Source organism: Salvelinus namaycush, chromosome 5 (genome assembly GCF_016432855.1).
Source record: "Salvelinus namaycush isolate Seneca chromosome 5, SaNama_1.0, whole genome shotgun sequence".
NCBI classification, from domain to species: Eukaryota; Metazoa; Chordata; class Actinopteri; order Salmoniformes; family Salmonidae; genus Salvelinus; species Salvelinus namaycush.
In genome coordinates this window covers 10,068,204-10,209,473 of record NC_052311.1, presented here as the reverse complement: position 1 = coordinate 10,209,473, position 141,270 = coordinate 10,068,204, and the positions used below count along the sequence as shown (strand labels likewise).

At 43.9% G+C, this 141,270-nt stretch overlaps 10 protein-coding genes across 12 annotated transcripts; 3 read left to right on the top strand and 7 right to left on the bottom strand.

Annotated features, from left to right (window-relative positions):
- Positions 1-9,814: 9,814 nt before the first annotated feature.
- vegfba (vascular endothelial growth factor Ba) lies at positions 9,815-18,987 on the bottom strand. The gene is made up of 6 exons (XM_038992475.1): positions 18,850-18,987; positions 13,452-13,497; positions 13,007-13,203; positions 12,817-12,890; positions 12,660-12,692; positions 9,815-9,863 (listed from the first exon to the last, which is right to left on the bottom strand). Exons 1-6 carry the CDS (start codon positions 18,919-18,921, stop codon positions 9,815-9,817), a joined length of 471 nt encoding a protein of 156 aa, XP_038848403.1. The 5' UTR covers positions 18,922-18,987.
- Positions 18,988-22,309: 3,322 nt separating this feature from the next.
- On the bottom strand, positions 22,310-31,412 carry dnajc4 (DnaJ (Hsp40) homolog, subfamily C, member 4). The gene is made up of 8 exons (XM_038993579.1): positions 31,304-31,412; positions 30,564-30,652; positions 29,789-29,923; positions 29,465-29,555; positions 27,729-27,901; positions 25,978-26,145; positions 23,521-23,607; positions 22,310-23,356 (listed from the first exon to the last, which is right to left on the bottom strand). Exons 3-8 carry the CDS (start codon positions 29,878-29,880, stop codon positions 23,257-23,259), a joined length of 711 nt encoding a protein of 236 aa, XP_038849507.1. The 5' UTR covers positions 29,881-29,923; positions 30,564-30,652; positions 31,304-31,412; the 3' UTR covers positions 22,310-23,256.
- Positions 31,413-47,557: 16,145 nt separating this feature from the next.
- On the bottom strand, positions 47,558-55,355 carry zgc:153018 (uncharacterized protein LOC767701 homolog). Its single transcript, XM_038992908.1, is given in 8 exon segments — positions 47,558-48,144; positions 53,980-54,015; positions 54,017-54,059; positions 54,464-54,545; positions 54,548-54,582; positions 54,850-54,895; positions 54,898-55,105; positions 55,108-55,355. Coding segments are annotated over 8 exon segments (648 nt in total). The 5' UTR covers positions 55,150-55,355; the 3' UTR covers positions 47,558-47,988.
- Positions 55,356-56,217: 862 nt separating this feature from the next.
- On the top strand, positions 56,218-58,292 carry ttc9c (tetratricopeptide repeat domain 9C). The gene is made up of 4 exons (XM_038992907.1): positions 56,218-56,335; positions 56,709-57,058; positions 57,212-57,394; positions 57,644-58,292. The coding sequence occupies exons 2-4, from the start codon at positions 56,713-56,715 to the stop codon at positions 57,784-57,786; spliced, it is 672 nt and encodes a 223-aa protein (XP_038848835.1). The 5' UTR covers positions 56,218-56,335; positions 56,709-56,712; the 3' UTR covers positions 57,787-58,292.
- A 572-nt stretch (positions 58,293-58,864) lies between these two features.
- si:ch211-168f7.5 (flocculation protein FLO11) lies at positions 58,865-66,926 on the bottom strand. The gene is made up of 4 exons (XM_038993578.1): positions 66,255-66,926; positions 62,857-63,085; positions 62,076-62,342; positions 58,865-61,886 (listed from the first exon to the last, which is right to left on the bottom strand). Exons 1-4 carry the CDS (start codon positions 66,513-66,515, stop codon positions 59,368-59,370), a joined length of 3,276 nt encoding a protein of 1,091 aa, XP_038849506.1. The 5' UTR covers positions 66,516-66,926; the 3' UTR covers positions 58,865-59,367.
- A 3,957-nt stretch (positions 66,927-70,883) lies between these two features.
- map1lc3cl (microtubule-associated protein 1 light chain 3 gamma, like) lies at positions 70,884-72,921 on the top strand. The gene is made up of 4 exons (XM_038992906.1): positions 70,884-71,027; positions 71,256-71,311; positions 71,402-71,508; positions 71,677-72,921. Exons 1-4 carry the CDS (start codon positions 70,970-70,972, stop codon positions 71,861-71,863), a joined length of 408 nt encoding a protein of 135 aa, XP_038848834.1. The 5' UTR covers positions 70,884-70,969; the 3' UTR covers positions 71,864-72,921.
- A 4,501-nt stretch (positions 72,922-77,422) lies between these two features.
- ehd1a (EH-domain containing 1a) lies at positions 77,423-92,622 on the bottom strand. Of its 2 annotated transcripts, XM_038993576.1 has the most exons (7): positions 92,559-92,622; positions 91,800-92,232; positions 87,255-87,352; positions 81,859-82,100; positions 79,034-79,204; positions 78,632-78,796; positions 77,423-78,382 (listed from the first exon to the last, which is right to left on the bottom strand). In XM_038993576.1, exons 2-7 carry the CDS (start codon positions 92,186-92,188, stop codon positions 77,843-77,845), a joined length of 1,605 nt encoding a protein of 534 aa, XP_038849504.1. In that variant the 5' UTR covers positions 92,189-92,232; positions 92,559-92,622; the 3' UTR covers positions 77,423-77,842. The 2 variants fall into 2 exon arrangements, with proteins under 2 accessions (XP_038849504.1, XP_038849505.1); XM_038993577.1 differs by lacking the exon at positions 92,559-92,622 and having other exon boundaries at positions 91,800-92,310.
- Positions 92,623-96,579: 3,957 nt separating this feature from the next.
- Positions 96,580-100,218, top strand: ubxn1 (UBX domain protein 1). 2 transcript variants are annotated; one of them, XM_038993575.1, is made up of 10 exons: positions 96,580-96,611; positions 97,228-97,286; positions 97,368-97,421; positions 97,587-97,732; positions 97,890-97,974; positions 98,217-98,408; positions 98,781-98,832; positions 98,943-99,062; positions 99,175-99,358; positions 99,596-99,636. In XM_038993575.1, the coding sequence occupies exons 2-10, from the start codon at positions 97,228-97,230 to the stop codon at positions 99,634-99,636; spliced, it is 933 nt and encodes a 310-aa protein (XP_038849503.1). In that variant the 5' UTR covers positions 96,580-96,611. The 2 variants fall into 2 exon arrangements, with proteins under 2 accessions (XP_038849503.1, XP_038849502.1); XM_038993574.1 differs by having other exon boundaries at positions 96,593-96,611; positions 97,224-97,286; positions 99,596-100,218.
- Positions 100,157-113,798, bottom strand: si:ch211-114c17.1 (pre-mRNA-processing factor 39). Its single transcript, XM_038993573.1, has 14 exons — positions 113,727-113,798; positions 107,066-107,319; positions 106,780-106,905; positions 106,496-106,614; positions 106,110-106,277; positions 105,324-105,486; positions 105,014-105,118; positions 103,408-103,689; positions 103,196-103,322; positions 102,800-103,071; positions 102,153-102,337; positions 101,856-101,930; positions 101,509-101,686; positions 100,157-101,146 (listed from the first exon to the last, which is right to left on the bottom strand). Exons 1-14 carry the CDS (start codon positions 113,788-113,790, stop codon positions 101,072-101,074), a joined length of 2,193 nt encoding a protein of 730 aa, XP_038849501.1. The 5' UTR covers positions 113,791-113,798; the 3' UTR covers positions 100,157-101,071.
- A 276-nt stretch (positions 113,799-114,074) lies between these two features.
- ganabb (glucosidase II alpha subunit b) lies at positions 114,075-140,996 on the bottom strand. Its single transcript, XM_038993571.1, has 22 exons — positions 140,708-140,996; positions 139,564-139,665; positions 137,841-137,949; positions 137,570-137,697; positions 135,079-135,258; positions 125,730-125,799; positions 125,412-125,475; positions 125,099-125,195; positions 124,677-124,857; positions 124,330-124,483; positions 123,955-124,190; positions 122,503-122,629; positions 122,328-122,407; positions 118,541-118,681; positions 118,174-118,372; positions 117,640-117,948; positions 117,431-117,507; positions 117,246-117,320; positions 116,968-117,081; positions 116,741-116,853; positions 116,546-116,646; positions 114,075-115,610 (listed from the first exon to the last, which is right to left on the bottom strand). The coding sequence occupies exons 1-22, from the start codon at positions 140,725-140,727 to the stop codon at positions 115,501-115,503; spliced, it is 2,787 nt and encodes a 928-aa protein (XP_038849499.1). The 5' UTR covers positions 140,728-140,996; the 3' UTR covers positions 114,075-115,500.
- Positions 140,997-141,270: the final 274 nt, after the last annotated feature.

Sequence of the window (141,270 nt, the reverse complement as noted above, 5' to 3'; positions counted from 1 at the left end):
GTTTAGGCATTTGGGTTAGCAGTGTGGTTATACTTTGTGACTGTGCCAGGGACTGACAACTCTGCAGAGCTGCCTCCAGAACAAGATTCATAACCAAAAACGCTAACCTGCTTTAGAGTATAGTGGAGATAACCGTGATTACCAAACTCCAGAATGTGAGAGGGAAAGGGAGGTAGAGAGACAGAGCGAAGTTAAGCTACACACACGAATACAGGTAGAGAGATAACATCCAGGACTTGCTCAGATCTCATTCTATACCTACTGGCTCCCACATCCTTACCTCAACAAGAGCTGGCATGTTCAGACCACAACTATGCCCTCACCTATCTTCTCCCTATCTTCAATTCTCACCTTTCTATTCCCACTCAATCGGTCCTCCTATAGCCTGTTCTCTTTCCACCTGAACACCACGTCTGTGAAAAAACAACATATGTTCTCTGATAATGCATAAATTAACAATATCTGTGCATTTGAGGGCATTCACATTTTACAATGTCTCAAATTGATGCCATTGCCATAAATCTTTCAATGGCTTCTATGTTGTCTGAAATGATAAAGAATTATCAAAGCACCACAGAGATGCATGTTTCCGTAACAGATAACAGCTTGTTTTTTCATGCGTCACAGGGGACTTTAAACAACATTAATTTTCCTGTCAGAGAGAGACATGGCTGGCCATAGTCAACACACGCACATTGCTCTCTCTCTCTCTCTCTCAATTCAATTGTTCAATTCAAGGGCTTTATTGGCATGGGAAACATATGTTAACATTGCCAAAGCAAGTGAAGTAGGTAATAAACAAAAGTGAAGAACAATTTTTTTTAGCAGTAAACATTACTCTCACAGAAGTTCCAAAAGAATAAAGACATTTCAAATGTCATATTATGTATATATACAGTGCAAATAGTTAAAGTACAAAAGGGAAAATAAATAAACATAAATATGGGTTGTATTTATAATGGTATTTGTTCTTCACTGGTTGACCTTTTCTTGTGGCAACAGGTCACACATCTTGCTGCTGTGATGGCACACTGTGGTATTTCACCCAGTGTGAAATACCACAGGGAGTTCATCAAAAAGTGGGAGTTCATCAAAAAGTGGGAGTTCATCAAAAGTGGGAGTTCATCAAAAAGTGATTTTTTTAAACGATTTTTTTGTGGATCTGTGTAATCTGAGGGAAATGTGTGTCTCTAATATGGTCATAAATTTGGCAGGAGGTTTGGAAGTGCAGTTTAAGTCAAAGCTTTCCTTAAGTTTGGGTCAGTCACAGTGGTCAGGTATTCTGCCACTGTGTATTCTCTGTTTAGGGCCAAAAAGCATTCTAGTTTGCTCTATTTTTTTGTTAATTATTTCCGATGTGTCAAGTAATTATCTTTTTGTTTTCTCATGATTTGGTTGGGTCTAATTGTGTTGCTGTCCTGGGGCTCTGTTTGTGTTTGTGAACAGAGCCCCAGGACCAGCTTGCTTAGGGGACTCTTCTCCAGGTTCATGTCTCTGTAGGTGATGGCTTTGTTATGGAAGGTTTGGGAATCGCTTCCTTTTAGGTGGTTGTAGAATTCAACAGCTCTTTTCTGGATTTTGATAATTAGCGGGTATCGGCCTAATTCTGCTCTGCATGCATGATTTGGTGTTTTACGTTGTACACAGAGGATATTTTTGCAGAATTCTGCATGCAGTCTCAATTTGGTGTTTGTCCCATTTTGTGAATTCTTGGTCGGTGAGCGGACACCAGACATCACAACCATAAAGGGCAATGGGTTATTTAACTGATTCAAGTATTTTTGGCCAGATCCTAATTGGTGTGTCGAATTTTATGTTCCTTTTGATGGCATAGAAGGACCTTCTTGCCTTGTCTCTCAGCTTGTTCACAGCTTTGTTGAAGTTACCTGTGGCGCTGATGTTTAGGCTGAAGTATGTAGAGTTTTTTGTGTGCTCTAGGGCAACGGTTTCTAGATGGAATTTGTATTTGTGGTCCTGGCGACTGGACCTTTTTTGGAACACCATTATTTTTGTATAACTGAGATTTACTGTCAGGGCCCAGGTCTGGCTGAATATGGGCAGAATATCTAGATGCTGCTGTAGGCCCTCCTTGGTTGGTGACAGAAGTACCAGATCATCAGCAAACAGTAGACATTTGACTTCAGATTCTAGATGGGTGAGGCCGGGTGCTGCGGACAGTTCTAGTGCCCTCGCCAATTCGTTTATATATATATATGTTGAAGAGGTTGGGGCTTAAGCTGCATCCCTGTCTCACCCCACAGCCCTGTGGAAAGAAATGTGTGTTTTTGGCAATTTTAACCGCACACTTGTTTTTGTACATGGATTTTATAATGTTGTATGTTTTTCCCCCAACCTCACTTTCCATCAATTTGAGTCAAAGGCTTTTTTTAAATCAACAAAGCATGAGAAGACTTTGCCTTTGTTTTGGTTTATTTGTTTGTCAATTAGGGTGTGCAGGGTGAATACGTGGTCTGTGGTACGGTAATTTGGTAAAAAGCCAATTTTACATTTGCTCAGTATATTGTTTTCACTGAGAAAATGTACGAGTCTGCAGTTTTTTTTTCTCTCTCTCTCTCTCTCTCTCTCTCTGTCTCTGCCTCTCACACACAGCTGCTGCTACAAAAGCAGAGGAAAACACGTCTCTAGGGTTATAGTACGAATACATACAGAGAACGGTGGAAAAATACAGGAAACCACTTCCACAGATAGAAGAGAGAGAGGGAGATAGGGAGTGAAGGATAAAGAGAGCGGGTGAGAGATGAGGAGTTTCAGGGACACACAACGAGTCACTGGTTCTCAGGGGCACCACCATCGAATCAGAGACAGTTAGATAGTTCCAATATTATTCTGCACTAACATGACAAGGTTCTGGGACTTTTTCAGAGAGTAGAAAACCTTTTTACAAAAAGGGGAATAGGATTAAAGGTTGAAAATACATCCATGTCTTCTGATGGATGAGTCACTGTCTCTCCCTCCCTCCCTCTCTCTGTCTCCCTAATCTTGTGCAGGCTTCTATATTTAGTCACTGGCAGGATGCCCTCCATGACAGGTAGGCCAGGCAGCATCAGCCTTGAGCTCAATCTCACTGGAGCTGACTGGCTCTCTCTCAGGGTGGGGAGGAAGACAAACTGCATCACTGAAAGAGACAGACAGACATGGCTATCTCAGGGTGGAGAGGAAGACAAACTGCATCACTGAAAGAGACAGACAGACAGACATACATGGCTATCTCAGGGTGGAGAGGAAGACAAACTGCATCACTGAAAGAGACAGACAGACAGAGAAACAGACAGACAGAGAAACAGACAGACATGGCTGTCTCAGGGTGGGGAGGGCCCCAAAAGATGAACTGCATCACTGAGAGATATAAAGACTGGATGAGAAAGAATTACTCCTCTCAGAAGCCAGTTTCAAGATATAGTCTGCTATCGGATATTGCACTGTCACTGCCTCTCACAGCCTCTGACATGAAAAGTCAATATGAGGACGATTGAGTATATTCCCATAAAATCATACTATCATCACTTGTTTGAAGATGAAAATAATTGGCACTCAGCAACACACACACACACACACACACACACACACACACACACACACACACACACACACACACACACACACACACACACACACACACACACACACACACACACACACACACACACACACACACACACACACACACACACACAGACACACAGTACTTGCCGCGCGGCTGACTCAGCACAGTTCAGGAGGAGAGTCAATATTATTTCTCATATCATCATGTCACTCACACGCTCTCTATTCCTCCATCCCTCACTCCCAGGGTGTCACTATCCCTCCATCCCTCACTCCCAAGGTGTCACTTCAATCATCAGCCTGTTTATCTTTCATTACTGCTGAGAGGGATGAAAAAGAAGAGAGGGAGGAGGCATGGTGGTAAAAGAGGGATGACATCAAAGAGATTACAGGAAGGGCATTGGAAGCATTGGAGAGACTACCAATAACAAAACATTTTACAAAAAATAAGACATTTCCTTTAATAATATCTGGAACATTGTATCATGGTTGTTTTGTTTTGAACATTTCCTAGTAGTATTAACATCCTTACATAGACATTGAACTGATTAATCGTCATAATATACTGTGACACAAAACGGCATGGTACAGCGGCACACACACATCAAATAGGGCATAAATGGTGTAGCAGCAATATCAGTGTTATACACATTACAACGCATTTGTAATTGTAGAATCTGTAACATGGGAGTATAGCTGGAATGAATTACAAGACATTCTAAAGTATGCTCTATGTCATACACATGATGGTGGTTGGATATAAGACATTATATAGTATTATTATTATTATGATCTACTTTTAGTCAGGGTCTGCCTGCTATAGCGGAGTATAAGACAGTTAGGGCTTGAATAGGTCTACCTAGACAGTAGATAGGGTATGTGCTAGACTCGCTTTGCCAAACTCATGGGTCTACAACACAGTGGCTGAGGGAAGACTAGGTGCGTGCAGAAAAGAGGAGCAACCAGCACATTCATGTTGGATATGTAATGGACATTTGTAGTATATTACTGTATGAATGGAGAATATAGTCCCTTCTCCAAGTCTTTCTGTAACTGGCAAGTTTCATAATGATAATGTGGGGTGGTTATATCTGTCCTGTTTCACACATACACAATGTATTATATTCATGTGTGAATTGTAAATGCATTTTTTGCATATCCCAACTCTCCCTGAGACGCCCTCGGAGAGTGGGGTCACGGACAGTTTCCTGTGGACCCACACAAAGTTTGACAATGACGCTTTGCAAACTATACAGCAGGGGGGGTTGTTTTGGCATTCACAGGCCACCATTAAGAGGAGAGGAGCTCACAGATGCTTCGATGTATAGAGAGGGGAGGGGAGACATACTCAGTAGAGCTGCATAGTGTCTGGTCTGACTGCCATCACAGGACCAATCTCAGAGCCTGAATTCAAACACACTTTTCACATACAGCTCACAAAACCCTCAGCTAAATCTGTTAACAGGCAGACTTCAGGAGAATCATTGGTATGTTGTCAGAGTTTCATCTCATTATTTTTGGAGAGGAATCTGCTACTTCAGCTAAAATATTTGTATGCTCATCCCAGTCTCTGAATCAGAGGCCATACTTATTGCTTAGTGCAAATAAACATTTCAGACCGAGTTCAAAATAAAAGGACAATATAAAAGGACAAAATAAAAGGAATGTCAGGGGAATAACATTTGGAATGTGACACTCAGGTTCTGGAATTGCAATCTGTTTTACATGAGGAGGCTTCTAGAACTGCTAACAGGTATGGAAACTTGAACAATGATGAGAAAGAAGAGAGATCATTTGCTTGTTTGTTGAATGAGATTCTTGCTAAACAATATTATATTGTAGCTGTATCCTTACCCACACAGCTCTAAGCATCCCTCACAGACAGAAAGCCTGCCACCCTGATTCAGATTGATGGCTACCCAAAGTAAATAGACCCATAACTGTATCTGTAGCTTGCTTACCATGCTAATGGACAAGTTGTTCAAACACTGATCGATTCTGACACGTCCGTGGACGATAGCTATGGACCAAATCCTGTTTCACCAGTGACATGCTATATGGGGGTAGGAGAGGTGACTGACTCTATCAGTAAATAAATCCGTTATGTTCCAGACACCCATCCCATCTCAGCTCCACAAAACAATACAAACACCATATAATGCTATATAATACTAAATGTTTTCCTTTTACGAGACAACATTTCCCTGGTGAATATTTTTGTTGCACATTATAATGTATATTGTTTTTTGGCCATTGAGAAGTCTCTCCCTGTTTAAATGCTACGCAGTTATCCATATGTTTAGACACCTCATGTCTACGTAGTGGTATTAGTCGGCCACCCAGAGGGACTCTTTATGTACACGGATTAAGAACAAACAAAAACAAAGAAACATTTCACAATATAGAACATCTTTTAAGTCAACAGGACAAAATTATGCCAAAATATAACAACTTATACAAATACAATAAAATGAAGTATAAAAAACATTTGGATTTAAAAATGTTATACTTATTTCCACTCTTTATATTGCGTGTAAAAGAAAATCTTATAAGATACCTGCATTCATTTCTATTTAGAAGTGTGTGTGTGTGTGTGTGTGTGTGTGTGTGTGTGTGTGTGTGTGTGTGTGTGTGTGTGTGTGTGTGTGTGTGTGTGTGTGTGTGTGTGTGTGTGTGTGTGTGTGTGTGTGTGTGTGTGTGTGTGTGTGTGTGTGTGTGTGAACCCTTGGACGATGGCCAGGCTTCATCATTGTCATTCCCCTCACTGCCCTGTCGGCGTGAACAGCCCTTTCACTCCGGAGCAGAAAGATGGAGACAAAAACCAAATCAAACAAATGACAGAAAACCCCTCAGTGATTCAGCCTGTGACCATACGCTGTGAATGAGAGACAGCAGGGTAACCCATCTGTGCCATTCAGTGTGTAGACCACACAAATACAGTCTATGCAGCTATTCAACTCACTTAGCTATAGGTCTATGGGGGTGCAGCCTGACGGCTTTATACACAGAGCTGGTGTGTGTGTGTGTGTGCATGTGTTTGTCCATGTGTGTGTGTGTCCATTCAGTATTCTATATCTTTACTGCACTTTAATGACTTGACCCTGGAATCATTCTCCTATCGGAGTCTCCCTGTAGAAAATATAACACGTGTTTCAAGACCAGGATCATCATCACTGTTGCCATTGTCTTTCTGCAAAACAGTCCAACTGCAGTTCATGGGCAACACTGACCCACCGTGTCTATGAAGACAACAACAAAACTCACCATGAACATGTCTGTTATATCTAATCTGTGATCAGTCTCTAAATCCTCTTCATGTCCCAATGTCTCATACAGAAGCGGAGGTGTGAGTGTTGAATCCTGTCCGGTCCACAACTAACGTCCTGGCCACCCACTGCCTCACATTGCCATCATGATACCGGACATCTAAACTGTGCTTTACATTTGGTCCCATCATTGTCCCTTGTGAAGGAGACGGTGTTTCTAAACATGTTGACTAAGTGCCTGAAGAAGCTGTGTGATGATGAGACTGACTGACTGCGCATATACAGATCTAGACACAGTTGGGGCACATGTATATATACAGTGGTTTCGGAAAGTATTCAGACCCTTTGACTTTTCCCACATTTTGTTAAGTTACAGCCTTATTCTAAAATCGATTTAAAAAAAAAAAAATCCTCAGCAATGTACACACAATACCCCATAATGACAAAGCAAGAACAGGTTTTTAGAATGTATTCAAAATAAAAAACAGAAATACCTTGTTTATATAAGTATTCAGACCCTTTGCTAAATTCTGCTCAAGTGCATCTTGTTTCCATTGATCATCCTTGAGATGTTTCTACAACTTGATTGAGTCCACCTGTGGTAAATTAAATTGATTGGACATCTGTCTATATAAGTTCCCACAGTTGACAATGCATGTCAGAGCAAAAACAAAGCCATGAGGTTGAAGAAATTGTCAGTAGAGCTACAAGACAGGATTGTGTCGAGGCACAGATCTGGGGAAGGGTACCAAAAACATTTCTGAAGCATTAAAGGACTCCAAGAACACAGTGAACATCATTGATAAATGGAAGAAGTTTGGAACCACCAAGACTCTTCCTAGAGCTGGCCACCCTGCCAAACTGAGCAGTCGGGGGAGAAGGGCCTTGGTCAGGGAGGTGACCAAGAACCTGATGGTCACTCTGACAGAGTTCTAGAATTCCTCTGTGGAGATGGGAGAAACTTCCAGAAGGACAACCATCTCTGCAGCACTCCACCAATCAGGCCTTTATGGTAGAGTGGCCAGACGGAAGCCACTCCTCAGTAAAGGGCACATGACAGCCCGCTTGGAGTTTGCCAAAAGGCACCTAAAGACTCTCAGACCATGAGAAACAAGATTCTCTGGCCTGATGAAACCGAGATTGAACTCTTTGGCCTGAATGCCAAGCGTCACGTCTGGAGGAAACCTGGCACCATCCCTACGGTGAAGCATGGTGGCGGCAGCATCATGCTTTGGGGATGTTTTTCAGCGGCAGTGACTGGGAGACGAGTCAGGATCAAGGCAAAGATTAACGGAGCAAAGTACAGAGCGACCCGTGATGAAAACCTGATCCAGAGTGCTCAGGACCTCAGACTGGGGCGAAAGTTCACCTTCCAACAGGACAACGACCCTAAGCACACAGCCAAGACAACACAGGAGTAGCTTGAACCCGATCGAACATCTCTGAAGAGAACTTAAAACAGCTGTGCAGCAATGCTCCCGATCCAACCTGACAGAGCTTGAGAGGATCTGCAGAGAAGAATGGGAGAAACTCCACAAATACAGGTGGGCCAAACTTGTAGTGTCATACCCAAGAAGACTCGAGGCTGTTATCGCTGCCAAAGGTGCTTCACCAAAATACTGAGTAAAGGGTCTGAATACTTATGTAAATGTGATATTTCAGTTTTACATTTTTAATAAATTAGCAAAATATTCTACAAACCTGTTTTTACTTTGTCATTATGGGGTATTGTGTATAGATTGATGATGAAGAAAAAAAACTATTTTATCAATTTTAGAACAAGGCTGTAAGCTAACTAAATGTGGAAAAAGTCAAGGGGTCTGAAAACTTCCCGAAGGGGTTCTGGAGGACAAGGAGGGACACAGAAGGGAGTACTTAGGAATATGCTTCCCCACCCCACCCCTGACAGAGAGGTACCCAGGATTACGCTAAGCATGGCTGAGAGTGACATTGGAACCAGTGGAGAGACAGAGAGAGGGGAGAGAGAGAGAGAGAGGGGAGAGAGAGCATCACCGCCTCATGGCCTCACATCTAAAACAAAAAGAAACAAGAGAGAGTTCAGATCAGATTGATTAAATGTGTAATGTTTGGTTGTGGTTCAGCCATGTTGAATGTGGCTGTGATGCATGGTCACGGTTGGTACTATGTCTGTGGTAGTGGTCAGAGCTCTCCTTCTATCGCTCTGGTTCTGATGGTGGTTTGCCGTCACTGGACACTGACCTGCAGAGGTGCTGGTTGAGTCTCCTCCCTTTCTGACTGCAGCTCTCTGTGGTCACGTTGCAGCGACACAGACAAGACTGTAAATCGAGCGTCCACTTCCTCCCAGGACAGGGGGTACATCGAGGGCCTGGCAAGGAAGACAGGGTGGTAGGGAGAGGAAATGGGGTAGTGGGGGGAGAGGAGGGTCTGGGGTGGTAAAGAGAATAGTCTATTTATGAATAGAATAAATATAGAACCTTTAAACAGACACCATTGGCATTCTGATCTGAATGATGGACGAGCCTGAGAGACACTGAGTGAACTCTGACCCCTATAACAGCAAATAACTGACAGCAGCATGATGAATGGAGAATTGATGAAAAGGGATGAAAAAGGAGAAGAACTGAATTCTCTCTTTCTGCTCTCTGGGTAGAGCGATTTTCTAGGAATGATGTATGTGTGCAGAAACACACAAACCCGCAGAGAAACAGACACTTGCTTAGACTTGTGATAAAACATTTAAATGATAGTGTTATAAATGGAGAAAGAAGCAACAACTTAGTGGTTCATTATTTTGAGGCACCTGTATGAGTTGCATGTTTAGTTGAACTTACGTGGTTTTGATAGTTCCAATTTTCTTTCTTTTGGATTTTTCTCTGTCCCTTTTCCTGCCTTTCCTCAGAGGCTTTGCAGGCCTGTTAGTCAGAGACATACATCTGTGTCAAACAACAATACATCACCATAGCAGATCAAAATCTAAATAGATATGTTATAGATTTTTTGAGTTATTGCCTCAAATGACATTTTTGGGGGATTCCCTTAGAGTCCAACAGCCTTATTAGAAAAGAAAATGAGAACAGGAGGATAGAGGTCAACGCTCACAGAGAGGAAAGTTAGGAAAATCCCCCTGTTCTCACCCTGTTCTCACCCTTTCCCTAACCTCCATCTCCGTTTCTAGCTTTCACTCTTTCCCTCTGTCCCCCTGTTCTCACCCTTTCCCTAACTTTCCTCTCTGTGGGCGTTGACCTCTATCACCCTGTTCTCACCCTTTCCCTAACTTTCCTCTCTGTGGGCGTTGACCTCTGTCCCCCTGTTCTCACCCTTTCCCTAACTTTCCTCTCTGTGGGCGTTGACCTCTGTCCCCCTGTTCTCACCCTTTCCCTAACTTTCCTCTCTGTGGGCGTTGACCTCTGTCCCCCTGTTCTCACCCTTTCCCTAACTTTCCTCTCTGTGGGCGTTGACCTCTATCACCCTGTTCTCACCCTTTCCCTAACTTTCCTCTCTGTGGGCGTTGACCTCTATCACCCTGTTCTCACCCTTTCCCTAACTTTCCTCTCTGTGGGCGTTGACCTCTGTCCCCCTGTTCTCACCCTTTCCCTAACTTTCCTCTCTGTGGGCGTTGACCTCTGTCCCCCTGTTCTCACCCTTTCCCTAACTTTCCTCTCTGTGGGCGTTGACCTCTGTCCCCCTGTTCTCACCCTTTCCCTAACTTTCCTCTCTGTGGGCGTTGACCTCTGTCCCCCTGTTCTCACCCTTTCCCTAACTTTCCTCTCTGTGGGCGTTGACCTCTGTCCCCCTGTTCTCACCCTTTCCCTAACTTTCCTCTCTGTGGGCGTTGACCTCTGTCCAGCTCTGTTGGTCTAAGGCCAGCTAGTCAGTCTGCCACTGGGTCAGGGGTGGGCTGTGTCAGAGCAAAAGTAGCTCTTCCTCTGTATGGTCAAAAGCCTTGCCTTAGACTTACTTTAGTTTTGCACAAATCATAACTTTCTACAGCTCAGCACAGCACCCTTCAAAAACTGTATTTTGTATTTTTTACTTTAGTTAATTTAGTAAATATTTTCTTCACTCTATTTTCTTCAAACTGCATTGTTGGTTAAGGGCTTGTAAGTAAGCATTTCACGGTAAGGTTTACAGCTGTTGTATTCGGCGCATACAATTTGATGTGATAAACAGTTTAGGACATAAAAGGAACATTTAGACGAGTATCTATAAATGTACACTGCCGTTCAAAAGTTTGGGGTCACCTAGAAATGTCCTTGTTTTTGAAAGAAAAGCACATTTTTTGTCCATTAAAAGAACATAAAATTGATCAGAAATACAGTGTAGACATTGTTAATGTTGTAAATGTAGCTGGAAACGGCAGATTTTTTTATGGGAATATCTATATAGGCGTACAGAGAACCAATATCAGCAACCATCACTCCTGTGTTCCAATGGCACGTTGTGTTAGCGAATCCAAGTTTATCATTTTAAAAGGCTAATTGATCATTAGAAAACCATTTTGCAATTATGTTAGCACAGCTGAAAACTGTTGTTCTGATTAAAGAAGCAATAAAACTGGCCTTCTTTAGACTAGTTGAGTATCTGGAGCATCAGCAATTATGGGTTCGATTACAGGCTCAAAATGGCCAGAAACAAAGAACTTTCTTCAGAAACTCGTCAGTCTATTCTTGTTCTGACAAATGAAGGCTATTCCATGTGAGAAATTGCCAAGAAACTAAAGATCTCATACAACGCTGTGTACGCCCTTCACAGAACAGCGCAAACTGGCTCTAACCAGAATAGAAAGAGGAGTGGGAGGCCCCGGTGCACAACTGAGCAAGAGGACAAGTACATTAGAGTGTCTAGTTTGAGAAACAGACGCCTCACAAGTCCTCAACTGGCAGCTTCATTAAATAGTACCCGCAAAACACCAGTCTCAACGTCAACAGTGAGAGGTGACTCTGGGATGCTGGCCTTCTAGGCAGAGTTCCTCTGTCAGGTGTTTGTGTTCTTTTGCCCATCTAAATCTTTTATTTTTATTGGCCAGTTTGAGATATGGCTTTATCTTTGCAACTCTGCCAAGAAGGCCACCATCCCGGAGTCGCCTCTTCACTGTTGACATTGAGACTGGTGTTTTGCTGGTACTATTTAATGAAGCTGCCAGTTGAGGACTTGTGAGGCGTCTGTTTCTCAAACTAGACACTCTAATGTACTTGTCCTCTTGCTCAGTTGTGCACCGGGGCCTCCCACTCCTCTTTCTATTCTGGTTAGAGCCAGTTTGCGCTGTTCTGTGAATGGAGTAGTACACAGCGTTGTATGAGATCTTCAGTTTCTTGGCAATGTCTCACATGGAATAGCCTTCATTTGTCAGAACAAGAATAGACTGACGAGTTTCTGAAGAAAGTTCTTTGTTTCTGGCCATTTTGAGCCTGTAATCGAACCCATAAATGCTGATGCTCCAGATACTCAACTAGTCTAAAGGCCAGTTTTATTGCTTCTTTAAAATCAGCAAAACAGTTTTCAGCTGTGCTAATATCATTGCAAAATGGTTTTCTAATGATCAATTAGCCTTTTAAAATGATAAACTTGGATTAGTTAACACAACGTGCCATTGGAACACAGGAGTGATGGTTGCTGATAATGGGCCTCTGTACGCCTATGTAGATATTCCATTAAAAAAATATGTAGTTTCCAGCTACAATAGTCATTTACAATATTAACAATGTTTACACTGTATTTCTGATCAATTTTATGTTCTTTTAATGGACAAAAAATGTGCTTTTATTTAAAAAACAAGGACATTTCTAGGTGACCCAAAACTTTTGAACGGTAGTGTACACAGATAGCCACATACATACAGTACTGTACCTGGTTGGGGCTGACTGAAGATCCTGTTTTAGTCTAAAGGGAGAGAGGTTATGTGAGGACACACACTGAGAATACATTTATGCATATACCGTGTGTGTGGTTTGTGTGTGTGTGTGTGTGTGGTGTGTGTGTGTGGTGTGTGTGTGTGTGTGCTCACCTGCACTCACACTGGCTGTGCTCAACAAAGTCCAGCTCGATGAGCTCATGCTTCATAAAGGAGGTCTTCATTAACTGCAGAGTACAAAGACACAAACTATAGTTACAAATAATTCTGTGTGTGTGTGTGTGTGTGTGTGTGTGTGTGTGTGTGTGTGTGTGTGTGTGTGTGTGTGTGTGTGTGTGTGTACCTCCATGGTGATAGTTTGTGTGAGTGAGGGCACACACTCCAGTGCCTCGTCGGAGCAGCACCCGCCACAGCGGCGGACTGACACACAGGAGGGCACGAAGAGGTGATGCGTCTCCCCTGGCAACTCCTGCCATACTTCCACTAGGGTATCCCTGGGCTCACAAACACTACGAGAGTACACCTCCAACCACCGACGCACTGGATGGAGAGAGAGAGAGAGAAAGAGACACAAGGAGGGAGGGAGGGAGGGAGGGAGGGAGGGAGGGAGGGAGGGAGGGAGGGAGGGAGGGAGGGAGATTTACATTTCAGATGCATACGTTTTACAAGGTCACTACACGTCACAAATATAGTATTAATTCTCACATCTGTTATTTATACACACATAGTTACTCATCATCAGCCTGTTCACATATGCTGGGATTATCACATTGGGGAAGAGGAAGTACCTTCTCTGGATTTGGGGGTGGTGTCTGCAGGTCTCCAGTGGGCTAGCTGGAAGAGGAGAGTGGCAGAAGAAGAGGTGTGTCAGGCAGTGGTGAAGTGCAATGTTTTTAGGTGAGGGAGCGCACATCTTTTTTTAAATGACGTTATAATTTCTCAATCAAAGTTTGCACAGACATAGGTAGCCTATTGAATATCATTATAGAATTATATACATAAAATGCATCCTCCAATTGCAACGTCTGCCTAGGCCCACACATATTGTCTCAGTAAACTTCAGATTTTGAATACCCTCAAACACCAAGTTAGGCATACTTCATTTCAAAATAGGTCATCATCACTGTTAATTGTAAATGATAATTCTTCACGTTTTACCGGTGAAATGTCCAAACTGCATCTCCATGTCAATCATTTGATCTCAATCAGTTTCATGGGAATATGCATTTAGATCTTCTTTAAATCCTGTCTCGTGATAGAACTTGAGTAGATGGTGTTAACAAACTATTTGTCTTTCTTGTATTTTGTTTCAATCAAAGCATACAGTTGAAGTCGGAAGGTTGGAGGGTTGGAGTCATTAAAACTCGTTTTTCAACCACTCACAAATTTCTTGTTAACAAACTATAGTTTTGGCAAGTCGGTTAGGACATCTACTTTGTGCATGACACAAGTCATTTTTCCAACAATTGTTTACAGACAGATTATTTCACTTATAATTCACTGTATCACAATTCCAGTGGGTCAGAAGTTTACATACACTAAGTTGACTGTGCCTTTAAACAGCTTGATAAGATCCAGAAAACCATGTCATGGCTTTAGAAGCTTCTGATAGGCTAATTGACATCATTTGAGTCAATTGGAGGTGTACCTGTGGATGTATTTCAAGGCCTACTTTCAAACTCAGTGCCTCTTTGCTTGACATCATGGGAAAATCAAAAGAAATCAGCCAAGACCTCATTAAAAAAATTATAGAGCTCCACAAGTGTGGTTCATCCTTGGGAGCAATTTCCAAATGCCTGAAGGTACCACGTTCATCTGTACGAACAATAGTACGCAACTATAAACACCATGGGACCACGCAGCCGTCATACCGCTCAGGAAGGAGACGCGTTCTGTCTCCTAGAAATTAACGTACTTTGATGCGAAAAGTGCAAATCAATGCCAGAACAGCAGCAAAGGACCTTGTGAAGTTGCTGGAGGAAACAGGTACAAAAGTATCAATATCCACAGTAAACAAGTCACATACCGACATAACCTGAAAGGCCGCTCAGCAAGGGAGAAGCCACTGCTCCAAAACCGCCATAAAAAAAGCCAGACTACGGTTTGCAACTGCACATGGGGACAAAGATCCTACTTTTAGGAGAAATGTCCTCTGGTCTGATTAAACAAAAATAGAACTGTTTGGCCATAATGACCATCGTTATGTTTGGAGGAAAAAGGGGGACGCTTGCAAGCCGAAGAACACCATCCCATCCGTGAAGCACGGGGGTAGCAGCATCATGTTGTGGGGGTGCTTTGCTGCAGGAGGGACTGGTGCACTTCACAAAATAGATGGCATCATGAGGATGGGAAATTATGTGGATATATTGAAGCAACATCTCAAGACATCAGTCAGGAAGTTAAAGCTTGGTCGCAAATGGGTCTTCCAAATGGACAATGACCCCAAGCATATTTCCAAAGTTGTGGCAAAATGGCTTAAGGACAACAAAGTCAAGGTATTGGAGTGGCCATCACAAAGCCTTGACCTCAATCCAATAGAACATTTGTGGGCAGAACTGAAAAAGTGTGTGTGAGCAGGGAGGCCTACAAACCTGACTCAGTTACACCAGCTCTGTCAGGAGGAATGGGCCAAAATTCACCCAACTTACTGTGGGAAGCTTGTGGAAGGCTACCCGAAACGTTTGACCCAAGTTAAACAATTTAAAGGCAATGCTACCAAATACTAATTGAGTGTATGTAAACTTCTGACCCACTGGGAATGTGATGAAAGAAATAAAAGCTGAAATAAATAATTCTCTCTACTATTATTCTGACATTTCACATTCTTAAAATTAAAGTGGTGATCCTAACTGACCTAAAACAGGACATTTTTACTAGGATTAAATGTCAGGAATTGTGAAAAACTGAGTTTAAATGTATTTGGCTAAGGTGTATGTAAACTTCCGACTTCAACTATATATCCTGCCTAATGGTGCTCTGTTGAGTTTTGAACGCCTTCGGTTAAGAAGTTACTGAAGAGGTGTTTTTGGTGTAACTGTGATATGCGATGATATTTGGTTCTGTTATGTAAAATACTAATGAATCATTGTGATCTTGCGAGACATTGATTCAGCTTTGATCTAGCTTTACTAAACAAGCACCATTGTGAGAAGTGATAATCTTCTATTTGTAATAATAATAATAATAGTAAATGATGAGTAGGACTATTAGGTGTCGGCAACAGCTCTTGGTTATGAGGGTTATTTTAAGTGGTTCGAGCACCCTTCGAATAGTAGTGCTGAAAGGACAGCACCCTAAACAAGTGGTCACATGTCGTTCTGGGTTCCACTGCACAAGATGGGCTCTGTGGAGTTTTATGAACATCAAGGCAGACACACAGTGAATTTGGATCCTAGATCTCATTGTTGTGATGATAAGGTTCATGTGGGGATTCAGTTTGTCTGCATACGCAATAGAGGTGGTACGTTTCCGTAAGCTAGGCATCTGGACAGTAAGGCGAGTTAAAGTGCGTCGTACATGAGCCCAAATGCATAACAAACTGTTTTGACCACAGTCGTTTTAGCAACCCCTGGAGTTTCCTGTCTGTGGCAGTTCTTGTTCCATCGGATTTGTCCCACTCTAAGTGGTCCAGCCTCCAACCAAAGGCCCGCCACCCTCTGCACATGCTACAGTTATTCATCATTTGCACCACCGCTAAGACTGGGAAGAACATTTTCCTACCTATAGGCTGCTATAGCCTATATACAGTATTTATATAGTTTGTCTTTCTATTGTTTTCATGGAATTTCAGTGGTAATTTAATATAATTTATTCAAATTCATTTTCCAGAAATGTTTCTACCAGCTCTGTATATTTTCAAATTGAAAAACATGAGGGAGCACCGCTCAACTGCGCTACGACAGCCCTACATCCCTGGTGTCACTGTGTTTATAACCCTATATACAGTGAGGGCCCCTAGTACCTCACAGCCCCTACTACACTGTCACGCTCTACACTGACATCAAATACCTTAGCCAGGTGAATAACACACAAAATACATACTATGTAGTTTACACACACACACTCTCACAAGCATGGAAGCACGCACACACACACACACACACACACACACACAATGTCGTTATTAGGTCTGAGTAGACCAAGGCCACTGCTGAGGGAATGTAGACTTTGCCCAATTGCCCCCATTTCAATCGCCACACCCCCATACCCCACCACCCACGTGCTTTCTCCACAGTTTCTGGTTTGGCACAGTTTGATTCTGAGTTTACCGATGTGTGTGTGGCCATTTTACTGTCGTAAGTGTCTGAGCAACAAGAAACATGTCAGATCACACTGGTGATTCATTCATATCACAAATCAATCAGTACACAACATCCCAAGGAGTAGGGCAGGCTATAGCTCCACAGACTGGCCCCTAGAATGAGTAGGGTGGCCTATAGCTCCACATACTGGCCCCTAGAATGAGTAGGGTGGCCTATAGCTCCACAGTGGTCTATAGCTCCCTCCCAGTCTGGTTGTATCTGATCCTGTCCGACACAGGCATTGGCACACTCTCACTCTGTCTCCCTCTCTGACACACACACTTGCGCTTTCTCAAAACACACACAAGTAATCTAAACAGTGCCAGCCAAGCTCTTGCAACAGACCACACAATGCTAGCTGCAGCATCAGAGGCTTCTACCCTCTAACTGCAACCATTAACCCATCCTTTCCCAGGGGGACGAGTAGAAAAAGCCATTGTGACCACTAACACTCTGTGTGTGTGTGTGTGTGTGTGTGTGTGTGTGTGTGTGTGTGTGTGTGTGTGTGTGTGTGTGTGTGTGTGTGTGTGTGTGTGTGTGTGTGTGTGTGTGTGTGTGAGTGAGTGATATGGGGGCCCCAGTGCAACATGATTTCCAGGATGATTCCCAGGACCTCCAACCTGATATATCCCACATCCACACAGCTCAATCAGGGCGGGCAGCTTCAGGGCACTACATGTTCTTGATATGAAGACTCCAGACATAAATAAAACCAATCTGCCATGTGAAGAATTGTGTGTCTGGAAGTTTATGGAGACTACTGTGTTGGCAAATTATTATCTATCCCCATATGTAACTCATGTACAGTAGCCTACATCTGCCTTGTGTTACAAAGTACAGCCCGTCAGTATGGCAGAGTTGTGCCACATTGTATCAACATGGTACATGAGTCTAGGAGAGAGCGAGTGGTGCTACACACAATTCTATCAACCTTTGTAAACTCAGACCGTCAATGACCATGGGGGTAATCTCCATACAAGACGCCACTGACCATGGGGGTAATCTCCATACAAGACGCCACTGACCATGGGGGTAATCTCCATACAAGACCGTCAATGACCATGGGGGTAATCTCCATACAAGACCGTCAATGACCATGGGGGTAATCTCCATACAAGACTGTCAATGACCATGGGGGTAATCTCCATACAAGACCGTCAATGACCATGGGGGTAATTTCCATACAAGACGCCAATGACCATGGGGGTAATCTCCATACAAGACCGTCAATGACCATGGGGGTAATATCCATACAAGACCGTCAATGACCATGGGGGTAATCTCCATACAAGACCGGCAATGACCATGGGGGTAATCTCCATACAAGACGCCAATGACCATGGGGGTAATCTCCATACAAGACCGTCAATGACCATGGGGGTAATCTCCATACAAGACGCCAATGACCATGGGGGTAATCTCCATACAAGACCGTCAATGACCATGGGGGTAATATCCATACAAGACGCCAATGACCATGGGGGTAATCTCCATACAAGACCGTCAATGACCATGTGGGTAATCGCCATACAAGACCGTCAATGACCATGGGGGTAATCTCCATACAAGACGCCAATGACCATGGGGGTAATCTCCATACAAGACCGTCAATGACCATGGGGGTAATCTCCATACAAGACCGTCAATGACCATGGGGGTAATATCCAAAAGTGGGAAATGTATACACAAGAATCAGTTCAAAATAGACTTTTATTAGATATTTTTTTACTGCTAGTAAATTCCTTGTATTCCTATCTTTACTTTCCCTTCAACTAAACCAGATGCTTTGTAGCATAACACAGTGCAAAGAAATACAACAATCTCAATTCTGGAGATTCCCATGCAGACAATAGTCTACCAGCGTGTAGTTAGTTATTTGACATACCTTGGCATGGGATGTGCGTATTCTTGAGAGCAAGAGGAACATTCCTAGAATGACTTGAAGCAAAATCCCCATTGTGCAGTACACCAAAAGTCACGCCAAATGTTGGTCAATGAATTGGTGTTTTGCTTTTCTCTCCACTCAATCAATATTCCATCTGTTGTCCTTATGTTCCATCCTATGAAATGACAGCGCTGGTGGCATTCCCATACCGTTACGCATGAACGTGAAAAATCATGAGCAAATGAGTAGGCAAACACTCCAATGATTGACTTGAAACTGTAACTTGATTAATTAATGAACAATTACACAATGTAATTAGCTACAATGTAACAACGTATAGTCTATTGCCATCAATAATCATTCTTGGCAATCAAGCGCACAGATATGATGCCTCTTACAAATAGCCTAATTTTATAAATCTCAGTCGATCACTTTCAATGCAATACAATTTGGTTGCCTCTATTTTACTGAGAGTTGTGTGAACTTTGAATGATGGCCCCCAATATTCCAAAGCCGGAGGTCTGGGCATGTAAGCCGGTTAGGTTCGCCCATTGTTGGTCGGGAACCCATGAAACGGTCTGTGGGTGAGCGTCAGGGGTGGCGTGACTGCAGGTCCATTTATAGTCTTGAGTAGAAAATGTTCAATATTGTATCCTTGTCTTAAGGAACGTTAAAATAGGACAAATATCCCTTATTTAAGTTCCAACACGACTGTCTTGAATCACATAAGGTACGGTGCCACACGCACATTTCATGACACTGCGTAGCCTATACAGAGCGGTGTCTCTGAGAAAGAGCCTATAGATGACGTTTTGCTGAAGACGCTTGCACCGCAACGACTTATACTTTAAGCAATATGTCCTCTTTTGAGAATAAGATATTAAAGTTCGTCGTGCCAAAGCAGTCCATAAAGAGAAAATGTCCTTGACAGCGTGTCTTGGTTTGTCATGATCGGTTCCTCATATCCTTTGCCCTTCAGATCACAATTAGAAGGCGCACTCCACTCGACGCACTCCGAATTCCGCGTAACCGTTGCACTGCCAACTTTTTCAAAATGACACTGACGCACCCGCGCAATGGATACAGATGAACGTCGCCCTTCAATTAATCATTCAGCCGGTCAATCATTTACCACTTCACTTTCTCAGCCACACGATAATCTTTTTTCTAAGAATACAATTAAAGGGGTATTGTATTACATGAAAATCCCTTTATCATTCATTCAAATCCACCTCCAAGCTCTCTCTCTCAGACTGACAGGACACACAAAACTATAAAATCTCTGATCACCCCCAGTGAATTTACTTGAAAAGAATAACACATTTTCCCCAACTACTTTAAGTCACAGAGTTACAAAACCTCTGTCAGCAGCACAGACTACAGTGAACCCTGTCTTCCATCAGTTTGTCTTTACATTGAAAGAAGAGCCTGTCAGTGTGGTGTGTTTGGGTTATGAGGGGGCACTCATACACCACATGGGGGATGTGGGTATGCCAGGACCTGTTATCTCTCCTGTGGTTTCAGCTAAGGCCTTGCGAAACAACATGAGGCCAGGGAGTCATTAAAACACTCTGCACCCCATGTTTTTCAGCACCCCTCACTCACTCTCAAACTTGACACGACACGCAATATTGGAATCAGTGAAAAACAAACTCAAAAATAAACATTGGATGATTTGGGTTGAGACCAGAGGAACAGTGTTTATTTATCATTGAATGAATCCATAATGACACCGGGAAGAGTTAAATGCGGTCATAAAAAAATCACTCTGAAACACAATCTGTGACTAATAAGACACTGAAACAAGGCATTATGGTAAGTGTCAGTCAGCAGTCAACATAGCAATAAATTAAATACAATTTACTCATCTCAGAGATTGAAGCTGCCCACACGGGCAATAAAACCAAATATTTCCATAGTATAATTAACATTCCTAAAATAAATTTGTCAACATCAGACAAGGGTCCAATTAAATACACTTCTAGAAAGTCATAATATGACTTCATTTTCAAGTTTTTCTTGATTCCATGTCCTTTCAATAAAAAAATATACATTATACAGCGCATTCAGAAACTATTCAGACCCCTTCCCCTTTTCCACATTTTGTTACGTTACAGCCTTATTCTAAAATGTATTAAATAGAAAAAAATCTCAATCTACAAATTACACGCCATAATGACAAAGCGAAAACAGGTTTTTAGAAATGTTTGCAAATGTATAAATTAAAAAAATAAATACCTTATTCACATAAGTATTCAGACCCTTTGCTATGAGACTCGAAATTGAACTCAGGTGCATCCTGTTTCCATTGATCATCCTTGAGATGTTTTGACAACATGGATTCCATCTGTGGTAAATTCAATTGATTAGACATGATTTCAAAAGGCACACACCTGTCTATATAAGGTCCCACAGTTGACAGTGCATGTCAGAGCAAAAACAAAGCCATGAGGTCGAAGGAATAGTCCGTAGAGCTCAGAGACAGAATTGTGTCGAGGCACAGATCTGGGAAAGGGTACCAAAACATTTCTGCAGCATTGAAGGTCCCGGAGAAGACAGTGGGCTCCATCATTCTAAAATGGAAGAAGTTTGGAACCACCAAGACGCTTCCTAGACCTGGCCACCCGGCCAAACCGAGCAATCAGGGGAGAAGGGACTTGGTCAGGGAGGTGACCAACAACACGATGGTCACTCTGACAGAGCACCAGAGTTCCTCTGTAGAGATGGGAGAAACTTCCAGAAGGACAACTATCTCTGCAGCACTCCACCACTCAGGTCTTTATGGTAGAGTGACCAAAAGGTACTTAAAGGACTCTCAGACCATGAGAAACAAGATTCTCTGGTCTGATGAAACCAAGATTGAACTCTTTGGCCTGAATGCTAAGTGTCACGTCTGGAGGAATCCTGGCACCATCCCTACGGTGAAGCATGGTGGTGGCAGCATCATGCTGTGGGATGTTTTAAAGCGCCAGGGACTGGGAGACTTGTCGGGATCGAGGGAAAGATGAAGGGAGCAAAGTACAGAGAGATCCTTGATGAAAACCTGCTCCAGAGCGCTCAGGACCTCAGACTGGGGTGAAGGTCCATCTTCCAACAGGACAACGACCCTAAGCACACAGCCAAGACAACGCAGGAGTGGCTTCGGGACAAGTCTCTGAATGTCCTAGTGTGGCCCAGCCAGAGCCCGGACATGAACTCGATCAAACATCTCTGGAGAGACCTGAAAATAACTGTGCAGCAACACTCCCCATCCAACCTGACAGAGCTTGAGAAAACCTGCAGAGAAGAATGCCAAAGGTGCTTTAACAAAGTACTGGGTAAGGGTCTGAATACTTATGTAAATGTGATATTTCAGTTTTTAGTTTTTTATAAAATTTGCAAACATTTCTAAAAACCTGTTTTTACTTTGTCATTATGGGGTATTGTGTGTAGATTGATGAGGGGGGGGGGGGGGGGGGGGGACTATTTAATCAATTTTAGAATAAGGCTGTAATGTAACAAAATGTGGAAAAAGTCAAGGGGTCTGAATACTTTCCAAATGCACTGTATCTGGGAACAGTTTTCCCTCATCATATGACCAGGAAATGCTCTAGGCCCAAAATATTGCCTATAGGTATCATTGTCAGGAAAAACTCTTTATGACTGTATTTGGGTCCACCATGGGCCCAGTAGCGATGTCAAGAGTTCCATGATATCATTGACTCACAGAGAGGCACAATGACTGAATCCCATTGGTTCAAGGGCAGCTGTGCACAGCACCCCTTATCCGTCATTAAGGGACTTTACCTTTGATTTGTCTTCAGTACGCAACACTGTACTGCATCTCCAGTGGGCAAATTCACACTGTCATATGAACCCCCATCAGACTGCCTCTGAACGGGCGTGGGGGAAAACGGCATGTCACTGCGAACCAATTAGCAACTGGCTAACAGGAGTCTTGGTTCCATCCAACAGAGGAAGAGATGTGCTGCTAACGACCAGGTCCTACTGCCGTTAGTCTTGTGATACCGGACCAAACCTCCACAAACATTCTCCTTTTGAAGAAACCTAGAACGGCTGGGGTCGACTTTCTACTGTGACAAAGACATGTACCCCATATGCTGTTCCAGTTTCACCCAGGCATTACATACTATGTTGTTACAATATCCCAGCTAATACACGTCTTTTTTTTAAATTTTACTCCTCAGTTTAGTATCCGAGGTCCAAGCAAACGTCAGCTGTGCACATCATAAACGTTAGCTGTGCACATCATAAACGTTTGCCCCAATGTTATTTTCTTTGAAAGCTAACTACTCCTAACACATTCAACCGTTCACTCCCCTTCCTGACTGACTCCATTCCTCTTCATTGGCCTTCCGCCAACTCAATCTACCTTGTTTTAAGGTGTACTCTTATTCTACGAAACTCCTACTTGTCCTCTCCACTGTTGCGAGTGATTTTGTATTTCTCCAGGAAGTCTGCATGTTTCTGTCTGAGAATCTCTGTCTGCTTCTTAAACCCGTTCACTCTGCAAATCAAAATGAAGAAATCAGGTCCAGTCTCAGGTATATCCTACAAACAAATCATATTAATACATACTCGATGCAATGTTGATAACTACCACTACCGTAACTAGAACAGTGTAGTAACACATGTAATAAACACTTATAACACGTTTGAATTCTCACACACCTTGCCCTTTCTTTGGACTCTTTGTAGATCTGTGTGATGACCCTGTCCTTCTCATCCATGAAGTTGTTATGGATTGACTCCAATTTTCTGTGTGACCGGAAGACAGAGAGACCTGTCAGACAACAGACTTACACACAGTGGAATATCGTTGCCAGTTCAATTGGTATTTTGATTATTATTCATGTTTTATTATTCCGTACTAGTACAAATAGTCATACCAGGAAAAGTTGAATCTCTACAAACAATAAAAGTGCTTTCAAGTCATCGTGCCAAAACACAGATTAGCAGATATATGACAGCACAACCTGGGTCTGAGCCAGGGGCACCTGTGCCTACAAAACAGACAGTTATCGGAGTCTACAGACTATTTAGTCTAGACTATGAATGAGTAAAAACATAGTAGTAGCAGTAATAGTCAAATGTCACATTTTGGCACATTACTCAGAAATGCATTTGCGTGACAGAAGTGTGATTCCTTTCCTTGAACGTGACAGAAGTACTGCATTTCTTATTTAATTATGTGCTGAGTGTACATACATACAGTACTAATGTCCAAGTATCAGTTTCACTCTGGTCTTTTCCCATATTACCTGAAGAGAACGTGAGCACTGGCCCATGATGTTACCTAAAGAAGAGAACGTGAGCGCTGATGCTCAGGCCCATGATGTTACCTAAAGAAGAGAACGTGAGCGCTGATGCTCAGGCCCATGATGTTACATGAAGAGAATGTGAGCGCTGATGCTCAGGCCCATGATGTTACATGAAGAAGAGAACGTGAGCGCTGATGCTCAGGCCCATGATGTTACATGAAGAGAATGTGAGCGCTGATGCTCAGGCCCATGATGTTACATGAAGAAGAGAACGTGAGCGCTGATGCTCAGGCCCATGATGTTACATGATGAGAACGTGAGCGCTGATGCTCAGGCCCATGATGTTACCTAAAGAAGAGAACGTGAGTGCTGATGCTCAGGCCCATGATGTTACCTAAAGAAGAGAACGTGAGTGCTGATGCTCAGTCCCATGATGTTACATGAAGAGAACGTGAGCGCTGATGCTCAGGCCCATGATGTTACATGAAGAGAACGTGAGCGCTGATGCTCAGGCCCATGATGTTACATGAAGAAGAGAACGTGAGTGCTGATGCTCAGTCCCATGATGTTACATGAAGAAGAGAACGTGAGCGCTGATGCTCAGGCCCATGATGTTACATGAAGAGAACGTGAGCGCTGATGCTCAGGCCCATGATGTTACATGAAGAAGAGAACGTGAGTGCTGATGCTCAGGCCCATGATGTTACATGAAGAGAATGTGAGCGCTGATGCTCAGGCCCATGATGTTACATGAAGAAGAGAACGTGAGTGCTGATGCTCAGGCCCATGATGTTACCTAAAGAAGAGAACGTGAGCGCTGATGCTCAGGCCCATGATGTTACATGAAGAGAATGTGAGCGCTGATGCTCAGGCCCATGATGTTACATGAAGAAGAGAACGTGAGCGCTGATGCTCAGGCCCATGATGTTACATGAAGAGAATGTGAGCGCTGATGCTCAGGCCCATGATGTTACATGATGAGAACGTGAGCGCTGATGCTCAGGCCCATGATGTTACCTAAAGAAGAGAACGTGAGTGCTGATGCTCAGGCCCATGATGTTACCTAAAGAAGAGAACGTGAGTGCTGATGCTCAGTCCCATGATGTTACATGAAGAGAACGTGAGCGCTGATGCTCAGGCCCATGATGTTACCTGAAGAAGAGAACGTGAGTGCTGATGCTCAGTCCCATGATGTTACATGAAGAAGAGAACGTGAGCGCTGATGCTCAGGCCCATGATGTTACATGAAGAGAACGTGAGCGCTGATGCTCAGGCCCATGATGTTACATGAAGAAGAGAACGTGAGTGCTGATGCTCAGGCCCATGATGTTACATGAAGAGAATGTGAGCGCTGATGCTCAGGCCCATGATGTTACATGAAGAAGAGAACGTGAGTGCTGATGCTCAGGCCCATGATGTTACATGAAGAGAACGTGAGCGCTGATGCTCAGGCCCATGATGTTACATGAAGAAGAGAACGTGAGCGCTGATGCTCAGGCCCATGATGTTACCTGAAGAAGAGAACGTGAGCGCTGATGCTCAGGCCCATGATGTTACATGAAGAGAATGTGAGCGCTGATGCTCAGGCCCATGATGTTACATGAAGAGAATGTGAGCGCTGATGCTCAGGCCCATGATGTTACCTGAAGAAGAGAACGTGAGCGCTGATGCTCAGGCCCATGATGTTACCTGAAGAAGAGAACGTGAGCGCTGATGCTCAGGCCCATGATGTTACATGAAGAGAACGTGAGTGCTGATGCTCAGGCCCATGATGTTACCTGAAGAAGAGAACGTGAGCGCTGATGCTCAGGCCCATGATGTTACATGAAGAGAACGTGAGCGCTGATGCTCAGGCCCATGATGTTACCTGAAGAAGAGAACGTGAGTGCTGATGCTCAGGCCCATGATGAGCATACAGTAGCTAACTATTCTAAAGTTCCTCTTCCTCTTCCTCTCCCACTCCTCAGCTGTGGTCTCCTGAGGCTGAGAGTGTTTGAACTGATCCCAGTAGCGCATACTCTCCTGAGCTTCCGCCCTGAGAGAGAGAGAGAGAAAAGGGGAATAAAACTCTTGAGATTTGTGTATGAACTCACAGGGCTGTTTGTCAAATAAAATACAATTCTATTGGTCACATACACATATTTAGCAGATGTTATTGTGGGTGTAGCGAAATGCGTGTGTTCCTAGCTCCAACACTGCAGTAATATCTAACAATACACACAAATCTAAAAAGTAAAAGAATGGAACTAAGAAATATTAGGACGAGCAATTTCGCAGTCCAGAGTATATATACAGTAAATCAAATCAAGTCAAAAGTTTGGACACACAATCTCATTCAACGCTTTTTCTTTGTTTGTACTATTTTCTACATTGTAGAATAATAGTGAAGATATAAAAACTATGAAATAACACATATGGAATCCTGTAGTAACCAGAAAAGTATTAAACAAATCTAAATATATTTTATATTTGAAATTCTTCAAAGTAGCCACCCTTTGCCTTGATGACAGCTTTGCACACTCTTGGCATTCTCTCAACCAGCTTCATGAGGTAGTCACCTGGAATGCATTTCAATTAATAGGTGTGCCTTGTTAAAAGTTAATTTGTTGAATTTCTTTCCTTCTTAATGCATTTGAGCCAATCAGTTGTGCTGTGACAAGGTAGGGGTGGTATACAGAAGATAGCATCTGTGAATGTATTGTAATGTTTTTAAAATGGTATAAACTGCCTTAATTTTGCTGGACCTCAGGAAGAGCAGCTGCTGCCTTGGCAGGAACTAATGGGGATCCATAATAAATACAAATATAGTATATACAGCGCTGTGAAAAAGTATTTGCCCCCTTTCTAATTTTCTCTACTTTTGCATATTTTTGATACTGAATGTTATCAGAATTTCAACCAAAACCTAATTTAGATAAAGGGAACCTGAGTTTACAAATAAACAAAATTGATACTTGTTTTATTTATTTAGTTAACAAAGTTGTGCAACACCCGATTCCCCTGTGTGAAAAAGTAATTTCCCCCCCACCTTTAGCTGCAATGACTCCAACCAAATACTTCCCGTAGTTGTTGATCAGTCTCTAACATCGCTGTGGAGGAATATTAGCCCACTCTTGCATGCAGAACTGCTTTAACTCGACGACATATGTGTGTTTTCAAGCATGAACTGCTCGTTTCAAGTCCCGCCACAAATTCTCAATTGGGATTAGGTCTGGACTTTGACTAGGCAATTCCAAAACGTCAAATGTGTTTATTTTTAGCCATTTTTTATGTTGAATCATTCTCTTGCTGCATGACCCAGCTGTCCTTCAGCTTCAGCTCACAGACGGATGGCCTGACATTCTCCTGTAGAATTCTCTGATACAGAGCAGGATGTATGGTTCCTTCTATTAAGGCAAGTCGTTCAGGTCCTGAGGCAGCAAAGCATCCCCAAACCATTACACTACCACCAACACCATGCTTGACCATTTGTATGAGCTTCTTACTGTGGAATGCAGTGTTTGGTTTTCACCAGGCATAATGGGACACGTGTGTGTGTGTGTGTGTGTGTGTGTGTGTGTGTTTGTATGCATGGGTTAGTTCCTGCTTGCTTGAGTGTGTGCACATTTGTTTATGTACCTGGGGTTGTATGTGGAGGTGGGTCTGAAGGCCTGTCCCCCAGTGTAAGGGTGCCGTAGCCGCAGGTCGTACTCTCTCCTGGACACCTCCTTACTCAGCACCCTGTAGGCCTCGTTCAGCTCCACAAACTGGCCATGCAGCCCCGGGTTAGACGGGTCACTGTCTGGGTGCATCTGGTAGAGAGACAGGGGGCAGTGAGGATTAGTGATGAAAAAGCAGTCGATACCAGCACACTGTTGAATGCTCCCGCTGTTTCAGTCGGTGCTAAATGGATGTGTGTACACTACATTTGAGCAGTCAGGATGAGGATTAGGACAAACCAGGGTTACTACTGTACATGCATACATACAGATAGATATAAACTTACTGTGTAGCTACAAACTGCAGAAAACTCATGTACTGACATAATACAACACACAATACAAATATGTACTGGCAAATATACTGTACATCCCTGTTAACATAGAGATCCTCACAACACCAAAACAAACAGTACAACAGTGAGCTCCAAAAGTATTGGGACAGTGACACATTTGTTGTTTTGGCTCTGTACTCCAGCACTTTGGATTTGAAATGATACGCGAGCATGAGACCGTCAGCTTTAATTTGAGGGTATTTTCATCCATATCGGGTGAACCGTTTAGAAATTACAGCACTTTTTATACATAGTCGCCCCCATTTTAGGGGACCAAAAGTATTGGGACAAATTCACTTATATGTGTATTAAAGTAATCAAAAGTTTAGTATTTGGTCCCATATTCCTAGCACGCAATGATTACATCTCGCTTGTGACTATCATTTCGGAGTCACTTTCCTTGTAAGAACAGAATGTCTCTTCTACATTAATGTGGATGTTACCATGATTACGGGCAGTCCTGAATGAATCGTGAATAATGATGAGTGAGAAAGTTAGACACACAAATATCATAACACCCCCAAAAAATGCTAACATCCCCTTTTATTGTAATGGTGAGAGGTTAGCATGTCTTGGGGGTATGATATTTGTGTGTCTAACAATCTCACTCATCATTACTCACAATTCATTCAGGATTATTCGTAATCATGGTAGCAGCCACATTAATATAGTGTTTAGAAACATATTCTATTCCTATTTACAATAAAAGTGACTCCAAAATGACAATACATTATTTACCATTAAATTCGATTGTGCACAAAATTATCTGAAACACAACCAAAAACAAACAGCAAATGCATCCAACAAGTTTGTAGAGTCACAAACTTGATGTAATCATGTGCTAGGAATATGGGACCAAATACTAAATTTGACTACTTTAATAGACATAAGTGAATTAATTTGTCCCAATATTTTTGGTCCCCTAAAATTGGGGTTACTATGTACAATACGTGCTGTAATTTCTAAAAGGTTCAACCGATATGGATGAAAATGCACATTAACCTCATAGTCACTGTATCATTTCAAATTCAAAGTGTTGGAGTACAGAGCCAAAAGAAAACGTGTCACTGTCCCAATACTTTTGGAGCTCACTGTATATTTATTCATGAACACAGTGGGAATGTGATGTTGGAAGATAGAAAAATACTGTAGAAGAGTGCACTCGTGTGGTCGGAGAGAGAAGCTGCAATTCCTTATAAACCATAATTGCATGCAACAATAAAGCCTAAATATGTGCTGCTTAAACCATTAAATCATGTGCCTTTTATGAATTTACTAAGTATTTAAAGCTTTTAGTTGATAGGTTCGGAGATTGTCGTACCTTTTTTGATTTATCGAAAAATGCATTCTTGATTTGCTCCAGTGTGGCATCAGGTTTTACACCAAGAAGGTCGTAGTGGTTAAATGCCGCTCTGCAATGAGACACAAGGAATCCTAATTATACAGGATAACAACACACAGTACTGGGACCAAATACAGTACAGTATTGTGACCATGGACTCAACAATGCCTAACAGACCACAATCATCAGCATACTAGTGTAAGTACAGTGTAATTAGACAAGTGTCAAATGCACACAAACACACCGGCATGCACATTGTATAGCTGTGCACAAAGGTAAATACTGTAGGGGGAGAGAGCATACCTGTGCACAGAGCTCTGAAAGAGCAGGCGCAGTCCGCTCTTGCAGCACCATAGACAGCTCTGACAAAGACGCAGCTGGGCCTCCAACTGCATGGTGGGAAGTATTGTTGCCTATAGAGTTTACAAAACAAATGACCTACGGAGGAGAAAAGACGTAGGAAAATATCAGTAGTGGAAGTATAAAAACTATATCTGGGGATGAGTTATCAATCATATCATATCTCCCTCACTAGCTTTAAGCACCAGCTGTCAGAGCAGCTCACAGATTACTGCACCTGTACATAGCCCATCTATAATTTAGCCCAAACAACTACCTCTTCCCCTACTGTATTTATTTATTTATTTTGCTCCTTTGCACCCCATTATTTCTATTTCTACTTTGCACATTTCTACTTTCTTCCACTTTAAATCTACCATTCCAGTGTTTTACTTGCTATATTGTATTTACTTCGCCACCATGGCCTTTTTTTAGCCTTTACCTCCCTTATCTCACCTCATTTGCTCACATTGTATATAGACTTATTTTTCTACTGTATTATTGACTGTATGTTTGTTTTACTCCATGTGTAACTCTGTGTTGTTGTAGGTGTCGAACTGCTTTGCTTTATCTTGCCCAGGTCGCAATTGTAAATGAGAACTTGTTCTCAACTTGCCTACCTGGTTAAATAAAGGTGAAATAAAAAAAATATATTAAAAAAATATGCCTATTGCATCAAAGACAGTTACAAATACTTTCCCCATATAATGTGATAATAGGGTGCCGTTGTCACATATACCGTTCAGTCAGTAGGATGTCATTGAAAAGATAGTGGTCAGCAACAGGACAAAGAGGAGAGTCCACTCAGTCACTGGGCACGTGACGTCACTGCAACACAACAAGAGCAAAGAGGGCGTCATATATTGTGCAGGCTTTGAGCATAGTCAACATAGCTAGTCTTTTTTTACTTGATAAATATAGTCAACATAGCTAGTATTTGTTTTACTTGATAAATATAGTCAACATAGCTAGTCTCTTGAATCTTTCCACGGAGATTGACGCTTGGCCAATTTAAAGTTAGAAGAGTTTGAAGACACTGTAGTCACAGCATGAATACAACAACAGTTCAGTCATTACCTACAGTAATTCACAGCAAGTTACACGTTCTGTCCCTTGCAAATCATCTAACTAGTTACTCCATTGATTATGTTTTACGCATTTGTTAGCTGTACTGGCTAGTTAGCTAGTGTGGAGAAGCATTAAACAAACTTGATAGTATCTGTAGCTATACACTTGTGGACATAGCTGGCTACCCAGTTAACTTACTTTATGCATATACCTTTAGTTATTATCAGTCGAAATTGTACAGCCAACACACAGTATACTCTAGTTAGCTAACTAGGTAGAATTTAGCCAGTAGTAGCTAACGTTAGCAAGCTAACTCAACTAAAGAGACTGTTGACCTATGATTTCATGTGGCAAAAACACACTAGTATTTTAACAAAAGACAGAATCAAGGGTAAAGAAGCACAGACGTACCATAATACTGCATTTTCTTCGTTTCATAACAAAAAAATTATGGGAACGGGTTGTTACATAAGTGTCTTTTACAGATTGCAGTGCTGCTGTCTGCAACATTGTTGTCTGGGTAGAGTAGTTTTCAGTAAGGAACGCTGTAGCAAAAATGTTTTACAACGGAAAACACACGTGTTCCTATTGGACAAATTCAGGACGATAGTACCCAGTTTCATTCCCTTTCTAAACGTTTACTCCATACTGACCACGACCATACGCTACTAAACGTTATTTATTTTGAAGGTTAACCCTTTCATGCCTTTCCATTCTCTACAAGATATGCATCAAGTGGATTGTTTTTTCTTGCTAACAGCAATTATCTACATTAAATCAAAAGTCTGTTCAATAACGTATTGGGGAAACGTGTTGTTCAATACAAACCGTTCCGCAACGTAGCAAATGTTCAAGCGAACTGAACACACCTCTGCTGTGAGAGTGGGCGAGGCTGACCTGATTGTTATGACCGTCTATCCCCAAAACCACTTCCTGGGCTTACTTTTGTTTAAACTTGAGACCACACATTTGTGTCTCTCACCGACCGCTTTTGAACATGTTTACGCTCAAGGCTTTAGTTCAGTCAGCGCCGACTCCAGAAATTGTAACGAAACATGTTCGTTGTTCAGGCTTGACTTTACTTGTTTATGCTAGAGCGGTGGAGGGAACCGTATGTGGTAAGCATCTTTATAACTAGATCTATTTTTGTGTACGTTACCTTGTCAGGACAAGGTGTTGTTTATTTCAAACTGTCAAACGAATATTGGCGAGAAACTGATTTAACTTCTCCATAGAGGAACTCTGGAGCTCTGTCAGAGTGACCATCGGGTTGTTGGTCACTTCCCCGACCAAGACCCTTCTCCCCCGATTGATCAGTTTGGCCGGGAGCCCAGCTTTAGGAAGAGTCTTGGTGTTTCCAAAATTCTTCCATTTAAGAATGATGGAGGCTACTTTGTTCTTTGGGACCTTCAAAGCTGCAGTTGTTTTTTTGGTACCCTAGGGGTACCATTCCCCACAATTCCTTCGACCTCATGGCTTGGTTTTTGCTCTGACATGCACTGTCAACTGTGGGACCTTATATAGACAGGTGTGTGCCTTTCCAAATCATGTCCAAGCAATTGAATTTATCACAGGTGGACTCCAATCAAGTTGTAGAAACATCTCAAGGAAACAGGATGTACCTGAGCTCAATTTCAAGTCTCATAGCAAAGGGTCTGAATACACACATTGTAGATTGATGAAGAACATTTGTAATTTAATCCATTTTAGAATGAGCCTGTAACTTATCAAAATGTGGAAAAAGTCAAGGGGTCTGAATACTTTCTGAATGCACTGTATGTGAAATCTAATGTAACTGAGAGTCATGATGAAGGGCTACTACCAAACCAGTTTACTAGCTATTCAGTTTAAAGCAGCTCCATAGCTACAGTTCTCCCGATATTGGACTCTTGTAATTTCGGGAACATTTTATTTACCGATTCAGCCCGAAAATGAATTTCCACAACACTTTGAAAAGTGATTTTCGTAGCAGGTTAGGAGAGCATTTTCGCTACCATTTTCCTAACATTAGTCTCCTAACCTGCTACGAAAAAGTCACTTCGGAATCGGAGTGCCATGAAAAGCATCACATTTCAGTCAGTCAACTTCGGTACTCCCGCGACTTTGGTTGAAGGATCTACAATCACGCCTGACGAGCCCGATGAAATCAGTGCCTCGCTGGAAGCCCCGCCTTCCACAAGTGATAAATGTGAGGCTGGGATTCATTCCTTCAATTATTTCGCTCTTCACCTCGGTGTGAACAGGAATGATTCACACTACTAAACAAAACATTGGAAAACAAGACTGTGTTACATTGCGCCAACAAAACTTTCCCCTAGTGGTAGAGCGTACTCACCCCCTGGACGTTGTGTGCTAAAGGTTGTACTTGTTCTCCTAATTTTCTAACCACAAACAATGTGTTATTCTTCAATTTACTGGTGCAATTAGTAAAAGGACTAAGAAAACACCCGAGACGACGATGGCTAAGCCGTGTTCGGGGACAAGATCATGCCTCCAGTCATGTGGTTATAGCATTTCTCTGAAAGATACTCACGATCTATGTGTAGTTTGTCTTGGTTTGGAGTGCGCTCAGACTGCCCTCCCTTGAACCAGTCCGTGTGCATATTGCCACGTACTGCATACACACTGCCTGGAAAGACATGTAGCATTCTGAGGAAGCTAGGAATTATGGATGGCGACATTCCAATACCTCGGTTGGGACCGTGGTCAGTGCAAATGTCTTGTCTGCCTGGGTATGGGGTATGCGGTGGCTGCTCACTGTTGCCAGTTACGGGAGGCTACTAGAAGAGAGAGGGCGGTCAGATTCGGTGGGTACCCCCCGTCGCCTTTGTCTGCCACAGTCAAGCACCACTTGCCTTTCTTCCCAGACTTTTTGAAGAAGGGTCCGGTCCCAACTTGGTGATCCGGTTTTACGTGGACTTTCGCGACCGGGTTAACTAAACAAGTTTTTAAATTATTTATTATTTCACCTCTATTTAACCAGGTAGGCCAGTTGAGAACAAGTTCTCATTTACAACTGCGACCTGGCCAAGATAAAGCAAAGCAGTGCGACACAAATAACAACACAGAGTTATTTGGGATATTTACAGATGGGCTTTGTACAGGTGCAATGATCTGTGAGCTGCTCTGACAGCTGGTGCTTAAAGTTAGTGAGGGAGATATGAGTCTCAAGCTTCAGTGATTTTTACAATTCATTCCAGTCATTGGCAGCAGAGAACTGGAAGGAAAGGCGGCCAAAGGAGGAATTGGCTTTGGGGGTGACCAGTGAAATATACCTGCTGAAGCGCATGCTAAGGGTGGGTGTTGCTATGGTGACCAGTGAGCTGAGATAAGGTGGGGCTTTACCTAGCAAAGACAGATGACCTGGAGCCAGTGAGTTTGGCGACGAATATGAAGCGAGGGCCAGCCAACGAGAGCATACAGGTCGCAGTGGTGGGTGGTATATGGGGCTTTGGTGACAAAACGGATGGCACTGTGATAGACTGCATCCAATTTGCTGAGTAGAGTGTTGGAGGCTATTTTGTAAATGACATCACCAAAGTCAAGGATCCTTCCCCACAATAGTCAGTTTTATGAGAGTATGTTTGGCAGCATGAGTGAAGGATGCTTTGTTGCGAAATAGGAAGCCGATTCTAGATTAAATTTTGGATTGGAGATGCTTAAAGTGAGTCTGGAAGGAGAGTTTACAGTCTAACCAGACACCTAGAATATGTGGACAACTACAAATACCTAAGTCAGAACCGTCCAGAGTAGTGATGCTGGATGAGTGGGCAGGTGTGGGCAGCGATCGGTTGAAGAGCATGCATTTAGTTTTACTTGCATTTATGAGCAGTTGGAGGCCACGGAAGGAGTGTTGTATGGCATTGAAGCTCGTCTGGAGGTTAGTTAACACAGTGTTCTAAGAAGGGCCAGAAGTATACAGAATGGTGTTGTCTGGATCAGAGAATCACCAGCAGCAAAAGCGACATCATTGATGTATACAGAGAAAAGAGTCGGCCCGAGAATTGAACCCTGTGGCACCCCCATAGACTGCCAGAGGTCCGGACAACAGGCCCTCCGATTTGACACACTGAACTCTGTCTGAGAAGTAGGCGAGGCAGTCATTTGAGAAACCAAGGCTGTTGAGTCTGCCGATAAGAATGTGGTGATTGACAGAGTCGAAAGCCTTGGTCAGGTCAATGAATATGGCTGCACAGTATTGTCTTTTATCGATGGCGGTTATGATATCGTTTAGGACCTTGAGCGCGGCTGAGGTGCACCCATGACCAGCTCGGAAACCAGATTGCATAGCGGAGAAGGTACGGTGGGATTCGAAATGGTCGGTGATCTGTTTGTTAACTTGGCTTTCGAAGACCTTAGAAAGGCAGGGTAGGATAGATATAGGTCTGTAACAGTTTGGGTCTAGAGTGTCTCCCCCCTTGAAGAGGGGGATGACGGCGGCAGCTTTCCAATCTTTGGGGATCTCAGACGATACGAAAGAGAGGTTGAACAGACTAGTAATAGGGGTTGCAACAATTGCGGTGGATAATTTTAGAAAGAGAGGGTCCAGATTGTCTAGCTCAGCTGATTTGTAGGGGTCCAGATTTTGCAGCTCTTTCAGAACATCAGCTATCTGGATTTGGGTGAAGGAGAAATGGGGGAGGCTTGGGCAAGTTGCTGTGGGGGGTGCAGGGCTGTTGCCCGGGGTAGAGTTAGCCAGGTGGAAAGCATGGCCAGCCGTAGAAAAATTCATATTGAAATTCTCAATTATCGTGGATTTATCAGTGGTGACAGTGTTTCCTAGCCTCAGTGCAGTGGGCAGCTGGGAGGAGGTGCTCTTATTCTCTATGGACTTTACAGTGTCCCAGAACATTTTGGAGTTTGTGCTACAGGATGCAAATTTCTGCTTGAAAAAGCTAGCCTTTGCTTTCCTAACTGCCTGTGTATATTGGTTCCTAACTTCCCAGAAAAGTTGCATATCGCGGGGGCTATTCGATGCTAATGCAGTACGCCACAGGATGTTTTTGTGCTGGTCAAGGGCAGTCAAGTCTGGAGTTAACCAAGGGCTATATCTGTTCCTGGTTCTACATTTTTTGAATGGGGCATGCTCATTTAAAATGGTGAGGAAAGCACTTTTAAAGAATAACCAGGCATCCTCTACTGACGGAATGAGGTCAATGTCCTTCCAGGATACCCGGGCCAGGTCGATTAGAAATGCCTGCTCGCTGAAGTGTTTTAGGGAGCGTTTGACAGTGATGAGGGGTGGTCGTTTGACCGCAGACCCATTACGGACGCAGGCAATGAGGCAGTGATCGCTGAGATCCTGGTTGAGTACTGCTAACCAGGTTGGATAACTCACAGAGGCGAGCTAGCTATTCCTGCCTCCCCATGGTGGAGTTGCTTGGGTAGCTGTCTTGTCGAGTATACGTAGTGTTAAGTTGCTTGGTTATTCTAAACGGAACTTGCTGTGGCCAAAGAGGCTAGCTAGCATGCTTAACTTCCGGGAGTGAAACCTGCTAGCTTTCACCTGGCTTTATGGCAACCCCATTCCTATTTTCAGTTCCTGGAGTTGGGGGGAGTGAAGGATTTCGCATTTCGCTTCGCTCCACAGGTAGTATTACATTTCATTTCATTTCATTACAGTACAACGGTTTGATTTGTTTGATCTTAGCACTTTTTTCTTAGCTAGCTACATAGCCGTCTTTGTATCAAAGATAATTGTGTAGTTTAGATTATTATCGAATTATCGAATCTTCTAACGTTGTCAACACTGCTAGCTAGCCAGCTAGCCAACTTCTACCGAAACATTACAACGGAACGATTTGATTAGTGTAGTGTTAGCTAGCTACATAGTTGTCTTTGCTGTCTTTGTATCTAAGATAATTGTGTAGTTTAGAGTAATTATCTAGCCAGTTATCGAGGTTACCTAGCCAGTTATCGAGGCTACCTAGCCAGCAACACTTTCAAACAAAGTCAACAACGCAGCCACTGCTAGCTAGCCTACTTCACCAGCCAGCAGTACTGTATCATTTTAATCATTTTAGTCAATAAGATTTTTGCAACGTAAGCTTAACTTTCTGAACATTCGAGACGTGTAGTCCACTTGTCATTCCAATCTCCTTTGCATTAGCGTAGCCTCTTCTGTAGCCTGTCAACTATGTGTCTGTCTATCCCTGTTCTCTCCTCTCTGCACAGACCATACAAACACTTCACACCGCGTGGCCGCTGCCACTCTAACCTGGTGGTCCCAGTGCGCACGACCCACGTGGAGTTCCAGGTCTCCGGCAGCCTCTGGAACTGCCGATCTGCGGCCAACAAGGCAGAGTTCATCCCAGCCTATGCTTCCCTCCAGTCCCTCGACTTCTTGGCACTGACGGAAACATGGATTACCACAGATAACACTGCTACTCCTACTGCTCTCTCCTCGTCTGCCCACGTGTTCTCGCACACCCCGAGAGCTTCTGGTCAGCGGGGTGGTGGCACTGGGATCCTCATCTCTCCCAAGTGGACATTCTCTCGTTCTCCCCTGACCCATCTGTCTATCGCCTCCTTTGAATTCCATGCTGTCACAGTTACCAGCCCTTTCAAGCTTAACATCCTTATCATTTATCGCCCTCCAGGTTCCCTTGGAGAGTTCATCAATGAGCTTGACGCCTTGATAAGTTCCTTTCCTGAGGATGGCTCACCTCTCACAGTTCTGGGTGACTTTAACCTCCCCACGTCTACCTTTGACTCATTCCTCTCTGCCTCCTTCTTTCCACTCCTCTCCTCTTTTGCCCTCACCCTCTCACCTTCCCCCCCTACTCACAAGGCAGGCAATACGCTTGACCTCATCTTTACTAGATGCTGTTCTTCCACTAATCTCATTGCAACTCCCCTCCAAGTCTCCGACCACTACCTTGTATCCTTTTCCCTCTCGCTCTCATCCAACACTTCCCACTCTGCCCCTACTCGGATGGTATCGCGCCGTCCCAACCTTCGCTCTCTCTCCCCCGCTACTCTCTCCTCTTCCATCCTATCATCTCTTCCCTCTGCTCAAACCTTCTCCAACCTATCTCCTGATTCTGCCTCCTCAACCCTCCTCTCCTCCCTTTCTGCATCCTTTGACTCTCTATGTCCCCTATCCTCCAGGCCGGCTCGGTCCTCCCCTCCTGCTCCGTGGCTCGACGACTCATTGCGAGCTCACAGAACAGGGCTCCGGGCAGCCGAGCGGAAATGGAGAACTCGCCTCCCTGCGGACCTGGCATCCTTTCACTCCCTCCTCTCTACATTTTCCTCTTCTGTCTCTGCTGCTAAAGCCACTTTCTACCACTCTAAATTCCAAGCATCTGCCTCTAACCCTAGGAAGCTCTTTGCCACCTTCTCCTCCCTCCTGAATCCTCCTCCCCCTCCCCCCCCTCCTCCCTCTCTGCGGATGACTTCGTCAACCATTTTGAAAAGAAGGTCGACGACATCCGATCCTCGTTTGCTAAGTCAAACGACACCGCTGGTTCTGCTCACACTGCCCTACCCTGTGCTTTGACCTCTTTCTCCCCTCTCTCCCCAGATGAAATCTCGCGTCTTGTGACGGCCGGCCGCCCAACAACCTGCCCGCTTGACCCTATCCCCTCCTCTCTTCTCCAGACCATTTCCGGAGACCTTCTCCCTTACCTCACCTCGCTCATCAACTCATCCTTGACCGCTGGCTACGTCCCTTCCGTCTTCAAGAGAGCGAGAGTTGCACCCCTTCTGAAAAAACCTACACTCGATCCCTCCGATGTCAACAACTACAGACCAGTATCCCTTCTTTCTTTTCTCTCCAAAACTCTTGAACGTGCCGTCCTTGGCCAGCTCTCCTGCTATCTCTCTCAGAATGACCTTCTTGATCCAAATCAGTCAGGTTTCAAGACTAGTCATTCAACTGAGACTGCTCTTCTCTGTGTCACGGAGGCGCTCCGCACTGCTAAAGCTAACTCTCTCTCCTCTGCTCTCATCCTTCTAGACCTATCGGCTGCCTTTGATACTGTGAACCATCAGATCCTCCTCTCCACCCTCTCCGAGTTGGGCATCTCTGGCGCGGCCCACGCTTGGATTGCGTCCTACCTGACAGGTCGCTCCTACCAGGTGGCGTGGCGAGAATCTGTCTCCGCACCACGTGCTCTCACCACTGGTGTCCCCCAGGGCTCTGTTCTAGGCCCTCTCCTATTCTCGCTATACACCAAGTCACTTGGCTCTGTCATATCCTCACATGGTCTCTCCTATCATTGCTATGCAGACGACACACAATTAATCTTCTCCTTTCCCCCTTCTGATAACCAGGTGGCGAATCGCATCTCTGCATGTCTGGCAGACATATCAGTGTGGATGACGGATCACCACCTCAAGCTGAACCTCGGCAAGACGGAGCTGCTCTTCCTCCCGGGGAAGGACTGCCCGTTCCATGATCTCGCCATCACGGTTGACAACTCCATTGTGTCCTCCTCCCAGAGCGCTAAGAACCTTGGCGTGATCCTGGACAACACCCTGTCGTTCTCAACTAACATCAAGGCGGTGGCCCGTTCCTGTAGGTTCATGCTCTACAACATTCGCAGAGTACGACCCTGCCTCACACAGGAAGCGGCGCAGGTCCTAATCCAGGCACTTGTCATCTCCCGTCTGGATTACTGCAACTCGCTGTTGGCTGGGCTCCCTGCCTGTGCCATTAAACCCCTACAACTCATCCAGAACGTCGCAGCCCGTCTGGTGTTCAACCTTCCCAAGTTCTCTCACGTCACCCCGCTCCTCCGCTCTCTCCACTGGCTTCCAGTTGAAGCTCGCATCCGGTACAAGACCATGGTGCTTGCCTACGGAGCTGTGAGGGGAACGGCACCTCCGTACCTTCAGGCTCTGATCAGGCCCTACACCCAAACAAGGGCACTGCGTTCATTCACCTCTGGCCTGCTCGCCTCCCTACCTCTGAGGAAGTACAGTTCCCGCTCAGCCCAGTCAAAACTGTTCGCTGCTCTGGCACCCCAATGGTGGAACAAACTCCCTCACGACGCCTGGTCAGCGGAGTCAATCACCACCTTCGGGAGACACCTGAAACCCCACCTCTTTAAGGAATACCTAGGATAGGATAAAGTAATCCTTCTAACCCCCCCCCCCCCCTTAAAAGATTTAGATGCACTATTGTAAAGTGGTTGTTCCACTGGATATCATAAGGTGAATGCACCAATTTGTAAGTCGCTCTGGATAAGAGCGTCTGCTAAATGACTTTAAATGTAAAAATGTAAATGTAAGGAAACAGGGTTTGCGTGCACCTCTGATGAAGAAGCAGCCCCCCGAGCACTTGGCTGGGGTGACCCCCGGAGCGAGGGTCCTTGACACGGGTCTGAGTGACCAGTGCGCCCATCAGCAAAAACATGAACTCTTCCCACATAAATGGCTCATTACTGGGATTCATTGCTAATTCCTGCCTGTAGCTCACTAGTCCCTATGAAGTGTCTAGTGGTACAGGTTATGGGCTCCAAAGTCGATTAGTTGTTGGTAGTGGAGTTGAGGGAACGAGCAGGGTTGGACATGACCTCGCTATTATCCCACACGCAGTCTCTATGGTTCACATTCGCTTCCGAATGAGCCGTCTGTCTCCAGTTTAACACTTTTCGTCCCTGGGAATTATATTAATTTACAAATCGGCCCTTTCTGTTACACCCGAAAGTGTCCATTTTTTCAGAGCTCTCTGTCCCATTCCCAGCTATTTTACAAAGTGCTTTGTCACCAGTACCTATGACTGGTCGGTAGAGTAGCCTCCATGATAAGTTCCCTGCGTCTATTTTTAATGTGTGCGGTCCAGCACCGGGTGCCAGCTGGTTACCGGAACACATCTTACCACCTAAATCGAGTGAGGCTACTTGTGACAATAGTACCCCCAAGTGGCATGGCCAATCAGGGTACGTCACTGATCGCCGAAGCACGTGTACCCAGAGTGGACCGGGCTGTAAGCAAACCATGGCACATTAAACACATTTCAACTGAGTTCCACAGTGTTCACGGGTGTTAAGTGTTGTCTCCCGAATGTGAGTTTGATGAAACATGTTCAGACACACGGTTGTCAAAAGTGGTGGAAATGGAAGAAGAACCAAACTCTCCCAGTCCAGAAGGTGGCGTCCCGCCCCTTCAGATGGTACTTCACGGGAGTCCCGCTGTTTGCTCCAACCAATGGTGCACATGCGCAGTATCGCCCTGGATCATGCAAACAGTAATGTCAGGGTACAGGCTACAATTTGTTGTGCGTTCCCCACACTCTTGCAGCTGCATCACATCTACGGTTCCCGAGGCCTCAGTGTCCGTTTTGAGGGAGGAAATATCCCCCCGTTTCCAGAAGCAAGCAGTCCTAGTGGTTGCTATGTCAAAGATTTGGGACTGCTAGTACAGCTGATATTCCTGGTTACGAAAAGGGATGGGACTTTGCGTCCCATTCTCGGCCTACAAGCCCTCAACAAGCACCTCGGAGTCTACAAATTCAGAATGCTATTACAGCGATTGGCTGGTGGCGGGGGAGTCAAGGTGGAAAGCAGTGTTGCACACAACCATGCTACTGTCCCGTATTCAGTCTCTAGGCTTCATAAGAAACCAGAAAAAAGCCGTCTGACTCCATCTCAGCGCATTCCGTTTCTGGGTCTTTAGCTAGACTCACTCACGTATCACACTTTTCTATCCCCACGGAGGGTGGGGTGTGCTGTACAATGGTAACTTGATTCAGGGGAAAGGGACACTGATGTCAATTACCCCGAGTATCTGGCACTCAGGCGCTTCCCACAGTTTTTGTCAGGCTGGCTTGTGCTGCTTAGAACGGACAATATGTCAGTGGTGGCGTGCATCAACCTCCTTTTTTTGTAAAATTTTGAGTTTTCTTAAAAAACATAATAAAAGACAATAGACAACTTAACATTTACGTAAATTAATTTCTACAAACATTGATGACATCACACTTGCTCAGATCAAATCAAATCAAATGTTGTGCTGAATACAACAGGTGTAGACCTTACAGTGAAATGCTTACTTACGAGCCCCTAACCAAAAGTGCAGTTAAAAAATATATATATATGGATAAGAATAAGAGATAAAAGTAACAAGTAATCAAAGAGCAGCAGTAAAAAATAACAATATATACAGGGGGTTGCCGGTACAGAGTCAATGTGCGGGGGCACCGGTTAGTTGAGGTAGTATGTACATGTAGATAGAGTTATTAAAGTGACTATGTATAGATGACAACAGAGAGTGGCAGTGGTGTGGAGAAGGGAGGGGGGCCATGCAAATAGTCTGGGTAGCCATTTGACTAGATGTTCAGGTGTCTTATGGCTTGGGGGTAGATGTTGTTAAGAAGCCTCTTGGACCTAGACTTGGCGCTCCTGTACCGCTTGCCGTGCGGTAGCAGAGAGAACAGTCTATGACTAGGGTGGCTGGAGTCTTTGACCATTTTTAGGGCCTTCCTCTGACACAGCATGGTATAGAGGTCCTGGATGGCAGGAAGCTTGGCCCCAGTCATGTACTGGGCCGTTCGCACTACCATCTGTAGTGCTTTGCCGTCGGAGGCCGAGCAGTTGCCATAACAGGCAGTGATGCAACCAGTCAGGATGCTCTCCATGGTGCAGCTGTAGAACCTTTTGAGGATCTGAGGACCCAAATCTTTTCAGTCTCCTGAGGGAGAATAGGTTTTGTCGTGCCCGCTTCACGACTGTCTTGGTGTGCTTGGACCATGTTAGTTTGTTGGTGATGTGGACACCAAGGAACTTGAAGCTCTCAACCTGCTCCACTGCAGCCCTGTCGATGAGAATGGGGGCGTGCTCGGTCCTCTTTTTCCTGTAGTCCACAATAATCTCCTTTGTCTTGATCACGTTGAGGGAGAGGTTGTTGTCCTGGCACCACACGGCCAGGTCTGTGACCTCCTCCCTGTAGGCCGTCTCATTGTTGTCGGTGATCAGGCTTACCGCTGTTGTATCATCGGCAAACTTAATGATGGTGTTGGAGTCGTGCAGTCATGAGTGAACAGGGAGTACAGGAGAGGGCTGAGCACGCACCACTGAGGGGCCCCTGTGTTGAGGATCAGTGTGGCGGATGTGTTGTTACCTACCCTTACCACCTGGGGGCGGCCCGTCAGGAAGTCCAGGATCCAGTTGTAGAGGGAGGTGTTTAGTCCCAGGGTCCTTAGCTTACTGATGAGCTTTGAGGGCACTATGGTGTTGAACGCTGAGCTGTAGTCAACGAATAGCATTCTCACATAGGTGTTCCTTTTGTCCAGGTGGGAAAGGGCAGTGTGGAGTGCAATAGAGATTGCATCATCTGTGGATCTGTTGCGGCGGTATGCAAATTGGAGTGGGTCTAGGGTTTCTGAGATGATGGTGTTGATGTGAGCCATGACCAACCTGGTCCCCAGTACTGCTGATGACCATACGGGTATGGCTGCTCCTGCTTGAACCAAGTGCAGTCCCAACCTACAGACAAACAAACCAAAATCAGTAACGCTATTGCTGTAACCACAGGAACCCCAAGGCGTGACATATTACCAGACCAAACATATTAAAGAATAATTACACAGTCATAGCGGCACTCAAGTTCCCCCCCCCCCCCCCCCCCCCCCCCCAATATATACAGTGGGGCAAAAAAGTATTTAGTCAGCCACCAATTGGCAAGTTCTCCCACTTAAAAAGATGAGAGAGGCCTGTAATTTTCATCAACTTTTGTTATTGACCAAATACTTATTTTCCACCATAATTTGCAAATAAATTCATAAAAAATCCTACAATGTGATTTTCTGGATTTTTTTTCTCATTTTGTCTGTCATAGTTGAAGTGTACCTATGATGAAAATTACAGGCCTCTCATCTTTTTCAGTGGGAGAACTTGCACCAATGGTGGCTGACTAAATACTTTTTTGCCCCACTGTATATACATATTTTTTCACCAATTAGAGTGCAGCTCACTGGAGAGGAAAGGAGAGAAGAGGAGAGATGGGTGCGGAGAGGAGAGGACATCAACACAGCACAAAAAACAACCATACCTTCAGTTAGGTTCTCCTTTCAATGTATAGGTGTGAACAGAATGTTACTCCATTAAACTGAATCTGTGTGCAAATTATGCAACTCAGAACAACTTGATATTGATATGCTGCTACTCTATAGACATTTTTGAATTGTTTGAATGCTTACGAAATTATCCTAAAAAAGGTAATTGCTTATTGGTTATCTTCTGTATTGCATTTCTCTGACCTTTGACCTTGTGGAAATCTGTTTCGGGGATCTCGTCCCCCTCCTCTTCCTGTTGCTCCTGCAGACGCCTCTTCCACTCTTCTGTGGAGTAGAACACCACTACCGCCCAGCGCCTGAAACCACCGAAGCACAGCAGCCTCTGGCACTGAGCTGAGGGGTTGGACGTTGGGCTGGAGAACAAGAAGAAAAATACTTTGTCTTTACAGAGAACTCAAATTCATACTTTTCTTGGGGGGGGGGGGGGGGGGGGGGGTAGGCAAGAGGATGAGAGGTGGAGAGGCAGAGAAAGGTTGTCTAAACTATTTTATATGGTCACTGAGACAGATCCTAGACTGAGGCTGGGTTCAGTGCTACTCTCTCTCTGGGTCACCATGGAGAGACTGTCCTCCACAGCTGATCCTGCATGGTCTTTAGACTGTCCAACAACCAAAGTACTTGTGTCTTGATACGAGATTTGGAGTCACTTAGAAATGTCCTTGTTTTTGAAAGAAAAGCAAATTTTTTGTCCATTAGAATAACATCAAATTGATCAAAAATACAGTGTCAACATTGTTAATGTTGTAAATGACTATTGTAGCTGGAAACGGCTGATTCTTTATGGAATATCTACATAGGTACAGAGGCCCATTATCAGCAACCATTACTCCTGTGTTCCAATGGCACGTTGTGTTAGCTAATCCAGGTTTATCATTTTAAAAGGCTAATTGATCATTAGAAAACCCTTTTGCAATTATGTTAGCACAGCTGAAAACTGTTGTGTTGATTAAAAAAGCAATAAAACTGGCCTTCTTTAGACTAGTTGAGTATCTGGAGCATTGTAACGAGTGCGCTGAAAGCCGGGAAACAAGTTCAGGGAGTGAGTGTTTGAATAAATAAACGCAACTAAATACAAAACAAGAAACACAAACAACGCACAGACATGACACTGGAACAGACACAATAACACCTGGGGAAGGAACCAAAGGGAGTGACATATATCGGGAAGGTAATCAGGGAGGGGATGGAGTCCATGTGAGTCTGATGTGCGTAATGATGGTGACAGGTGTGCACCATAATGAGCAGCCTGGTGACCTAGAGGCCGGAGAGGGAGCACACGTGACAGTACCCACTCCCCGACTCGCGCCTCCAGCCGCAGGATGCTGAACAAAATTACGATCCAGGGGATCAGGAGCGGACCGGTCATCTCTGCTGAGGTGCGGGAAACATGTCAATCTGGCTGAGATGCAGGAGCATGGTGACCTAGAGCGCCGGAGAGAGCGCATACGTGAGAGTACCCCCTCCCCGGCGCGTTCGGCTCCAGGCGTAGGACGCCAACCAAAGGGACGATCCCGGGGATCAGGAGCGGACCGGTCACACCTGTTGATGCGCCGGAACCTGTCACCGCCTGAGGAGCGGGAACCTGACAGACCGGTTGAGGCAGAGGAGCCTGGCGATCCGGCTGAGGAATGAGAGCCGGTGGAAGCAGGGGAGCCTGGCGATCCGGCGAAGGCATGAAAGCCCGACCAGCCGGCTGAGGCAGGGGAGCCTAGCAATCTGGCTGAGGCATGAGAGCCTGTAGCGGCTCCCGGACCCAACGTCATTCCCACTGACACAAAAAACACACTCCCGGATGCGTCCCTTAGGTGAGGCGTTATTCTGTAACGAGTGTGCTGACAGTCGGGAAACAAGTTCAGGGAGTGAGTATTTTAATAAATAAACACAACTAAATACAAAACAAGAAACACAAACAACGCACAGACATGACACTGGAACAGAAACAATAACACCTGGGGAAGGAACCAAAGGGAGTGACATATATAGGGAAGGTAATCAGGGAGGTGATGGAGTCCAGGTGAGTCTGATGTGCGTAACGATGGTGACAGGTGTGCACCATAACGAGCAGCCTGGTGACCTAGAGGCCGGAGAGGGAGAACACGTGACAGCATCAGCATTTGTGGATTCGATTACAGGCTCAAAATGGCCAGAAACAAAGAACTTTCTTCTGAAACTCGTCAGTCTATTGTTCTGTGAAATGAAGGCAATTCCATGCGAAAAATTTCCAAGAAACTGAAGATCTCGTACAACGCTGTGTAGTACTCCATTCACAGAACAGCAGAAACTGTCTCTAACCAGAATAGAAAGAGGAGTGGGAGGCCCCGGTGCACAACTGAGCAAGAAGACAAGTACATTAGAGTGTCTAGTTTGAGAAACAGACGCCTCACAAGTCCTCAACTGGCAGCTTCATTAATAGTACCCGCAAAACACCAGTCTCAACGTCAACAGTGAGAGTCTCCGGGATGCTGGCCTTCTAGGCAGAGTTCCTCTGTCCAGTGTTTGTGTTATTTTGCCCATCTTAATCTTTTCTTTTTAGTGGCCAGTCTGAGATATGGCTTTTTCTTTGCAACTCTGCCAAGAAGGCCAGCATTCCAGAGTCGCGCCTCTTCACTGTTGACGTTGAGACTGGTGTTTTGCGGGTACTATTTAATGAAGCTGCCAGTTGAGGACTTGTGAGGCGTCTGTTTCTCAAATATCTGAAATCAGCACCGCAGAGAAAACAGTAGTTCCATGCCCAGAGAGATGTCAACTACTTATAAACATGCAGTAACTACTCGATACCCAAAATGTTAAGCTATTTTTCCACCCAAAAAATTACAAAGAAATTACAAATTTTTATAGGAATATGTTTATTGATTTTCACAATGAGGATGATAAATAAAAATATGAATATAAAGAACCAGTATTAAACTAAAACAAATCAATACTACAAAATGTAATAGATTATAGACATCCTATCTCTCTTCTGTTTTTTTGCTCCGCATTCTGTGTCACCACAACTACTAAGGTCAGGGTACAGAGTTTGAAGGTCAAGACTTGTTTTTCCAACAAGTATTGGACATTCCTCTATTCTCTATATCTCTGTAAACCTTCTTGGCTCAGCCCAGTTCACACTAAACACTACACTTGATGACACTATCATCAAAATTCTATATTTCTTCAAATGCCTTGAAAGCAGCTGCATCTACACATATAGCATCATACAACAACCTTCACTTGAGGAAGAGAGTGATTCTGCGACACAATAGAACATTCATGTGTCTTGCTCACATAGTGAGCCTGTCTGAATATAGTGGCTCTCTTTCACAAATACCACATGCTTCTTGCTTCTCAATGAAAGGGGCTCAGTACAAATGTGCATTAACTCACTCAAAACAACAAATTACTTTTTCCTTGAGCGCTAACATACAAATGGTACATTTGCCAACTTTGGAACTGTTGGATATAACAGACATACAGTACCAGTACAAAGTTTGGCCCACCTACTCATTCAAGGGTTCTCTTTATTTTAACTTTTTTTCTACATTGTCGAATAATAGTGAAGACATCAAAACTATGAAATAACACATATGGAATCATGTATTAACCAAAAAAGTGTTAAACAAATCAAACAGCTCAAATAAGCAAAGACAAACGACAGTCCATCATTACTTTAAGACATGAGGGTCAGTCAATGCGGAAAATTGCAGCCCAAGTCAATGCTTCACAGAGTTCAAGTAACAGACACATCTCAACATCAACCATATATATAACTCTAGGATGAGATGGTAGTTGGTACTAGTTAAACATTTGATTTAAAAAATGCCATAACACTGCTTAATTTATTCTTCCTTTTTTGGTTACACTCAGTTAATCCCTTTTGATTGAAAAAACAATTTACCAAGTGGCATAATGTGAGGTTGGAGGTTGAACCTTGTTACATAAGAGGCGAATGTGTTACATATGTGGTGAATGGTGGTGGTGATGAGGTTTAGCAGAAGAAAGGTGATTAGGGTTAGGGTAAAATAAAACCACTGGGTGTTGATGGGATAGCTGCATGGGGTTTCATTGGGGTTAAGGCCGGCGTTAGATAAAGATGCTAATAGCTCTGGTTGATGGTGGGTGTGGGGGTTAGGGGCTCCTTCTCCCTGGGCAGGCAGGGCCCATTGATGTGGTGGCTGTGGGAGTGGTAGAGATGCATGAAGGACAGGATGGAGTGAGTCAACCACAGTGCTGTTACATTCCACAGAGCGACCTGGAGAGAAAAAGAAACATTATTATAAGTATATATGATTAGTATTATTAGAGAGAGAGAAAAAGAGAGAGAGAGAAGGAGCACGAGGAAGGGGTAGGGGGAAATAGAGAGAGGAGAGAGAGTACAGAGAGGGAGAGAGAGAATACTTGACATTGAGGAAATTGAAACAACCTCTGTCAACATGTACAAGTCTGGGACAGTAATGGTGCAGGGAATCCTCATGCAGTTCCAGCAGGACTTTTACGGGATCAAAGAGAGAGCACAGTAGGAAAAGCTGTCTCTCTGTGACGACTCCCCCATTCTGAGTGAGGGGGAGTCCACACAATCCAGGCAGAACAGACCCACAAAACAGACCAGCACAACAACACCCCCCGACAAGACCAGGAGGGCGGAAGGTGGAGACATGGTACAGCTAACAGCACTGAAAGAGGAGGTGAGAAAGCTGAAGTGTGACAGAGAGCAGGACACTCCCCCAGAGAAACCAGCAGAACAGCCCACCTCAGACCCGGACCACAACCTCAACACTAAACAGGGACAGACAACACAGGACGCACCAACCCAACAGACCCCACCCCCTCCTAACAGCCCCCCTGTCAGCTCCCCTGATAGCTCTCCTGACAACCCCCACACATCCACTGAGGACAAACAAAAGCCAGAAATTGTGCTCCTCATTGACTCAAATGGCAAATATATTCAAGAGAATAAACTTTTTCCCAAACTCAAAGTGGCTAAACTCATGTGCCCAAACACTAGGCACGCCTTGGAGCTGTTGTCAGAGGACAGACTAGGGTCCCCCAGCCACATTATAATTCACACGGGCACAAACGACCTGAGGGCCCAGCAGGAAAGGGTGAAAAAAAAATGATTCTACATTCCCCAACACACAAGTGGTTTTCTCCACCCTGCTACCACCCCCAGGTGGCAAGGGTAGGCAACGAATCGTCTGTCACACTGATCCTCAACACTGGGGCCCCTCAGGGGTGTGTACTTAGTCCCCTCCTTTACTCCCTGTTCATCCACGACTGCGTGGTCAAACGTCACTCCAACACCATCACTAAGTTTGCTGACAACACAACAGTGGTAGGCCTGATCACTGACAACGATGAGACAGCCTATAGGGAGGAGGTCAGAGAACTGGCAGTGTGGTGCCAGGACAACAACCTCTCCCTCAATGTGAGCAAGACAAAGGACCTGATCGTGGACTATAGGAAAAGGCGGGCCGAACAGGCCCCCATTAACATCAACGGGGCTGTAGTGGAGCGGGTCGAGAGTTTCAAGTTCCTTGGTGTCCAAATCACCAACGATCTGTCATGGTCCAAACACACCAAGACAGTCATGAAGAGGGCACGACAAAACCTTTTCCCCCTCAGGAGACTGAAAAGATTTGGCATGGGTCCCCAGATCCTCAAAAAGTTATACAGCTGCACCATCGAGAGCATCCTGACCGGTTGCATCACCGCCTGGTATGGCAACTGCTCGGCATCTGACGTAAGGCGCTACAGAGGGTAGTGCGTACGGCCCAGTACATCACTGGGGCCAAGCTTCCTGCCATCCAGGACCTATATAATAGGCGTGTCAGAGGAAAGCCCATAAAATTGTCAGAGACTCCAGTCACCCAAGTCATAGACTGTTTTCTCTGCTACCGCACGGCAAGCGGTACCGGAGCGCCAAGTCTAGGACCAAACAGCTCCTTAACAGCTTCTACCGCCAAGCCATAAGACTGCTGAACAATTAATAAAATGGCCACCGGACTATTACATTGACCCCCCCCCCCCTCCATTTGTTTTGTACACTGCTGCTACTCGCTGTTTATTATCTATGCATAGTCACTTAACCCCTACCTACATGTACAAATTACCTCTAACATGTACCTCCACACACTGACTCGGTACCGGTACCCCTGTATATAGTCTCCACACTGACTCGGTATCGGTACCCCCTGTATATAGCCTCCACACTGACTCGGGTACCGATACCCCCTGTATATAGCCTCCACACTGACTCGGTACCGGTACCCCCTGTATATAGCCTCCACACTGACTCGGTACCGGTACCCCCTGTATATAGCCTCCACACTGACTCGGTACCGGTACCCCCTGTATATAGCCTCCACACTGACTCGGTACCGGTACCCCCTGTATATAGCCTCCACACTGACTCGGTACCGGTACCCCCTGTATATCGCCTCGTTGTTATTGTGTTATTAGGTTACTTTGTATTATTTTTTTTCTTTCGTTTATTTGGCAAATATTTTCTTAACTCTTCTTGAACTGCACTGTTGGTTAAGGGCTTGTAAGTAAGCATTTCACGGTAAGGTCTACACTTGTATTCGGCGCAGGTGACAAATAAAGTTTGATTTGATTTGAAAATACATTCACCTTGCCACTATACAGCGGGTGAGTGCAAGAATTTCCTGGGACTATGCCTCAAAACCTAATGTCTACCTGGTCCACCACTCCACCCTGGCCTTGAACGGCCTCCCAACTTTTGTCAGGACCCTAAAGGACGTCACCCTCAACCACAGCCCCAGCACCTCACACAGGAGCAACAGAGCAACGGACACCCCGCCCAGACCAGTGAGACACCTGCCCAGACCTGTAAGACCTCCTCCTGAAGGACCTGCACCGAGAGAAAGCACGCCAAGAGGACCTGCACCCAGACCACAGCTTCACCAACCACACCCCGACCAGCTGAGACCACCCCAAACAAACCCCGGCCACACGCTATATAGGCCCTCCCAGATCAGACCTATGCCCCTTCTGCCCCCCATGTCCCCCGCCCCTGCAGCAAGGACCTCAACATGACAGCTGCACATATGCCCAGGCCATGAGCATAGCAACAGGCCCAATCCCCACTACTGCACCCCCCAAGCCCCATCCTGTGACCTAAGAGTTATGTATCAGATGCTCAACATGCTCTGCTCACACCTACTGTGATGGTCCGGGCATAAACCACACAAAAACAACACTAGACACTATGGAACACAAAGCTCTTACTATCTCATCCTGGAATATACAAGGTCTGAGGTCATCTGCCTTTGGCCTAAAGAGCAGGAACACAGACTTCATCAAAGACATTGGAAATACAGACATTGTCATCCTACAAGAAACATGGTATAAAGGAGAAAGACCCACTGGTTGCCCTCTAGATTACAGAGAGCTGGTAGTCCCATCCACCAAACTACCAGGTGTGAAACAGGGAAGAGACTCAGGGGGTATGCTAATTTGGTATAGAGCAGACCTAACCCACTCTATTAAATATGTCAAAACAGGAACATTTTACATCTGGCTAGAAATGAATAAGGAAATGATCTCAACAGAGAAAAATTTCCTCACGTGTGCTACCTACAGTATATCCCCTCAATAGAATCCCCATACTTTAACAATGACAGATTCTCCATCCTAGAGGGGGAGATCAACAATTTCCAGGCCAGGGGACATGTATTAGTCTGTGGCAACCTAAATACCAGAACTGGACAAGAACCTGACACCCTCAGCATACATGGGAACAAACACCTACCTGGAGGTGACAGCATTCCCTCCCCCATATGTCCCCCTAGACACAACTATGACAAAACAACCAACAAAAATGGGTTACAACTCCTGCCGCTCTGTCGCACGCTGGGTCTGTACATAGTCAATGGTAGGCTTCAAGTTGACTCCTATGGTAGCTACACCTATAGCTCACCCATTGACAGTAGTACTATAGATTACTTTATCACCTCAACCCAGAGTCTCTCAGAGCGTTCACAGTCAGCCCACTAACACCCCTATCAGATCACAGCAAAATCACAGTCTTCCTGAACAGACCAATACTCAATCATTGTCACGCCCTGACCATAGAGAGCTGCTTATTCTCTATGTTGGTTGGGGCGTGACAGTGACTAGGGTGGGTTATCTAGGTGAATAATGATCTATGTTGGCCTGGTATGGTTCCCAATCAGAGGCAGCTGTTTATCGTTGTCTCTGATTGGGGATCATATTTAGGCAGCCATTTCCCCATTGTGCTTTGTGGGATCTTGACTATGTTTTTGTGTAGCTGCCTGTGAGCAGTCCAGAACGTCACGTTTCGTTTGTCTTCTGTTTTGTTTGGTGAGTTTCATGTTTATTTAACATGTGGAATTCTACGCACGCTGCGCCTTGGTCCAATCATTATGACGATCGTGACAATCATGAGACATCAATGCTAAAGGAACTACACAATATTAAGAAATGCTATAGATGGAAGGAAAGTAGTGTAGAAACCTACCGAAAAAGAATTAGGCAACAACAAATTCAAGCCTTTTTAGACAACTTTTTTTTTTTTTTTAAGGCCTGAGGCCTTTTGCCTTTTGGTGGGCCGTCATTGTAAATAAGAATTTGTTCTTAACTGACTTTCCCAGTTAAATAAAGGCTAAATAAATACTTTGTTTATCCATTTCACTTGCTTTGGCAATGTAAACATATGTTTCCCATGCCAATAAAGCACCTTGAATTGAATTGAATTGAATTGAGAGAGAGAGAGAGAGAGAGAGAGGATAGCCTTGCTATTGAGAAAGGCCGCCAAAGGCAGACCTGGCTTTCAAGAGAAGTCATGCTATGTGCACACTGCCCACAAAATGAGGTGGAAACTGAGCTGCACTTCCTAACCTCCTGCCAAATGTATGACCATATTAGAGACACATATTTCCCTCAGATTACACAGATCCACAAAGAATTAGAAAACAAACCCGATTTTGATAAACTCCCATATCTACTGGGTGAAATACCACAGTGTCCATCACAGCAGCAATATTTGTGACCTGTTGCCACAAAAGGGCAACCAGTGAAGAACAAACACCATTGTAAATACAACCCAGATTTATGTTTATTTATTTTCCCTTTTGTACTTTAACCATTTGCACACCGTTACAACACTGTATATATACATAATATGACATTTGAAATGTCTTTATTCTTTTGGAACTTCAGTGAGTGTAATGTTTACTGCTAATTTGTATTGTTTATTTCACTTTTGTATATTATCTACTTCACTTGCTTTGGCAATGTTAACATATGTTTCCCATGCCAATAAAGCCCCTTGAATTGAATTGAATTGAGAGAGGGAGGGGGGGAGGGGGTAGGGAGAAATAGAGAGAGAGGAGAGAGAGCACCGAGTGGGAGAGAGAGAGTGAAACTGAATCACAAGAACACTCTGACTCACTCGTGTTTAGCAGTGGTGTAAAGTACTTCAGTAAAAATACTTTAAAGTACTATTTAAGTAGTTTTTTGGGGTATCTGTACTTCACTATTTATATTTTTGACAACTTGTAATTTTACTTCACTACATTCCTAAAGAAAATAATGTACTTTTTACTCCATACATTTTCCCTGACAGCCATTAGTACTCGTTACATTTTTAATGCATTGCAGGACAGGATAATGGTCAAATTCACACATTTATCAAGAGAACATCCCTGGTCATCCCTATTGCCTCTGATCTGGCGGACTCACTAAACACAAATGATTTGTTTGTAAATGATGTCTGAGAGTTGGAGTGTGCCCCTGGCTATCAGGCAATTAAAAATGCAAGAAAATGGTGATGTCTGGTTTGCTTAATATAAGGAATTACTTTTACTTTCAATTACATTTACTTTTGATACTTAAGTATATTTAAAACCAAATAGTTTTAGACTTTTACTGACTTTCACATTCACTTTTACTTGAATAATTTTCTATTAAGTTATCTTTACTTTTACTCAAATATGACAATTGGATAATTTTTTCACCACTGATGTTAAGGCAATGCAGAAGATTTATATTTTGAGTGGGGAATGTCCACTGGCATGAGATGGGCCAGCTATGGCGGACTACATACCTCTGCCAGGGTGAGCTCAGTGTAGAAGGACGACAATCTCTACATCCAGGTACATGGGGACGGACTGGGATTCTGCACAGCTTCACAACGACAGAGAGACAGGAAACTGTCAATACTTAACAACGCTACAGCCACACCCCTGCAGCTTGACCCTCACACTCACTACAATGTATGCAACACACCGGTCAATACACAGTACTAGGGCCCAGAGTTTTCCCTGATGGTCCATGCATGCTACTAGGGCCCAGAGTTTTCCCTTGATGGTCCATGCACAGTACTAGGGCCCAGAGTTTTTCCTTGATGGTCCATGCACAGTAGTAGGGCCCAGAGTTTTTCCTGATGGCCGATGCACAGTACTAGGGACCAGAGTTTTTCCTGATGGTCCATGCACAGTACTAGCAACCAGAGTTTTTCCTGACCAAATGACATGGAATACCCTAAAGTATTTCCTGTTGATATGTAGGCCTCAGTGTATAAACATTACCTGTAGGGTCTGATGTTGTCATCAGTGACAGTGTTGCACCAGGAGGCCAGCCTAAGGGAGAGGGTGACAATGACCCCTCCAGACACAGGCTCAGGGTCAGGAAGGCGGAGAACAAGGTTCTGGAAAAGGAATACAATGATAACATAGGTGACAGTGAACAAGTGGAAACATTGTCATTTGACATAAACTGTTATAACTATGTAATAGTAGTTAGCCCATAACACATAGAATGCATTGCACCATTTTATATTTCATAATGGTCATGATTATTATTATCAGGTTGTTTATGTAATTTATGTTTCATTTGTATAATTGTTTTTAAAAATAATAATAAATATAATACGCCATTGATTAACTATTTCAAAGCCCATGTAAAGTGCACTCACTCGTCATGTCGCCAGCCCTGAACTGCGCCGTACATCACCGTGAAAACCCGACAAAGGTAGCTTACTGGCAAGCAGCCGGTGGGCCCCATTGTTGTACCACCAAGTGTGAAATCTCACCCGGTTCCCCAGTAATTTCGATTCAATTCACCGTCCTCCATGAACCCGTGGTGAAAAGCGCACAACGCCCTTTGAAAACTGAGCCGTTGAGCGCAAGCGGGACAACCACCATCAACCCGGCCAGGACTGACAGGGTGTGTGGGTTGCGCAGTGAGCCACCAACAGTCGCCGATCAAGTTCCATAGTCCAAAAGATCGATCAGAACTAAATACAGGATATCTTCAGGCAGTGCCTACCCGTTTATTCGGTGTTATCTGGAATTAGTAAACCACCATCTGTCAAACTTCCAAAGAAATCAGCGGATATTTAAAGCACAGCCTGCATGATTGATGGCATTCCGTTATACAATTCTCCCCTAGCAAATGTGCCAGTGACGCACTAGCAATCAACACATACCGGAGCACTGGCCAACTGGCCTAGATATTGGTGCTTTCGAGACAAGTGGGAAAAAACGAGGTCAAATCATGATGTTAGTGATCTTCAGGTCGGAAAGTCGGAGCTCTAGAAAGATGCCCGAGTTTCTAACTTGGAATTCCGAGTTGGATGACTGGTCCAAACGATTTTTCCCAGTCGGAGATGTCCGAGTTCCCAATTCACAGTTCCCAGTTGTTTTGAAGGGGGCATAAAATATGCAGTGAAATGCTGTCAAAATTGTCATTGAGTGATACTTGTTATTCAGTCATTATCCAGGTAGCCTTGCTTGCTTGGGGGGCAGGTAACCTAGCGGTTGGGCCAGTCACTTGCTCCACCCTATTTGACCTTTTGAGAAATATGATTTTTTTTTGTTATACAGTATAAGATGCATGGGATAGAATGTAGGGCGGGGTCGAAAGGGGTGACAATGCCGACCCCCACACTCCTGTAATTTAAAGTCGGTCAGTAGGACAACGTTAACCATATCGACTCCCCTAACAATGGACCATTGCAAAAGGCTCATTTGCACTTTTTCCTTAGAACTATTGAATGCTGTCCTATAAATAAGAAATACTGCAGCCTATGATATCCACAATTTATGAACTATTGCATTTGTTCCAAACAAACCTCTACAACCTTCGAACACTCTTCATCATTTCACCAAAGTGATAAACATAGACAACACAATTTTATTTTTCAGGAGTGATTCATTTTGTTTCATTGATGAATGCGTCACAGAGTCATGTCCATGTTGCTAAAGTATGTAGCGCTAAGCTAAAAAATAAGTTCCGTTGCAGTGAAATGGGTTGGGTTCCTCTCACCACAGAAGAAGAAAAAGCAGGAAGTTCCTGCCTCTACCAATGTTGTGGTTGTTTGCGTGTTCATTATTTACTAGCTACAGTAGGTGGGCAAGTTCAAGTATTTGTATTTTGTGTAAAGATCAGTAGACTGTAAGGTAAGCCGCCAATACACTTTTATTTATAACGGTTAACATATGGCCATGTCAATTGCAGTTACTTTGCATCTTGTTCACGCGCGAGCTAGCACCAGTAAAACCCTTTTTCTTGCTTGCTTATAAATGACCTAGTAGGACACCCAGATAACAGTTAGTGAATGAGTTGAAAGGACTAGCTAGTTCTTCTTTTAAAAGCAATTGTGATGGGGGGGTCTCAGATTTCGGGTTTAGAGCATCTTCATTTCTTTAATCATATCTAGTTTTGTCTTAACATTTAGTGTTGGTGTGGACCACCAATGTAATACAATGTGTTCAGTCATCTAATATCATGTCTTCTCGTGTACTTATTATCCCATCACTACCGGCCATCAAGTTCCATGGCGAGTCCAGAGACACCAGGAGATGAGAGTAGGGAGCTGGGGGCCGGGGCTGCAGGGGTAAGCTGTTCAGGAACGCCTACCAAGCCTGGACCCTCAGGTGCCAACATAGACTCCCAGCTACAAGATGCCGTCCATTTAAAAACGGAGGGGAACAAATTCTACAAAGAGAAAAACCTTCGGTCTGCAATTGGACGTTACCACCGTTCGTTGCTCATTCTGCGTAGTTTAGACTCTGATGTCACTGCGGCAGTGAAGGGGTTTGGTCCTGAGGCTCCTGTACTCACCACAGGACAAGAAGAACTACTTAGGAACACACAGATTGACTGCTACAACAATTTAGCAGGTATTACAGGCCTTGACATGTTTCATGCAGTAGATGAGTTGTTTCAAATGATCCACTTACAGGAGGATAATACGAAGCATAATGCACAATCCGCCTCTTTCTGGACTTACCTTTATCTTCTCTTTTCTGTCATTTGGTCTCCCCCTCTCTCAGCCTGTCTGCTGCAGAGGGAGTGTGTCGACTACACGCGTGTCCAGGAGTACAGCTTGCGGGTGTTGCAGTTGCGGCCAGGTGACATCAAGGCCCTGTACAGAGCAGGAGTGGCCACTCTGGAGCTGGGAGACTCACAGAGCGCCAAGCAATACCTCACTCAGGCCAGCAAAGGACAACCCAATGGTAGCTCAGCTTTTTGGTTACTATCTTCCTGTTTAGGCCCTGCTGTCCCTACCACAGCCTTTCAGTTAAATAAAACAGATTATTGATGATTTGTGAGGGCATGTTATAAGCCTAGGCATACTGTACAATTCCCCAACAGAATGAAGTAGAACACAATATATTGTATTATTATGTCTCTATGCTATTCCCATTCCCCTAATGTTGATTGAAATTGAAATCACTGTATTTGTGACTGTCTCTCTTTGACAGACACTAATGTGAGGAGGCACCTGCAGCGAGCGGAGGAGAGGCTGAGCACGGAGTACCAGAAGGAGAAGGCTCTGTACCGGGGCATGTTCTCCTCCAGTCAGGGAGCCGGGGAGGGGGCCAGCGGAGGTGTCACCCAGAATTAAGTTCCCATCAGGAGGGATGTTCTGTTGTTCTGACCCTGACTGAGGATTGAGAAGAGCACTGGAGAAGAAAGAAGAACCAAGCCTGGACTGGACACCTGAGAAGAGTTACAGCACATTTCAGGGAATCGGCCTGAGTAAGGTGCTGCGCAGGTTTGCTAATATGGATCACATAATGACTAGTTATTTACGAGGCAAGATTATTCATTTTTTATAGATCATTGATTCTGTGCAGAGCCTTGATCAGGCTGATCCTATTGAATAGCCTGTTATGCTATAGAGAATATTTGTGCCTGATGACCAACAAGGAGATGGAGCTAAATTGTTGGAGGTTCAGCATAAGGGTTGAAGGTCAAAGCGAGGGAGCTACAGAGAGACTATTTGTGCACTTTTCAAACTCAGTCCTGTTATGCCTTCTGAAAGTGGTTGTTTCTGGTCACATAATCAGTCGTGTTTCTTTTTGTGTACAAAATGTTTTGATTAAACTTAATAAATATTTTTTGAAATTACAGCCTTTACTACAGCGATATACCAAACATTAGGAACACCTTCCTAATATTGAGTTTTGCCCTCAGAACAGCCTCAATTCGTCGGGGCATGGACTCTATAAGGTGTCAAGCATTCCACAGGGATGCTGGCCCATGTTGACTCCAATGCTTCCCACAGTTGTTAAGTTGGCTGGATGTCCTTTGCGTGGCGGACCATTCTTGATACACACGGGAAACTGTTGAGCGTGAAAAACCCAGCAGCGTTGCAGTTCTTGACACAAACCGGTGCGCCTGGCACTTACAACCATACCCTGTTCATAGGCACTTATCTTGTCTTGCCCATTCACCCTCTGAGTGGAACTCATAAACAATCCATGTCTCAATTGTCTCAAGGCTTAAAAATCCTTCTTTAACATGTCTCCTTCCCTTCATCTACTGATTGAAGTGGATTTAACAAGTGACATCAATAAGGGATCATAGCTTTCACCTGGTCAGTCTATGTCATGGAAAGAACAGCTGTTCATAATGTTTTATACCCTCAGTGTAGAAGTGTTGTAGGTGGATGGAAGTATTCACACAGTCAAAAGTTTAATTACAAGTTTTCTTTATTAATAATAATCCAAGATACACACATGTTTCAAATAACATTTTATTCTTATTATTACTTTATTGAGATCCATTTCAAAATCCTGAGCACAATATCAATTTATAGCACAATTTGTTTGTTGATTTTGGTCTTTATGGCCAATATGATTGTACTTCAAAGGCAACATACAGTATATAAGGTTTGATTTGATATACACTCAGAGAGAACAAGCTCACGATAGCCATGATAGCACACAGAGATAAGTCACAGAGTTGCATGCAGAGGGGACCACTCACAGTCACACACTACTGAGAGTCAAGTTCAACAGATTCATAACATTGGCACCGCATTATCAACCAAAATACAACCGACTGAAATATTGACTGGTTTGGGGTTTTAGGCTGGGTTTCTGTACAGCACTTTGAGATATCAGCTGATGTAAGAAGGGCTATATAAATACATTTGATTTGATTTAGTGGCAAAAACACTATTTCATTTATTGTGATCATTTCACTTTCTCGACGTCTTGTGTTTCAAACTCAGAGACCTCACTGAGCTAAACACCCTTCTACTCAGGTCCCTCAGTGAGCGCGAGCGTGTGAGGGTTGCCCGAGAAGGAGGAGGGGATGGCGAGAACGATGGGGAGGAGAGAGGAGGAGAGAGGGAGGGACAGCTTCCCTCCAGACTCTGAGAGCGAGAGAGGTGGAAGAGGCTGGCAGTAGAGGACAGGCGCTTGTCTTCTTCCCCTCTTCTTCCCAACGCCAACGGACGAACCCGCTCCATGCTGAGCTCCAGGGAGGAGGTCCACTGTGCCCTCCTCAGACGCTCCTCTTTCTGGGCTCGAGGCTCCAGCACGTCCCCCTGGGACTCACTGCGGAACAGAGCCCGTCTGGACAGCCTCAGGCTGGAGCTACGCTTGTCCCAGCCACCACCACCCTTCCCTTTGCGTTTTGAGGCACTGCTCTCTTTCTCTCGCCTCTCTGCCTTGGCATGCTTCTCCTTTTGGTCATCTTTCTCCTTTCTCCTGATCCCCTCTCTCTTCCACCTCTCCTTGTTCTCCTCTTCCTCAGCCTCTTTCCCCCATGAACGTCCTTCGAAGCCCCTCCAGAGTTTGGCTGCCACCTTCTTTGGCGTCTGGGCCGTGTCGTGACTGCCTTGCTCTCCCCAGTTGCTGCTGTAGCACCTCTGTTTCCTGTGGAAGCTGCTCACCGTCGATGCCCTCACCAACTCCTTGGATGCATGCTTCCCCTGGTAGAGCCCCTCCCCATCCACCCTCTTCCATCCTTCTCCCTCCCCATCTACCCTCCATCTACCCCCTCCACCCCCTGCACCCTGCCGTAGTGACCCCCCTCTGGGCTGGATGCTGCCCCTTTGTGGTGAGCTGCTGTCACTGACGCGAGGCAGGGAGCACTGGAATGGGTCATCCCGCCGGAACACAGAGAATGGAGTATTGGCGAGGGGGGAGGGCTGGAGAGGGCGGGGTGGGGAGCGTACCCTGGGGCGGTCACGGGACGAGGGGGAAGAGGCGGGGTCAGATGGGGAAGGGGTTTGTTGGCAGTGGAAGGTGTGTGTGTGGTGGTGGGTGACATGATGATGGGTAGGTGGGTGGGTTGAGGTGGACTGGTAAGGGTGATTGGTGCTACTGGAATGGGGACTGGAGGAGTTGGGAGGTGTGAGGCCGGAGTGGGACTGTGGGGAGTGGGTGACACTGAGGGACAGCTGGATCGGCCTCTGGGGGTCATGTTCAGTCTCGTTACTGGCGTGGAGGTGATGGACGCTGGAATAATCATGATGATGAGACTGGTGGTCATTCTGGGCTGTCTGGTGGGAGGAAGGGGAGGAGCTTTGGGCTTTAAACTCTGACCCCTGACCTCTTCTCTCGGCGTCGCTCTGGAAGCAGTCGACATCCAGCTCTACGCCCTGCTCCATTAGGCCCACCACCACAGCCCGGGGCAGGCCAGAGAGACGGGAGATCTCCCCCACCATCGCTGAGTCCTCGCTGAGCTTACTAGGGCTGGGGTCCGGGGCATTGACGCTGGGTTGACTCCTTGTCACTTTCCCTGGTGAAGAATCCAGTCCACTCCAGTCCAGCGAGCGGGAGAACCCTAGCCCTGACCCAGCCCCGGTGACCTCCAGAGAGCTCCGGTGATTGAGGTTGGAGGGACATGTTGAGATGCGTGGCCGAGACCTCAGGGCAGGGGTGGGAGTGGCGGCGGTGGAGAGGGAGGAGGTGGAAGGAGAGGGGGAGGCAGTGGGGATAGCATGGTCACTCCTTAATACACCACTAGTGCTAATACCTTCCTTGGAGTTTGAGTCTAAACCCAGGTTTTTGTTCAGATTGGGGCTGAGGTTGAGACTGAGGTTGAGGTGGAGGTTGATTTTGAGGTCCTCTCCTGTCACAGAGGGCAGGTGGCCCAGGTTGATGGAGTTCCTACTGGCCTTCTTACCAATATTGCTGAGGCTGACCCGTGCAGAATTACCCAGAAAAGACTTGCAGGGTGTCACACTGCCCACTGTCAGGTTGGAGGGGGTACTGCGGCTCTCGAAGGCCAACAGCGACTGAGTGGAGCCATGGCCAGGGGTTCTGGGGCCCCTGTGGCAACCTGGCCCAGGGGTGGCGGTAGGGGTGGTGTCAAAGGGGGCAACCCGGCTGCGGTACTGGCGAGCCAGCCTGGTGATGTACTGCTCCAGCTGGGTGAAGGTGGAGGGGTGAGGAGGCTGGGGGGGCCGGAAGAGGGGGGTGGACTGAGATTCCTCAGCCTGGGCAGAGGAGTCCGGACTCGGGGAAAGGCGAGAGGAGGGTGAGGGGTCCTGACTGGAGGTGAAGAGGGGGCTCTGGAGGGCCACGGCATGGAGGGGGCTGGGGTAATGGTACACCTCCTTGGTCCTCCGGGACACCAGGTCAGAACAGAACCTGGGGTCGAGTTGGGGTCGGGGGTCAGCGAGTGGGAGGAGGGAGCCGGGATGGGGGTCACCCAGGCTGGAGCACAGGTCAGACAGGAAGAAGAGACTGTTCATTTCCAGGTCACCTGGGTTCAAAGGACGAGAGAGAAAGTTTATGAATGTCAGTCAGCTTATAAAGAAACAAAAGCATTTATCTAGGACTATGGTCCCAGGACTCTCTGGAAAACTACTGGTTAAATACAGATGAACTGTATTGAAGTGTAAGTGTGTTTATGTGAGTGCATTTGAATGTCCATATGTGTGTTATATCTGACCTGTAGATACTGGTCTCCTATCACTGATCTCTGTGGTCTCCTCAATGCGCTGAGTTCTTGGCTGCTGCGCGGCCTCCGGCCACTGGATGTCACTGTGGTCTGCAGAGAGGGGCCGCTGTTCCCACAGCCTGAAGGCTCCCCCTGAGGGTGCTCCTGGTCCGGCCCGGACTTGCCCACCTGGTACTGGACCCCCCTGGGCCAGGACTGCCTCACTGGACACAGAGTAGCAGGAGTCTGATAGGGAGCTGCCACTGACTGAATAAAAGCCTACCGAGGGTGGGAGAAATAAAGCGAGGGGAAGAGAAAGAAAGATAAATAGAAAGAAAGAAAGGAGGGAGTGTAGGTCCAGAGAAAGAGTGATTTGCAAGAAAGGAGTGAGTAAGTGGTGTTGAAAAGATAACATGAGAGGGTAAATAAAGGAACAGGGACAGAAAAGTTGAAGGTTAATATTTAATACGGCTTTGCAACACGGTATCTCACAAAGTAAACAAAACTTAAGGTGAGAAGTGTTGTTGGGCAAAGCCAGGGCCAGATTACCGAACGAGCACGCAGGGCCCCCCCCCCCCCCCCCCAGATAGCCTATTACGAACATGACGGTCGGGGCCCCCCCCAGATAGCATATGAACACGTCACAAGCCATTGTTTTTTCGGGTGGGGGGGGGGGCCTGGAGGTAGGTATCCCACGGCCCCAGATGTGATAGTCCAGCCCTGGCCAAAGCCGTATGGGTGTCACAGACCACCCCCAAAAGACCCCCCATGGTAGGATCACACAGTCCAGTACCTGAGCTGGGCCTGGAGTCATAGTCCACCTGGACTGCACCATCAAGGTCCGGGGGGGAGAGCAGGTCAGACGGGGCATCCCAAGAGAGGGTGGACCAGCGTGAGTCATCCCCACCAACCCCATCACCTCTGGAATGAACCAGCCCATCTCCACCAGAGTTCCCCACACTGTCCTTGTCCAACGTGCTGGTGTGGCATGGCAACACTGTTTCTGAAGGGGGAAAAGGAACCTGAAAAACAGAAAAACGGGTGTTCAAGCCACAACATGTCTTTAAAGAGATGATAATTAGAGAGTGGTGTAGAATGGATCTCTAATGTTCTTATTTACCAAACACTGATGTCATCAGCCTTACTGGAAGTTCTAGAAGACTTGTGTTTCAAGACTCAGACACAAAAACAGAATATGACGTATTCTTTCTCCTCAATAGCCAATTCATGACTTTCTTCTTACTTAGATGAACGTGATTACTCATGACCTCTGCGGTGATGCCCTATATTAGCCTGATTGGGTGATAGGGGTGGGGGGAACAACAGGGGGCTTTGTTCACTGCCAGGCCTGATCAATCCTCCGTTACTACGGAGATAAACAGGAGACAATGCAGGTGACTCATACTGCCTAACTGAGAGGGGAAGGCTGTCTGTTCTAAATGTCACCCTATTCCCTATGTAGTGCACTATTTTTGACCAGGACCCACAGGGCGATGGTCAAAAGTAGTGCACTACATAGGGAATAGGGTGCCATTTAGGACACATCCTCACTCAGAGGGGGAGAGGGGGGACTTAAAGGAAGAATAGGGGAAGACAGATGATGTAACAAAGAGCAGAAGGAGAGAGGGATAAGGGGGATGACGGGGGTGGGTGCAGGGAAAAAAGTTAGACCTTGATCCTTCTTACAAGCCATGTTTAGTTTTCTCTGTCTCTCGCTACTTTTTCCACATTTGATGAAGTTAGAAAAGGTATTTTCTAAGGGGAAGTGAGTGGGTGCTTGAGAGTGGGGGAGCTAATGGTGAGTGAAAAGTGGAGTGAAAGAGCAAGTATATGAAAGAGGTAGTGGGGGAGGGGGTTGCCTGTGAGAGGCAGAGAGTGGCATCTTAACCCCCCCAACCCCCAACCCCACTCCATAATAAGTTAAAGCCACCCCCTCCTCACCATAGCTACAGCTGCTCTCTGGTTCCTGCTCACTCCACCCACACAACAGACATAGCAGAAGTATATCTAACTCATCCAGAGCCTGCCTGCCACACACTAAAACACAAATAGCAAATAGCACTAAGACTAACACTAGCTTGCGCAAGCACACACTGATAACCGTCAGGGCCGTGTACACCCCCCACACTCTTCCATGGACATAATGTGAACCATGTTACCCCAGTGTAATGTTACAGTGAGATGGTTATGATCAAATCAGGAGAGAGAGAGAGGTGGAGGCCCTCAGCGCTAAGAGCTCTGTAATATGATATCCCTCTATGTGAGACACAGACATTTACCCTAAAGAAACAATATGTCTACACAATGCACAGACAAATCACAGCAAATACTCCATTAGAATCAAGGACTACATAATATGAATGTACATAACATACTTTTGTGACGTACTTTCATTAGGTATCTACAGTATGTAGGGCTTACGAACACTTTACGAATGCTCTATAAAGCCTTTAAGTTGTTATTTTCAAAATGTGGTGCATAATTGTGATAACGCTAAATACTTTGAGATGTCATGTTGGGAAAGGTAAGCTATTGATTAATTCTGTTTACTTTAACTGAAGAAGCAGAGGAGACTGACGTTTCAATCCAAGATAATGCCCTCTGACGTCATGTTTATCTGTGGGCTGGAGGTTGATATAGGGCCAGCAATACATGCCATGGTCCAAATGTACATAGAAGAATGCTGGTGAGAGTGATCACAGTGTGGGCTTTGGCAGCAAATCAAGTGTTGATGGGGTGCAACAGTACAGTACTACTGTTACCCCACTGTGATAGTTAAAATAGCCAGAGAGAGGAGAGAGAGAGAGACTAACTGCAGTCTGTATCTCCAGTCATCTTTCCCCTCTTCCCTCTCTACCATCTTCCATCTCACCTCTTCCAACTCACCTTTTCCCTCTCCCCTCTTCCATCTCTCCTCTTCCCTCTCCCCTCTTCCATCTCTCCTCTCCCCTCTTCCCTCTCCTCTTCACTCTCCTCTCTCCCCAGTGGACAGAATTGGGTCGGTGATAACGTTGGTCACGTTGGAAACAACAACAGCAGAAGCAACTTGTCTCTCAATCTGTTGTTTAATATGCTAATAGCGTCTGCGTTGGCGGATGGAAGGGCAAGCAGAGCTACTCTATGGTGTTTGTGATGACTAATACCATTTAACATAGCATAGCTGCTGAACGTCAGAGGGAATCTATAGAGAATAAATTGGTGCAGTGTTTCTGAGAAGGAAAAAGCAGTAAGTAGAATGTTGTGCTATTCCTTACCTCGGGATCAGTTGACCATTCTCTATTTGATTAATAAAAAGGGAATGACTTGAGTTGTCCCTATTACTGGAGCTAAGTGACTGTTCACCAAACACTGTAACAACAAACCAGTATGGTAACCTACCCTACATGAGGACAGGGTTCACAGACTCAGGTTAAGCTTCAGACTTCCAACTCCGTTATGAGGCAATGTAGGGCTCTGTGGCCTTCTGCATTCTATTCTTAGTATTGTACCAACTAGGCCTAACAGTTGTCCAAATGGTAACAATGAAAGCTGAAGGCCACATCTATGGTGAGAGTTAAAATGAACAAGGTCTTTATTCAATAGGTCTACTTCAACGTGTGTACCAAGTTGTCTTACTATGGGTCTTTCCCAATCAAATGATCTTATCTCACACAAAAAGATCAATGTATTCACATACTACAGTAGCCTATTTACACAGAAGATTTTTGGCCGATACAGAATATAGAACTCTGTAGGCATCTGTCATCTACAGTATGACCTGACCTAGGTGTATGCTTGTATCTATAGGGTGTGTACCAAGTGTACATTCTTTACACAGATACATTCTATGTCATGTCCTTGGGGAAAACTGGACTGTGAAAAGATGTGGACATTGACACTCATCATATGAGATCCATAAAGGGGACAGAACCATAACACCCTTTGTATTCTACATAACCTTGACTGATACAAAACGGAATAAGAAGCAGTGGAGGCGGATGGATTACTGTCAATTCTATTAGACAGGACTAAACACCATTGTGTAATCAGTAGCTATAGCTCCGTGCTTATGACTCCATCGCTCAATCAAGGCTATTGAAGCGCCGCAGTCTGTTTGATGCAACGGGATAAAAATGCCCTACTGGCAGATCTGAATGCATTCATATTTAATAGCAACCAATCTTGTCAAAAGATCTGGGACTACGCACTGACCTGTTGCCTGCGGGATGTCGCAGAGCCATCCGAGGCTGCGCTCTCGAGGTTTTCCTCCTGTTGATCGGTGATGACAGTCACCGTGGTACCGGTGCTACTGGTGTCTTTGAGGTCCAGCGCCGCATCGATCATGTCCAGATGTTGGCCCCGGAGCAAATCCAGCTCAAGGATTCCGGCCAGGGTCGCTTTCAGCCGCTCGCCAATCCGAACCCGCTCCGTGCCAGACCAGAGCGAATTCACACAACTGCGGCGGCCAGGCATTGTAGAGGCTGAATCCGGGGCGCTTTAGACTAGGAGCTCAGTCTCAATGACAATGGGCTACGGTCCAGCTAAAGTCAGTGCAACATATGTTCTCACGATCGACAATATAGCAACATTGTATCCTCCCGCCCAGTTAAACCAATGATTCGTTGGCAAAATAGCCTACTTAATTAAATCTAAGCCATATTACATTGAAGCATGTTGACTAGAGAGTCAAATGTATGACACTAAAGAGATGATCAAACCATATTCCATCTTAATCCTCAATTATGGTTTCGTATTATGATCACCCAATTGTGTCCGACCATTCAGTACTTCATGCAAATGATGTTCACGATAGACCCGACGTAACAAAGCTGTAAATAACGTTACATTGGTTCAAGCAAAATGTGTCCAGGGGGAGGAGCCGAGGAGGTAACGTACCAAAGCTTGAAAGGGATTGGCCAGGGAAGTTTTCGAATATACGCCTAAATCCCTTGGCCGCCAAACTATTCCAAAACACACAGGAAAATGTTCAAATACACGATGAGTGATGGGCAATAATAAAGGTGATAACGTTCACCACGTGCATAACTTAGTCTATAAAAGCATAATAACACAAAGACGCAAAGACTGTTTCAAAAAGTGTAACAAAGACTCCTCGAATGAAATATGTAGATTGACAAGTTTACTATTATTGTGAGTCTGAAAACGAAATGTTCAAGTTACAGTTGCATCAATCACCTATTTGGGTTGTATGGGACAAGTTCTGCCCCTTTGGATTCGGACAGGTGCACCTCCCCCATCTCCACCCCCTGCTGTTATGTCAACCTTCAACCAGCAGAGAGCAGCCTTGTGACAACACCAGGTTCATTCCAAGAACAGTTTTGGTTTTGGCCTAGAGTAGTTTATTTGATCTCTAGATCTATTCTATAATTCATGTTTTCTCACTGTAAAACAAACCTGAGAGTATTTCAAAGGAGATTGTTCAAACTCTAATTATGTAAGTGGGGCAACATTCTCCCACCTAGAGAGCAAGATACACAAATCCATAAAGCCCCCTGTTTTTCAAAGTGCATAAAATGCAAAAGGAGAGAGATAAAGCACAGCATAAAGATGACTAGAGCCTGACCGATGCATCGGTTGACTGATACTAGCCTTTCACATAAATATTTGTATCGGTCTTTATTCCACAGATAAAGCGCCGATATTATATACATATAATTAACAAATACCTCTGCTCTTTTGCGATAATTTTTTGACATTTTCAATGGTTGCCTGAAGAACTTTGAACATCATCCAGCCTTAGGTCACAACATGATTGGTTTGACCGGTGAGTAACTTGCCGTAGCCAACGTATTTGAATAAGTAAATAATCAAAAGTCGACTTAACCAAGCAAGCAGCCCTGTCCTCATCACATTCTCACTTAGTTAACGTTAGCTTAGCTATCTAGCCAGGAAGGTAGTTGTTACATTAGCTCGCTAGCTAGCAGTCTGTGCTACCACTGCCAAAGTGAACGCTCCTCTCGATACAAAAAGAACGCTGTTATTGTCTCGGCCTATTATGTTTGCTAGTGGGCTTATTTGGTTAGTTTTCCGAAATATGCAATCGGCAAAAAGCAAGACATTTGGCGCAGATCTATCATTTCAGGCCATGTGATTGCATGCATGATGAGATAAGTAACGTTAGCAAGCTAAATTAGGTGTGCCTAAAACCAGTACCAATGTAACAGTATAACTTTAAACCGTCCCCTCGCCCCGACACGGGCGCGAACCAGGGAACCTCTGCACACATCAACAACTGACACCCACGAAGCGTCGTTACCCATCGCTCCACAAAGGCCACGGCCCTTGCAGAGCAAGGTGCAACCCTACTTCTAGGTTTTCAGAGCAAGTGACGTAACTGATTGAAACGCTACTAGCGCGTACCCGCTAACTAGCTAGCCATTTCACATCCGTTACACTAAGCATTTCCCTGCATAAAGTTTTCAGCCATCAGCACATGCCATTTGCAGTTAAAGTGTATAGCCAATACATTTAGTATTGATGGTTTCTCTAAGAAAACATTGTTGTAATGAACAGCTAGCTTATGCCCTTCATAGGTTGCCATTAGTAATGGCATTAAGAGTTTGTTTACATGACCTTTTGTAAACAAACTCACGTAAACTTGTACATCGCCTTGGTCCGTACAATTGCCCTTATTTTAGCGCCCCAAAAACGTAATACTTAATGTAATGTCAATACCATTGTAAAGCACAATTTCTCCCCTTTCCAACAGAATCAATTACATGACCTAAACACTGCCCGTTTCTGCATAATTCAAGCAGGCAATGAGCCCCGTCGGGTCTTTTTAAAAATGGCGGGTGGGGAACCGAAACTAATGGTGATAGTGAGAAGGAGAGATGTCGTGTGGGAAAATTGCTTTTTTTTCACTTGATCTGTCCAACTTATCACCTTATCACCTCTAAAATGTAAATAAAACACTATAAAGAGTTTATATAATGTGTGATTACATACCTATGAAGGTGTGTGTTGAATTTGAATCGGGTTTTTAGGGCGGAGCTAAAGTGATCTTAGAAGTAAACAGCGGCTTTGAGAATGATGATCGCATGCAATGATGACGCAAAAAATGACTAGGTATCCCCCCTTACCCCGTCACTGTCCATTTCTTGTTTTTAAAGAATGAGAGAAGTGCTACACCTGGTGGAGAGAGATTGTAAGACAGAAATAGTTGCTTTATGCATGCTGTAGTTACGACATGACACGCCACGATGTAACGGAGGGTCCGTTTTTTCAACTCTTCTCCAATACTATAGAGCCATTACCATGTCGATCAACGCTTGAATAGAAACCTAGTTCACACCCTCGATTTTGAAGTCAACACAGTCGCTACAGTCCCATTAGTTTTCTTTGTAGCCTCGTTTGAATGTTGCGGTTGCGCACATTTGTACGGAATGGGGTGAGTTTAAGTTAGTAAATCTACTCAAGACAAATGCTGATGCTGGCACCTAGTGGTGACATTACGAACGGCATTTGTGAACTTGTCAACGCTTATTTGTGAATTTGTGAACAGTGCAGTTTCAGATTGACTTTGAGGCTAATTTTATTTAATTCAACCAGCCACCCCTTGTGGTGGTTTAGCACAAAAAACTTAGCATACTTCTTATCCACTGCCATAGATAGGTACAACTTAAAGACGTGTCTAAGTATGGCGGCCCAGCGTCCTACCCACCGGGGTAAGAATTTGTTCTTAACTGACTTGCCTAGTTAAATAAAGGTAAAATAAATAAAGGTCAACTAAACAAGTTTTGTATTTACTGTCGTATTTATAGAGGATATATAGTTGCTTTTCGGTGAAAATCCTGTAAACAACAAATAAAATGTTTTTAAATAATGTTGATTTTTATAAGAAATCATCATTAAGAATATTTGTTAATTCTTGTAATTCTTGTGTAAAAAAAAATAGGTATGATTTTCATTCAACCTCTATAAAAACAACATATTGGCAGATATATCGCTAATCGGTGACTTTTGCCTCCCTAAAATCGGCATCGGACCCATCGGGCTCTAATGATAATGCACAAGATACTGCGCAGACAATCCATGCCGGAATGAAGCATGCAACCTGACAACCAGCATTATGGGAATATTCTATTCAGGCCTTTGTGCCCTAATGATCACGTGTGTGGTCAGCTGGAGCTGGCTATCAGTCCAGCCAAGGGTCAAAGAAGTGTGTGTGTGGGTGTGTGTGAAAGAGAGAGAGATAAGGTGAAAGAGTGAGATCTAGAAGTTTTCACCACAACCCTTTGTAACAGAACTCTTGCAGACAACCCCTGGGGATTTGGCAATATGGTGTAGGTATTCCATTCTCTAACTCTAAAATTATTCACACACACACAGACTTCCATCATTCCAGATTGAGGCCTCCATATATCTTAGTTTTCAGATGTACAGTGAGTAATACAAACATGAATATATCACATAGATTGTTTAAGAGTAAGTAGATAGTATAACATTTAACTATTCCTTTCAAAACCACAAAATAATCAAATATCAAAACTATTGGCTACAGTTTGAGGTTGACAGCCTCTGGAGTTGTTTGTTATTGTTCAACAGTGAGCGTGTGAGCCCTCGTGACACCAACGTCTGAGATATGCTGTAAGTGGTCTGAGATAACCAGTCTGTGTGAAGTGGATCTGAACCAATCATGAGGCCAGGACCAATACACAACATATCATTAGGACGAGGAGTGGGTCCAAGCTTTGTTCATGTAAGCATTCCCATAGCTTAGCCACGTATCGACCCCTCCCAGGGCAGCCCGCCTCCCTATAAAAGCCAGCGGTGAACAGTGAAGTGTTGGGGTTTGTGCAAACTTCCACCTGAGGGGACTATTACCGTCAGCCTGGGTCAAGGACCACCGCCGGCACAAGCAGCTAGCAGCCACAGCAAGAAGCAACACCACCCCAAGAAGAAAAATGCCTCCCTTCGAGAAATCTATGGAGCTGATGTCTTTCAAGCAAAGAAAATGCCTTGGTTGGTGCTTCTATTCTAGTCGATTGTTTAATTCTGTAGTCATTCTTTATGACAGCTCTAGTCTTCTTGATCAATTATAATGATTAAGATGATCATAGCCTATCATTGAAGAGTGCATGATACATTTTGGTCGACTCACCTGGTGTTTTAGTTCATTCTACACCCTATATTATAACTTCTGGTGGTCTATAATAAAGTGGTAATGTTCTTCTGTTATGCTTTTTCTAGCAACAAGAAAACATGAAGTGTGCAGTATTCGTACCAAATTCCCAAACAAGTTACCCGTGAGTAATTTAGCTTTTTGGTAAATGATTGCCTCCAATCAAATGGAAGGAATGCTAACAGTTGTCTCTCTGTGTTCTCTAACTGTGAAGGTGATCGTAGAGCGTTACCTCCGTGAGAAAACCCTTCCCCTATTGGACAAGACCAAATTCCTGGTTCCATTCGAGCTGACCTTGGGTCAGTTCCTCTGTCTACTCAGGTGAGCACTGATTGAGGGTGTGTGAAAAAGTTTTATGATAAAATCTAAGTAGATTTGCTGACAGTCTGTGTGTGTTTAGTGTGTGTGTGTGTGTTTGCATATGGTATTGACCATGTCTTCACGGGACCCATGTGATAACCCCTCTTCCTATCCTCTACCTCTCCTCAGGAGTAAGATTGACCTGGAGTCCACCCAGGCTCTGTACCTGTTGGTGTCAGAGAGGAGCATGTCCTGCATGTCGTCCAGTATGGGAGACGTCTACTCCCAGTACAGCGACCCGGATGGCTTCCTTTACATCACCTATGCCTCACAGGACATGTTCGGAGGGGACGTGGACGCTACCCCTCCCTGCTGAGCCAAAACAATGGGCTCCTTCTCAATTTTCTGAAAGATCTGTCTTCTCCTCGCTTCCTCTCTTTCACTGCACTGATCTGGCAGAACTTGCCAGGTGAAAGCCAGTCCAAGTAATGATGAGCTTCCACCATATTGTTTTCACCTGTCAAATCTTTGACGATGAAGTGACAGTGAACGGGAGGAAACGGGGAGAGGTTGGATTTTCAAGCACTTGAGATTGAGCTATTCTCCCGTCCTTCTGTTCTCCCGCCCTTCTACCTCACAAATGGACTGCGAATCACAGTACTGCACCTTCGTCCTTCTCTTGGTTCATTTCTGACCACTTCCAGCTCTGCCAGAGTTGACTGAGATAATTGGACTCTTTCATTTATCAATGTATTCAATGAGATTTAAGAGATAGAAAGAAACCTCTCTAATAACTCTTTAATAATTTAGTAAAATATCCATAGAGATCATTGTCGTAACACCAGAGAGAAATAGGTTGGCGAAGGAAGCCCTACATTGTGGGTACTCACCCTGACAAGTGAAATTCCTCCTGTTGGGATGTTGTATCACTTCCAGGAACCACCGAGGTCTGTTGGGTGCTCTGGGGTCTCCCCCAAGGGCCTATTATCTCCTCTGTTACCTCCTCCGCCACTCAAAATAAATATGTTGAAACTGAGGAAAATAAGGTCAATGGGAAGATCTCAATTGCATACTCCTCACGTTCTCTCTCCTCGTCTCCTTCTCAAAACCCATTGGAGAAGGCCAGAGGGGAGGGACCTCGAGCTTTCAAATCGAATGGGTTTTGAGATGGAGATGAGAGAGGACGCGAGGAGTCTGCTGGTCTTACTTCTTAGCACTTTAAGCTCTCCTTTCTGTCTTCCTCATGAAACATAATTTCCACAAAATGTGAATTTGTGACCTTCAGGCACAGTGTTATTACACACAATGTTACAAGTCAGACAAAGTGTTACGCATGTTATTTGGACTGTTTACACTCAATGAAGACTTAGATATGTTCATGTTGTATATCTAACAATGCCGTGCTCTGTAAAATCAAATGTAATCGAAATTCCCAAATAAACTCCCTGTCCTTTTAATGTATAATATGGTTTGATTTTTTGGCTAGTCAAACATTCTTGTAATTTACCATTCCCCATAGCATCATATAACCATCATAACAGCATATATTTTCTGTTCAAGGACAAAGTCATGAATGCATGACTTCACATGCATCACCTAAGTTCCAGTAACTTCAGAGAGTCATGAGTTATACTAGTCATGTATGATTACTGGAGGCAGACCTGTGCCCCATACAGACATACAGGCATGCCATGACACACACACACACTGTACTTTCACACAAAGCTGCCATGCTACTTCCCACCTCTGTCTTAGATGTGACACCCTTCTACACATAGTTGTGTTACATAACCTCCTGGCTGCATTTAACAGTACGGGTCAGGAGGGGTCAGTGTGTCACAGGGCCATCAGGGGGAACAGGGGGGGTGAGGAGGGGTCCGAGCGTAGAGATAGAGGACTCTAGTGCCCCAAACAAATGGATTTAACATAAAAGTCCTGTAACTTTGACATGGAAGACCATATTTATGTGATCTATACCTTGGCTTTTTACCTGTTCAAACTAAACACACTAGGTGGCAGTGTGTACCCCGTCAGTTTATTTGCCAACTCATGGAAGTAGTAGAAGAAAACTGACTACTTCAAAATGGAGATGGCCTCAATGGCACTGCCCTTGCTCTCACAAACGCCATAATGGGACAGATACAATGATGTGATGTCTATCTAAGTCTATGGGGCCAAGGTATTTTCAGAGAAGGACAGAATGACAGTGACCCAGAAATGGACTGATGGAGGTAGAGAGAAAGAGATGGAGACAGCTTCACAACAGGTTTAGAGACATGTATACAAACAGACAAGGGGAGAGAGACAGGGGAAGAGAGAGGCAGTGGGAGTATAAGGGTTGAGTTAAGAGGATACGCATACCCACTCACTTCACACCATCGTGGCCATTCTAGCACCCTTCGCACGTGTTCTAGAACTGGTACTGCTGTTGAAGAGTGGTTTAAACCGGACAACTGGGTGGGTCTCTCTCGGTGGAGTCAATGTTACGAGTGGCAAGGTGCTCTATTTAATCACGTGTGTGAAGAACACAGAGATGCTAAGGAAGACTTGTGAAATGGCTCATTAGTGTCGTGTCACGGGGCTTACATAATGTGTCGTTGGTTTACCTTAGGGTACTGATAGCATGATGCTTTCCCATCTGCCTTATACTACTACTGATATTATGAAGACTTTGAAGCATGTAAGCAAGATCATTTGAGCTGTAAACAGATTGAAAGTATCTGTTCTGGTGTACTGTACAACACAGACAGTCATGGCCAAAAGTTTTGAGAATGACACAAATATTAATTTCCACAAAGTTTGCTGCTTCAGTGTCTTTAGATATTTTTGTCAGATGTTACTATGGAATACTGAAGTATAATTACAAGCATTTCATAAGTGTCAAAGGCTTTTATTGACAATTACATGAAGTTGATGCAAAGAGTCAATATTTGCAGTGTTGACCCTTCTTTTTCAAGACCTCTGCAATCTACCCTGGCATGCTGTCAATTAACTTCTGGGCCACATCCTGACTGATGGCAGCCCATTCTTGCATAATCAATGCTTGGAGTTTGTCAGAATTTGTGGGATTTTGTTTATCCACCCGCCTCTTGAGGATTGACCACAAGTTCTCAATGGGATTAAGGTCTGGGGAGTTTCCTGGCCATGGACCCAAAATATCGATGTTTTGTTCCCCGAGCCACTTAGTTATCACTTTTGCCTTATGGCAAGGTGCTCCATCATGCTGGAAAAGGCATTGTTCGTCACCAAACTGTTCCTGGACGGTTGGGAGAATTTGCTCTCAGAGGATGTGTTGGTACCATTCTTTATTCATGGCTGTGTTCTTAGGCAAAATTGTGAGTGAGCCCACTCCCTTGGCTGAGAAGCAACCCCACACGAATGGTCTCAGGATGCTTTACTGTTGGCATGACACAGGACTGATGGTAGCGCTCACCTTGTCTTCTCCGGATAAGCATTTTTCCGGATGCCCCAAACAATCAAAAAGGGGATTCATCAGAGAAAATGACTTTACCCCAGTCCTCAGCAGTCCAACCCCTGTACCTTTTGCAGAATATCAGTCTGTCCCTGATGTTTTTCCTGGAGAGAAGTGGTTTCTTTGCTGCCCTTCATGACACCAGGCCATCCTCCAAAAGTCTTCGCCTCACTGTGCGTGCAGATGCACTCACACCTGCCTGCTGCCATTCCTGAGCAAGCTCTGTACTGGTGGTGCCCCGATCCCGCAGCTGAATCAACTTTAGGAGACGGTCCTGGCGCTTGCTGGACTTTCTTGGGTGCCCTGAAGCCTTCTTCACAACAATTGAACCGCTCTCCTTGAAGTTCTTGATGATCCGATAAATGGTTGATTTAGGTGCAATCTTACTGGCAGCAATATCCTTGCCTGTGAAGCCCCTTTTGTGCAAAGCAATGACGGCACGTGTTTCCTTGCAGGTAACCATGGTTGACAGAGGAAGAACAATGATTCCAAGCACCACCCTCCTTTTGAAGCTTCTAGTCTGTTATTCGAACTCAATCAGCATGACAGAGTGATCTCCAGCCTTGTCCTCGTCAACACTCACACCTGTGTTAACGAGAGAATCACTGACATGATGTCAGCTGGTCCTTTTGTGGCAGGGCTGAAATGTAGTGGAAATGTTTTTTGGGGATTCAGTTCATTTGCATGGCAAATAGGGACTTTGCAATTAATAGCAATTCATCTGATCACTCTTCATAACATTCTGGAGTATATGCAAATTGCCATCATACAAACTGAGGCAGCTGACTTTGTGAAAATTAATATTTGTATCATTCTCAAAACTTTTGGCCACGACTGTACAGTACCCTAGCACAAAGACGCCAAACAAGCACTGTATTGATGGAACAGTATCTCATCCATATCCATTACTCACAACAGGAACTATATAATTTCCAGGGCAGTGACTACTCTGTCAGTAGAACAGTAACAGATGTATTGTATATAGTAATAACGAAAGACACAAGAGATGGCTATGGTCCCAATCAAAATGAAAACGGTGTAAACCGGTCTCAAACCTAAACCAGTCACACTAAGACATGTTGCAGGGATCATGTGGAACTGGGTCAGAAAATATCTATGATTACCAGAGACAAGGCATTGTGTGTAAAACAACTAGGCAGGGTTGGGGGGGGGGGGGGGGGGGGGCATGTCACAGTGATGGTATATGAGTTGTGAAAAAGTAAACATTGTCAATTGCAATCAATCAAGTAAATAGTTTGAGTGTAAACATATGGTTACTCTGGTACTCTGTTTGGATCAAATATATGGAAATAAGAGCATTTGAAATGGTGCAAAACAGGCTCATCTAGACTTGCCATCTAACAATATCTCGGGTTGCGGTGAAGCCAGTCTAGTTGTTTAAAACTTGTTTTTGAAAGCTTCAATGGTTTCAACTTTCAACTAAAAATGTATGTCTCTGTCCGTTTATGATTTGTGTTAACGTTCTGGAACTTTTTCAACTGTCCTTCCAGCATTGTAAATGATCTCCACATGTTCACTGCAAAAGTGTTCCAGAATCTCATAATCACTTCCTTCTCTCTCACACTCTGTCAGTATCTTCAGTTGATCAATAGGCCTACAGCTGTATCTCTCCACCCTTGTTCAAAACATATTTTACAAGCAGATACATAAGCCGAGTCCTGTCATCAGGTGTTTGCTTCCAGCCCAGCCGACTGTGACCAGTTCTCACCTACAGGGGGCACTTATGTATTCAACTCAATACAGTTTGACATTTCTAAATAACAAGGTGACCAAACCGGCTGCACATGTATAATCGTGCGTACGTTGAGATTGTCTAATCCCCACCAGACGCGATCAGGACACGCCGGTTGAAATATCAAAACTCTGAACCAGCTATATTAAATTGGGGACAGGTCAAAACACACATGAAACTTTCAAGGCTATTTAGCTAGCTAGCTTGCTGTCGCTAGCTAATTTGTCCTGGGATATTAACATTGGGTTGTTATTTCACCTGAAATGTACAAGGTCCCTTTTTTCATGGATCTTTGTAGAATTCTGACCCATTTTGAGTCACACAAAATTGTGTGTTCTCTACTCCGACAATTAATCCACAGATAAAAGGGGAAACCTAGGTAGTTTCTAATAATCTCTCCTCGTTCAGTCTTCTGTGGATTTTATATGGCAGTTGGCAACCAACTTTAAGGTGCATTACCGCAACCAACAGGACTGGTGTGGACTTCATCTTTCAATCACCCACGTGGGTATACGCTCCTAAAAACCAATGAGTAGATGGGAGAAGCGGGACTTTCAGCGCGTCAAGTGTCTAAAATAAAACCATGTTAAATTTTAGCGCCTGGCTACGCAGATGCTCGCGAGCAGTTTAGATGAAATTATTGAATGTGTAAATTGCATCGCGGCCAGTATGTAAAAGTTTTACAACATAGTAAATACTAGACTACCTTCTTGGGATAAATATTTCCTTTTAATTCATCTGAGAAAATAATAAAATGGAAGCATTTGAATGCATCTCATAGTAAACAGACAGGAAATACAAAAATATAGATAAAATATTCTAATTTAGAATTGTTTTTTCTTAAAAAAGGATGAGTTAATTATGTCTCTTTGGATCAACATATGGACAGTATATTTTTTGGATCTGATATATTTGCAAAACATTTATTTAGCAAGTTTCCCCATCCCATTCCCTCATGCAGCAATCAACCCATTCCGTTAATGTCCATTCATAAGTACCAACTCTCCACCCGCCCAACCCTCCCTCAGCTAATCTTCAGAAACATTTCCCCCCACACCTCAAAACAACCCCTCCCCAGTCTCTCCCTGGCTCATTAGATTGTGGTTTTCCCCCTTCCTCCCAGTTCCATATCACTCTCCCATATCAATCTCCTGGTGGCGTTTAGAAGGTGGCACTAGGTGTTCCGGAAGCTTCCCCGGCAGCTCATGCCCCTCTAGCTTCACCTTGATCAGGTGATTGGCCAACGCAAACTCCTCGTCGTCCAGGTAACCATCCTTATCCACGTCAGCCAGCTTCCAGATCTTGCCCAGGACCGTGTTGGGCAGCTTGGACTTCACCATCTCCTTCTTGGCTGCCGCGCCCGACACTTTACCATTGATCGGCGACAGCGTGTAGAAAATCTCATCGTATGAGGGTTTGTCCCTGCCCACCACCCACTCCAGCTCGTCGATGCCTTCCCCGGCTCCCTCTCCATAGCCGTGGCCGAAGGGGCCGGACATGGTGCCCTCGAAGGCGCCTCCGTGGACAGCCTGGCTGGGCATGGCGGCTTCCTCCTGGCGGACCAGGGTCATGAGGCAGGCGATGTCGTTGGCCAACATGTCCTCCACAGCCTCTAGCAGCTTGGGCTTCATGGTAGAGAACTTAGAGAAGTCGTGGCCAGCCAGGAGCTCCTACAGAGATGAAGGAGATGGGAGATGTATACTATGTTAAAGGTCTGAGGTCATTAACAAATAATATGTTCATCATTGGATGGTCTTCATTTCTTCAACAACATAATATGGAGGACAGGATAACACTTCAGTTTGTAGAGTCACATTGATTAACCTCTGGTGTGGACGTGTGTACGGAAACTATACCATGAACTTTTCTCTGAGGAAACAAAGGCTAAACTAGATATGGATTCGGAGGCTCCATCTCACCTGCATCTTCTTGAGTTTAGGGAAGTCTCCAGGGGAGATCTGATGTTCCCTCTCTATCTTCAGGTACGTCTCTCCCAGGTTGGCGATCAGCTCCTTCTTTTTGTTCTCCTTCCCAAACACACTGGGCATCTCCTTCTTCAGAGAGCTGATGATGTAGGCGTGGACCTGGACAAGGGTTCAAAGGTCACACATCCTTTAGAAACAAGCTATTGACCCAGACTGATATTCTGCCATAATAAACCTAAAGATGTAGGCATGGACAAGGGTTCAAACATCCTTTAGAAACTACCTGTTGACCCACAACAAAATACTACTAACTTTAACTCTGCTAAAGTGCCCTCTTGGATATTCCATCACACCTTCCCTACACCCATCTGGGAACCCTCCCCCATCCCGTCTCACCTTAGCCAGCCGTGCCCTCTTGATGAGGTCATTGAGTTTCCGTATCGCTGCATTCCGGGGAAGCCCCTGGATGTCCTGGAACAAGTCCTGTTCCTCAGCCTCAAACAGCTTCCTGTTGTCAGGGATCAGGAGAGGCTGGGCCCAGAACGACCCGATGTACACCCTCACCACCTGAGGACCACAATACACACACATACACTCAGCAAAAAAGGAAACGGCCTCTCATTGTCAACTGCGTTTATTTTCAGCAAACTTAACATGTGTAAATATTTGTATGAACATAACAAGACTCAACAACTGAGACATAAACAATTTCCACAGACATGTGACTAACAGAAATTGAATATTGTGTCCCTGAACAAAAGGGGGGGGGGGTCAAAATCAAAAGTAACTGTCAGTATCTGGTGTGGCCACCAGCTGCATTAAGTACTGCAGTGAATCTCCTCCTCATGGACTGCACCAGATTTGCCAGTTCCTGCTGTGAGATGTTACCCCACTCTTCCACCAAGGCACCTGCAAGTTCCCGGACATTTCTTGGGGGGAATGGCCCTCACCCTCCGATCCAACAGCTGATCCAGGATCTTCGCTGGCCATGGCAGAACACTGACATTCCTGTCTTGCAGGAAATCACGCACAGAACGAGTAGTATGGCTGGTGGCATTGTCATGCTGGAGGGTCATGTCAGGATTAGCCTGCAGGAAGGGTACCACATGAGGGAGGAGGATGTCTTCCCAGTAACGCACAACGTTGAGATTGAGCTTGTTGTCATTGCAGGCAGTCTAATGATGATGTGACACACCACCCCAGACCATGACGGACCCTCCACCTCCAAATCGATCCCGCTCCAGAGTACAGGCCTTGGTGTAACGCTCATTCCTTCGACGATAAACGCGAATCCGACCATCACCCCTGGTGAGACAAAACATCTGACTCGTCGGTGAAGAGCACTTTTTTTCAGTCCTGTCTGGTCCAGCGACGGTGGGTTTGTGCCCATAGGCGACGTTGCCGGTGATGTCTGGTGAGGACCTGCCTTTACAACAGGCCTACAAGCCCTCAGTCCTGCCTCTCTCAGCCTATTGCGGACAGTCTGAGCACTGATGGAGGGATTGTGCGTTCCTGGTTCTGGTTCCTGGCAGGTGTGATGTTCGGACGTACAGATACTGTGCAGGTGTTGTTAGACATGGTCTGCCACTGCGAGGATGATCAGCTGTCCGTCCTGTCTCCCTGTAGCGCTGTCTTAGGCATCTCACAGTACGGACATGCAATTTATTGCCCTGGCCACATCTGCAGTCCTCATGCCTCCTTGCAGCATGCCTAAGGCACATTCACACATATGAGCAGGGACCCTGGGCATCTTTCTTTTTGTGTTTTTCCAGAGTCAGTAGAAAGGCCTCTTTAGTGTCCTAACTTTTCATAACTGTGACCATAATTGCCTACCGTCTGTAAACTGTTAGTGTCTGAACGACCGTTACACAGGTGCATGTTCATTAGTTGTTTATGGTTCAACACTGGAAACAGTGTTTAGACCCTTTACAATGAAGATCTGTGAAGTTATTTGGATTTTTACGAATTATCTTTGGAAGACCGGGTCCTGAAAAAGTTTATGTATATACACATATCCCCCCACACACACACACACACACAACCGTTCAAAAGTTGGGGTCACTTAGAAATGTCCTTGTTATTGAAAGAAAAGCAAATTTTTTGTCAATTAAAATAACATCAAATTGATCAGAATTACAGTGTAGACATGGTTAATGTTGTAAATGACTATTGTAGCTGGAAACGGCTGATTTTTGATAGAATATCTACATAGGCCCATTATCAGCAACCATCACTCCTGTGTTCCAATGGCACGTTGTGTTAGCTAATCCAAGTTTATCATTTAAAAAAAGGCTAATTGATCATTAGAAAACCCTTTTGCAATTATGTTAGCACAGCTGAAAACTGTTGTGCTAATTAAAGAAGCAATAAAACTGGCCTTCTTTAGACTAGTTGAGTATCTGGAGCATCAGCATTTGTGGGTTCGATTACAGGCTGAAAATGGCCAGAAACAAAGAACTTTCTTCAGAAACTCGTCAGTCTATTCTTGTTCTGAGAAATTAAGGCTATTCCATGCGAGAAATTGCCAAGAAACTGAAGAGCTCATACAACGCTGTGTACTTCTGCCTTCACAGAACCGCACAAACTGGCTCTAACCAGAATAGAAAGAGGAGTGGGAGGCCCCGGTGCACAACTGAGCAAGAGGACAAGTACATTAGATTGTCTAGTTTGAGAAACAGATGCCTCACAAGTCCTCAACTGCCAGCTTCCTTAAATAGTACCCGCAAAACACCAATCTCAACGTCAACAGTGAAGAGGCGACTCCGGGATGCTGGCCTTCTAGGCAGAGTTGCAAAGAAAAAGCCATATCTCAGACTGGCCAATAAAAATAAAATAATGTCCAGTGTCACCTTTTCACAAGGACATTTCTAAGTGGCCCCAAACTTTTGAACAGTAGTGTATATGCCATTTAGCACACCTTTGTCCAAAGCGACTTAGAGTAGTGTGGGTGACCCCAGAGAGAACACAATGGTAATAAGTTGTTAGACTTTACTGTTTCTTTTATCCTTAAATGTTGTTTTGTTTTGTTGTAGTCCGACCGCTAAGGCAACTCTATATGTATTTAAAAATGTCTGCATCTGATATGGCACCCTACTCCCAATATAGAGTTACTTTTGATTGTGGGAAAGTAGTGTAATATATCGGCAAAGTAGTGAACTATATAGGGAATAGGGTGCGATTTCAGGCACATCTTCGTTGAAATAAAACAAATAATAAGTCACCTCGGGGGTGTTGATGATCTTCCCCAGCGACCACATGAGGGCACCGTAGACTCTCATCAGCTGCTGCGTGTTGATCTGGTCAGCCTTGTTCAGCACCACGCGCATCTTGTCCTCGTGGTTCTTCAGGGCGCGGATCACCTCAGAGAACTCGTCTGAGATGTCTAGCTTGTGGGCGTCAAACAGGAGGATGATGCGGTCCACACGCTCCGCAAACCACTCCAGTACTGCTGCAAAGTCATACCCTGTAGAACGGCAAGGCGGGTTATGCTGGATTCACACAGTCTGGACTGTGTCTATCAGCAAGACTTATGTTGAGGAGGAACCCCAAATGAGATTGTGGGGAGAAAGAAGAGATGACAAAATGAATAGGAAAAGTGGGTATTGGGTTTTGAGGGTGGTGGTGTATTGTGGCTAACATGACCCTATAATGGACAACACTACTGATCGACATACTGAAAGTATAGACCCTATGCAGCATGTTTCAAAACATCTCTGATACTGTCCAAATATTCACACGTGTTCAGTGCCATCCTCTTTAGCCTATTTAAAAAACAACAGGAAACAGAGGAGTCTGAAAAGCAATAGGAACAGAGAGGCTTTTCCTTTTCTGAACAGAAGCCTGGGGAGTTCTGGTGCAGCGAGCCGAGGCTCTTTAAAAACACAAAGGAAGAGAAATAGAGGGGGGAATTATGGTTTTGATTAGTGCAGTCATCTGATCGGAGAAGAATGCAGTCAGTCAGTCAGTCTAAAAAGCTAATCTACGCAGCTGGTCACACAATCAGCACCAGATCTGCTGCACATGCATTCCAGGAGTAGGCTTTGTGCATGTGTGTGTCAGGGGGGTGGGAGGGGCAGTGGAAAGAGTGAGTGGGAGAGAGCAAATGCGAGCAAGAGAAAGTGAGTGAAAGAGACAGAATCACAGACAGAGAGGAGAAAGGGAAATCATAACACTAGCATATTAAGACAGGAGAGAGAGAGATGGGGGAGACGGAGAGAGAGAACGATAAGGGAATCTGAAAGTCAGAGGCCTGTGGGATTTAGAGGACATTCTTTCCATCAAATGGATAGTTTGAAACAACTGTCCCCACACAATGACTACTGCACCACTCTCTCCAGTCTACCAACAACTGTTGCTTCTAACACACACAACACCAGCCCCCGGCACTGTCATACCCCCAATGAACAATACAGTCAGGTGTGTGTGTGTGCGTGTGTCTATGTGGAATCCTAGTGATCTGAGCTATGTATGTGGTATTGAAGTACGGCGTTTCACCCCCCAAGGCTAAATAGGGTACTCTTGACACACATAGATGTATGCATTTACACACACTTTCCCTCTGCTCCTCCTCTCATAGCTCTTAGCTATGTTTATCTCTCATACTTTCCCTCTGCTCCTCATCTCATAGCTCTTAGCTATGTTTATCTCTCATACTTTCCCTCTGCTCCTCATCTCATAGCTCTGTTTATCTCTCATACTTTCCCTCTGCTCCTCCTCTCATAGCTCTTGGCTATGTTTATCTCTCATACTTTCCCCTCCTCATCGCATAGCTCTTAGCTATGTTTATCTCTCATACTTTCCCCTCATCTCATAGCTCTTGGCTATGTTTATCTCTCATACTTTCCCTCTGCTCCTCCTCTCATAGCTCTTAGCTATGTTTATCTCTCTCATACTTTCCCCATCTCATAGCTCTTAGCTATGTTTATCTCTCATACTTTCCCCATCTCATAGCTATGTTTATCTCTCTCATACTTTCCCCATCTCATAGCTCTTAGCTATGTTTATATCTCATACTTTCCCTCTGCTCCTCATAGCTCTGTTTATCTCTCATACGTTCCCTCTGCTCCTCATCTCATAGCTCTTAGCTATGTTTATCTCTCTCATACTTTCCCCATCTCATAGCTCTTAGCTATGTTTATCTCTCTCATACTTTCCCCATCTCATAGCTATGTTTATCTCTCTCATACTTTCCCTCCTCTCATAGTTCTTAGCTATGTTTATCTCTCATACTTTCCCTCTGCTCCTCCTCTCATAGTTCTTAGCTATGTTTATCTCTCATACGTTCCCTCTGCTCCTCATCTCATAGCTCTGTTTATCTCTCATACGTTCCCTCTGCTCCTCATCTCATAGCTCTGTTTATCTCTCATACGTTCCCTCTGCTCCTCATCTCATAGCTCTGTTTATCTCTCTCATACTTTCCCCATCTCATAGCTATGTTTATCTCTCTCATACTTTCCCTCCTCTCATAGTTCTTAGCTATGTTTATCTCTCATACTTTCCCTCTGCTCCTCCTCTCATAGTTCTTAGCTATGTTTATCTCTCATACGTTCCCTCTGCTCCTCATCTCATAGCTCTGTTTATCTCTCATACGTTCCCTCTGCTCCTCATCTCATAGCTCTGTTTATCTCTCATACGTTCCCTCTGCTCCTCATCTCATAGCTCTGTTTATCTCTCATACTTTCCCTCTGCTCCTCCTCTCATAGCTATATTTATCTCTCATACTTTCCCTCTGCTCCTCATCTCATAGCTCTGTTTATCTCTCATACTTTCCCTCTGCTCCTCATCTCATAGCTCTTAGCTATGTTTATCGCTCTCACACTTTCCCCATCTCATAGCTATGTTTATCTCTCTCATACTTTCCCTCCTTTCATAGCTCTTAGCTATGTTTATCTCTCATACTTTCCCTCTGCTCCTCATCTCATAGCTCTGTTTATCGCTCATACGTTCCCTCTGCTCCTCATCTCATAGCTATGTTTATCTCTCTCATACTATCCCCATCTCATAGCTCTTAGCTATGTTTCTCTCTCATACTTTCCCTCTGCTCCTCATCTCATAGCTCTTAGCTATGTTTATCTCTCATACTTTCCCTCTGCTCCTCATCTCATAGCTCTTAGCTATGTTTATCTCTCATACTTTCCCTCTGCTCCTCATCTCATAGCTATGTTTATCTCTCATACTTTCCCTCTGCTCCTCATCTCATAGCTCTTAGCTATGTTTATCTCTATCATACTTTCCCCATCTCATAGCTCTTAGCTATGTTTTTCTCTCTCATACTTTCCCCATCTCATAGCTTTTAGCTATGTTTCTCTCTCTCATACTTTCCCCATCTCATAGCTTTTAGCTATGTTTCTCTCTCTCATACTTTCCCCATCTCATAGCTCTTAGCTATGTTTCTCTCTCTCATACTTTCCCCATCTCATAGCTCTTAGCTATGTTTCTCTCTCTCATACTTTCCCCATCTCATAGCTCTTAGCTATGTTTCTCTCTATCATACTTTCCCCATCTCATAGCTCTTAGCTATGTTTCTCTCTCTCATACTTTCCCCATCTCATAGCTCTTAGCTATGTTTCTCTCTCTCATACTTTCCCCATCTCATAGCTCTTAGCTATGTTTCTCTCTCTCATACTTTCCCCATCTCATAGCTCTTAGCTATGTTTCTCTCTCTCATACTTTCCCCATCTCATAGCTCTTAGCTATGTTTCTCTCTCTCATACTTTCCCCATCTCATAGCTCTTAGCTATGTTTCTCTCTCTCATACTTTCCCCATCTCATAGCTCTTAGCTATGTTTCTCTCTCTCATACTTTCCCCATCTCATAGCTCTTAGCTATGTTTCTCTCTCTCATACTTTCCCCATCTCATAGCTCTTAGCTATGTTTCTCTCTCTCATACTTTCCCCATCTCATAGCTCTTAGCTATGTTTCTCTCTCTCATACTTTCCCCATCTCATAGCTCTTAGCTATGTTTCTCTCTCTCATACTTTCCCCATCTCATAGCTCTTAGCTATGTTTCTCTCTCTCATACTTTCCCCATCTCATAGCTCTTAGCTATGTTTCTCTCTCTCATACTTTCCCCATCTCATAGCTCTTAGCTATGTTTCTCTCTCATACTTTCCCCATCTCATAGCTCTTAGCTATGTTTCTCTCTCATACTTTCCCCATCTCATAGCTCTTAGCTATGTTTCTCTCTCTCATACTTTCCCCATCTCATAGCTCTTAGCTATGTTTCTCTCTCTCATACTTTCCCCATCTCATAGCTCTTAGCTATGTTTCTCTCTCATACTTTCCCCATCTCATAGCTCTTAGCTATGTTTCTCTCTCTCATACTTTCCCCATCTCATAGCTCTTAGCTATGTTTCTCTCTCATACTTTCCCCATCTCATAGCTCTTAGCTATGTTTCTCTCTCATACTTTCCCCATCTCATAGCTCTTAGCTATGTTTCTCTCTCTCATACTTTCCCCATCTCATAGCTCTTAGCTATGTTTCTCTCTCTCATACTTTCCCCATCTCATAGCTCTTAGCTATGTTTCTCTCTCATACTTTCCCCATCTCATAGCTCTTAGCTATGTTTCTCTCTCATACTTTCCCCATCTCATAGCTCTTAGCTATGTTTCTCTCTCATACTTTCCCCATCTCAAAGCTCTTAGCTATGTTTCTCTCTATCATACTTCTCCATTTTGTCCCTTCTTTCCTTGTCTCTACTCTCTTGGGATCTCTGCCCAGCTCTCTAGCAGTCTTGTTTAGCAGTATTTTTGCTTGGGGCTAGATTCTGTTCATGTCTGGAACCAACAGAAACATGAACAGCTTCTACACCCAAGCCATAAGACTGCTAAATAGCTAATCGGAGTACCTGCATTAACCCACACACTCCGGACTCTACCCACACATACTTATGCCACATACACATAACATACACATGCATACTGACACCATATACACTGCTGCTGTCTATCATTTATCCTGTTGCCTAGTCACTTTAACACTACCCATATGTACATAGCTACCTGGTACTCCTTGTATATAGCCATGTTCTTTTTTTACTCGTTATTCACTGTGTATTTACTTCTGGTGTCACTATTTCTTAATAAAAAATAAAAAAACATATACACTCTACATTCAACTCTGCATTGTTGGAAAAGGACCTGTAAGTAAGCATTTCAGTGCTAGGCTACACTTGTTGCTTATGAAGCATGATGTGACAAATACAATTTGATCTCTCAACCTTTCACTTGTAGTGGGAATAAATGAACCAATAAAAAATTATATTACCAAATAGTATTAGCAGAATGAGCCAATAAGATATTGGCTGAGCATTATCAGAAAAAATGTGCAACATAGGGATTGTGGGGAAACTCACAGTCATCTCAGTTCTAGTCAGCTTCCCTTCCTAGGACCCCAAATGTCATAAGAGTCAGTTGCATTAGTTGTACTTCTCTTAACAGAAAAGAGAAGTATTGCATACTATTCTCTCATCTTAGGTGAGGTTTAAATTGCCTGTGTTACCTCTGACCCACTTAGTGGTTGACACAGTCAGGCTTGACACCTTTATAGAGATAACTGTGATAAATGACTGTGTAAAAAACATAAAAGCAAGTGTTTTTGCGTGGGTGTGAGGCTGACCTCTGCTTATCCTCTGTTTCTCTCCTGACAGGATTCCAGGGGTATCAATGATACTGATGCTCTCCAGGACCGGGTTGGACATCTGAGCACACGTAAATCTGCAAGGAGATGGAGTGGAGGGTGGATGTGAATGAGGTAGATATAAAGAGAGAGAGAAAGGGATGGGGGAGAGGGACATTAACAACCAGTTAGGTGAGGATGTTGACACAAAGACAGGCATTGATCTACGTCTAAACTATGCTTACAGTCAACCTGTCACGGCTAGAAATGGGAATTGAATGGTTTGCCTGGAAGTGGAACAAAACAAAATTCAAAAACAAGTTTGAGAGAGTTGAATGCTGCATAATTTATTCAATTGTCCATAGAATAACTTATGAATAACCTTGACTCACTGGCAAGTCCAAACAATACATAATATTATAGTCGTGCATTAGTCAGCCCAAACATGTTTTCAGCCTAAAACTTCAAGTGGGTAAGTGTATAATTGGGAGCAAATCATGACACACACAGAGAAAACAACATGTTTTGTATCTGGAGAGAGAGGGCTAGGTCGGTCAAACAGAAGACTGCAGTTTCCTCAAGCAGGAACAACGATTGTTACGTTTGACCACTTATTTTCCTTCTCATCCCAGAACCCTGCTGCCCCACCGCTCCCTCAGAACCCTGCTGCCCCACCGCTCCCTCAGAACCCTGCTGCCCCACCGCTCCCTCAGAACCCTGCTGCCCCACCGCTCCCTCAGAACCCTGCTGCCCCACCGCTCCCTCAGAACCCTGCTGCCCCACCGCTCCCTCAGAACCCTGCTGCCCCACCGCTCCCTCAGAACCCTGCTGCCCCACCGCTCCCTCAGAACCCTGCTGCCCCACCGCTCCCCCAGAACCCTGCTGCCCCACCGCTCCCTCAGAACTCTGCTGCCCCACCGCTCCCTCAGAACCCTGCTGCCCCACCGCTCCCTCAGAACTCTGCTGCCCCACCGCTCCCTCAGAACTCTGCTGCCCCACCGCTCCCTCAGAACTCTGCTGCCCCACCGCTCCCTCAGAACTTATATTCTGGACATTATGCTACAGGCATTAGGTCACAAGACTAGTAGAACTACGCTCTTAGCTTACATTATTACACAAACACTCATAGGAGGAAATGTAAGGCCAAACAAGAAGTAAAAGAAATAGGGGAGTGAAAACTCCTGTGGTAGAGTAGTATCATATCACAATGGGAATATTTGCCAAATATACAACGTCTCCCCACAGTGACCACATGTACATATCCCAACCAGAAGCTATTGATTACAGGCAACATCTGCACTGAGCTAAAGGCTGGAGCTGCCGCTTTCAAAGTGCGGAACACTAATCCTGACTCTTATAAGAAATCCTGCTAAGGGACAACAATCTTTCCCTCAATGTCAGCAAGACAAAGGAGCTGATCGTGGACTACAGGAAACGGAGGGTTGAAAACACCCCCATTCACATTGACAGGGCTGTAGTGGATGGAGAGATTCGAGTTCCTCAGGGTCCACATCACTAAGGAATTAACATGGTCCACACACACACACAGTCATTGAGAAGGCACAACACCTCTTCCCCCTAAGGAGACTGAAAAGATTTGTCATGGGCCCTCAGATCCTCAAGAAGTTCTACATCAAGTCATAGACCAAGTCTGGAACCAACAGGACCCCCATAGGACCCTGAACAGCCATAAGATTTCTAAATATTTAACCAAATAGCCACCCGGACTATTTGCAATCCCCCCCCCCCCCCACTAAATTGTTTGACTCATCACATATGCTGCTGCTACTGTTTATCGATCCTGTTGCCTAGTCACTTTACCCCCTCTACATGTACATATCATCACTCACTGTGTATTTGTTCCTTGTGTTATTATCTTTCTATTATTTTTCAATGTTTCTCTCTGCATTGTTGGGAAGGGCCTGCAAGTAAGCATTTCACTGTCAGTCTACACCCGTTGTTGACGAATGTGATTTGAAAGTCCACGCCTTCCCGTTTATCTAACATTTCACACAAAGCTCAGCACAACTGTGCTATCCTCAGAATCGCTCCTGCTCCACCAGACACTACTCAAACAGTAACCCACATCCCTTCTTCCCCCTCCCCCTCTGAACCCTTCATCAGGCAGCCCCACAACTCCCCAAAGTGAAGAAATACTATGAGGCTTGAGGACATGGTGGACATTGTGTGCAAGACAAGTAGGCCCAAGTACTTAACAACACATTTCCCTTTGAGATGTTACTGGAAGACCCCATGCAGTAATGTGCAGAGTCAGTCAGTGTCCTGAAATAACAGGCTGAGTTCAGTAAAACGGAACCCCATCCCGCTGACTCTTACTACACCCATTGTGGACACACACACACACACACACACACACACACACACACACACACACAGAGAGAGAGCGTCCGATGGCTGGTTGTGGTAATTAAAGGCCAATGCTATGGTTATAGATCTATAATCATCTCACCATCTGTGTCTGTGCTGCTCCCTCGGTTACAATAGTCATCAGTCTTGTTGTGAAACAACCCTGTCTAATGGGCCTTGTTATGCCTTGTTCATCTCGTCAATTAGCATCTAAGCGAGGCTAATTATCAATTGACCCTCATTGACTTTCTCTGCTATGAGCCAACAGAAATCAATTGTACCAATGCATCCTGGGCAATGTAGTAGCCCAGAACAGGAGTGAGCAGCAGTGTAGTCCAGTATCAGTGGTGACCCATGTGTCTTGAACCAGCATATGGCGGTGTGCGAAGCACCACAGCTAATCTGAGGTTGAGGAAATGACCTATTGCCAGGTTGAGCACATGAGTTCCTCTAAAACCTGTCCAGTCAGTCTGTAGCACAGAGAGAGACAAGGCCAGGTTTATCTGACCATCTGTTTAGGTGCTATGTCTTGTGGTGACAGCCAAGCTCTCACAGAGAGGAGGTATCCATTAGAAAGAAGGACTACTTCAGTAAAGGACACTACAATAAACCAACCTTGAGGGATTCTGTGTTTAAAGTAGTGATGGGGGAAGAAAATACCAAAAGTTACATATCGGGATAATATTTGACGATATTTCATATAGTATTGTTTTTGACAATATCATTTTGGCACTTGTTGGCTGTACTGTACCTCCACCAAAACACCACTATTTTTCCTTCATAGTTTGTTCTCCATCTTTTTAAAATAGGGAGCTAATTTGTTTTCAGCACTTTTATTTCCATGATTGATCAAAACTTGTTTTCTCATGGCTCTCGTCCCTCTGCAGCAGACACATGGTGAGCAATATGTTTGGAACATTAAATCGCAATAAAATCACAGCATCGAATCTTAATACATGTAGAAAATGGGGAGAATCGCAATAGCCTACATATCCTCAGTATTGTGATAATTTGGTTTATTTAGAGATTCGATATGATTGGGATCCCTATTAGTCTTTGCCTATCGTGAGGTCCCTGGCAATTCCCAGCCCTAGTTTGAAGTCTGAAAGAAAACAGAACACACATAAAGCCCCAGAACAGACAAACTCCCATTGATTGTTGTCATAATGCCATATAGAACAGACTAGAACTGACTGTGGTGTCAGAATGTGCCATAGAACAGTCTGGATCACTGAATCACTTTGATTTGTCATGATAATGAGTCATTGAACACACAAGAAGACCAGATGAGTACTGACTAGTCGGCTGCGTTTAGACAGGGAGCCCAATTAAGTGGCAAAATATCAGAATTAGGCTGCCTGCAACCATTATAGCCTAGATGCTGACTGACTGTGCTGTCACACTACCATAAAGAACATACCAGCACTGCACTTTGACTTTGTCTCATAGCAGTCAGAAGCCACAGTGGGAGTTGGCCAGCTGTTACTACTGATGTGGCATCTGTAGCCTGCCCTGGGATGTCCATTCATATAAGAGGAAGACATAACTCACTGTTGTCTGGCTACTGTAAACAAAGTCATTCATATTTTTTCATTTACCTTACAGTGACATGAGCCCAAATCAATCTGCTGCAGTGTTGCCAGACTAGGATGTGACTCATCTAGTTTAGGCTAGGTGCTGTTACACACTGTTCAAATAGCCAAGGGGGAAAGGTTGTCTACTTGGCATGGTGACTTTTCCAGGTGGGTTAACAAACAGGTGTTTGTGGTGGGTGCAACAGAGGCTAAAATCTGTTGTGGTGATGAAATGAAGGTGTAAACACCTTGGCCTAAATGACTGGAGGAATATGATGCAACAGTAGAGATTTTGGTTCAAAAAGTCCCTACAGGGAGAGGCTTGTGCAGGAGGTATTATATGGAATGCTGGGAGTGGTGTCACTGTCAATGACATTATGACTGTCACCTGACACTTCATCAGATCAGATGATAAACAATGAAGTAACAATGTGTCCTTGTAGTAACTTTAGTGGCATGTACAGTAACTAGTTATTCTTTCAAGTTATGAAATGAGCTGCTGGCTATTAGTCCTACGTATGAGGTATAGCCTTTTTGCATACTGTACTTTACAAAAGGCATACGCTCCCCTACTAGTGCGTGGGAACTTGGAATGAGTATTTACCTGTTGAGGAACGCGTTACCAAATGCGCTGAGTTTGCGGAAGGGTTTTTTGGGGTCGACAACCAAGGCGTTGCCAGGTATCATCCCGTCCTGGTCACCGTGCATCACAGCTATGAAAGAGTCTGTCGTCGGCTCGGGCCCTATCCTCATACCGGGGAAGTCTTGCTCCATCAGGTGCCGAATGAAGGTCGTTTTCCCGGTCGAATACTGACCGACCAAGAGAACCATGGGTTTGTTGTCGAAGTCCGCATCCTCGAGCGCCGGTGAGTGGAAGTCGTGGAATTGGTAGCTGTCCTCCAGGGGAAAGAGTTTAGTCCGGTAAAGTTTTTTCAAACCTTGCGAAACATCCTGGAACTGTTCTGGCGTTTTTTTATCCCTAGTGCGGAACATGGTGGGCTGTTGAGCTGGTTTGACACAACAGTGTCGCTTTGGATCTGAAAACAGCAGAGAAAGATGGCGATGTGGCTAAGTTGTTAGTGCAACTCTTATCACAGATCACAGTAGTAGAGTAACGTTAGCTAAAGTAGGCGAGGTCTTGAAGTGTTGATTGTCCCTCCCTCCTGACAAGCCAAACACGCCCCAACTAGTTTGTACTACTAGTCAATCACGCACCAAGCACAATCAAACTCCAGTAACTTGAGAATTAATGTATCTAGCCAGCTATTAGCAATCTTTTATAGAAGTCGAGAGCGTAATTTCTCTTAAACATTTAATAATAAACATACACTATTCTTCAAAAGGAGGAAAACATCACTTTTACCTGTCCTTTTGAGTTATGTGACCGCGTTCACCTGCTGGCTGACACTTGTGTGCGTGACACGCAGAAAGCGGAAGTGGAGTGTGAACTTCAAAATAAAAGTCCCACCGAATGAATGAAGTACGTAGGCCTATCGTCGCTCAAAATGATGAAGGTGAGGAATGAGGATGAAGAAACAGGCAATTGACTCCTCGTCATCTCACCCAGTCTTGTGACAGCTGCAGCACATTGCTGGTTTGGCCTCACTATCCGGCAATTCCTTAAAAGTTGGACTCAGCTCTATAATGCCCTGTCTGATAGCCAAATACAAATGTGTGTGTGTGTGTGTTCATTGCTGGCCCAAATATGTGGTAGGCTGTGATAAAGACCAGACACACTAAACAAGAGAGACAATTACAGTAAATGCCAGTATTTTTATTGTGAAAAGAAACACTGAAAAGAAACGCCATATAAATACATTAGTATTAAAAGGCCTACTCAAGTACAGTACATACAAGCGCACAGACAACGTCACATACAGTAGATTTAGGTCTACACAGTGCATCCAGGGTGACGACCAGAGGTGTCTCTCCGCCCATAACAGCAGCTCCACTGGAACCCATAGCGCACTTTATTACACAGCCGTAAAGCCACATGATTCGATAGTAAACCATTTACGTACTCTTATCACAAGTCTCAAATTGTCTTGTCATATAGCGTGAGATTAGACTGCCCCCTGTTGATCAAAGAGAATTACAACACTGTGCCATAAATCTGAACATGTGATGACAATGCATAAAAAGCATGTGATAATGGAGCTAAGACACCATTAAGAATGATATATACTTTATTTTATTATTACCTTTGATCTACCTTATTGCTAATTTACAATACAGATTGTGTATCACTCAATTGTAGCAATAAAATCATGGTGATTGTGCCCACCAGCGCAATGTTCTCAAAGGGTTGGTCCTGTTCAGCACATACAGGAGGATGTCTGGTTGTCCTGTAAAGGGGGTCAGTAATTCAACTTCAATCAATGAAATACTTTTATATGGATTCATGATTTCAATTACATTTGCTGAATTCAGAGGATTTCAAACAGTATTGAACTTATAAAACAGTTATTATTTGTTAACCCTTTATTTCCAGAATCCTAGGCCTTCTCTAGTTCCAGAATCTTAGGCCTTCTCTTTCTCGCTGTCTTTCCCAGAATCTCTATAGACTTTGACTCACTGATCTTTACCTCCCACCCTTCCAGCTTTCCAAAACAAAACAATAAAACAATTCACGAGAGAGTGACTTTGGCCCCTTATTTCCTCCTTCAACTTTGTTCACCTTTCTGTCTTACATGTTGCTCTCTTTCTATGTTTTTAAAATAATTTGAGTTTCTTTCTCTGATCAGGGAATTCACACATCACTAAAGATAATCATTGAATCACTTATCAGCTGACTTTCTTTGTGCCTGCCAGTTACAAGAAGAGGAAACCGCAAGATGAAAGGCTACCAGTGTCCTAAATAAAACTGACTATGGATGGAATGATCTATTAAAATGTATAAAATTTCTTCATCTCATCCAATGGGATCTCATAATGTAGACAGGTTGAGATTTAAACATAACAATTTAAAAACAAACTGAACCTACTCACCCTCAGGAACTGAAGTTCAGTAAAGTACTAGTCAAGGAAGTGAGCGAGGGCTGCTTAAGACCGTGAGAGGGAGAGAGAAATTAATCATTATACATACAGTAAATATGTAACAGGCCCTGCCCATAAACTTTGCATCCTGTTTGATCATCTATAGCCATGCAGTAAGACATTCGCAAGCACACAAAGCCGACACACACGCACACCACAGCAGGTTGGTGGCACCTTAATTTGGGAGGACGGGCTTGTGGTAATGGCTGAAGTGGAATGGTATCAAATACATCAAATACATGGTTCCCATGTATTTGATGCCATTTAATTTGCTCCGTTCCAGCCATTATTATGAGCCGTCTTCCCCTCAGCAGACTCCGCTGACGTACACACAATACATACTTATACACATACACACATACCCGCACACACACACACACACACACACACACACACACACACACACACACACACACACACACACACACACACACACACATACACACACACACACACACACACACACACACAGTTTTGTACTGCTATCCTTGTGGGGACCAAAGAATTTGTTCCCATCCAAATTCCTATTTTTCCTCACCCCAACAATAAATCGAACCCTAACCTTAACCCTTAACCTAACCATAACCCTAACCTTAACCCTAAGTCTAACCTTAACCCCAAACCCCTAACCCTGAAAGTATACCTAACCCTAACTCCTAACCCTAAACTTAACCATAACCCTTAACCCTAAACCTTACCATAATTATAACCTAACCCTTATTGTAACCCTAACCCTAAACCTAACCCCTAAGCCTAAAATAGCATTTTTCCTCTTGGGGACCAACAAGGATAGTTAAACAAAAATATACACACTCAGACACACACTAAACCCAAATTGTAAAAGTAAACACATGCTAGGGAATCAGATAGACTTATAGATACAAAACAAACTGCAAACAGAAGTGGAGCTTACCCATAATAAAACTAGGCAACAGTAAACATTTTGTCCCCCACAAAGGATGCAGCGCCCCTCTTGGGCCAATCAGTGTCATTTGGATCAAAAAAAGGATCAAAAACAAAAAAAATGTAAAGTCCACAAATAAGAAAGTGAGTCCTGTTCATAATAGTGGGAGAGAAAGAGAGATAAACTTTGGGACCGGAGGGAGGCCCGATCCTTAATTGCATTACCACAGTTAGTATTCTATGGCAAGAACCATCATTCACCCAAGTTTCATCAAAATCGTCCCAGTGGTGTCTGAGATATTGCGTGGGTTAGCTAGACTCATATCCCTGAGCATGTGGGCCAAATTTCATCACTTTGAGTCAACATATCAAGAGATATGGAAAATATTGCTTTGAGAGACCTATGACCATAGATATCACATATCAAGTTTGGTGCAGATCGGTCATTAGGTGCCAGAAGAGTAGCATCAAAGATATTTACAGGTTTCCACTTCTGTCTGTGGTAGCGTTTTAATCGTTTTTTCACAAAATTCAAAATGTCGGAAAATCCATCATGAAAGACATGTGTCCCAGAGGCAAATTTGTTTCTTGTGGGGGGAGGGTCCGTTCTTTATATACCTGAGGGACCTACAGTATATACAAATTTCATGACTTTAGGTCAAACGGGCTGAGGGGCGTATCTTTTTATTGCGCCACCATCTGCCCAATCAGTAACAATTTTGTAAATGCATCATTCACCTAAGTTTAGTCAAAATCGGGCCAGTGCTGTCTGATATATCAAGTGTGAATAACGTAGGAAAGAACATCCTAACGGACGGAGACAGACCCACAGTCCCCTCCCAGATTTTATCTTCGGGGACGAGCAATAATGTATACAAACCCTGGATTGTTGTTGCAATGTGTTGGCCATTGAGAGTCTTTGAAGCCACCGGTTGGTCATATTGGACCTCCAGTAGGAGCAGTCCTCCATAGAAATGAATGGAATTCTACAGTACTTCAATTAAATGTTTCTAGGACAAAATTACATGTATTTAAGTATTTTTTGTTGTAGTGGGGAAAGTAACATTAGTACCAAAAAAAAAATACTTAAAGGAAAATGTTTTAATATATTTTATATTTGTATGTTTAGCTCACATAATGTAATTTAAATGTATGTATTAAGGTTTTCTGTAATATAATAAACATGTCAAAAACGAATCTAGACATGAATAAATGCATTTATATAGCTTCAAATATGGCTGCGCGGTGGCTTCATTACAGCACCCCCTGTCAGTCATCCAGGGTTTATACACATGACTGGGGACAACTATAATGCAAACTGTTATACGGATACTGCTGGTGTAAGGTCCACTAGATGGCAGCAATTTTCTGTGAATGAGAATGTTTGGAAAATGCGGTCATTTTGTATCCTATTGGGCCTCCATACATGCTCGCATGTGACTAGATTGGAAGCGGTGTTTGTTGACTGATTCCGAATGTGAGTTGCTTATGTTGCTCAAACAAATAATGCTATTTAGTAAAATAATGTTTATGAAATGGTTGATCGCTATCATTTTCGCAAGTATAATGCAATAGTCACCCTAGCTCTATTGTACAGAGCATCATCAATTTACTTTGCAAACAGTTTTTCTTGTTACAGCTAGCAGGAGAGGCTAACTGAAATGAGTCATCTCATTCGTCCATCGTTAGCTTGCTAACAATAGCTAGCTATATGTAAACATAGATAATACGGCAAAGTTACTGGGCAATTCTTCTTTGGTTTATGAATGATATTCATGTGGTGGTCTGTGTAGATACTAAAATGTTTCCTGCGGGACGTTACCTAAGGGATTCTGCTTTGTTATCTTCATAGCCAGTTCAATCCAGTCAAATAACTACACAGCTAGCACATTATGGAACTATGTAATAACGACCCATGTAACTAGCTAACGAGTTATTCGGGTAACATGTAATTGGTTTAACCTGATTCTAAATAATTTAGACTAGTATAGTTAATACCTGCTTGGGGCTACTTTACATGCTCACCTCCTTGCCTACAGTATCTGACTCCAAAGTTAAACTTGTCTCCTTAACTTCCATGTTCTCTCAGCAAGATGGCAGAACAAACAACGTTGGACAGCCTGCTGGAAATGGGCTTTGACAGAAACAGAGCGTAAGTAGCTAACTGAATTAATGTGGCTATTTTTCGACACACTAAATATCAACTCTGGTCCTGTCTGTCTACTGCTTTCAGGGAAAAGGCTGTGGCACACACAGGAAACCAGGGCATAGAGCGGGCCATGGACTGGTAAGTCAACTGGCAGAGGCTTTGGTGAGCTAGCCTCAGAGGCTTCTTCATCCACCGATGAATTTTACAGATGGTCAGTTGAGTTATTCACATGGAATAACTGATTCGTAATTTCTTTCTTCCGTTATTACATTTACATTTTCTCCATATGGCTTCCTTCCACAGGCTAATGGAACATGAGGGTGACCCAGACATTGACGAGCCCTATGTACCTCCTGTGGGGAACGTGCTTGGTGGAACTGGAACTGGAGAAAGTGACCCACAACAGCCCAGTCCAGCAGCCCAACCCACAGCAGAAGGAACAGACCCTGGTAAGTGGTCAATGGTCATGGCAGCATATTGTATTGTTATTACTCATTGTTATAACCTCATAACTATGGCTTGTACTTCCCATTACTGGTTAACATGGTTGTTGGTTTACATTGTCTTCTTGTCCCCCACCTCTTCTATGTCAACTCTACTTTTTAGCTACAGACGGTAGTGACCAGATGATCCATGACGGGGATACCAAACGACCAATGACAGAGGAGGAGAAACGTGAGCAGATAAAGAGGTCAGATAATTCACCTCTACTGAGGTTCTGTTTACACACTTATCTTATTCTGTCAGTGGGAAAATGTCAGGTTTGGTCAATAGATGTTACTCAAAGAGATTTTCAAGTGTCAGCAAAAGCTTTCAGTAGAAAATGCAATGAGACAGCATACAATGAAGCCTGTGCCTGCGTTTGTGTCTGTTTCTTTGTGTGTGTGTATATTTCTTTGTCTACTTCTATGTGTGTGTTTCTGTGTGTACCAGGCTAGAGGAGCTGATGCGGGTGAAGCAGGAGGAGCGGAGAGAGAGGGAACGAGCAGAGGAAGTAGACAGAGAGAAGCAGAGGAGGAGGCAGGGCCAGGAGCTGCTGCAGGTCAAACAGAAACTGCAGGAAGATGAGATGAAAAAAATGATCGACCTGCGCCAGAGAGAGAAGAACGATGACAAAATGGCCAAGTAAGCCATGAAGTCAATGGGCATGTTTGACATTGCAGGCGACTGCCAATTAACTGATTTAATTTTTAAAACGTACATATACGTATTATTATTTGTAGATCAGCTAGTCAGTCACAATTTACCCACAATGCATCACGGATGGATTTGATGCTCTCGAAATTGGCCAATGGCTGTTGTCTCAAAGCACATTGGAGGAGAGGATCCTTGAACAATCTCCTTCAATGAGCTTTGAGAGGAATTGAGGAAACAAGAATAGCTAGTAACGTTTTCATACACAGCCAATAGTTACTTTTTGTAAATGTCTTAGTGCAAATAAGGTCTATTCCCACTCCACAACTCTTCTTTGTCCAATGAATACTCTCTCTTTCTCAGGCAGCGGGTGCGAGACAAGATAGCACGCGACAGAGAGGAGAGAGCACTTAAGGTACTGACTGCACCTACAGCATCTGACTCGTATGCTGAACTGTTGCTAAATAATGTCTCCATATCTTTCATAGAGAGTTGAACTCACTAACCCCTTCTACTCCTCTTCAGTTTGGAGGCGGTTCTTCCAGTACAGCTCTAACCTCCCCTTCAGCAGAGGGCCCTCCCTCCTCTCCGCCGAGTCAGGGCCCGCCTCCTGCCAAGAAGGACTATAACGAGTGCAAAATCCAGGTAAGGGGCCATGGATGTCTACGGCCTAGTTCACATTTTGACACAACAGATATTTTTGATGAGTTTGTCTCAACAGTCAATGTAGTTTATTAATTTATCCTCCTGTCCCCAGGTGCGTATGCTGGACGGCTCGGCGCTGACCTCCGTGTTCAAGGCACAGGAGCCGTTGGCTGCTGTGCGCGTCTACATCCAGATGAATGGCAACGCCCCCGAGGGCCAGGACTTTACGCTGCTCTCCCCGTACCCCCGCCGCGTCTACACAGAACTGGACATGGAGAAACCCCTGCAGGAGCTGGGTGAGCAGACAGGATGCCCCTCTTACTGGGCTTGAACAGGGAGAATCGCAATAGTCTAAAGGGGCTTCCTCTCCATCTGCACTAATCTGAAAGGACTGGAGACGTCAAAACCAGCCAAAGACGTACTACTTTCATCTATCCTGTGTTGTCAGATCAGTTTTAGAGGAATCTAATCTGAGATTTAGGTGTGTTGTAGTTTGTGTCGTACTGTCTTAACTGTTTTGTGTCATTGTTCAGGTTTGGTGCCTTCAGCTGTGCTGGTCGTTGCCAAGAAATAAGGACCCTGAAGTAAAAACATGCTTTATGAGCCAACCTCAATTCCACACATCATTTATCACAACAGGACAGAGACCAGGATGTCAACTATGGATTGATTCTCCTTCAACAAACACTGAGCTTTAATCTTAAATAGCAACACAAGATGGATGACTATTGATTCTCATGGGGCCTAAAGTGTAAGACATGGCTGGTGTTGAGACACTGCGACTTTCCACTGTATTTAAGTTGTAGTTTTTATAAGTTAAACAATTTGACAGTGGTGTTATTGCATAATCACTTGAAGTTACATGGTGGACTGAACATACTTTAAAACTTCACATAAAGAATGTACTTTTACCGCAGGAATAATTGGTTAATTTTACGAGAAAGCTGCAAAACTTGATGACCTAAGTCAGCTTTGTATCTCACTGACTGGTGAGAGTTGCTTATATGTGCATGACAGTTAAGAAAGATACACTCTTTAAGAAATCACGTGTGTCATATCAAGAGTCCCAAAAATACACATTAAGCACATTGTGCTTCACTCAAATGTTTTATTGAACAATGTAAAAGTGAAGATTAAAAAGTTACATTGTCATACATTTGCAGTGTATTTGTGCATGCCTTTTTTGAGTACAATGGATTGGATGCACTCTAAAACACAACAGAAATGGAATGGTATTTAAAAAACTGAGTGATAAAAAAGGCTAAAGTTGTGTGGTGGATTTTGCCAAACACTTAACAGTTTTCTACTCTAAAGTTTGACCAAACATGACTGATGGTGTTGGTTTTAGACATGTCCACTAGGTACAGCACAGCGTACATTCAGTTATTATTCTTTACTTAACATCTGAGTCCAGAGGCACTGGTACACCTGCATACAACAACATGGCTTCCCTATCTTCTGTCTGGAGGAGTAGGACTACACTGGAGGACTCGAATGGGCAGAAACTTGAATGAGGGACACAATAGATTGATCTTAACCTGCTCATTAATGAAAAGAGCTTTGACATCACAACTATAAAACACCTTTATGTACATTATCAAAAATTACTAGCCTATATTTCTGGAATGACAATAATACAGGAGGTATGGAGAGAGACGGTTTTGCTTAAAATGAAAGGGGCTGCATGTAGAAGAGAATACAAAAATAGTTTATCATTAAAACAATGTACAAGAGCACATTTTCAAAGACCAAACGAGTAGTAGACGTCACAGGTCACACCCCTGTTCCTGATAAAAGATATGAGTTTGCACCCTATTCCCTAACAAAGTTCACTACTTTTGACCAGAGCTCTATGGGCCCTTGTCAAAGATAGTGCACTATATAGGGCATAATGTGCCATTTGGGGTGCATCCATGGAGTTTAAACAGGTGAACACTGGGTCGTCAATGCTGAATCATCTCTGGTAACCCCTGCTGTCAGTTGGTGTGTCACAGGATTTCTCTTCCCCCTTAGCTGGGAGGGTAGTAACCCTGATTGTAGTTCCAGGCTTGCTGGTAGCCTCCATATCCCCCATACTGTGGTTGCTGAAAGAGGAGAGGAACACTTTAAAAAATGGCAAGTGAAGGAACACCCGCTCTCTAATCAACATTTTAGTGCAGGGGTATTCAGATCTTACCCTACGAGGTTCGGACTACTTCTGGTTTTCTGTTCTACCTGATAATTGCACCCACCTGGTGTCCCAGATCTAAATCAGTCCCTGATTAGAGGGGAAGAATAAAATAAAAAAAAGCAGTGGAACTTGCTTCGATGTTCAGATTTGAATTTGAGAGCTTCAGTGTCTCCTCTATCTGGCTCAATTTCAAAAGAAGCACTGATCGTTTAAGACCGTATGTAGCCGATATTTGGCTCATGTATCAGTTTGTACAGCTTAACAATCCCGTCATACCTGATGCCAGCTTCCATATCCTCCGTAGCCTGCATGAACCGCACTCATGTCCCCACCCATCATGGGTGGAGGTGGTGTCGTCATGGGGACATGGGGCATTGTGGGAGGGGCTTGTGGTGGAGCGGGCACAGCAGAGCCATCTTCTCCTTTACTCATCTTCTCTGGGTCCTCACTGTCTCTGCAGATCAATCAATATAACAACTGTGTCAATAACCAATCCATGAACAGTTTATCCATTTTCTTCTCCACGAACAACTACACATCAACAACAAAAAAAATGTGTCACATCACACAATTTTACAGGTATAAATCCTTGCATGATATTGACAGATACGTTATAATCTCACCCGTTCTCAGCCACTCTCTTCTTGTTGCCGAGCTCTTTCAGTAGCTTCTGATGCTCCTCATAGACTGTTAGCACACTGCAGGCCAGAGAAACAGCAACAGTACAGTCATTTAAAACATGGTAAAGTGATGCTCCTCAGACTGTTGGCACACTGCAGGCCATAGAACAGCAACAGTACAGTCATTTCTCCTAGTTGGTTGATTTCATACCATTAAATTAAATATGGGCAGAATAACATGCTTGTTTCATTTTCTCCGGGTTCCTGATTGTATCTAAAAACAATCCTATGACCCCTGACCTTTGCACAGAGGTCCCATAGTCCTCAGCGTACTGCAGGCCCCTTTGGGAGAAGAGGATCTTGGTCTGTGGGGAGAGAGGTGCGGCCAGCGCCCGCGTCACACACTGCTGCACCCCCTCGGCCGACCCTCTGGGGTCACCGGCCACCTCCAGCTCCAGCAGGTTCAGGTGCAGCTTACCATCATCCTGGAAAACAGAGGGGACATTAAAGAGGGAACAACAAACAATGATAAATGATGCTCTGACAGGTTACATTTTCTATGAGGTTAAGATCTGGACTATTTTCCATGTTCCATCCCTGATATTCAATCCCAATTGCATCTTAAATGTGATCCTTTCCTTTTTCAGTCGATGCTTAGAGCGTTGGGCCAGTAACCGGAAGGTTGCTGGATCGAATCCCAGAGCTGACATGTTAAAAATCTGTCGTTCTGCCCCTGAGCAAGGCAGTTAACCCACTGTTCCCCGGGCGCCGAAGACGTGGATGTTGATTATGGCAGCCCCCAGCACCTCTCTGATTCAGAGGGGTTGGGTTAAATGCGGAAGACACATTTCAGTTGAATACATTCAGTTGGACAACTGACTTGGTATCCCCCTTTCCCTAAATCTTTTCATTTTCGCCTCTCTAAGATCTATCTCCCCTCCTCTCACCGGGCTAATCTCCAGCGCCTCCTGCAGGACTCCCCGGGCCTTGCTGGGGTTCTTGCAGAGCTTCAGCAGCAGCCGGGCCAGTTTGATGGAGTAGAACGCATGGAGGTGAGGTGTCTCTTTGGCCTGGACCACCGCGTCCCTGAGCAGAGCTTCTGATTCATCTAGCCGGCCCGCCCGTCTCTCTAGCCCCGCCCTGCGCAGCCGGACCATGGCCAATCCCGGCACTGAGGTTTCCAGAGCCTCCAAAACACGCCGTGCCTCTGTTAGGTCACCTGGGAGGAGATGGAGGGGAGGAGGGAGTGAGTGGGCTACAACACTGGGTAATAGTGTCCTGTGTATCACATTTGAGGTCAAAGTGAAAAGGTGAACACTGTGACGTGTCTCTTCCTCTCTCACCATGCCTCTCCTCGAAGGTGGCCCACTGCAGGTGCATGGTGTGTTTGTGGGCCAGGTGGATCTCACAGGCTCGCCGAAACACTCCCCGCGCCTCGTCCAGACTCTGAGGTTCCAGGTACTGGACATACTGAAAAACATGCATACAGTATACATTAGTTACACTGACATACAAACATGTTACTGAAACACACACCCCTGCAGCCCCTCCTTACCTTGGTCCAGAACTCCTCGTAGAGAGCGCAGGCAATCAGACAGCGCTCAAACAGGATCCGTACTCTCCGGTCTCCCCCGGCAACGATCCCACTGCTCTTTGACCCCTCCTTTGACTCCCTTTCCTCCTCTTCCTGGCCCTCCATGGCCTCTGGTTCTGTCTCGGTCTTCACCTCATTTTCACCACCCCCCCCCAGCTCGGTGAGCTCCCAGTCCAGGTAGGAGTGCCAGGCCCTCAGCTGGGTCCGGTCCAGAGGCTTCACGTGGAAATATGGACGCTTGATCTGGAATGAAGGGAGGAATGGGAACAGAAGAGAAGATAAGTAAATGTTTCCAACCAATGAAAATACACTACTTGACCAAAAGAGTGTGGACACCTGCTCGTCGAACATCTCACTCCAAAATCATGTTTACTAATATGGAGTTGGTCCCCCCTTTGCTGCAATAACAGTCTCCACTCTTCTGGGAAGGCTTTCCACTAGATGTTGGAACATTGCTGCGGGGACTTGCTTCCATTAAGCCACAAGATTATTAGTGAGGTCGGGCGATTAGGCCGGACTCGCATTCCAATTCATCCCAAAGGTGTTCAATGGGGTTGAGGACAGGGCTCTGTGCAAGCCAGTCAAATTCTTCCACACTAATCTCGACAAACCTTTTCTGTATGGACCTCGCTTGAGCAAGGGGCATTGTCATGCTGAAACAGGCCTTCCCCAAACTGTTTTCACAAAGTTGGAAGCACAGCATCGTCTAAAATGTCATTGTATGCTGTAGCATTAAGATTTCCCTTCAATGGAACTAAGGTGCCTAGCCCGAACCATGAAAAACAGCCCCAGACCATTATTCCTCCTCCACCAAACTTTACAGTTGGCACAATGCATTGTGGCAGGTAGCGTTCTACTGGCATCCGCCAAACCCAAATTATTCCGTCGGACTGCCAGATGTTGAAGCGTGATTCTTCACTCCAGAAAACACGTTTCCACTTCTCCTGAGTCCAATAGCGGCAAGCTTTACACCACTCCAGCTGACGCTTGGCATTGCGCATGGTGATCTTAGGCTTGTGTGCGGCTGCTCAGCCATGGAATCCCATTTGATGAAGCTCCCGACAAACATTTCTTGTGCAGAAGCAGCTTGGAACTTGGTAGTGAGTGTTGCAACCGAGGACAGACCATTGTCACGCGCTATGCGCTTCAGCACTCGGTGGTCCCGTTCTGTGAGCTTGTGTGGTCTACCACTTTGCGGCTGAGCCGTTGTTGATCCGAGACGTTTCCACTTCACAATAACAGCACTTATAGTTAACTGGGGCAGCTCTAGCAGGGCAGACATTTTACAAACTGACTTGTTGGAAAGGTGGCATCCTATGACGGTACCACGTTGAAAGTTACTGAGCTCTTCAGTAAGGCCATTCTACTGCCAATGTTAGTCTATGAAGATTACATGGCTGTGTGCTCGATTTTATACACCTGTCAGCAACAGGTGTGGCTGAAATAGCCGAATCCACTCATTTGAATGGGTGTCCACATACTTTTGTATATATAGCGTGTCATGCTTCAATCATTGCTTCTGAGTTGCACATAGAAGGGATGCGTGTGTGTTCCAGGGGTAACTCACAGCTTCCTCAAAGTTCCACCTCTTCCTGACCTCTCCCTCCAGGTCTTGGTACACCTTCTCTCTGCGAGCCAATAGGAGCTCTCGCATTTTCGGAATCAGCTCTTCCTGATTGGGTGAAACATAACATGACAGTTATGATGGCAGACTTTTAAATCAGTGTTAAATCAAAGTTAAGATTGTATACCATAGCCGTACTCCATAGCTTGAAATGTCTCCACTTTATGCTATTTTGGCAGCATCTGACACTCATGTTAAATGTCATGTTAAATCTTAATCCAACACTACTAGGGATTTGTCATTTGTAATTCACCTCTGTAGGTTCCTTCTCTTCCCCAGGTGGTAACTCCTCTTCCCCCTCAGCCAACTCAGACTTCTCAGTCTTGTGGCTCTGTTTAGATTCCTCAAGCAACCCCTCATACTCCACTGCTGAGAGGACATCCTTGGGCGCATGGGCATTAAGATGAGTCTTGAATCTGTAAGAGAGAGATAGGAGGGATGGAAAAAGTGGATCAGATTCACCAGGTCAGCAAATATGAGGTCCATAATAAGTTTGATAATTATCCAAATCTATCATATAATAAAAGGTTACGATTTTATACTTTAGATATATTTTTTACCCCCCTTTTCGATCATGTCTCATCGCTGCAACTCCCCAATGGGCTCGGGAGGCGAAGACTGGGTCATGCGTCCTTACGAAACATGACCCACCAAACCGTGCTTCTTAACACCCGTCCGCTTAACCCGGAAGCCAGCCGCATCAATGTGTCGGAGGAAACACCGTTCACCTGACGACCGAGGTCGGCCGGCAGGCGCCCAGCCCGCCACAACGAGTTTCTAGAGCGAGATGAGCCAAGTAAAGCCCACTTCGTCAAACCCTCCCGACGCTGGGCCAATTGTGCACCGCCCTATGATAATCCCGGCTACGGCCGGTTGTGATACAGCCCAGAAACGAACCAGGGTCCGTAGTGACACCTCTAGCGCCTTTGACCGCTGCGCCACTCGAGAGGCCCTATAGTTTAGAGTTTTGACTGATTTGAAGCTCTACTGTTTTTCTTAGTAGAGAAAGTGTACTGTTTGTGAATGTGTATAGTCTCACTTCTCATAGTGGCTGCTGTACAGCTGAGTGGGGACTCTGAGGACTCTGTCGTAGACCCCAGTGGCAGCCTTCATGTCTCCCTGCTCCTTCTCCCACTCGATGAACAGCTCCCACAGACGGTCAGAGTGGAAGTCCAGTCCTGCTGCTGCCACCGCCTCCTCAAATGCACTGGGGAGAAGTGACAAGAGACAGGGATCAGACTATCTGAGTTCGATTAAAAAAGAGTTAGGGCTCCTTATCTTTATTTGAACATTAATTCTGTGAATGAGAATAAATACTGAATTAAAACATTTGGAGTGTTCAGGCTAATATTGAAAGTAAAGGCTGGCTAGTGTTGAATGTGTATACGTGTGGTACTGTGAGTTTAAGAGTATAGGAGTGTGTACCTGCGAATGCGCTGAGAGGACTCTGGCAGGTTCATGTTGAGCGTGCCCAGTAGCAGGTTAATGTAGTGGATCCACAGATCTACACTCAGGGGGATGGCCTTCAGACCCTGAACACACACCTGGAACAACAAAACAACATTACACATGAATGTTATGGAACTAAAGCCATTACATTCTGTGAGAGAAGAATGTGCCTTTTTGTCAATTAAAAATGTCAGTCAGCAGACTACATAACAAGACACACATCCATGTGCCAAACACACTCCTCCTCCTCATCATCATACCTCCTGAGCTTTGTTGGTGTAGCCAGCACGTCGCTCCAGATCAGCAAACTTCTTCCAGTATCCGTAGCACAGTGGGTACCGTGCCAGAAAGGCTACCAGCGCCCGACGTGACGCTGTCATGTGACTCTGGGGACAATTAGAAATCTGGTTAGCTGCAAATTCCACTTCAACACTGCACATCTGAACAACAGTGGTATAGTTAGCTATGCATTATTCATGCAGAAGCGCTTTAGGCGTATGACAAAACGGCAATAGGAGTCTTGTCTGTCCCCTCAGCTCTTTTCACCTCTTGCTCACAGTACTGCAGTAGGTCAGTCCAGCTAGAGAAGTCCTGTGGATTGTCATGGGCCAGCTTCCAGAGTCGGTCAAAGTCCGCCGGAAACTCTCCGTCTTCTTCCTCCTCATTCTCTGCCAGAGGCATGTTGTATGCTGTCGCAGCTGCTGCTTCTGGAGCCTCAGAGGCTCCTCCTCCACCACCATTCTCCTCTGATGCCTCTTCCTTCCCTGTTGGAAGTTGGACAGCCTCCATGGCTTCCGGAGCTATTAAATGAGAAATTTAGAAAGTTACACATGGAAGAATTTGTTTTATCTATAACACAAGGAAATGGCTGGCCTGCTCAATGTCGCATAGGCCTAATCAAATATAATTTACAGATTAAATGTAGATTACTGCCATTATAAGGGGAATTCCAATCACTGATGGTGTTTTTAGCCAATCATTCATTAGTATTTATAGGTACCACACACAGATCACTACACTCATAACAATGGCCGGGAAAGGAGCAGCAGGGGGCATGATGCGACTAATGTCTGCATCTACAGTAGTTAGATCAGCTTACTATACCATAATTAAAGACCCGGCCTGGCAAGTACTAGCTAGTGCAGGGATGGGTAACTGGCGACCTGACTGGAACTCAGTCGGGGTCTCAACCTACTGTTGAAAGTTAAAATCGTAGAATACACAAGGCAATTTCAAAATGTGGTTGTGCATCAGCAGTTTTTCTTGTTATGTCAGTCACTCAATTAGCCCATGTCAGCTAACATTTTTTAGATTGGTAAATGAGTCTAGTGGCAAGCTATCTAAATTTGTAGTAATCGTGCCTGAAGACTCAACGTTGAATTGCATAGAATTCTATGTCGGTCAGAAATTAGCGTTTGAATCAGAAAAGTTCTCTCTCACGACCTCTACAAGCCAGAACGCTGAATAAAATGATACTTCCGGTTGTCCGTGTGGTTGGTCCTTTTGCAGGTAGGAATGTTAGACAAAATATCCACAGAGTAGTATTATCAACCCCACCTTGGGTGGTCTGTATATCATTTGTATTTCTGGTTCATATTTTCAATACTGATGCAATTCACATGTGACCAACACTTGCGCAATATGGCCGAGACTAACCGAACAGCAAATACTTCAAGCTTATTGCGAAGAAACGTGCTTTTGTTTACATATTGTGCATCACGTGCAATGCGTCAACAGACTGAAAATACAAGTAATAACCTACCGGCACCGCAAAGCTTTCCAGTGGACAGCCTATCTCCACCTCCTACCGCCAAAAGGATCAACAGCATGTACAACCGGTAAAGTGGAAATATCATTTTATTCAACATTCTGTCTTGTAGAGACTATTGCGTCTTTTTTACAGCGACTTATTTCAGACTGATATTCATGGAATAACCATGGTAACAGGCTGATGTTTAGGCAAGTAGTAATCATGGTCGAATTATCGACCCGGGGCCCCAATTGAATTTGTTAGTCACTTGCACTCATATCATATTAAAAACTGCAAACATTTTCTCACCACCCATGGCAAAATGTGTAGATTTGCAGCAAAGTTGCTTTAAAACTGCAACATTTTCTATATGCCCCCATAGCAAAATGTATAGAATTTAGGGCTGACCCCAAATAGTCGACCAAAATATTTTTAGTCGAGCAGTAACAAATATACAGTACCACTCAAAAAAAGTCCCCTACATTGTAGAATAATAATGAAGACATCAAAACTATGAAATAACACATATGGAATCATGTAGTAACCAAAAAAGTGTTAAACAAATCAAAATATATTTTATATTCTTCAAAGTAGCCACCCGTTGCGTTGCTGACAGCTTTGCACACTCTTGGCATCCTCTCAACCAGCTTCATGGGGTAGTCACATGGAATGCATTTCAATTAACAGGTGTGCCTTGTTAAGTTAATTTGTGGAATTTCTTTCCTTCTTAATGCATTTGAGCCAATCAGTTGTGTTGTGACAAGGTAGAGGTGGTATACAGAAGATAGCCCTATAGGGTAAAAGACCAAGTCCACGTTATGGCAAGAACAGCTTGAATACGCAAAGAGAAACGACAGTCCATCATTACTTTAAGACATGAAGGTCAGTCAATGTGGAAAATTTCAAGAACTTTGAAAGTTTCTTCAAGTGCAGTCGCAAAAACCATCAAGAGCTATGATGAAACGGTCTCTCATGAGGACCGCCACAGGAAAGGAAGACCCAGAGTTACCTCCGCTGCAGATAATAAGTTCATTAGAGTTACCACCCTCAGAAATCGACAATTAACTACACCTCAGATAACAGCCCAAAAAATGCTTCACAGAGTTCAAGTAACAGACACATCTCAACATCAACTGTTCAGAGGAGACTACGTGAATCAGGCCTTCATGGTTGAATTGCTGCAAAGAAACTTCTACTAAAGGACACCAATAAGAAGAGACTTGCTTGGACCAAGAAACACAAGCAATGGGCATAAGACTGGGGGAAATCTGTCCTTTGGTCTGATGAGACCGACCGACAAAAATTAGTAGGTGATCGGATTATCTCTGCATGTGTCTTTCCTACATGGAGGAAGAGGTGTGGGGGTGCTTTGCTGGTGACACTGTCTGTGATTTATTTAGAATTCAAGGCACACTTAACCAGCATGGCTACCACAGCATTCTGCAGCGATACACCATCCAAACTGGTTTGCGCATAGTGGCACTATAATTTGTTTTTCAACAGGACAATGACCCAACACACCTCCAGGCTGTGTAAGGGCTATTTGACCAAGAAGGAGAGTGATGGAGTGCTGCATCAGATGACCTGGCCTCCACAATCCCCCAACCTCAACCCAACTGAGATTGGTTTGGGATGATTTGGACTGCAGAGTGAAGGAAAAGCAGCCAACAAGTGTTCAGCATATGTGGGAACCTCTTCAAGACTGTTGGAATAGCATTCCAGTGACTACCTCATGAAGCCAGTTGAGAGAATGGACAGTGTGTGCAAAGCTGTCATCAAAGGAAAAGAGTGGCTACTTTAAAGAATATAAAAAATAAAATACATTTTTTTTTTAATGTGGTTACATGATTCCATAAGTGTTATTGTATAGTTTTGATGTTCTACAATGTAGAAAATAGTCAAAATAAAGAAAAACACTTGAACGAGTAGGTGTGTCCAAACTTTGACTGCTACTAATATATATATACAGTGGGGCAAAAAAGTATTTAGTCAGCCACCAATTGTGCAAGTTCTCCCACTTAAAAAGATGAGAGGCCTGTAATTTTCATCATAGGTACACTTCAACTATGACAGACAAAAAAAAAATTCTCCAGAAAATCACATTGTAGGATTTTTTATTTATTTATTTGCAAATTATGGTGGAAAATAAGTATTTGGTCAATAACAAAAGTTTATCTCAATACTTTGTTATATACCCTTTGTTGGCAATGACAGAGGTCAAACGTTTTCTGTAAGTCTTCACAAGGTTTCCACACACTGTTGCTGGTATTTTGGCCCATTCCTCCATGCAGATCTCCTCTAGAGCAGTGATGTTTTGGGGCTGTTGCTGGGCAACACGGACTTTCAACTCCCTCCAAAGATTTTCTATGGGGTTGAGATCTGGAGACTGGCTAGGCCACTCCAGGACCTTGAAATGCTTCTTACGAAGCCACTCCTTCGTTGCCTGGGCGGTGTGTTTGGGATCATTGTCATGCTGAAAGACCCAGCCACGTTTCATCTTCAATGCCCTTGCTGATGGTAGGCTTTGTTACTTTGGTCCCAGCTCTCTGCAGGTCATTCACTAGGTCCCCCCGTGTGGTTCTGGGATTTTTGCTCACTGTTCTTGTGATCATTTTGACCCCACGGGGTGAGATCTTGCGTGGAGCCCCAGATCGAGGGAGATTATCAGTGGTCTTGTATGTCTTCCATTTCCTAATAATTGCTCCCACAGTTGATTTCTTCAAACCAAGCTGCTTACCTATTGCAGATTCAGTCTTCCCAGCCTGGTGCAGGTCTACAATTTTGTTTCTGGTGTCCTTTGACAGCTCTTTGGTCTTGGCCATAGTGGAGTTTGGAGTGTGACTGAGGTTGTGGACAGGTGTCTTTTATACTGATAACAAGTTCAAACCAGTGCCATTAATACAGGTAACGAGTGGAGGACAGAGGAGCCTCTTAAAGAAGAAGTTACAGGTCTGTGAGAGCCAGAAATCTTGCTTGTTTGTAGGTGACCAAATACTTATTTCCCACCATAATTTGCAAATAAATTCATTAAAAATCCTACAATGTGATTTTCTGGATTTTTTCCCCTAATTTCTAATTTTGTCTGTCCTAGTTGAAGTGTACCTATGATGAAAATTACAGGCCTCTCTCATCTTTTTAAGTGGGAGAACTTGCACAATTGGTGGCTGACTAAATACTTTTTTGCCCCACTGTATATGTGGGGGCGGTACATCCTGTATAAACACAAAATCACTTCCTTGACAACAGCACTGCACTGCTCAACGAAGCGCAAGAAGTTTGAATACCCAGACTTCTGCTGAGGCCGTATCACCATAAATGCTGCATGGCCAATGCAGACGTCGGATTGACCATGTGCCCAGATGCACAATGCACTTCGATCTCCAGAATGCGCTCTCTCCCACCAATTTGTGCACTTTCATTGTTTCATAACTTCATTGTGTGAATTGTTTGCATTTGATTGTTAGTGTCTGTCAATTCCCCATCACATATCACCAGTAGTACATTTCCCGATAATTCCTAATCTACAATGTTTCTTACTTTCGTTACGGTAATTTCTGTTAATGCATTCAATATTATTCCAGTCTTACAGTTCATTGTCAGAGTGGACACTGTAGAGCGCACAACCTATGCTACACATGTGAACAACACAATTTAGTCATTGCCTTTTGTTTGGAGCGCTCATGTCAATGTTGAGTAAGGACACGCACGCATAGAAGTAGGCCTATAGGCTACCTGGCCTGCGCACAAATGTAGGCATATAAATGTGCACATTTGGGAATTTGATAGTATTTTTGATTGGCTTCAAGCACCACCACTAATGAGCTGTGGAGCTTCTCCAAGTAATGTTTTCACATCAAATAGTAAGCAAACGAAGAATGTTTTTATATCCATTGAGAATTACACTAGTTCCTCAATGTATTTGAAAAAAGTCTTTCCAGCCCTCTCCCTTTCGATAACCACTCAGCGTGTAAGAGAGAAAAAAATTCATGCTCTGATCCAGTGGAAACGTCATAAAATAGGTCCACTTATCAGTGCTCGTCTTGGACTGAAATAGGTTCAGGCACTCATTTTGGGTGCTAGTATTGTTTATATGTAGTTGCAGGATCTGCACAATACTTTTGAGCTAATATTCTAGAAGAGGAACAGGAGCTCAAGCAGTAAAACAGTTGAGGTGCTGGTAGTCAGCTACGGTGAGCTCCTGCCCAGGTCGAGCACTGCTTCTTAACCCTTACGCAAATAGCCTACAGCTGTGTCTGTCCTGAGCTCACTGGTGGGAAACTGAGGGCCCAGAATATTTTATACAATGTTGCAGGTTCACTAGTGCAAGCTTCAGGCCAGACCCAAGGTGATGCAATGTTTCAAGTTTGTTGCAGACAGGCCAATATGATTTATAGGATATGTATTTTTAAAAATCAGGATATTTTCTACCTGCAGGATGTAATGTTTTTATTTGTTGGCTTTATGTAGGCTATTTTTACATAGTTGGGAATGGCAAGAGAAGTAACTTTTTAGGTTATTTTCATTTGGATAGAATGAAATTTAGAAATATGAAGACGTTATTATAAATGAAATTTAACTGTTCAATGAAAATGTGCATATGAAAACCATAACTGGGACGCAGATCTGTAGGAATGGTAAGAAATTGCCATTCCACATGAGAAATGGTTGCCGACTCCTTGTGCAGCCTATTACCGGCAACTTCAGGGGAGTAATGGCAGAATCTGCGAAAGCCAGCAGAAACAGAAATAAATAGTTGGGTCAGCTTAAGGTTACCTTGATCTCTGGTTCCCTCAAGGCATTATTTCATTAAAAGCTTAAAGCATCAGACAAGCTCAACACATATAGTTGAGTTATTTAAAACACATATGGAAAAATGTTCCAAAAGTGACTAATCAATTGATATAAAAAGATTGTTGACTTTCGCTCGACCAATATTTTTTTTAGCAGGGGCCAGCCCAATAGAATTGCAGGAAATGTATTTAAAAACGTCCTTCCCCCCCCCCCCCTCGAACCGCTGTCCGAGGGAAAGTTTAAATATTTTGCTCACAAGGTGGGGGTAACAAAATGTAGCTTGGGGCCCCCAAAAGGCTAGGGCCGGCTCTGACTACATGTGTAGGTATGGATGTGTGTATGCAGACCCGAGAGCCACCGAGGCCCCCCATAATGAGTTCAGATTTATTATGGACAGCCACCCCCCATCAAAGTTGCCCAACGCTGTTCTAGTGCATTAACTCTGGTACTTGCTAGGGGGAGGCAACTTTCGGTTTCGCCAGTTGGCGCAACGTAAACTCATATTAGCCATGTCGGCTAGTTAACGTTAGCTAGCCAGCCATCTTTTCACAGGCGTAGTTGCGACTGTTAGCTGACTGTAAAGATACAAACGACTATACATTTGCTCCCCGCGTAACCATTTAATAACTTCGTCAATATATTTAGATTATTTCATGTTTTTACAACCTGAAGGAGCCTCCAGTAGCCCGTTGGTGTTCAGGTCTTCTGAATCCGAGCCTTCTGCCGCCATGATAAAAAAAAAAATTACGTCACTTCCATGCGACAAGTAAGGTCTGCAAGATAACCGAATAACATTTGTGCTGAGCGCTGATTCACGGTATTTTCTGCCAAATATGTATTCCACTGACAGTATTCATAGGGAAAAGGATACGCGGATCCTTGATCAGTGACTTTTCTTTAAAATGGCTGGCATTATTGTAGGCTTAATTCGTAATCTGTATACACACACTGCAAAGAAAAGCTTTGGGTTAACATATCTTTGGTACAGTAAGAACAAAACAAGGACTCATTAGATTGGGAATATAGTTATTTTATTACCATCCCCATCTACGTAAACCGTATTAATTCTTAATTAAAAACAATGCCCTCTCACATTTGGTCAGGTTTATTTTCACTTGTGTGTGATAAGATGACTGGCCTCCTTGGTTCCCAGTTCCAACACTGATCCTGAGAATGCTGCAGTAAGTTTTTGAATTCAACCACAAAATAATGAAGAAAAACTCTTCAAAATGCTTGATTACCAACGACAGTAGGGAATACAACAACCCCTTCACGATGCTTTGACCAACCAGGACCGGTCGCTTGTCTCCAGAGAGCTCACTACATCTTAGTAAACATATCTTTCCTAAGTCACATTTAGACAATTAAAATCAACACTATAAAGAGCATATGACACTCTGAAGACAGTGGACCATGACCCTGTACCCCAACCCACAATCTAATCCCAATGCATGGCCCTAACTGCTATTAGGATGAGCATCCAAAAAGTCAAGTGGTTTTAGAATAATTCCCAAATATGACCAAACTTAAAAAGCCAAATCCCCTCCATGCAGTAGTTCAGACCATACTTTGTGTCTTTTCTCCAGCACTTAAAAAAAAATGGCATAATAATGACTGAGGTAAGCACGCACATTCTTGTCAGAAACTAAATTAGGGGCAAAATAAGAAGGAATGACCAACCTTAAATTAGGAATATCAGAGATAAGACTCAATACACCTTATGGCAATTAGAGAGATGCACATGACATTTACAGATCTTGATCAGTGCAGCATTCATGATTGGTGGAGAGTTTCTAACCCCCCCTAATAAAACCTGAATAGAATGTGGCACATAAACTGAAAGCAAAGGGGGCGGTTTGGCTTTCCTGTCGATTTCTCTTCAGTAATTACAGGGGGAATATGTAATGGAATGAAAACATGAAAAATATAAGAATTTAAAGTCATAAGAGATGGCCAGATATGGAATTAAACAGATACTAACTAAACTGTCTGAATGAGTGTCTTAATTTTGTCAGCAAACTTATTCAATGATCTTTTACATCTACAGCATACTTAATGGAAAACCTAAAATAATCATCCATCAGACTTGAACGTCTGAGTACCCCCAATACATTAACGACAATGATACCATGATTTGAATTTGAGAATTTTGCCCTAAATGCCACTAACAAAGAACAATCTACCTAGTAACCAGTTCAGATCTACAGAACAAATCCCTGTCCACGTGTGTTTGTGTGCGCAAGCTTGTTATGAAAGTGTGTGTGTGTGAGAGAATAGTCCTGTATCACCTGTCCAGTCTGAGTACCACAGAGCAGTCGTTCCAATATCTTGCTTGGTGCGTTACGATTGCAGCCCGTGTCCACTCAGTTCCTCCCTCTCTCTCATCCTTTCCTGTTCAGTCGGGTTCAGCCCCCCCCCCCTCCATTTCTCATCTCCATGGTTACTGAAGCACCACAGTCCAGTCCACCCCTGCGTTGACGCCTGGCTTACGAAGGGTTAACACCGACATAGAGGCATCAAACTCAAACTCCAGCAGATTCTCCTTGCCATCTACAGAGAAAAAGACATCAGAACATAGCAATAAGTCATTTGAGTATGACCTGCCATTATACCCACAGTGAAAGATACAGGACAAAAATATAAACAACAAGTGTTGGTCCCATGTTTCATGAGCTGAAATAAAAGATCCCATACATTTTCCATACGCACAAAAATTTTGTTTCTCTCAAATTTCAGTGCATTCATTTGTTTACATCCCTGTTAGTGAGCATTTCTCCGTGCCAAGATAATCCATCCACCTGGCAGGTATGGCATATCAAGAAGCTGATTAAACAGCATGATCATTACACAGGTGCACCTTGTGCTGGGGACAAAAAGGCCACTCAAATGTGCAGTTGTCACATAACACAATGCCACAGATATCTTAAGTTTTGAGGGAGCGTGCAATTGACATGCTGACAGCAGGAATGTCCACCAGAGCTGTTGCCAGAGAGAAATGCACATTAAATTTACCCATAAGCCACATTCGTCGTTTTAGAGAAATTTGCAGTATGTCATCCGTATGCATGTCAACCGCAGACTACGTGTAACCATGCCAGCCCAGGACCTCCACATCCGGCTTCTTCACCTGCAGGATCGTCTGAGATCTGCCAGCTGATGAAACTGAGGAGTATTTGTCTATAATAAAGCCCTTTAGTGTGGAAAAACTAATTCTGGATTGGCTGGGCCTGGGCCTGGCTCCCCAGTCATGTGAAATCCATAGATAAAGCCTTTAATTTATTTATTTAAAATTGACTGATTTCGTTATATGAACTGTAACTCAGTAAAATCGTTGAAATTGCTGCATGTTGCGTTTATATTTTTGTTCAGTATAGTTTATTGCCAAACTGTTTCCGTCTCAATTGCCAACATTCAAACAATGATTTACTGGCAAATTAATTTGGCACACTAATCCATAGTATGAATAAGACACTGGAAGAACTCACCAGGAGTCTTCAGAGTGGCCTTGCTGGGCTTACTGGCCCCCAATATGACAATCTTCTCAATCCAGGAGGGAGTGATAAACTGGGAACCAGGGGCCAGGTTTCTGCAGGGAGAGAAAGGGAAATCGGAGTTAGACAAACAGCAAGGAGAGTAATAATGACTAAACAATTTGGAGAGAGAAAAATGATCTGACAGACCTGGAGGACAGGGCGTTATTGGCAAAGGAAAGTCTTCTGTGGATGAACTGTTTCTGTTTGTCAAAGTTGATGGTGTGGCCGTCATCTATGTAGAGCTCACCCTGGGCAAATCTCTGTAATGGACGTAAAAAAGGTCAAATCCTGAATCCCACTTCTCCTGCTTCAGAAATCCATCTAAAAATGGGGAACATTTAGTGTATAAGTGACAATGTCTGTGTTTGTTTTACCTTGGGGCTGAGCGCAACGAATAAGGTGTAGGGGTCATGTTCCATGCAGGATGATGACCGTCGAACCCGGGCCTTCCTGGGAATAATTGAACCACCGCGCTGGAATACCGGAATCTGGTAACGAGAGAGCGAGTCAAACAGAGAGTGTCTCTCCAAGCTTACACAATTCTCTCAACAGCACTTACAGGATGTAATCTTAACTGTATGTGACTGTTAACTAAGCATGTAGCCCCCTGGTCATGACAGACTGGTTGTGAGTGTGTTGTAGAGTTTCTTACAGAGCTGATGGTGACAGGGATGTAGAGGTTCTGGGCTCCGTTGTGTTTCTGGAACGTGTGGACGTCAAACCAGACCTGAAGGACACAGAACAGAGCAGTTAGGCGATGGTTTCAATTAGACGGCTGACATATAACCTACATAAGACATAGTGACAATGTTATGACAGTTCCTGAGATGGACTCGCCTCTCCTTTTCCAGGCAGGTAGGCAGTAACACCCCTGCCCCCCTCCTCAGTAACAGGGTGCACCAGCAGATCTCTCCCTGAAACAGCAGGATATATGGAATGTGACTCAGTCATGGCATCAGTCATAACGGATGAGCAAAGACAGGAATATCTATTGACACGGAGTTATACTAGGGAATAACAGATAAATATAACATGATCTCACTCACCAAGCAGGAACTGGTCATCCATGGAGAATGTGGCCGTATCCTGAGGATACTCCACCCACAGAGGTCTCATGACAGGCTGGCCAGAGTAGTGGGCGTGGTAGAACAGCTGGTACCAGTAGGGCAGGAGGGCGTAACGCTGGCGGACAGCCTCCCTGATCAGAGCAGTGTTCTCTGGGCCAAACAGCCAGGGCTCCCTGCGTGGGGTGTCCAGATGGGCATGGGCCCGGAAGAAGGGCTGGTATGCCCCCGTCTGGTACCAACGCACCAGGAGCTCAGTACTGGGAGACTTGAAGAAACCACCCACATCAGCTAGGAGAGGGAGAAACGAGGACAGGAGTGGTAGAATAACCAATAACCATTTACAATGTGGTGGGGTTTAAAGAAACAGGCAATGAATCATAATAAATTTAATGTAAACAAGCCGATAACGGCAACATAAAATTGTGCAAAATATTTCCGATGTATTAATTGCTTAGCTGTGACTTTTAGTGGAGAGGAAAATAGAGGTTTTCACTAAGACTGAGTCAGACTCACCTCCACAGAAAGAAACACCAACTAGGCCCAGACTGAGACACATGGGGATGGAGATCTTCAGATGGTCCCACTCAGCAGTGTTATCACCTGTCCACACAGCACCGTAGCGCTGGGAGCCAGCGAAGAAGGCTCTGGTCAGGACAAACGGCCTCTCCACTCCCCCTGAACGCTCAATCAGACCCTCTGCTGTGGCCATTTGCTGAGGGAGAGAAGAGAGGGTGGTTACTGCAAGTTCAAGCAGCAAAACTCAGAAACATTCAAACAATACAACAGTAATTTCTTCAAGAAAAAGTCTACCATTGCAATTGCAAGTCCCAGTTCTACTAGAGTGAAGATGAGCACATACAACACAGTCACACACACTCACCACATAGAGTCCGTAGAGGTTGTGGAGGTCACGGTTCTCCCAGTTCCCGTGCAGGGCATCTTTATGCATGGTGACCTCTGGTCCGTTAAACACTGACGGCTCGTTCATATCGTTCCATGTATACATGTTCTCCATGGATCCCTGAGATCAGAGATGGGGGAAGAGATATTTCAGCAAAAGAATGACACAGGGAATGAGACGACATGGCAAAAGTCAAACCCGGGCAGAAGGGACTAGGGCTGTTACGGTGACCACCCCACACTTCATGTAGGGCTGTTACGGTGACCACCCCACACTTCATGTAGGGCTGTTGCGGTGACCACCCCACACTTCATGTAGGGCTGTTGCGGTGACCACCCCACACTTCATGTAGGGCTGTTGCGGTGACCACCCCACACTTCATGTAGGGCTGTTGCGGTGACCACCCCACACTTCATGTAGGGCTGTTGCGGTGACCGTATTACCGCCACACCGGCGGTCACGAGTCAAATGCCACGTGACCGTTTAGTCGAGTTAATTAGGCTTCTCCAAGCTCAGATGCTGCTGGTCATTAGTAGCCTACCAAACTTCCTAACTGCCTGGTACTCAGCACTCTATTGTCCCTCTAATCACTCTGACATCAATACAAATCTAATCAAACAATTCATGAGGGCCCATCAGCTCATGTTGCGCAATATTTCTACAGGCTATGCAATTGCGTGAAAAAACAGTTTTGGCCACTAATAAGAGGATCCCAACAGCTTTCTATAGGCTAGGCCTACTATATTTGTTTCTCAACTTTCCTCATATTAAGCACATTGCTTCTCTTTACAACAGGAGTATAGCCTACCTGGCTGGCATGAAAATGAAACTATTTAAGTACAGAAATGTAGTATTTCCCCTGTGCTCGTTTCAAGAGGTGCATGATAATGATCCATTCTAAATCAAAACTAATGTCACACATATATCTTTTTTAGTATATGTAAAGACAAAACTAACTCAAGAAGTCTGATGGGTGACAATATTAGCTCATCACTTGTGAATGATGGCCAGTTTAAAGCAAGAAACAATGCCTTGTGACTTGTTCAAATCATAGTCCAACAGTCATTTCTTCAACACCTCATGTAGCCTAGCCCATAGACGTATATGTTTTGATAAGGCTTGTATCACAACTATGAAGAAATAGCCTAATAGTTTATTAACATTTTAAGCTAAACATTCTGATCTGTTGTGTCAGCCTCATTGCATAATTCTTTTGTTGTTGATGCTAGTGGTTGTATTAATTTGGGATCTATCGTATCCCACCACTGTCCCAGACTGTTTGAAATATTTATTTCTCGCACAGAATAGGTCAACTTTTGTACTATGGGGGATAGTAGATTGACATAGGCTAGTTATTTTGCTGTTTGTTAGGCCTACTCATCTTGTTGGCTGACAAAAAGTAAATGAGGACAGTTCTTCCAATATCTTCAATATGCACCACAGAATTGGATAAAGGACGCGTGCAACTGCATCCCCGATGTGTCTGTCTCACTTGCAGCCTATGAGAAAGACCTGATCACGTGATGGAGAGCCGTGTGAGTGAGATGAGAGGTGCTTCGGAGCAGGAAGCACTCAGGGAGAAGGGCTGCAAAAGGCATGGATTATTTTAGGGTGCAATATGGCCACACAAAGGGGATGCTGCCGGGAAATTCTAGGCATTATCAAGTGCTTCTCAAATTGTGAATGAGAGACTGACGAAGTGTGTAGAGGCTGTGTAAAAAACAAAGCAGAGCTCATGCCTTTCAAGCTACTTTTTTTCAAATCAGAGTCGCATCATATAGCTTTACAATGCATTTAAAATCAAAACATACAGCCCAACGTTTGGAGAACAACTAAAGTTACATTGATAACTCTAAATTTAGCATATAGGAGTACCTATTTCTTTGTTAACTTCTTATGGTTGCAGGGGCAGTATTGAGTAGCTTGGATGAAAGGTGCACAGAGGTGCCCATAGTAAACTGCCTGCTCCTCAGTTCCAGTTGCTAATATATGCATATTATTATTCGTATTGGATAGAAAACACTCGGAAGTTTCTAAAACTGTTTGAATGATATCTGTGAGTATAACAGAACTCATATGGCAGGCAAACACCTGAGAAGAAATCCAAACAGGAAGTGGGAATTCTGAGGTTGGTAGATTTTCAACACAGCCCCTATTGAACAAACAGTGGGATATGGATGAGTTTGCACTTCCTACGGCTTCCACTAGATGTCAACAGTCTGTAGAACCTTGTCTGATGCCTCTACTGTGAAGTGGGGCCGAAGGAGACAGGAAATAGTCAGGTCTACCACGACCTGGCCATGCGCGTTCACATGAGGGAGCTCTGTTCCATCGCATATGTGAAGTCAATGTAATTCTCCGGTTGGAACATTACTGAAGATTTATGCTAAAAACATTCTAAAGATTGATTCAATACATCGTTTGACATGTTTCTGACTGTTACGGAACTTTGACATTTCGTCAGCTTTTAGTGAACGCGCTTTCTGACTTTGGATTTGTTTACCAAACACGCTAACAAAAATAGCTATTTGGACATAAATGATGGACATTACCGAACATTTCTTGTGGAAGTGGGAGTGCATTCCGACGAAGATCAGCAAAGGTAAGTGAAGATTTATAATTCTTTTTATGAGTTTTGTTGACTGCGCAATTTGGCGGGTAACTGTATGGCTTCCTTTTGTGGCTGAAAGCTGTTCTCAGATTATTGAATATTGTGCTTTTGCCGTAAAGCTTTTTGAAATCTGACACAGCGGTTGCATTAAGAACAAGTGTATCTTTAATTCTATGTAAACATGTATCTTTCATCAAAGTTTATGATGAGTATTTATGTTATTTGACGTGGCTCTCTACAATTTCTCCGGATATTTTGGAGGCATTTCTGAGCATGGCGCCAATGTAAACTGAGGTTTTTGTATATAAATATTAACTTTATCGAACAAAACATATATGTATTGTGTAACATGAAGTCCTATGAGTGTCATCTGATGAAGATCATAAAAGGTTAGTGATTCATTTTATCTCTATTTCTGCTTTTTGTGACTCCTGTCTTAGGCTGGGAAAATGACTGTTTTTCTGTGATTTTGCGGTGACCTAACAATCATTTGTGGTGCTTCTGCTGTAAAGCCTATTTCAAATTGGACACTTTGGTGGGATTAACAACAAGATTACCTTTAAAATGGTATAAGATACATGTATGTTTGAGGAATTTTAATTATGAGATTTGTTTGAATTTGGCGCCCTGCACTTTCACTGGCTGTTGTCATATCATCCCGTTAACGAGATTGCAGCCATAAGAAGTTAACCGCCTGACACAATATCCGCATCTGCGCATTCCCTCAAATAATAACCTTTCTATTTTATTCAGCTTTGTTCAATTGTATTTTTCATACTATAAAATAATGACACGGAACTCTAAGCAAATCTTGCCTGCTAAATGTGTAGCCCACAGCCATATGGCAACTCCGAGTATGCTACTCTGTTCTTCTGAAATAGACAACATTTTCTTCATATCATATTTCTTTAGACCCGCCTAAAATAAATAATGGATTTATTGTGAAGGTGTAGGCTATATTACATGGACTTAGACTTTTAAAATGTAAATGTTCCAAAAGGTCTGCATCAGTGACTTGTAAGCTGTGTGTGGAAGCCAGGAGATGCTAAATGTGTTTGTTAATTAACAGTCAATTACCGTGAGACTGACAGTTATTTGCTTGACAATCAACGGCTGACGAAATTCCGTAACCGCCACAGCCTAAAACGGACTTACCTCATACTGATCGTAGGCAAACATACTGGCCCACCAAGCTCTCATCTCAGGGTTGGTAAAGTCTGGGTAACCAGAATTACCTAGAGTAGAAAATGGAAAGATTAGAGAGAGATGTTGAGTAACTGCAATGTGTTCTTCTTTGATTGTGGGTCAGACTAATTTCCCAGTCTCTTACCAGGCCAGCACCAGCCCTCGTAGTCTCCACCATCTTTGTTTTTGACGTAGAAGCCTTTGGAGCGGATCTCATTGTGGATCTTGTAGCTGCTGTCCACCTTGATGTGGGGGTCCACAATGGTCACCATCTAATGGTAGAGGGGGATAATGAGGGAGAAGGAAAAAAACAGCAAAATTGAGATTAGATGACTTGTCAACCTGTCTCAGAACCTTTGGCTTTTATCATTCTTCAACCATTTAAACCAGTGGTCACCAACCTTTTCTGAGTCAAGATCACCGAGTCAAAATGCATGCCGAGATCTACCTCAGATTTTTTTATTAACACGACTTTAAAAAAATGTAAGCCTATGCAACATTAATCAATTAAAAACAGTCCTGTAGCAATGAGGTTTGTGCAGTAAGCTATAGGCCCAATACATTATCACTGCATACTGGCTTTGCTTGAATTGCCCTGCCAATGCATTGTTGTTCGAGACAGGTTTTAAAATTATATTTCAAAATTTGAGGTAGGCTATATGATCCCACCGGTAATAGATCCATTGTTGTATTACTTGTGAGGCACAGCTAAGTGAACATACATTTAAATCATTTGCTTTACTGGGCTGATGGCGCCTGCATCTGATGGTCAGTCTCAGCGGAGGGAGAGAGCAGCACAGACTGAGGGTCTGCCTCTCAACATCCCTCCGCTCTCCCTTTCCTCCACTGACACTGACCAAAAAGGGACACAGTCTTCCAGCTGATGGGGAAACTCGAGTCGCACCGCATTATTTCTGCCTCATGCATAAATTCATGTTGTTACTCCTATGAACAGAGAAAGTGAAATATTCCTCAATATTAAAAAAGACCCAAGCTGCTAATATTAACAACAAGGCAAGCCTATAAATACACTTTCCTACTCATTCATTACTGCTGCAATGCCTGTAGCGCTGAGTAGAAATAGGAAGAACTATCATTTTATGGCTTATAAATAAGTGTTGAATACAAAGTGTTGAATACAAAGTGTTGACAGTGCTGAGTAAGAACTTAAACATGAACTCACTCAAAAACAGCAGCTCTTTGCTGTATTCATTGACAGTGTCTTTCTAGTCAAGGTTTAAAAAGTTTTGAACTCACAGTATCAACTTTACCATAGCTTTATTTTATGCCTGCTACGTTACTGCAGACTCAGTCATCTGAGCAATCTGATTGGCCAGGAATTGCATAGCGCACTTGATTTCCTCTCCAGGCCCAACCGGGAAGGCAAAGCTTGTACCGTAAGACACATGAAATGACAACAGTTTGCCTACCCGGCGCGCAGGGCAGCTGAATTGGCTGCACCTACCACCAACAGAAATGTTTGGCGATCGACTAGAAACGCCTTGGAGGTGGACAAGTCGATCACTATCAACCGGTTTGGTGACCACCGATTTAAACAGTTGAGTCCCAATAAGACAGAACCCAGAAATGTGCTCACCTTGCGTCTCTTGTCTATCAGGCCCTGCAGCATGTCTTTGGGCTGGGGGAACTTGTGAGGGTCCCAGGTGAAGTAGCGCTTGCCGTCCGTGTGCTCTATGTCCAGCCAGATAAAGTCGTAGGGGATGTCATGCTCGTCGAAGCCCTGGTCCACAGCCGCCACATCCTCCTGGTCATTGTAGTTCCAGCGGCACTGGTGGTAGGCCAGTGCAGACAGGGGAGGGAAGGCCTGGGTACCTGGAGCAGTGTGTGAGAGTGATATGAGGGAAGTAGCAAGATCTGCGACACTAACCTCCACAGGGACTTAAAAAATAGACTGGTGAACTGGCAAAGTGGACAGGGAATATGAACTGGGTTTCGGTAGTGGGAGTCTGACCTGTGAGTGACGCGTACTGGGAGAAGACATCAGTGGGAGTGGGTCCCAGCATGATGAAGACGTCGATGATGCCGCTCTCTGAGATCCAACGCACGTCTGTCTGTGGCGTCTCACTGGAGCCCTGAACATAGTCCAGCATCTGGCCAAACACAGTCTATACAACCAGAGAGAACCAGAGTAGGGGTAAGAGGGTGTGTTTGGTTTCTCTCTGACTGTACCCTTCAATGTCTATACACAGGGTGGTTGAGAGGTGTCTCACTGGGAACCGTGGAGAAAAGGATTTACTGACTGTGTGTGTGTGTGTGTGTGTGTGTGTGTGTGTGTGTGTGTGTGTGTGTGTGTGTTACCTTGCCAGCGGTGTTGGAGCTGATGTCCACCCAGGTCTCAGCAGCGTTGAGCCAGAAGATGCCTATGGTGCGCTGTGCATTGTGGGACAGCATGACAGGGATGGCACCGTACAGGGCCATGGGGTTGAACAGCTCATACTGGAACACGTCTAGGTTAAACAACCGGTATGGATCCCCTCCACTGGAAAACACATACGCATATATTACTGTATAAGTCATATAGTCTAATTTCACCTTATTTAAAAATCTTCAACCTACAACGTTGAAAACAAAAGAAAGTGCATAAACAAACAGAACTAATTAGGATGTCCTGCACCGTCAGAAAATACATGCGGTGGAAAGCCATGTGAAAACATGTAGTAGTCTTAATTAACTACGGCCTCAATTAACCAATATAACGGGCCAATGTCAGTATCACTCACTCAGTGGTTTTGAGTTTAAGACTGTCTGCGTGTTCCGGGATGCCGTAGACGTGCTCTACCCCTGGCAGAGAGAAGTCCAGACTAATGGAGGAAGGGCCTGCGGGAGAAAACAGCCAACCAGGACACACTACATTCAAAACCCATTCAGCACTGGTCACTGTGCCTAAAGCAAGTCATAAAACTCATCCAATCAGAAAATAATATCTCCAGGAGATGAGGACCCAGGATCAGAATACCAAGTATTTGATTGCAAGCCTCCTCTTTCACCTCTCCATTTATCTGAAACAACAGGTCCACAGAGAAGTATCCGTACCATTGGGTTTGTTGTCTGTGTGCGACTTGAACGTCTCCTCCCACATTCCATCCTCGTTTGCAGTCTAGGAAGGAACAAAAGAACCAACGTGGAGACCGATGGAAAGAGCGGAAGAGGAGCATTGTGGTGGAGAGAAAGAGAAAATGGGAAAAGCAACGAAAAGGGGGTTGATTTGAGTTTCAGTCCGTTGGCAAGGGCAGTAAGCAGTGCTACAAAACCTTTAACTGCATCTCTCGTTCAGTTTACTGATCCTAATCAAAAGCCTGGGGGCAACCCTGGTTCTAGTGTTACTTCTCTCTTCATCCCTCCCCCACACACCTCTCCTTCTGCCGGTTCGTTGGCAGCATCACTTTCTTCTTTCTTCTCAGCTCCTTCTGGGTCTACCTGACTGTGGGAGAGAGAAACGTCCCCAAAAGACACACAACTTCCTGACAACTGAGTAATTAAAAATCTAAATTAGGTACAGGAAGCACACAGGGAAGAGGGAACACACCAGAGCACCAAATCTGGGTCCAAAAGGCTCCTAACAGCTTCTTCCCCCCCAAGCCATAAGTCTGCTGAAAAATTAATAAAAATGGCCACCCAGAGTATTTACATTGACCCCCCCCCTTTCTTTTTACACTGCTGCTACTTACTGTTTATTATCTATGCATAGTCACTCTACCTCTCCTACATGTACAAATTACCACAATTAACCTGTACCCCCACACATTAACTCAGTACCCCCTGTATATAGCCTCATTATTCTTATTTTATTGTGTTAAATAGTTTAACTATTTCTTTAACAGAAGTGTTAGTTAAGGGCTTGTAAGTAAGCATTTCACACCACGGTCTACACCAGATGTATTTGGTGCATGTGACAAATACAATTTGAAATAAGGAAAATCATGATGACCCCACACACACACAGCCTTCTCACTAGTATCAAAATAGAGCTGGTGTCAAACTACTTAACCCTCTAAGATTGTACTCTAATGACAAAGGGGAACAACTCCCGACCTTGTGGTTATTTTTTTAGCTGAACACACCAAGGGACTAACCCCCAAGTGACAACCAGTACCCTGCCTTACACACAGACCTCCTCCGAGAACACACACTACCCCAGTGGAAGCACACACTGACTGGAACAAACAAGCCTTGAGGAGATTGTTGTCTACTCAGTGCTATGGGATTAGACTAGGCAGCCACTACATACAGTGCCTTTGGAAAGTATTCAGACCCCTTGACTTTTTCCACATTTTGTTACGTTACAGCCTTATTCTAGAATTGATTGAATTGTTTCCCCCCCCTCATCAAATCAGCACACAATACCCCATAATGACAAAGAAAAACAGGTTTTTAGATTTGGTTGCTATTTCATTTTTAAAAAATACTGAAATATAAACTCAGCAAAAAATAAAAAGTCCACTCACTGTCGACTGCGTTTATTTTCAGCGAACTTAACATGTGTAAATATTTGTATGAACATAAGATTCAACAACAGACAAACTGAACAAGTTCCACAGACATGTGACTAACAGAAATGGAATACTGTGTCCCTGAACAAAGGGGCGGGTCAAAATCGAAAGTAAACGTCAGTATCTGGTGTGGCCACCAGCTGCATTAAGTACTGCAGTGCATCTCCTCCTTGTGGACTGCACCAGATTTTCCAGTTCTTGCTGAGATATGTTACCCCACACTTCCACCAAGGTACCTGCAAATTCCCAGACATTTCTGGGTGGGGGGGGGGGGGATTGAGATCCGGGCTCTTCACTGCAATAGGATTGAGATCCGGGCTCTTCACTGGCCATGGCAGAACACTGACATTCCTGTCTTGCAGGAAATCACGCACAGAACGAGCAGTATGGCTGGTGGCATTGTCATGCTGGAGGGTCATGTCAAGATGAGCCTGCAGGAAGGGTACCACATGAGGGAGGAGGATGTCTTCCCTGTAACGCACAGCGTTGAGATTGCCTGCAATGACAACAAGCTCAGCTCGATGATGCTGTGACACCGCCCCAGAACATGACGGACCCTCCACCTCCAAAAATGTATCCCGCTCCAGAGTACAGGCCTCAGTGTAACACTCATTCCTTCGACGATAAACGCAAATCCTACCATCACCCCTAGTGAGACAAAACCGCAACTCGTCAGTGAAGAGCACTTTCTGCCACTCCTGTCCAGCGACGTTGGGTTTGTGCCCATAGGCGACGTTGTTGCCGGTGATGTCTGGTGAGGACCTGCCTTACAACAGGCCCACAAGCCCTCAGTAAAGCCTATCTCAGCCTATTGCGGACAGTCTGAGCACTGATGGAGGGATTGTGCATTCTTGGTGTAACTCGGGCAGTTGTTTTGCAATCCTGTACCTGTCCGGCAGGTGTGATGTTCGGATGTACCGATCCTGTACAGGTGTTGTTACACATGGTCTGCCACTGCGAGGATGATCAGCTGTCCGTCCTGTCTCCCTGTAGCGCCGTCTTAGGCATCTCACAGTACATTGCAATTTATTGCCCTGGCCACATCTGCAGTCCTCATGCCTTCTTGCAACATGCCTAAGGCACGTTCACGCAGATGAGCAGGGACCCTGGGCATCTTTCTTTTGGTGTTTTTCAGAGTCAGTAGAAAGGCCTCTTTTGTGTCCTACGTTTTCATAACCGTGACCCTAATTGCCTACCGTCTGTAAGCTTTTAGTGTCTTAACGACCGTTCCACTGGTGCATGTTCATTAATTGTTTATGGTTCATTGAACAAGCATGGGAAACAGTGTTTAAACACTTTACAATGAAGATCTGTAAAGATATCTGGATTTTTACCAATTATCTTTGAGAGACAGGGTCCTGAAAAAGGGCTGTTTCTTTTTTTGCTGAATTTACATAAGTATTCAGACCCTTTACGCAGTACTTTGCGAAAGTACCTTTGGCAGCGATTACAGCCTCGAGTCTTCTTGGGTATAACGCTACAAGCTTGGCACACCTGGATTTGGGGAGTTTCTCCTATTCTTCTCTGCAGAACCTCTCACTTTCTGCCAGGTTGGATGGGGAGCGTTGCTGCAGCTATTTTCAGGTCTCTCCAGAGATGTTCGATCGGGTTCAAGTCCGGGCACTGGCTGGGCCACACTAGGACATTCAGAGACTTGTCCCGAAGTCACTCCTGTGTTGTCTTGGCTGTGTTGTCTTGGCTGCTTAGGGTTGTTGTCCTGTTGTAAGGTGAACCTTCACCCCAGTCTGTGGTCCTGAGCGCTCTGTAGCAGGTTTTCATCAAGGATCGCTCTGTACTTTGCTCTGTTCATCTTTGCCTCGATCCTGACTGGTCTCCCAGTCCCTGCCACTGAAAAACATCCCCACAGCAGGATGCTGCCACCACCATGCTTCACTGTAGGGATGGTGCCAGGTGTCCTCCAGATGTGACACTTGGCATTCAGGCCAAAGAGTTCAATCTTGTTTCTCATGGTCATAATTTTTAAGTGCCTTTTGGCAAACGCCATGCGGGCTGTCATGTGCCTTGTTACTGAGGAGTAGCTTCCGTCTGGCCACTCTACCATAAAGGCCTGTTTGGTGGAGTGCTGCAGAGATGGTTGTCCTTCTGGAAGTTTCTCCCATCTCCACAGAGGGACTCTGGAGCTCTGTCAGAGAGACCATCGGGTTGTTGGTCACCTCCCTGACCAAGGCCCTTCTCCCCCGATTGCTCAGTTCAGCCAGCTCTAGGAAGTGTCTTGGTGGTTCCAAACATCTTCCATTTAAGAATGATGGACACCACTGTGTTCTTGGGGACCTTCAAAACGGCCCAAAAAAATTGGTACCCTTCCCCAGATCTGTGCTACGTACAATTCCTTCGACCTCATGGCTTGGTTTTTGCTCTGACATACACTGTCAACTGTGGGACCTTACATAGACAAGTGTGTCTTTCCAAATCATGTCCAATCAATTGAATTTACCACAGGTGGACTCCAATCAAAGTTGTAGAAACATCTCAAGGATGATGAATGGAAACAGAAGGCACTCAATTTCGAGTCTCATAGCAAAGGGTCTGAATACTTACGTAAATGGGATATTTCAGTTTTCTATACATTTGCAAACATTCCTAAAACCGGTTCACGCTTTGGCATTATGGGGTATTGTAGATTCAAATCCTCAATCTATTTAATCCAATTTTTTTTTTTTTTTTTTTTTTTTTTTTAGGGGTGGATCAGCTTAATATTGCGGAAAGAATGTTGCTTCCAATGTAATTGTCTGCATCATTTCCAATCCCCCATATTTTTTTGGGTAAATATATATATCCATACACGCATGCATACATATATACATATATACATACACATACCTATATAGACATACATACTTTTTTAAAGAATATACCTTTATTATTATTCCCCGCAACCCTACCACCGCTCCCCCAATTGGAGTAAACTAATAAACACTTCTGCTTTTACCTTCAATTTATACATCTTATACCTATTTTACAGACACAGACTACTTTATAATAGTTCTCTCTTGTTTGTTCTTAGTCCTTCCTCTATTTCTGTTGTCCATCCAGTTTTATTTCCACTTGTAACTGTGCTATTTCACAAAAGCTCCGCATCTATACACATTTCACAGATCCCGTATGCCCTACATTGTTTATCTTGTTATTAGTCCCACCCTTCAGTTCCACTCAACCCTTCCCATCTATCTTCCAACATCATCCATTTCGGATTTTTATTTGCCATATATTTTTCAACTGTGCTGTGATGCTTCACAAAAGATTTGAACCTTCCTATTCTCATAGCTTCTACAGATTGTAAATTAAAAATAAACATTTTTGCTAAAATAATTATTATATTATTGATTGATTGACTATGGCTTTTCAAATCCCCCAGTATTGCTATCTGTAGCGTTAGTTCTAGGCAAATGTTGCAATTCTTCAGCCATTCCTGGACCTGTGACCAAAAACGAGCTACATATGGACAATACCAAAATAAATGATCTAATGACTCTGCCTCCTCACAACAGAATCTGCAGAGCTGGGAAGATTGTATACCCCATATATATAACATTCTATTAGTTGCAAGAATTTTGTACAGTAATTTAAATTGAAAAATTCGAAGTTTTGAATCCGGCGTTGTTTTGCGTATCAATTCATAAACCATGTGCCATGGAATGGGTACATCGAAAATCTCTTCCCAACTATTTTGCAATTTATATGGCACAGCTGTCAGTTTTTTGGTCCTTAAATGAAATTGGTATATGTTTTTATTTATCACACTTTTCTTTAACCATTTATGTTCTTTAATACAGGGCCGACATACAAGTTCCTTACTTTTTTCCCCTTCTACTTGCCTCTTCCATTTTTGTGGTAATGCTGCAATTAATTGGTTGTAATTTTGGGTAGAGCAGACATTTCCATATGTCTGTGTTAGCTGCATGTGTGACATAACTCCACCAGTCCTATTTATGATATCATTCACAAAAATTATACCTTTTTTAAACATTTCTTCGATAAATACAGTTTTTTTATCAATTACTATATTTGAATTTAACCACAATATTTGTTGTACTATTTGTTCCGTCCTTTCAGGTGGATTAAACTGAAATTGCAACCAACTTTCTAAGGCTTGTTTAAAAAATAAGGATATTTTGGAGATTATTTCCTTTTCAAACAACCGAAAGTGAGCAGGTGTAATCTGAATAAAGGGAAAAAGGCCCTTCTTGAACATAGGATGAGACATTCGTACCAATTTACTAGAGAACCAGTTTGGATTTAAGTATAACTTTTGTATGACTGATGCCTTTAGTGAGAGGTCTAATGCTTTAATATTTAATAATTTCTGCCCTCCGAATTCATATTCGTTATATAAATAGGCCCTTTTAATTTTATCTGGCTTGCCGTTCCAAATAAAATGGAATATTTTTTGTTCATATAATTTAAAAAGCAGGTCACTAGGTGTAGGCAAAACCATAAGCAAATAGGTAAACTGTGATATGACTAAAGAGTTAATCAGGGTGATTTTTCCACAAATAGACAAGTATTTTCCTTTCCATGGTAGCAAGATCTTATCTATTTTTGCTAACTTTCTATAAAAATTTATTGGAGTGAGATCATTTCTTTCTTTTGGGATTTTTATACCGAGTATGTCCACATCTCCGTCAGACCATTTAATTGGTAAACTACATGGCAATATAAAATGTGTATTTTTTAGTGATCCAATACGTAATATGGTACATTTATCATAATTTGGTTTTAATCCAGAGAGGATAGCAAAGGTATCTAGATCCTCTATGAGGCCGTGGAGAGACTCTAGTTGTGGTTTTAAAAGAAAACATGAATCATCAGCGTACAATGACACCTTAGTTTTTAAGCCACGGATTTCTAATCCATTAATATTAATGTTTGATCTAATTTTAACAGCTAACATTTCGATGGCAATAATAAATAGATATGCCGATAGTGGACAACCTTGTTTTACTCCTCTAGATAGTTTAAAACTTTCTGAGATGTAGCCATTATTTACTATTTTACACCTAGGGTTACTATACATAATTTTAACCCATTTTATAAGAGATTCCCCAAAATTGAAATATTCTAGGCATTTATATATAAACTCCAGTCGTACTTTATCAAAAGCCTTTTCAAAATCAGCTATGAAAACCAGACCTGGTGTCCCCGATATTTCATAGTGTTCTATTGTTTCCAGTACTTGCCTTATATTATCTCCAATGTATCGTCCATGTAAAAAACCTGTCTGATTAGGATGAATAATATCTGACAAAACTTTTTTTATTCTATGCGCCAAGCATTTTGCTAGGATTTTTGCATCACAACACTGAAGTGTAAGAGGTCTCCAATTTTTTAATTGGACTGGATCTTTATATATACCACTTGGGTCCTGTTTCAGTAATAACGATATCAGACCTTCTTGTTGCGTGTCTGATAATCTACCATTTATATAGGAGTGGTTAAAACAAGCTAATAATGGTCCTTTGAGTATATCAAAAAAAGTTTTGTATACTTCCACTGGTATGCCATCCAGCCCTGGAGTTTTCCCATCCTTAAAGGCCCCAATTGCATCAAGCAGTTCCTCCTCTGTAATTAGGCCTTCACATGAGTCTTTCTGTACAGATGTTAATTTTACATTATTAATAGGAAAAAAATCCATACAATTAGTTTCAGTTAGTGGAGATGGAGGAGCCTGAAACGAAAACATATTCTTAAAGTACTTTACTTCCTCTTTCAAAATATCATTTGGTGAATCATGCGTGACTCCATCATTTGTAACAAGTTTTAATACATTTTTTTTGGTAGCATTTCTATATTGAAGATTGAAAAAGAATTTGGTGCATTTTTCCCCATATTCCATCCAGTTCGCTTTATTTTTATAATATATTACACTGGATCTTTCTTGAATAAGTTCCTCCATTTCTTTTTGTTTTTCCTCTAACTTATTCTGTGCCTCTATGGTACCGTTTTTATTGCTATCTAACTGTACTGTTAGTCCTTCAATTTCCTTTGTTAATATGGACTCTTTTGATCTAAATTCCCTTTGTTTTATAGATGAGTACTGAATTGCATGGCCTCTAAAGGCACACTTAAAAGTGTCCCATACAATAAGGGGATCTGCTGTACCTATGTTATGTCTGAAAAAGTCAGTTATAAAATCTTCTGTCCTAGTTCTAAACAATTTATCATCTAGTAGACTTTGATTAAATTTCCAATATCCTCGCCCACGTGGAAATTCTGTAAGAGAAATATATATGCCAATTATGTGATGATCCGACCGCATTCTGTCCCCTATCAACACTTTTTTAACTTTTGGTGCCAGAGAGAATGGTATAAGAAAGTAGTCAAGACGACTAGCTTGATTCAGCCTCCGCCATGTATATCTCACTAAATCAGGGTATTTAAGTCTCCATATATCCACTAATTCCAATATATCCATGACATTCATGATTTCCTTAAGTGCCTGAGGGTGATAGTTTGTAGTGTGATTTCCTTTCCGGTCTATAGAGGTATTTAAGACCGTATTAAAATCTCCCACTATAATAATAGAGTCTAGTGTTGCTTGTAGAGTTGATAAATTCTTATATATATTTTCAAAGAAGCTTGGATCATCATTATTCGGACCGTATAGGTTAACAAGCCATATTTGTTTATTGTCCAATAACATATTTAAAATAATCCATCTACCTTGAGGATCTGTTTGGACAATTTGCACATTTGGATCAAAATTATTGTTAATTAAAACCATCACCCCTTTTGAATTTCTTTGCCCATGGGAGAAATATATTTTGCCCCCCCCAGTTCTTTTTCCACAAAACTTCATCTAAAACTGTTGAATGGGTTTCCTGTAAACAATAGATATTATAATCCTTCTCTTTTAGCCAGGTAAATACTGATCGTCTTTTCTTATTATCTGCTAAGCCATTACAATTGTAACTGGCTATACTTATTTCACCACTTACCATAATGAGACACACCTTTCATTCTTTTAATCAGAATATATTTTTGTAAACGTACTATTAAAAAGTAACATAATGATTGAGTGTCTATATAGTTGTACCATGATATTTGCATTTCTACTAAGTAAACCTCCAATTGGTCCCTACTATTCCACCCGCTAAAAGGCCTCATCTCGAGATGGCTTGTCATCCCAATGCCCGGCAGACCACCCTCGACCCCCTGTATCCCATAGCCCTGAACCGACTGGGATCCATTCTTTGAAAAGAGCATACAGTGCCATTTACCGAATTGAAGAAGATCAATTGCCATATGCATTTCCATTGCCCTCACCTCGATTTGTATTATATATATCTGTGGATCATCCTCTATTGTCCCTAACATCTTTTACTTCTTCCTTCGCAACAGTTGTGGGATACACACATACACCCACACACACTCAGCCCTTACCCCCACACAACCATAAGCTCACTTTCTCAACAATTGCACCATCCCAGAGCCCAACTCAAGATGGGTCATGATTTACAAATGCACTTGCAGTTGCAGCTGCATGAGAAGGCCTGCAAGACCGCACAAAAAATTAGCAAAAATTGAGAGATTTATTTACCATTGTCATATCCTAGATAATGGAGGTCAAATGTACACCTTAATCCATTTTAGAATAAGGCTGTAGCGTAACAAAACATGGATAAAGTCAAGGGGTCTGAAAACTTTCCAAAGGCACTGTATAACATGACTGTGTTGGGTCAACAGTGTGGTGAAATGGCTGTATCCTGAAGATGTTTGAAGTCAAAAGAGAAGTATGGGAGGAAAAAGGCTTGTGAACATCTCCTCTGAAGACAGGTAGAGAGCGTAGAACTGGTTTACATGCCTAGACAGGAAATTATTTAAGAAAAAGCTACCAAGCCAAGTCACCACATCCATGAGCCATTTGGGCATGTCATTTTTGGAGGTCTATCTAAACTTTTACACTCGACTCCATACTCAGCACAGACAAATACAAACCTACAAAGCTGAAGGAATTTACCTAGAGAATACCCACTTGATGTTTTCCCACGCACTATATACTTTGTTTTTTATCTTATAGGAGATGCTGAGACATTGAACAGAACAGGAGAGAATGGAGGAAAATGATTTAATGGATTAACAGAATACCAAGCAGTGAAAAAGCAAGAAAAACAAAGAAACATGTATACTGTGAGAACATAAATACAAACTTGTATTGTGGCGGGATATGTGGGCGTATTGCTGTCACTTACGTATCCTTGCGGATCCGGAGGTGCTCGAAGGCCAGCAGACCACGGGAGTTAAGTGACAGAAGAACCTCCCGTCCCTCCATGATGTCCAATCGGAACGGTTTAGCACTGACGATCAGCCACTGAGAGTCTGCCCCCAAAGACAGAACCACCCCATTCTCATCCTGCGACAGGAGAGACAGACTGAGGAAGGAGAGAGATGTGAGAGAAAATGGGTGGAATCAATACACAAATAATTTAGAGATTACATTATTCTGTGCCATCTTGTCTCTGCTGTCTATTCATACAGATGCATTCTCTCTTGGTGCTGGTGGCTATAACATTATCAACAAATCTACACCCCTTCCTGAAAGCCAGGTCATTCATCTACTGCATGCCCTCAGGTAGTGTTTCACTGCATCCTCCACTAGCCTACACTAACTATATTTCATTTTAACTCCCTTGCTGGTCTCTGTCCTAACCAATTCATTCATTCTCCCCATTTCTCCTCAAGGGTTTTTACATGACATGTTCTACTCTGCTTTAGCCACCATTTCCTGTATTCCTGACACCGAGTTGGCTCGAGAACATTTCTCCTCCATATCCATTCCTCTGGCAGTTACACACGCCCCTTTAAAACAATTCAGAGTCCAAGATAACGCTGAAGAAAACCAAAGGTTAGATCTATCTGGGCTCATTCAGATGAGAAATCAAGCCTGGGCCAAAGCATGGCAAACTGACTCTGTAGTGGACTGGCAATCTTTCAGACAATTGAGAAACCCATGTACTATCTTGATTAAGAAGCTAAATCAAGCTACTTTTTAAGCTCCATCTCTGCTGGTGATTCTTCCAATTTTGGAAAACAGGAAATGCACTAAAGCGTACAAATTCCTCCTCTTCCCTGCCTATGCACATCCTGTCTGACTGGCAGAATGACTGCCAAGAATGGAAGAAGTGCTTTTAATCATCATCATTTTGTGCTTTTAATCATCATTTTATCTCAGCAGGCTTTAAGCGGTGGTTTAATTGACTCTGGCCAGTCAATCGACTGCTCTTCCCTCTGCCAGGCTCTAGCTGACTCAACGGTTAATCCGTCAACTTCTAGTGAATCTTTGTTTTCATTTCAACAATTTACTATCTGTGATGTGCTAGATGCCTTGCTTAAGATATGTCAAATCCACTGGGGCTGAGATGCTTGATCCATCTTTACTTCAGCTCTCCGCCCCCCTGATTGCTGAATCATTAACCCATATTTTTAACCTGGATGATTGTATCTGGTACTATCCCCAAGGTTTGGAAGGCAGCCCATGTACTCCCCCTTCACAAAGGTGGATATAAATGTGGTTAACTATGGATAAAAGGAAATATTGTGCAGCCCTCTTCATTGACCTGTCAAAGACTTTCAATACTGTTGATCACTCACTACTAATTTGGAGGCTTTCCTCAAATTGTCCTAGACCAGGCTGCATGTAACTGGTTTAAAAGTTACTTGACATAAAGAACTCAATGTGTATCTACTGATGATGTTAAATTAGGTTTCCTGGATACTACGAAAGGTGTCCCGCAAGGGTCGATTCTAGGTACTTTTACGGTTTACATTAAGAATATCGTCTGGTCCGTAAAAAACTAACCTGCACTTGTATGCCGATGATACTGTTGTGTATGCTATTGCCCCCATGGTTGACCAGGCTGCCTTCATTGCATTACGATCATATTGATCGTGTCCCTGCTTACAAATATCTGGGCATTTGGATAGATAAAGCTGTATTTTAAAAAGCATATTGATGAGTTAGTTCAGAAGCTGAGAATAAAAATGGGCTTCTTCTATAGAAATAGGTCCTGCCTCTCGCTAAATAGTAGAAAGCAGATTATTCAGTCGATGTTCCTATCGGTCCTAGACTATGGCGACATCTATATGAACGCAGCTGCCACTTCATTAAAGCCGTTAAACTGCATCTATCATAGCGTACTGCGCTTGACAATTTAAGTGCTCATCACTGCACCAGAAAGTTGGTTGGCCCTCTGATGTCACGTAGGTTGATACATTGCTTTTTTCATTTATAAAGCCCTTTTACAAAAAGTCCCACTGTACCTAACATCTTTACAAAATTTTAGACCAACAGGTTAACACACCAGTTCACAGCGACGGTTAACTCTGGAAACTCCTTTGGTCTCTACTGAGTTAACTAAAAGCTGATTTACCTTTCTTGCACCTTATTTGTGGAACAGTCTTCAAAATGTTCTTAAATGGGATGTTTTGGTGCCTCTAGGGCAATTCAGACGGCTGATTGAGGCCCTTGTCATTGATGAATGTGTGGGTTTTTTATGACCATGTTGTTCTTTCCACTTGCATTTATAGTGATGTATGCATGTTCTGTAATTCAGTGCTCATCTGTAAAAGAGACCTTGGTCTCAGTATGGCTCCCTGATAAAATAAAGATAAAATAATTAAAAATAAAATCCACATGGCTCAGTGTCACCCATCCACTACTGCAGATGGCTCTCTGAGACTTACGGCTCTGTAGGAGGGTCGTTGATGAGCACGTCGGGGACCTCAAAGCGAGGCTTCAGCGGCTTCAACTCATTTATCTTCACCCTGGTCATGTTGCCCTGGAGACGATAGAGCTCGAGCAGCAGACGCACCTGCGGGGGGAGAGGGAGGGGTAAAAAAAACAAAAAACATGAGACCAGATCCCATAGAGGTTTCAAGCACACCTGTTAATACATGTATGGACATATAATAACATCATATTACATCTGTTGATTAAAGTGCGAGTGTAACAGACCTTGTTGTTGTCATTGATGAGCTGCAGTGTGAGTTTAGTGTTGGTGAGCTCCAGGGTCTCCAGCAGGGCTCTGTACGGGGACTGGCCAGGCTTCAACGCTCGCTGACGCCTGAGTGCACAAACACAAACCCTGATAAACATGTTCTATTTGCATGTAGAAGTACATATTGTGAACATTCTGGATCATAAGTGAGGATAGACTTGTTGTGGGCTTACGCGTTACCGTCAGTCATATACCGAACTAAAATATAAAAAAACGCAACATGCAACAATTTCTAAGATTTTACTGAGGTACAGTTCATAAGGAAATCAGCCAACTGAAATAAATTACACCCTAATCTATGGATGTCACATGACTGGGAATTCACATATGCATCTGTTGGTCACAGATACCTTAAAAAAGGAAGGCGCCGAGAAAAACATTTTTTAACTCAGTATCTGATGTGACCACCATTTGCTCATGCAGCGTGACATCTCCTTCGCATAGAGTTGATCAGGCTGTTGATTGTGGCATGTTGCCCCACTCCTCTTCAATGACTGTGCGAAGTTGCTGGATATCGGTGGGAACTGCAACACGCTGTTATACACGTCGATCCAGAGCATACCAAACACACTTAAATGGGTTACATGTCTGGTGAGTGAATATGCAGGCCATGGAAGAACTGGGACATTTTCAGCCTCCAGGAATTGTGTACAGATCCTTGCGACATGGGGCTGTGCATTTGCATGCTGAAACATTTGGTGACGGCAGCCGATGAATGGCATGACAATGGGCCTCTGGATCTCGTCAATGGGCCTCTGGATCTCGTCACGGTATCTCTGTGCATTCAAATTGCCATCGATACAATGCAATCGTGTTCATTGTCCATAGCTTATTTCTGGCCATAACCCCACAACCACGGTGCACTCTTCATAACGTTGACATCAGCAAATCGCTCGCTCACACAAAGTCATACACTCTGTCGGCCATCAGTCCAGTACAGTTGAAACTGGGATTAATCTGCGTAGAGCACACTATTCCAGCGTGCCAGTTGCCATCAAAGGTGAGCATTTTCCCACGAAGTCGGTTATGACGCCGCACTGCAGTCAGGTTAAGACCCTGCTTGAAGATGAAGCATGAAGATGAGCTTCCCTGAGACGATTTCTGACAATTTGTGCGGAAATTCTTCCCGCAGGTGAAGAAGACAGATGTAGATGTCCTGGGCAGGCGTGGCTAGACGTGGTCCGCAGTTGTGAGACCGGTTGGACGTACTGGAAAATTCTCTAACATGACATTGGAGGCAGCTTATGGTAGAGAAATGAACATTCAATTCTCTGGCAACAGTTCTGGTGGCCATTCCTGCAGTCAGCATGCCAAGTGTACATACCCTCAACTTGAGACATCTGTGGCATTGTATTGTTTGACAAAACTGAACATTTTAGTGGCCCTTTATTGTCTCCAGCACAAGGTGTACCTGTGTAATGACCATGCTGTTTAATCAGCTTCTTGATATGCCCCACCTGTCAGGTGTATTGGTTATCTTGGCAAAGGAGAAATGCTCACAAATTTGTATTAGAGAAATACGTTTGCGCGTATGGAACCTTTTATTTCAGCTCATGAAACATGGGACCAACACTTTAGATGTGTTTATATTTTTGTTCAGTATAAATACGTAGTCTACTTTCATTAATTGTGTTTCATCAAGGTGCTAAGTGGTGTAGCTGTGTATGATCCAGGACTTACTTGCAGAAGGCACTCTGGTCACAGGTTTTGAAGTTTCCCCGGTCCACCGCCGAGGTCCCACTGAGGAAGACAGACTGCCACAACACTAACAGAGGCCCCATCCTGAGAGGGCAGAAGAGAGAAACAGAAAATGGAAAGCAAAGGTTAAGAGGAGAATGAAATACTACATACATTAAGCCATTGTTAACCAACCCTGGTCCTCGAGTACCCCCAACAGTACACATTTTTGTTGTAGCCCTGAACAAACACACCTCATTCAGCTCATTAAGGGCTTGATGATTAGTTGGCAAGTTGAATCAGGTGTGCTTGTCCATGGTTAAAATACAAATGTGTACTGTTGGGGCTACTCGAGGACCAGGGTTAAGAAACACTGCATTAAGTTCTGCAAAGTTAGTGATAGATAATGATGCTGACAAGTCAAATGCCTAGACCGGTGTTAAACGTCGCTTCTCGAGTATCCCCAACAGTACATATTTATGCTGTGGCTCCAGACAATCATAACTGATTATATTTGTCAACTAATCATCAAGCGCTTGAATCATGCGTTTTTGTCCGGGGCTACAACAAAAGTGTGCTGTTGTTGGTACTCAAGGACCGGAGTTGGGAAAATACTGGCCTAGACGGTGAAATGCATGTGGGAATTTACACTACAATGGACTTTAACCTAGTTATGCATCCTCAAAGGTTGATACAATTGCCACTTGCTGATAGGCTGCTGCGGTTTCCAAATCATGTTGATTAAGCTCATCTAAACGTGTATAATGAATCATTAACGCTTGAACTTACCTAGCCAAAACCATAACCCAACTTGCTAAATCCTCGTCGTAATACAACTAGGACACGCACGTGTTGTCACACAACCGATCGAGTTAGTTATACGTATGTAGAAAATTATATAATTAGAGATTTTGAAATGTTAACTTAGCTGCATAGAGGGCTCTCAAGCCGCTAACTTAATTCAATTCAAGGGGGATCGAGATTCTTCCTATGACTGCTACTAACTAGAGACAGTAAAAAGATGACCAGTCCACTCTCGGGTGAGATATGGCGAGCGAAAGTCCCTGGATCACCGTACATGCGAAATATTTCTCGAAATCAATAGCTAGCTAAATGCATATTTAACCGCCGAATTGATTTGTCTTACCTTACTATGAAGGCGGCCATCTTGGTTTAGTTCCAACCTTGGCCCAGCCCCGTTTCACATTGAACTAACAAAGACCGCGGAGAAAAAGCTGAGTGAGTTTTTGGAGTCTTTAAATATGTAGGACCTCATTCGATATTGGTGGATTCTGTTCAATATTTATAATTATCATAGGCAATTAGATTCGAAACTATTTTAGTCTTCTGGAATGTGTCCACGCGGTTTATCTCGCTCCTTGTATTTATTTATCCTCTCAGACACGGACACATCAGCTTGAATTGGTAGTCAGTTCTGGAGCAATCCACGGATTTATTTGTACTACTCTGGTTGCACTGTGCTTGCTGAATTTCCCTTCAGGGACAAACACACTTACGGGCTCTACCAATATAAAAACACTTTGTGAAACATCTACACAGTATGGTGGTTCAAACAAATTGTCCTGTTTGTAATCACATACAGCATATTTGAGTGATACCTCATGATGTACCTGTGGGATGTGTTTGTTGGTGTAAAATTATAATATAATCAATGTACCTTTCCAAAAAATATATAAATATATTTCTTTG

What these genes read in the sequence shown, in the direction of transcription:
- vegfba (XM_038992475.1), bottom strand. Translation starts at nt 18,921, where the DNA reads ATGGGGATTTTGCTTCAAGTCATTCTAGGAATGTTCCTCTTGCTCTCA. An exon ending in TACGCACATCCCATGCCAAG is followed by an intron (nt 13,498 to 18,849) that starts GTATGTCAAATA and finishes CTCCTCTTCCAG; the next exon opens with CTAGCCCACTGGAGACCTGC. An exon ending in CACAAACTATCACCATGGAG is followed by an intron (nt 12,891 to 13,006) that starts GTACACACACAC and finishes TGTACTCTGCAG; the next exon opens with TTAATGAAGACCTCCTTTAT.
- dnajc4 (XM_038993579.1), bottom strand. Translation starts at nt 29,880, where the DNA reads ATGCAGTTGGAGGCCCAGCTGCGTCTTTGTCAGAGCTGTCTATGGTGC. An exon ending in TTTCAGAGCTCTGTGCACAG is followed by an intron (nt 29,556 to 29,788) that starts GTATGCTCTCTC and finishes GTCTCATTGCAG; the next exon opens with AGCGGCATTTAACCACTACG. An exon ending in TTTTCGATAAATCAAAAAAG is followed by an intron (nt 27,902 to 29,464) that starts GTACGACAATCT and finishes TCTCTCTACCAG; the next exon opens with ATGCACCCAGACAGTGACCC.
- ttc9c (XM_038992907.1), top strand. Translation starts at nt 56,713, where the DNA reads ATGGCGAGTCCAGAGACACCAGGAGATGAGAGTAGGGAGCTGGGGGCC. An exon ending in CTGCTACAACAATTTAGCAG is followed by an intron (nt 57,059 to 57,211) that starts GTATTACAGGCC and finishes CCCCTCTCTCAG; the next exon opens with CCTGTCTGCTGCAGAGGGAG. An exon ending in CAGCAAAGGACAACCCAATG is followed by an intron (nt 57,395 to 57,643) that starts GTAGCTCAGCTT and finishes TCTCTTTGACAG; the next exon opens with ACACTAATGTGAGGAGGCAC.
- si:ch211-168f7.5 (XM_038993578.1), bottom strand. Translation starts at nt 66,515, where the DNA reads ATGCCTGGCCGCCGCAGTTGTGTGAATTCGCTCTGGTCTGGCACGGAG. An exon ending in TGACTCCAGGCCCAGCTCAG is followed by an intron (nt 62,343 to 62,856) that starts GTACTGGACTGT and finishes CACCCTCGGTAG; the next exon opens with GCTTTTATTCAGTCAGTGGC. An exon ending in TAGGAGACCAGTATCTACAG is followed by an intron (nt 61,887 to 62,075) that starts GTCAGATATAAC and finishes CTTTGAACCCAG; the next exon opens with GTGACCTGGAAATGAACAGT.
- map1lc3cl (XM_038992906.1), top strand. Translation starts at nt 70,970, where the DNA reads ATGCCTCCCTTCGAGAAATCTATGGAGCTGATGTCTTTCAAGCAAAGA. An exon ending in AATTCCCAAACAAGTTACCC is followed by an intron (nt 71,312 to 71,401) that starts GTGAGTAATTTA and finishes CTAACTGTGAAG; the next exon opens with GTGATCGTAGAGCGTTACCT. An exon ending in CAGTTCCTCTGTCTACTCAG is followed by an intron (nt 71,509 to 71,676) that starts GTGAGCACTGAT and finishes ACCTCTCCTCAG; the next exon opens with GAGTAAGATTGACCTGGAGT.
- ehd1a (XM_038993576.1), bottom strand. Translation starts at nt 92,188, where the DNA reads ATGTTCCGCACTAGGGATAAAAAAACGCCAGAACAGTTCCAGGATGTT. An exon ending in AGATCATCAACACCCCCGAG is followed by an intron (nt 79,205 to 81,858) that starts GTGACTTATTAT and finishes TGTGGTCCTCAG; the next exon opens with GTGGTGAGGGTGTACATCGG. An exon ending in AGAGGGCACGGCTGGCTAAG is followed by an intron (nt 78,797 to 79,033) that starts GTGAGACGGGAT and finishes ACCCTTGTCCAG; the next exon opens with GTCCACGCCTACATCATCAG.
- ubxn1 (XM_038993574.1), top strand. Translation starts at nt 97,228, where the DNA reads ATGGCAGAACAAACAACGTTGGACAGCCTGCTGGAAATGGGCTTTGAC. An exon ending in AGCAGAAGGAACAGACCCTG is followed by an intron (nt 97,733 to 97,889) that starts GTAAGTGGTCAA and finishes TCTACTTTTTAG; the next exon opens with CTACAGACGGTAGTGACCAG. An exon ending in ATAACGAGTGCAAAATCCAG is followed by an intron (nt 99,063 to 99,174) that starts GTAAGGGGCCAT and finishes TCCTGTCCCCAG; the next exon opens with GTGCGTATGCTGGACGGCTC.
- si:ch211-114c17.1 (XM_038993573.1), bottom strand. Translation starts at nt 113,790, where the DNA reads ATGGCGGCAGAAGGCTCGGATTCAGAAGACCTGAACACCAACGGGCTA. An exon ending in TCCTCTCAGCGCATTCGCAG is followed by an intron (nt 106,278 to 106,495) that starts GTACACACTCCT and finishes ACTTCTCCCCAG; the next exon opens with TGCATTTGAGGAGGCGGTGG. An exon ending in AGGCGCTGGAGATTAGCCCG is followed by an intron (nt 102,338 to 102,799) that starts GTGAGAGGAGGG and finishes TCTGTTTTCCAG; the next exon opens with GATGATGGTAAGCTGCACCT.
- ganabb (XM_038993571.1), bottom strand. Translation starts at nt 140,727, where the DNA reads ATGGCCGCCTTCATAGTAAG. An exon ending in CTCCGGATCCGCAAGGATAC is followed by an intron (nt 125,800 to 135,078) that starts GTAAGTGACAGC and finishes TCTCTCCCACAG; the next exon opens with TCAGGTAGACCCAGAAGGAG. An exon ending in GGCCACTCTGAAGACTCCTG is followed by an intron (nt 115,611 to 116,545) that starts GTGAGTTCTTCC and finishes TTTTCTCTGTAG; the next exon opens with ATGGCAAGGAGAATCTGCTG.